The sequence below is a fragment of the Dermacentor andersoni genome, chromosome 1 (assembly GCF_023375885.2).
Source record: "Dermacentor andersoni chromosome 1, qqDerAnde1_hic_scaffold, whole genome shotgun sequence".
NCBI lineage: Eukaryota > Metazoa > Arthropoda > Arachnida > Ixodida > Ixodidae > Dermacentor > Dermacentor andersoni.
Window position 1 is genome coordinate 89,739,764 of NC_092814.1, and position 108,124 is coordinate 89,847,887.

Sequence of the window (108,124 nt, forward strand, 5' to 3'; positions counted from 1 at the left end):
CCCCCCTCTCTCCGCTCGCCCTGATTTATCGCGCGCGGCGGAAGGCGGCACTTGTCTGCACTTTCCTTCCGTGCGCACACAAGACTGAGTCAGCATCGTCGGCTCACCCATGCCCCCCTACGCTTTCGCCCGCACATACACGTGCGGCGCGTGGTCACGACGTTATCGCCCTTAGGACTTTATACGGAACATGAGGGCGATGGCGACGGTAGGAACGCGCCCGGAGTATCCATATCATTGCTCTCGCAATAATATAATAAGTATCCGGCTAATGAAGCGTCCCGTGGCCCATTACTTTCCGAAAAAGAAGAAGTAACAAAATCGAACTTTCACCGTGCGACGATTCTCTGCGCCGCAAGAATGTCTTCATTTTTTTTTTCTTTTGTGAGGCCGGGGCACCGAAATGGAAGAACGCAAAGGAAAGCATGTTGGCCACAATAGAATGCCTAGTTTGGGCACCTAATGTTGCTACCGAAGGAATATCGAAGAAAACGTGAGACGTTTGGTTCACAGAACCATACGCATACCGGCAGGTATCCTACACCGGCGAGATGACTTTCCGGAGAAGTTGCACTCAAGCGAACGTGTTGCAATCTGTCGAGACCCCACAGTGATGGCGGCTAGCGACCATTGTTTCTTTTTCTCGTATGCTAGCCAGAAAGCGTCCAAAACTCTGTCAGGCGAAAATCCACTCGACCAGACAAAAATGAATGCGCACCAAAGTGCGCCGTGCTGCGTACGGGGCAACACGAGAAAAATGCATGCGCTCTGGCTGCCTCGGGTAGCCCGTAGGTAGCGAGAACAAGAAAATTGAAGAGGCTCAATGTGTCCTCGCGAATAAAATTCAATATAAAAAGTAAATAAGAATGTAGTTACCTTTGTTGGCTTCAGTGTCTTGACATGGATGCGTTGGCGCAGGTGAAAAAAATGTTGATATTCTTTTCTGTGACATGGCACAAATGAACCATCACAAAGCTTCGTCTCATCAAACCTCGCTGCGTGCTTTGTCAACTTGTCTGATAGTGTGTTGATTTGGCTTGTCTCGTTGTATACGGTCTGATGTACGACTTTAGAACAGTTAGTGCACTTTTGGCGTCAAACGTTTATAACATAAACCCACAAAGTTCCGGAATTGAAATCTAAAGCACCACTTTGGAAATATCAATGCACCTTTCGCATCAAAAGTTTATGAGAACTTTATACCCATAAAGTTTCGGAATCGAAAGCCATGCGCTTCGTAGATTCCGCAGCCTCCGCGAGCTGCCGCGACGAGCCCGTTAGCGATCAAAACACCCTTGAAACTGCTTGGATGGGGCTCCTTGTGTTATGTGACTCCCGGTGCGTGGGCGCTGCCGCGAAATCCAGCCCGAGTTCGCAATGTTCACGCTGAAATGTCTTTTCGAGCGTGAAAAATACATTCTAGACAAAATCCAGAATGAATTCCGGCGCCGGGGGTTGTTTTGGTCGGCGGTGCATGACAGCACGAAAAAATTGGGGGAGGGGGCTGATGCCCCTCAGGCTGATGCCTTTAAATTAAATTTGCTTCCGAAGCCGGAAATCTATGCAAGGCCTGAAGCGAACTAAGACAAAATCACTACAACCCTTTCAGAATACTTGAGCAATGGTCCTTAGCATTTGCGTGTGCGACAAAGGTCTGGCGATGCGAAAGGCAAACGTCGGGCACTCACCCCCTTCAATGTAGTTGACGCCGGTGGTCCTCGTGGCTATCGTTGAGCGGTGTAGCGGGCGTTATCTGGCTTCGAATCCCACAGCTTGCCATCCACTGTTGTGACTTCGGAGTGGAGGACGAAAGACGGACTCTTTCCGCAGACTAAGAAGAAACGAAAATCTTTATACAATATTTACAGATAGTGGGTGATAGCGTACAGGTAGCAGTAGGAGCGCATCAGACCGACTGGGCGGCTGCAAGCGACTCTCAGTTGTCACAATGGGCCGGTTCTCCCTTAAATCCCTTCGGCGACCCCTCGTCAGCAGGAACCGGTTTGGACGAGTTCTCGTCGGCAGGAACCAGGCGGGGCAGGGTGATGACCTCGCTCGCGTCGAATTCTTGATTCGTCGCGGAGTTGGCTGGGCGCCGCAGAGATAGCTGGACGCTTATTGAAGTCGCCTCCCGTGTCGAATTCTTGATTCGTCGCGGAGAAGTGGGAGCTCTCGCCGCCTCGTGGTAGCCACGTGGTGCTCGTAGTACGGCACAACACGATGCGACAATGGCGGAAAGCGAAAAGATCAGGCATAATTTAAAGGGGGTCGGCGAGGATGCCTTTCAGATGCTGTTGGTAAAGAACCCCAGCACTATGTCTGAAAGTGTGACCCTCTGTAGAGCTATAATGAGTTGTGCGTGCAGTGGCTCGCCACGTGCAATTTATTCGTAGGCTCTCTCTCTGGCTTGACGGTTGCCGCCGCCGACTCTTCGCTGATGGTGCAGATTAAACAGTTTGTTCGCGAAGAGGTGGCCCGCCAACTTTCATTGGTGCCTCTGACACAAGAGACGCCCTTTTCCTCGTTGACGCCCACGCTGCAGCACGTCATCCAGGATCAAGTGGCTGAGTGCATTCCTCATGCTTTTCACAACACTCCTGTTGTGGCGCCACTCAGCTATGCGCAGGCCGTTACGATGCTCACAACGCCGACCCAAGCCGCGTTTCATGCACCAACGCGGACATCGTCTCCAGTCCAGTTAGTGCGTATGCCCGCGTGCAAAACCCATGGCGCACACCAGACAACCGGCCGATTTGTTACTTCTGCGGAATTACTGGCCACGTGGCGCGTTTCTGTCGGCGCCGGATGCCACCTACTGCTCGCTTCTGGCAACCGACTTTCAACTACCCGTCAAGAAAATTCAACGCCTTGCTTCACCGGATTCACCTTTCAATTTTATGAGCTGTTACGTCTCAGTATAGCGATGAGCATCCCTTGGGTGTTTCCAGACAGGCAAACCCCATTCATCAGCGCCTATCCAGAAGTCGACGCAGCCCTGACGCCGACGGTTGACGGGTCAACAAAAGAGCTCACTTCAAGGCGACCACAACTGCCGTCCTCCGTGGAGGCGCTGTTTACCGCAAAGGCCTCTGTACCTGACCCTGACACGCTGAACTAACTGATGAAAGGGGCCAACGTCGAAGGCTACCGTGAGAATAGCATCGACTTGGGTTTCTCAGATAACCACACAGTTGCGCCATATGCGGGAGCGAAGGTGCAACATAGCAGGCGGTGCGGCGGAACTGTGCGACATCATGGTAGAGATATGGCGACCGATTGAACGATTGTGATTGGCCGAGATACGGTCATCAGATTCCCTGGCCTAGTGTCCTAGGGAAGACGATCTGTTTTGAAAAGCGGACACTTTTGGTGCAGAGGTGCGCTGACGTGTCCTGATGTAAACTCAGTCGTTTAATATGCTCCTACATGGAGTAGGCTTCCGTATCTAGAGCCAGTGTAAATAATGTAAAATAAACCTTTTTTTCCTTCATTCCTACTAACGGACGTACTCGTGACTCGTCAATGGGCTTGGTGGATTCCTGGCCCAAACGCCACCTCGAGCCGCAACAGAGCACATCGGACGAATCCACTTTCGCCAGTCGTCAATCGCCCTCCCCTAGCTGCCGTTCCATTTCGCCCATGAGGTGTTGGCCTAGCACTCGTCCCCAGGAACACTAGTCACCGCATTTCGGGAGGCGAGAACTGCGTACCCTGCAAAATCTTCAAGGCCTCCGATTTCCCCTCTTAACGTGATCGACGTGATCGTGGAAGGAGGACAGGCACTAGCACTTGTAGATACAGGAGCCGCCATTTCAGTCCTTCATGCTTGCACAGCTCGATTCGTCATTGAAGAGGACCTTTATGTTATTGAATTTTTCGTTCTCGCCTCTTGTTCTCACGACGTCATCTTGGGATTGGATTTTCTTTCAAGGCATCATGCCGTCATTGACTGCAACCCTGACGAGGTTGCGCTTCTTCCTCTGGGACACGCTATTTGAAGAGCTGCAGCCTCCGGCCAAACTTGTCACAGAAGACGTAGGCATGCCTCCGTGGTCGTCTGTGATCGTCCTCTTGTCGTGCGACTACCTGTGTGACGGTATAGTGTGCTTTTTATGTCGTCTGACCTGTTCGCCCGTTGCCGAATGGTTCCTATGCCATTCGCTGTGCTTGATTTGCGTGCTGGTGCCACTTCCATGTGTGTTAGTAACCCAATGTCGCCCCTGCTTCATTTGTTACACCGCGAGTGTCTCGGCCTTGCTGAGCCCGGTGCACTTTTGAACACGCACCTGCCGCTTACATCACCGCTGTAGACCCTAGCTGTGCCTTGGAGTTCTTCACCGCAGCCCTTCACCTCATCAGTCGACCATAACCTTACTCCTAGGCAGCGCGACGAGCTTTCCCGTCTTTTTCATCAATTCAGGTCTTCATTTGATTGCCACGCAACTTCTTTGGGTCGAGCGACAGCTGTCTCCCACACCATCGACACTAATGGCTCTCATGCTCCTCTACGGCAGCGACCTCACCGGATTTCGGCCACAGAGAGGTGCGTTACTGATGAGCAGGTGACCGACATGCTCACTCGAGGCGTTATTCAGCCATCAAGCAATTCATGGGCATCCCCAATCGTTCGTGCTGAAAAGAAAGATGGTTCCATCCGATTTTGCGTCGATTATCGTCGTTTGAATAAGATCACGCACCGTTGACTGCCTACAAGGAGCCAAATTTTTTTCTTCCTTAGATCTTCGCTCTGGATACTGGCAGGTGGCCATGGCGGGGACTGATCGATGTAAGACCGCATTTGTCACCCGACGGCTTAATGTCGTGCCATCCAGCCTTTGTAATGCGCCGGCCACATTTGAACGGATGATGGACACTATTTCGCGGCGCCTGAAGTGCATGCCTCTGTTATTTCTGCGAGGTTGTGGTGTTTGCGCCCGACTTCCTAACACACCTTCAACGCTTGGAACAAGTTTTAACCTGCCTTACGCAAGCTGGCCTGCAGCTTAAATGAGTGGGTTCTTTTTCGGTGCAAAACAATTAACTATATTGGGCCATGTTTCTAAGCATGGCGTATTTCCTGATCCGCTAATTAAGCTCCACGCCGTGGCCGAATTTCCTAAGCCAACGACACTTAAGGCACTACGCAGCTTCATATGCCTGTGGTCACATTTTCGCCGTTTAGTGCGAAATTTCGCTACCATCATTGCACCCCTGACGCAGCTGCTTGCCGGCACCAGTAACCTTGTCACCTGTTCAGAAGGGTGTGACGTCGCATTTACCACCTTACGCTGTCTGCTAACCTTGCCACCAATTTTACGTAACTTCGATTCGAATGCTCCTAGGAAATTCACACTGCGCCAGCGTCGGCGGCCTGCATGGACGCAGTGGGGCAACGGAAACCTGGCTTTGGCGAATACGTCGTTGCCTAAGCCAAACTCTCACCAAAGCTGAAGCGAACTACTCTATGACTGAAAAGGAATGCTTAGCTATTGTGTGGGCTCTTGCTAAATTTCGGCCTTACCTTCACGGTCCACCTTTCGACGTCGTCACAGACCACCATGCGCTTTGGTGCTTGTCGTCCCTCAAAGGCCCGTCTGGCCGCCTCGCGCCATGGGCCATACGTCTACAGGAATACATCAGGGTTATCTACCACTCTGGCGCAAATGTTCTGATGCCGACGCTTTATCACGTTCGTCAAATCCACCCGACGGCGACAGCGTTTTGTCCCTGACGCCCGCTCGCTGTTACCTTACACCATCGACTTGGCTTCAGACCCTGGCGTTAACAGCGCAAAACGTAGAAGGGACAAGAGGCGAGAGGACGACACCACGAGCGCTCGTGGTGTCGTCTTCTCGTCTCGTGTCCCTTCTACGTTTTGCGCTGTTAACACCAGGATCGAAAACCAACAAGCCCAAGCTGCTATTTTGGCTTCAGAGTAGCAAAAGGACCCATGGATAGCCGCTCTTCTGAACCTTCTAAAGAATCCTGTTGGAATACCGGTGTCTTAGGCGCTCCGCCGTCAAGCATCACATTTCGCAGTTCGAGATATACTTCTATACCTCCGAAATTACCATTCGATGACCGCAAGTGGCTTCTATAATGGTCCCGCGCCAAGCCCGTAGTGATATCTGCGCTTCATTTCACGGCTATCCGCAGTGTGGCCACAGCGGCGTGTCCAAAACGTACACGCGACTTCGACTTTACTGGCGGGGCATGTATAATTACGTCAGCAAATACGCCCGTTCGTGCCCCGATTGCCAACGTCGCAATCAACTGGGTATTTTGCAACCGCGCGCGAGGAGCACCGACGATCGCGGCTCAATCTCGCGTTTGAGGGAGGAAAGCGGGGGGGGGGGGGTAGCTCGGGAGGGAGGGGACGGCGTTCTACTCCAGCAGCAACTGCGTACTTTGCGCGGAAAAGGACCTGCAGACGGCTCAAACCTTTGTGCGTGCTGTCCTCGCCACTCAGTTTGCGTCAAAGTGATAGCACGAATGTCACTTCACATGCTGATGCGCTTCCTCCAGGAATTGTTTTGACAGCCAGTTTCCGCGGACATCGAGTGTGATGTGCTCATGTTTGCCTGTGCGCTCTGACACCATGCTTGTTAATTTAGTTAGTAAGCGAATGTTTCCCAAGTTTATACGACCGATAAGATCACTATCCTTACTTCGTGTAGCCGTACTAATTTGCTATCGCAATCAATGCTTCGCCTTTTGGGCGAAACTGCGACTTTTTGTTATAGCATACGTAAGGGTGAGCCAGTGTGCTTGATAAATGTCTTATCCTCTATTGTCGCCTTTTCGGAATGTATTTGGTTTTGCAGTGGCTGCGAGAAAAAAAAAAAAACGATCCTCGTTCCACGAAGTGAACCCGTATCATGCCCGTATTTTGCCTGAGCGCACTTTCTCTAATTTCCTGTGTCTCATTGTTTATCTAATTATTCTCTTATTTTCTATATAATTGTTTATCTTATTCGATTACGTGCTTCTACGAGTGCCGAGTTATGTCGAGCACCGAAGCTATCCGCGCCGCGCCAGGTGTGCCGATGACGTCATCCGCAGCGCCGCTCGACTATTCTGTTCTATAGGTCATCCATTATCTGCTGTGACAGCTGCGCCGCTGACTTCAATCTTGGCGCTGTGCCAATTTTTATCGCCGTGCTTAATACACCCACATCGCGAGTCTTCAAAGTGGGGGCATATGCGCTCGAGCGTAAAAAAAGCGTGCGTGAGTTTTCAACAAAACTCACTCAGCGGCGTTAGCTCTTAGAGACAATTAATGTTGAATTCCAATGGCAGATCCAGATCAAGTTTTTCTGCTCTGTATGGAGCAATCCTATTCCAATGGCAGAATGGGAGCGTGAGCTGTGTGTACCAATGGTAGATTGGGACCAGCCGCTGATCCCGGATTGCTCCGTGGAGCAAAAATATTTGCTCCGTCGAAATCGGCAGATTTGACCGGAAGTCCTCATGACGTAATTCCTTCACCCGCCTCTGCTTCCTGTCACGGTCGCCTGTTTCCGGTCGCGGGCAGCTATGGACGACATGGGAAACGTGGACGCCGCTTCGAGCCGTGCTATTTTGTTCGCGCTCCTAGACAGCTCCGACTCAGACAGTACAATTTCTCAGTCGAGTGATGATTCTTCTGACACGGACAGTGAAATGGGGTGGTGGGTTGCGCTTCGAAGCGCTTGTTCCTCTCTCTATTCTAGCGCCCTCTCACTTGATTTTCCTGTACTAACTGCCCTCGCGGGAGCGCACGCATTCCCTTCGCAGATATGGTATGAGCAGATGAGAGTGCTCTCAGTCGGAGCGACGCCTTCTTTATTCTATGGCGACGCGCTCCGTTCGTGATCCGGCCGAGCGCTCGCGATCTACCATTGGAATTCAACATAAGTGTTTAGTTTCTTGAAGTGATCGGGCAGTGCGGCATTTTGTTGGGATAGCAATTATATGGACACTCCAGGCGCGTTTCTGCCATCGCCGTGATGTTCCGAATAAAGTCCAAGGGCTATAACATCGTCGCCGCGCGCAGTATGCTGTGTATGAGTGAAAGCGTGCGAGTATGAGCCGAAGATGGCGGATCAATCTCGCACGCGTGTGGGAGAAATGCGGGAAGGAAGCGCGCCGTCCTCCGTCGCGCGCAAGGCACCGCGGGGGGAGGGGTGCGTTCTACTCCGTCGGTTGCTGCATATGGCGCGGGCTCTCTCTTGAAAGCACGGAGGAAGGAAACTAAGGAGAGGCCCTGACGTCACTCTTTGTGAAGCAAAAGTGAAGCCGGAATTTGGCGTTGCTCATGGCGATGCTCCGCCTTTTGGGCCACCCTCCTCGCTTGTTTACATCTTTCGCGAAACCACGCCGCGCTGCGCCTGGTGTCGCGCGCGGATCGCGCGCGCTCGCGCAACATCTGGCAGAGCAGGGTGCAGGTAACACAGCGCAACAAGACACGGTGACTAACGCAAACCCGCCCACTCAGCACCTTTGCCACGGCCCGAAACCTACCAGAGCAACACGTGTGAGCGCTCAAAACCATAACAACGCCGCCATTGTGGCCCAAAAGGCGTGGCCATATAACCAAAAAAAATAAAAAAGCAGCAAAAAAATGAGAACCTACTACGTCATTTCCGCCACACTTTTCTCCGAGCGCGCGGAGGGGGTAGGGCCTCTCCTTAGTTTCCTTCCTCCGTGCTTGAAAGCGATCTGCGATGGGGGCTATCAGCAGAGTGCTGATAGCTTCGTGTGCGCTGCGTTTTCGCCGCTTAGTTCGCGTTGAAGCGAGAGGCAGCACGAAGGTCAATTCGCTCGCTGCTGCATGCCGCGCTTCCTCACTCCAGCATTTTGACAGCGAGTTTCCGCGGTCATCAAGTGAGATGTGTTGATGTTTGCTTGTTCGCGCGTGACATCATGCTTGTTAGCTAATAAGCGAATGTTTACAAGTTTATACGGCCGATAATACTACTATCCTTACTTCGTATCGCTGTCTACTAATCTGCTATCGCAATTGATGCTTCGCCTTTCAGGAGGAGCTGCGACTTTTCCCCTTCTATACGGCCATGAACCTTCCTATACCATTGGCACAATTTTTATACGTCAGCCAGATGCTTCAGAGTGCACTCCTGTGTCCACTGCCGCTAAGCATGCCGATGAATCTCGGAAGCTCGTCCGCTCGCTCACTACCGCAGACCTATCCCGCCAAAAGCTTCGACGTGACGACGGCCGACCAGCTCGTATACCTTCCCGACTGAATCCCTTGTATGGCTCTTGGTGCCACCTTCGAGTCCGCTGGCCTCTCTTCCAAACTACTGCCGAAGTTTGATAGCCCTTATTATCGTGTTATTGCCCCAACTTCGCCCCTCAACTACATCGTCGAGCCACTGACGCCCCCAAGTGATCACACTGTCGCCGGGGAAGTGAAATTGTTCATGTAGAGAGGCTCAAGCCATGTTATGAACCCATCGATGGATGGCTCCTTCAGCGAGGCGGGGGGGGGGGAGGGGGCGATTGTAAGGAAGACGAATGGCACTGGATGGAAAGTCCCGTTGCCATCGCGTGTCTCGGGGCCAGAAGAAGATCGGCACGCTAGAAAGTGCTGTCGTCATCGCGTGTCGCGCGACCAGTTCGCCGATCTAGCTGAGCTATCGTTGCTGACGCTGTGTTTCTGGCTGCCGCTTGACGAGCCAAATAAACCTCGTCACACCTGCTTTGATGCGATAGAAGTATACAGGACACTCACTGGCCTTCATTATTAGTATTGACGCAAAACAAGGCGGGCCGACCCTGATACAAGTACACGGTATCTGTCCCCTCAAAGGTGTCATTCAATGCGATAGCATTGTACAGATCAAAACTTGACATTCGACGATGTGGTAAAGTATGTCTTCGGCGGAGCAGCTGGTGAAATGAAAGCGACGGAACGGGAAATGAGCAGCGCAGTGATGTGGACGTAGAGAGGCACGTGACAGGAGTGGCGGTAGTCGCGCACATGCTCTGTGTGAAGGTGGTTCTAACAAAGCGATGTCTATGGATAAACATCGAATGCCAGGTGGAGACCTCTGCGAGCCTGGGCTCACGGGGCTTCTACTACCTATACATAGCCGACTTTGGTCTTTTCCCAAAGGCATGGCGTCTCCTAACGACGTGACAGGAACCGTGCGAAGAAGGCTGCTGGGGTGTGAAGGCGTAGGATCGACGGGCTCCCGGACCCAGGCTTGCAGAGGCCTCCACACAGAACAACTTCCATGGATCCCCGTCGACCTGTGGCGTTTCCTCCGCTGTGAGGAGACGCGGGCGACGATTCGACGACCAGACTGGGGCTTTACGATCCTTGAGCGTCTACAGGCACGTGTCACTGCTCTGCCTTCGCCGTCCGCACTTCTCAGCAGGATAAGGAAACAACCGGTCAACTTTTCCTTTCCAAAGTATTGATGAGATCAACTCGGACTCTCTGGTTAACACTGCACATTCGTCAAGACGGCGTTAAGCCACGAGATTATGTTTAAGCATGTGAGATTCCTTGCACTGTGTTTGCACTTGCATGCTGTGACACCTCCTAATAATCTATGCTGAGGTTTTATGAACTCAACGCAGCTACGCTGCTTGCCACTCTTTAATTGTTGATATATAAAGGGTGCTTTTTTCGTGTGTGTGTGCTAAATTGGCAGCTGGCTTTGTTTCTTTGTGGCACCGAGGCAACACCTCGGTTAAAATAATACACGAACCTAATCGTTATAACGCCATAATGTTATCGCATGACAGTAGCTCACTGGTATATACTTTCTATTTTTTAACGTTCATTAGTTTATGAAGAAGGCAACGCCTTCCACACACTGATTGCACAATGTTGCGACTCGGGGGTTCGAAGACGTGGGATCCTCTTTCCTCGTGGAGGGGTGAGTGAACGTGAGGCTGGGTCCGATATTCAGGACGTTTGACAAACACGTATATATTTACATAAGTACAAGGAAATGCAAAGTAAAACAGAAAAGGTGATCATGAAGTGGTAGTCGCCGATCACTCCCGCCGTCCGTAGCTCCTTTTATGTCTTGCGTGATCATTGTTTAGTCACTTCTCCCAATCCGGTGTCAGGAGGCCGATGACATCAGATCCCACCAATCCGGAGGTAGCTTGCCCTTTTCGCTGACTCCGATCGTACTCTGACAGGCGATGGCCGGATCATCGCACTGACCGCGTCTCCGGCTTGGACACGCCAGTTTGTGCTGCTGACAGGTGACAGCCGTGTCATTGCTAATTGCTCAAACCTCTCCTGAACGGGGTATTCCCGCGCTGGTCATAATTCATCCGTGTCGAGAACCATTTTGACGAGGCCGTTGGCCCGTTCCCCATAATTATACCGTTGTCAGATGGGAAGAGGACTTGGCACCTTTGAAGGCACCGCGTCCATGAGCGTACAGATCTCATTTTTGTGCGAGCCGTGACCGAGGGGTGTCGCGGGGTGAACGGCCGATCACAACAGCAGATACTACGATACATACCACGTGCATACCCAAAACTGTCGCTTTGTCGGGACCTGTGAACAGAGTCTCATAATGCACCACAATGTGACCTAGTGGGTCACATTGTGGTGCATTCAGGGATACCAGGGAGGAGAGTCTCATCGAGCTCCCGACAACTTAGGGGAGCTGGTGAGCATCCATGACGCCCACGGACCACGAGCGGCGTGTCGGTATATATATATATATAGATCGGAAGGGGGGGGGATATCTTGTAAACGTCCACCTAGTGGACATGTCCATTTCGTCTGCTACTGAAGTGCTGATTGGCTGGAGGCGCCTGTCTCCTTCTCACGCGTACACCAGCCCAGCCAATCATAACTTCGGCAGCAGAGGAAATTGACATGTTGACTATAGGTGGACACTTACAGAATACCCCCTTGCTGTCGTGCATTTAGCGCGCCAAGGGTATAAAGCTTTGAAGCCGCTCTGAACTTGTTTTTTTATATGCTTAAACCTTTGTAGTAGCGGGAATGTCACAGGATATCCACTATACACGGCGAGGCAACAGTCGCGGTCTCGAGCGCGGAGGTTGCTTTCTGACACAGATTTATGACACAGATCATCAAAATAACGACTGCAGGGATATCGGGAAAGAGGCTCGGATAACCTCTTTTTCGAACAGAAGTCCTATAATTATGCGGTTGCATGCTTCCATCTCACTGTATAAACAGTCGCCAGATGCCGGTACAGCCACAAGTTCCTCGTTACAAGTCATGAGTCCTGCGGAATTTCGCGAAGGAGTTTCGCGGAGGGCTTGCTCTCGTCGTCGATATACACGCGCCGATTCCCTAGAAGCTAGCGGCCTTATCTGACTCACCGCGCTGCGCGTACGGGCTCGAATCTAAGATGACCTGCCGCAGGCCGGCGCTGATAGCCCGAAAGGCATCGATAGAAAGGCTCGCGGTAAGGGGGGGGACGGGCGGCGCAACACGAAAGCCAAGGCAGATAGCGCGCGGCCACGAGACGCCGCAGCCCCGTGGTTTGAACCTGTCGCTGTGCGTCGCGATGTCTTTTGACCCGGAGAGCAAGATCCTGCGCTCGGCGTATTCGCCGATGCCCATCCCCAAGGGACTCACCTACAGTCGACTCATGGTCAACGCATTGTCCAAGCACGGGGACTCTGTCTGCCAGGTGGGCGCCCAACCGCCTCGTCTCCGCGCGTGGCAAACTAGCCAACGCGATTGACATATGTGTTCGCAGAGCATAGACAGACTCGCAGACGCGGTAGAGATACCGAAGATGCAACACGGAGCCAGACGAGGACAATAGCACTGTATACCAATCGAAACGTTGGCAAAACTTTCTGAGGCAACTTGTTCAACCTTAGCTTTCGCGCTCCGACTTTTTAGAAGTATCTTGTTTCAGCTCTACTTCCGCTTTATAGGGTGTTGCAGTTGCATGCAGGCGCTTGTGCGAGAATATGCAAAAAGGGCATTTCGAAGAAACAGGTGCGATGTCGTCGTGCATATACTCGCTCCTGTACATATATACATACACGATACTGCACGTGCTTCTCGCGATCTGTGTTCAGCAGTGGCGTAGTGGCGTCCTCCTTATAGAATTTGTCGAGGGATCAAATACATGAATGATAACTGCATTGCCAATCCTAAAGTTGCTGCAAACGAATCCTTGAACGCAAGGCACTGTCAAGACTAGTAAAATATGTATTTTTTCGCAAAAGAATATATTCGTCTGTCCCGAAAATTGTGCCAGAAATACATGTATCTATGCTTCCATGTTTTTTGTCTATTTAATAAGTAAATAAAATATCACACGAGCTTTAGAACTATATCAGTTCGAAACCAGCAAAGCATGCAGTGTATGCTGACATGAAAAACGTAAAGGCCATGAAATGAACAAGGTGAGGACAAATATTTTAATGAAAATGTCATTTAAGAACCTTGTTTACATTTTTGTATATGTGCAACGGCCAGGGAAAATCTCAATGACGCTGTCCTTCGTTCCAATGTATTGCGCAGGAGCAGCTGTCACCAGTCGTGTATTGTGAGTAATTGCACCGAAATTGTAGTTGCTATAGAAAGCACACATGAAAACCAGGAGTTCTGCAAAATATACATTAGAAATGCGAAGATACAATGGAACATGCAAATGCGAAAATGCAGCTTGGTAAAGAGAAAAAGTGCCACTGGAAATAAAGTTAGCTGCATGTATACACAAAACCTCGCAACAAGATACTTAAATATATACGTATGTCTCCAATAAATTTACGTATCTAAGCAAAAGTCACTGTATATAATGCGTCAATTCAGGCAAATAAACATGTTGCGCAATCACAGATTCACAATCACAAAATCATAACGCCCCCCCCCCCCCCCCGCCCGCCCCCACATCTCCACTCCATCCGATGCGATTCGATGCATCGCGCTCGACGGAAGGCGGCGCGTTTCCTCCCCGCTTTTATTAGAATTTGAAGATATGTTCCCAGCGGTAGATTTATGCACCTCTGGCCTCCTTGAAGCCCTTGGGTTCAGCGAGAGCAGGGGAAAAGTAAACATGTCTGTAATAGAGATTAGTAAGAGACGATTGAATGATTGGTGGAAGTAGGGAAACGACAAACAACGGAGGCGCACAAAAACAAAGTTCACAATAGGGTTTCAGAAAGTCTGGTTATGGAAATTTATCGTGTCTTTTTTCCTTATTTCTTTTTTAACATAGGTAGGACATTAGGCAATATAATAACAAGAGCTTGGTGGCGCAACCCACCACCCCGTTCCAAAACGGACGCTCGTAACATCCATCCATTTCTGCTTTGCGCACACAAGACTGAGCCACCATCGTCGGCTCATCCATGCTCCCCCCTCCCCCACTCTTTCACTCACACATACAACAAGCGGCACGCGGTGACGATGTTACCGCCCTTGGACTTTATACGGAATATGACGGCGATGCTGTAGTCTTCATATAGATGCTATCGCAATAATATAATAAGAGCATCCGGCAAGTGAAGAGTCCCGTGGCCATTACTTTCCGCAAAAGAAGTAACAAAATCGAACTTTCACCATGCGACAATTTGCTGCGCTGCAACAATGTCTTTTTGTGTGTGTGTGGGGCGGGGGCACCGAAATAATGAAAAAAAAAACGAGAAGGAAAGCATGTTGGCCACAATCGAATGCCTACTTTGGGCACCAAATGTGGTTACCGAAGGAATATCGAAGAAAACGTGAGACGCTTGGTCCACAGAGAACCATACGCATACTTCTCGGTATCTTACACTGGCGAGACAAAATACTTTCCGGAGAGGTTGCGATAACATCGAAGTGAATGTAACGCCCACAAGCGAACGCGTTGTAATCCGTCGAGTACCTACAGTGATGGCGGCGAGCGACCATTGTTTTTTTTTCTCGTCTGCTAGCCGGAAAGCGTCTAAAACTCCGCCAAGCCAAAATCCCCTCGGCCAGAGAAAAACGAATGCGCACCGAAGTGCGCCGCGCGGTGGTGGAAGTAGGGCAACACGAGAAAAATGCATGCGCCCTGGCTGGCTCTGGCAGCCCGCGGGTAGCGAGAACAAGAAAATTGAAGAGGCTCAATCAGTCCTCACGAATAAAAGTCAAAGTAGGAAAAATAAATAAGAACGTAGCTACCTTTGTTGGCTTTAGCGTCTCGACATGGATGCTTTGGTGCAGGTGAAAAAAATGTAGATATTCTTTTCAGTGCCATGACGGCACAAATGAAACGCTTGAAGGCTTTTAGTCTTATTGGATATCGCTACGTGCTTTCTCAACTTGTCTGATAGTGTGCTGATTTGGCTTGTTTCAGTGTATGGTGCGATGTAGCACTTTAGAAAAAATCAAAGCACCTTTGGCGTCAAATGTTTATAAGAACATTAAACCCACAATGTTCCGGAATTGAAATCTAAAGCACCACTTTGGAAATAGCAATGCACCTTTCGCATCAAAAGTTCATGAGAACTTTATACCCATAAAGTTTCGTAATCGAAAGCCATGCGTAGCGCATACATTCCGCGGCCTCCGCGAGCTGCCGCGACGAGCCCGCTCGCCATCAAAACGCCTTTGAAATTTTGTGCTCGGATGCGGCTCCTTGCGTTATGTGACTCCAGGTGCATGGGCGTTGCTAGAAAATCTAGCCCGAGTTCGCAATGTTCGCGCCGAAATGTCTTTTCGAGCGTTAAAAAGACATTCTAGACAAAATCCAGAATGATTTCCGGTGCCGGGGCTTGTTTTGTTCGGCGGTGCATGGCAGCACCAACAAATTTCGGAGGGAGGGGGGGGGGGGGAGGGGCTGGAGCCCCATATGCCCACTCTGGCTACGCCCCTGGTGTTCAGCGTAACAATGTTCTTGAAAAAATTCAAGGCGCAAACTTATATAGCCATCCCATTACTTTTTCTAGAGCGTAGACTTGACGACGGCTACCGAGCGTATAGCATGTCGTCACTGGACGCTTATTTCTCCTCGTCTTCATCTGTGTCAAGTGGAGATAGTCGTGCCATACCGTTCGCCTGCTAAGCGCTTCTACTTTATCTCGGAGTTTCTTTCTTTCTTTTTTAAGACAAGACGTGAAGAAGTCAGTTTCCGGCTGGAAGGTCTTGACCTCCTCTGCATCTTATCTATACATGCAAATCGTGCAATGAAGTGTAGCGCGATGCGATCTCAACCGCTCATTGTTCACCCTAAAGCCGACGAACTAGAGGTTCACCTGTACCATAAACGCTTTACGCTACAAACACTGTACCCTAACCAAAATTTTTGTTTTGCGGGTTGATTTTTTTTTTCAGTCTTGGAAAAAATATTTTTATGTAGCTCGTATATTGCGCAACAGAAAGCTGAATCGGAACTTTTTTTCAGGATGGTCTACAATTTTCTCATTGACACTTGTGCTCATACTATTGGAGAATTATGCAATTATTATATAATATTATAATATAATATTTGAGAATTATATAATTACGTGAAATAAAAGAAATAGCCTGGCTTGCTCCAGGCGACGGCAAAATTTACGTTGGTTCTGTCCAGCTACGTGACACTTGCATATTTTAAAATTTTTGCACAAGTTAGGTGGGAGACTTGGTATATTGTTAGTCAAACTACCAATGTAATCTATATAGCGCTGCTAAATATTAGACCTCCTTCATCCACGCGCTACCACCGCTTTTGCGAAAACGTCCAATGGAGGGGCTTTACTAAATATAACGGTCTTAAAAAGGTTTACGCAATGCTTTTTACTTTTTCTTTACTAGAAAAGTACTTATTTGTTGACAGACTGAAGTAAATAACACCTTACAAATGTTGGATCATCATTTCGATAACATTAAATTAAATTGCAGGGTTTAACGCCCCGAAACTGTAGTGAGTTTTGAGGGGCGCCGTACGTACAGTACAGGGCTGCGGATGCAATGTGCACTCTACGGGCACCTAAACGTAAGTACGCGCGCGCTCGCCCCCACCTTCACAGCGGCCTCCACGCTGCGAAGGTGGTTGGACAGCGAAGCTGTAAACAACTAGAACGATCACCCATTGCGATGTAGGTTGAAATTATTCACGTGGCGACATTCACATGCACTTTACCTAATCATTAGCCTAAGACGTTTCGTCAGCCTGCGGCTTGACTTGCGCCGCTACTTCGTGCCACCTACAAAGAGGGGACCAGAGAGGAGAGAAATTCGCCGCGCCTCGTATGCACGCTGCTCTTCAGGAGTCGATCCTCACTATACGTGGCCGTCCCACAGCACTGTCACAACACAAATCAGTTGCTAGGCGGGTCCTTCTTTAAAGTACGAAAGTGTAGTTACGTCACTCACCCCTTCGTATGCTACAGTCAAGCTGCCGTCACCGCGGCAGCTTGCGCAACGGTAATCTTTACCGGGAAACGAATGCGGGGAGCGCTACGTGTGTTGTCGCTACTGGGCTACTACTGGGTGTTGTCGCGTACTCCAGGGTTGCGTACTCCACCGTTGCCGAGTTGTTGCGACGCCTGTTTATTGAAGCTCGACCGACGTTACTATTGGGTAGCGTGGCGTTGTCGGCGGGCTGCAGGCATCCGGTAGACCACGGCGACCAGGCAAGGACGAGACTATTTCTAGTGCGAAACTTGCACGGTTTATTCAATGGTTGGTGAAAGATGAGAAGAGAATGAAGTGAAAAAGTACATTGCGGGGCCCATTAAATAGGCCCACTAAAGTCGTAGGCGGGACCTTACTCACGTCAACGTCACGTGATATGCAGTGAGTTCCACGGTGCTTGGCGACGGCACCCACTCACCCGGCGACCTTTCACGAGCGTGCCTCTGCTGGTGGCACTTTCTTCTAGGCGACGTTGGTTCGTGGAAGTTCTGCTGTACAGCTTGATAGTTCGTGGAAAGGGCGTCTGGTTGTGGATAGGAGACTGATCCATTGTCCCAGTTGACGTCTTCACGAGCGTGCATCCGCTGGTCTCACTCAGCAGGTGACGTTGTAAGTCCTCGTCGTGGATTTTCGCGTTTGGATTTTGTGGCGGTTGGACGTGCTTTTCGGGGCTCCGTGGCGACGACGAAATCATAAGTTTTTGTGCATGCTTTGAGCTTGCTTCTGTTTTTTATTTGCTGGTTTTTTGCATTTAAATAGTAACTGGGGGGTTTTCCTTTTCTTTCCCTTCTTTTGTCTCTCGTATTTCGGGTGCGCGGGGGTGCTTCGTGTAAATTTGTTTTGCAGGATGATTAGAGCGTCCTTTCGTGCCACGTGTTCCAACACGTGCAGCCGGGTGGGACGTTGAGTGTTTGTAGTCTTTAACTAGTAGCTTGGAAGTGGCAAGACAAATAGCTATTAGCGGTTTTAGCGGTAGAAAAGTGAGAGCGTGGCCGCGTGGTTGAGCGCGTGCGAGAGCGTGTCATACCTTCGGTCTCCGCGACATTGTTTATTTTTGAAACAGCTGGTTTTGCTTTGCGGCATTTTGAGGATTTGGATCCTGTGCGTATCGTTTTTTTCTAAAAGGCATGTGCTCTGCATTGATATAGTATTATAGTATTTGCAAAAAGCCGTGCAATACATGGCGAGAAAGCCGGTAAAGCAGGCAGTACGGGGGGGGGGGGGGGGTCCCTCAAGGCAGATGAGGAGACGCGTGAGAATGGAGAGGGCGTCGAAACAACCGGCACACAATGTGATGTCGATACTAGGCTGCAGAAAATGGAGGCTTTCCAGGAAGAGCTTCTCAAACAGGTGCAAGAGCTCAAAAATGAGCTAAACAGTGAGCGTGAGGCACGGAAGGTAGTTGAAAAAAGACTTGAAGCAGCCGGGGAAAAGCTGAACAGGGCCGCCATTGTGAACGACAATGTGCGTGACAATGGAACGCAGACCCCTGACGCGACACGCGAGGGAGAGTCAGAGAAATACGTCGAACGCAGGCAGGGTGATGAAGGGTTAGCTGGAAAGAGCAGCACCTACCTTGAGGCCGCTACGCGGAAAAAGCAGGAGCCCAGGGGACAATCCCCCTTGTCAAGTCCGAATCACGCGGAAAATGACAAAGGGAAGCAGGGAGAGGTAGGAGAAAGTGAAATGGTCATTATCGCTGGCGATTCAAACCTGACTGGGTGCTCAAAAGCAATTGTGGAGAGGGTGAAACGCGACAGAAGAGTGGCGGTAGGGACATTTCCAGGGCGCACACTTGGTTCTATCATGGAGCGAGCAAAAGAAAAGCTCGCGGAAAATGCCCACGTGCGCAACCTCGTCATAGTAGCAGGTGGGCTAAATGACGTCCTAAACAGGAAAGGGCCAGGACTAGCCAAGAGCTTGGCGAAGGGGGTGGACGACTTGCGTGAGCTATCCCCTCAGGTGCAGATCGTGGTGTGCACGGTACCGGAGGTGCCTGTGCGTGACAGTCACGTACAAAGAGCCGTAGTGGCTGCTAATGAGGCAATCTGGAAAATGAGCCGAGAGAAAGGCTTCGAGGTTGTCGAAGTAAACAGGGAAGTGAGAAGTTGTGGTGGTTTTAAACGAGACGGGATCCACTTCAATTACAGGTTAGCACGAGAAGTGGGCTGGCGACTTGGTGGTCGCGCTGTTGCTTTTTTAGGGGGCCCGCAGGCGCTCAGGAGGTCAGAGTAGATAGCAATGAAGAAGGTCCCCTAGGGGAACATCAGAAGAGCATCGCCGTCGATAATAAAAAAAGGAGGAAAACAAGAAAAAGAGCTCGCCATGCAATAGGCTACATAAACATGCAGGGCGGCAGAAGAAAGGAAAAGTGGGCAGAGATTGAGGAGCAGTTACACAGAGAACAAATAGGGGTGTATGCGGTTACAGAAACGCACCTTAGAGACTCAGAAGAGCCGCCAGTTATTGAGAATTATGTTTGGGAAGGGTGCAACAGAACTAAGTCGGAAAGAAAGGGAGGGGGAGTCGGAACGCTCATCCATCAGGGAGCCAAATGGAAAAGAGTAAATTCACAATGTCAAGAGCATCTTTGGTTATGAGGTACAATGAGTGGGAAAGAAACTTGGCTGGGTGTTACGTATTTGTGGACCGGAAAAAATTGCACAGAGAAGAATAAAGAGTTAGTGGAATGCATAAGCGCTGATATTAAGGGTTTCGGGAGTGGTGCTGAAATTGTCCTATTAGGTGACATGAATGCCCACATACAGGATTTAAATGGCTATACCGACAATAACGGGAAGTCAATGCTGGACCTTTGTGAGCAACATAACCTTGTGATCGTGAATACAGGGCCTAAGTGTGAAGGACAGGTCACGTGGGCAGTGGGAAACCGGCAATCAACCATTGATTACTGTCTGATGACAGAAGGAATTCATGATAAGTTGAGAGAAATGGTCATCGATGAGGAAGGGTTTAACAGCATAGGGAGTGACCATAAACGCATCATATTGAAAATGGGATATGTAGTTGGGAAAGAGAGCAAGGAGAGCAAGATGGCCATTCCAAATTTGAACGCTGAACAAATAGCAAATACAATCACTAGAGTTGAGGAAGAACTTGGCAAATGGCCAAGTAAAGAGTGGGAATATGGTGAGCTTCTAAGTGTAATAACGACAGAAATACGGAAAGAGAAACAACATGTTCGTTGGAAAGGAAAAAAGAAACCAAAAAGCTGGTGGAACAAGGAGATACGAGAAGCGATCGCCGAACGACAGAAAGCATCTCGAGAGCACAGGCAGGCAAAGAAGGCGCAGTTGTCACAGGATGAAGTAACTAGTAAATGGGAAATATACCGGGAGAAAAAGTCTATGGTTCAAATACTGGTGCAAGCAAAATTAAAAGGTGAAAGTGAACGTTGGTTGTCAGAAATACGTGAGAAAAAGAAGGCCGCACCTAGAATATTTTGGAACCACATAAAATTATTAGGCAGGAAGTCAACAACAATGCAACAACATATCCTAGACGAAGATGAAAGCAGACTGGAAGGAGAAGCGGCAATAAATTACATCCGAAAAATAACAGCCGAATCTTTCCAAGGCAATGACGAGGTTGTATTTGAGAAAAAAAAGAGCATGAAAGAGACCCAGGAAAAGGAGCTGGTTCTGACAAATTTAAACTGGAAGAAAGCGGAAGAGAAAATTCCTAAGCGCACAGCCACAGGGCTAGACGAGGTTCCCGTTAAGCTGATAAATGAACTAGGACCAAAAAGTAAGGAAGCTCTGGTGAAAGCAGTGGAAAAAACTTTAAAAGATAGACGGATACCAGACAGTTGGCGACAAAGTAGAATGAATTTAATTTATAAAGGCAAGGGGGAGAAAGACAGAATTCACTCGTATAGACCGTTGACCATTACATCGGTAATATACAGGCTAGCAATGCAGGCAATCAAATTAAAGCTTCAAGCATGGACAGAGAATAATGGCATTTTGGGAGAGCTTCAGAATGGCTTCAGAATAGGTAGGCGTTTGGACGATAACTTGTTTGTTCTTACTCAGTGTATTGAAATATCAAAAGCAGAAAGCAGACCGTTGTATGTGGCCTTTTTAGACATTACAGGAGCCTACGACAACGTAGACCGCAACATTTTGTGGGATATTCTGGAAGGGGAAGGCTTAGGTAACGATTGTATACAGCTTTTGAGAGAGATTTACCTAGAAAATACCGTTTGCGTTGAATGGGAAGGGATGAGGAGCGCGGAGAAAGTTCATATCAACAAGGGACTGAGGCAAGGGTGCCCTTTATCCCCGCTGGTGTTTATGATGTACATGGGGAGGATGGAGAGGGCGCTGGAAGGAAGTAATATCGGGTTTAATCTCTCATACAAACAGGCAGGTACAGTGATAAAGGAGCAACTCCCAGGTTTATTTTATGCGGACGACATTGTGTTGCTCGCTAACAAGCAAAGCGATTTGCAACGTCTGGCTAATATCTGTGGACAGGAAGGCAACAATTTAGGTTTGAAATTTAGTGTTAGAAAATCAGGTGTTACGGTATTCAATGAAAACAGTGAACAGACAGTGGAGATACAGGGCCAAGAAATACCTCGGGTAACAGAATATAAATACCTTGGTATATGGATAAACGAAGGCAATGGATATATGGAAACACAGGAAAAAAACCATAACAGTCAAGGGGAAGAGAAATGCAGCCATAATGAAGCACAGAGCGCTATGGGGATACAATAGGTACGAGGTCCTCCGAGGTATGTGGAAAGGGGTAATGGTTCCAGGGCTTACTTTTGGAAATGCGGTTGTTTGCTTTAAATCAGGGGTACAATCAGGACTCGACGGGAACCAAAGGTCAGTGGGTCGCCTCGTATTGGGCGCTCACGGGAAGACTACAAATGAAGCTGTGCAGGGGGATATGGGCTGGACTAGTTTTGAAGTGAGGGAAGCTCGCAGTAAAATTGAGTATGAAGAACGGCTGAGGAATATGGAAGAAAGTAAATGGGCTGGGAGAGTGTTCAGGTATCTGTACAGGCAAAACATTGATTCACAGTGGAGGAAAAGAACTAGGAAGCTTACCAGCAAGTATGCGGCCTGTGGGGTGGGCAACACAGCAACAAGGAAGGTCAAGCGGAAAGTCAGAGAGGCTGTATTAATCTCATGGGCGGCGGCAATGGAAAAGAAACCTGCCATGAGTAACTACTTAAGAGGAAAAAACGAAATCAGGAAAGAAACCATTTATGATAACTCAAAGGGAAGCTCATTACTTTTCGAAGCGAGATCGGGATGCCTTAGAACACGCACCTATAAAGCGAGATATAAGAAGGAAGAAGCATGTGCTTGCTGCGGTAAAGCTAGGGAAACGACAGAGCATATTTTATTAGAATGTGAAGACGTCTACCCAGCGGTCGATTTAGGCACCACTGGCCTCCTTGAAGCCCTTGGGTTCAGCGGGAGCAGTGGTAAAGCAAACAGGTCCGCAATAGACATTAGTAAGAGGCGATTGGAGGATTGGTGGAAGAAAAGTAGGGAAACGACAAAAGACGGAGACGTACAAAAGCACAATTCGCAATAGGGGATCAGAAAGTTTGGACGCGGTAGTTCATAGTGTTTTTTTCTTTTTGCATTGGTTAACCTAGGTAGGATATTAGGCAGCATAGTAGCAAGAGCTTGGTGGCGCAACCCACCGCCCCGTTCCAAAGGGGACGCTCATAACATCCATCCATCCATCCATCGTGGATTTGCAGCAGATTCCACTTTCGGTGGGGCCTTTCTTACAGGCGACGTTGGTTCTCAGAAAATGTTGACAGTTCCTGGGAATCGTAGGCAGCTGATCACTTCTCTTTCGCACGTCGTTAGTTCGCGGAAAGGGTTTTCACGGACGCACACAAAGGAGCCTGTGAACATTGCGGGGCGTCCGCCAGACCTGTAACCACTCGAGACACCCGTAGCGAATTAGGAATCCATTATTCCTTTCGCTTATAGCATGCACACACACGAAGGGGCCTGCAAGCACTGCGGGGCCCTGCCAGACCGGTCATCCACTCGAGACAACCATGGCAAATTAGGAATCCATCCTTCGTTTCGATGAGGCATGGTGGTAGAGCATCCTTTTTGCCCGGGGTGTTACACGCAAACCGTAACAGCGGTTGGGATGCTTGTTTTGAACTTGTTCTTTACTGAAACGTGTGTACCAGTGGCGTAGACAGAAATTTCGTTCGGAGGGGGTAGGGGCCTCACGACAGCTCGGCCTCCTCCTTATAGAATTTCTCGAGGGATCAAATACATGAATAACTGCACTGTCATTGCCAAAGATGCTGCAAACGAATTCTTGAACGCTACGCACTGTCAAGAAAAGTAAAATATGTATTTTTTCATAAGAGAATATACTCGTATATCCCAAAATTATGACCAATATAACTGGTATCAATGATTCCATGTTTTTTTTTGTCTATTTAAGAAATAAAAAAAAATATCACACGAACTTTAGAACTATGTCAGTTAGAAACCAGCAAAGCAGTGCATGCCGCTGATATGAAAAATGTAAAGGCCATGTAATGACGAAGTTGAGGACACATATTTTAATGAAACTTTATCATTCAAGAACTTTTTTGTATACGGCACACAAGCTGGCGGCACACAAGCTGGTGGCACACAACCTTTCCTATATATATATATATATATATATTGTAGCACTCTTCAATGAAGCACACTAAACACACTGGTTTATTGTGGGCGAAGTTGTGCCCGGAAACTCAATATTAAGCATTCACACACTTCTAGAAGAAGAATTAACAGGAGCCTATTCCACAGTCAACAGCGTCTCTCCGCCGAACGCACTTTTCACGTGCCCCGAAGGCCAAGAGCCACGCCGTGGCTTCTCATTGGACGGCAGACTCGGGCGCTGCCGTGAGCGCGTGCACGGGAGACACGCGCTGCATCGCCATGCGCGAGACGTTGCTGGCGCTCTTCTAATGGCGATACGACGAGTAATGGGTTTTAGCGATGAGGCGCTTGGAAAGGTACCTCACGAGAGTGCTCGTAACTGGCATGTGGAGAGCTCTCTGCGGCATTAGTCCCCCTCCGAAAACGCATCGTCCCGATGCGTATGAAACAAATTTATCTATAGATGCGTTTTCATTGCCTGTCGTAGTAAGGCTTCATGCGGACTACGTGTACGACCTCCGCATGGATGTGCCACTTTGGTCGCTCTTGTTCATGAGGGATGACTTCGTAATTCAGGTCACCTTCTCGGCGAATAACTTCGTATATAAGGTCCAAAATATCGGCGAAGAAGTTTTTCACATAGTCCGCGACGACGCACTGGTGTCCATACCCACACTTTGTCGCCCGGGTGGTACTGAACTTCTCTGTGGCGCAGGTTGCAGTAGCTTGCATTCCTACGTTGTTGCTTGCGGATACGGCACCGTGCCAAATGCCGGGCTTCTTCAGCACGTTGTAGGAAGTCGTCGACGTGGTACGGGTTGTTGTCATCATCTACCGGCAACATAGCATCCAGTGTGGTTGTTACTGTGCGGCCATAGACCAGTTCAAATGGAGTGACCTGGGTTGTCTCCTGTACTGCCGTATTATAGGCGAAAGTGGCGTAAGGCAAGATTGCGTCCCATGTCTTATGTTCGAGGTCGACATACATGGACAGCATATCGGCCAGGCTTCGGTTTAGACGTTCCGTCAGGCCGTTTGTTTGGGGATGGTATGCAGTACTTTTCCTGTGACTGGTGTGAGTCATCTTCATCAAACATTGCATCAAATCAGCTGTGAAGGCCGCTCCGCGATCGGTAATCACGACCATTGGTGCACCATGTCGCAGTACTATGTTACAAACGAAGAAATTTGCAACTTCAACTGCCGTTCCTCGCTCAAGGCAGCCAGTTTCAGCATGTGTTAAATAGCCCGTCGCTACTACGATCCATCTCTTCCCTGACGATGATGTTGGAAACGGGCCAAGAAGATCCATTCCAACTTGTTGAAATGGAGTCTTTGGTGGGTCTATGGGTTGAAGACGGCCGGCCGGTTTCACGGGTGGTGTTTTGCGCCTTCGACATTCGCGACATGTCTTCACGTAATGCTGCACCGACGCTAACAATTTAGGCCAGAAGTATCTGAGACGAATTCTAGCGAACGTCCGGCTGACACCTAATGACCCGACGATGGTTCATCATGGCAAGCTTCCAAAATTTCTGGTCGCATGACTGACGGTACGACGAGTAAGAATTTTTCCTGGTTGCGTTCAAAGTTTCTCTTGTAGAGCGCATTATCTCGGAGGCAAGATGACGATAAACCTCTCATAAACATACGTGGGACTTGGACGTCGTATCCTTCGAGGTGTTTGATGAGTGGGAGCAATTCTGTGTCGGCCCGTTGACGCTCGGCGATTTCCGAAGCTGTCATCGCTGTAAGAAACGGGAAATCTTCTTCTTCTGAAGGAGTAGACTCCACTGGTGAGCGGGACAAGCAGTCAGCATTGTTATGTTTTCTTCCAGACCTGTACACGACAGTAATGTCGTATTCTTGGAGCCTGAGGCTCCACCTCGCAAGTCGTCCAGATGGGTCTTTTAGGTTTGCCAGCCAGCAAAGAGAATGGTGATCGCTGACTGCACGGAACGGCCTGCCGTAAAGGTATGGTTGGAACTTGCTGATGGCCCATATAACAGCCAAACACTCCTTTTCTGTCGCAGAGTAATTTGTTTCAGCTTTCGAGAGAGTGCGACTAGCATACGCTATGACTTTCTCTTCCCCATTTTGCCACTGAACTAAAACCGCGCCGAGACCGAGATTGCTTGCATCTGTGTGGACTTCTGTGTCCGCTGTCTCATCGAAGTGGGCGAGGATCGGTGGGGCTTGCAATCGTTCCTCTAATTCATTGAACGCAACCTCTTGTTCAGTGTGCCACATGAAGGGCACGTCTTCTTTAATAAGTTTCGTCAGAGGTTCGGCAATTTTCGAGAAGTTTTCTACAAATCGCCTGTAATAAGCGCGTAGCTAGTCCCAAAAATTGCCGTACCGTCTTCTTGTTTGTAGGCTTTGGAAATCGTGCAACGGCAGCAGTCTTGTCGGGATCCGGAGCAGTACCTTGCGCGCTAATTACGTGACCTAGGAAACGAAGTTCTTGGAATCCAAACTGGCACTTTTCCGGTTTAATGGTTAGGCCTGCCGAGCGGATGGCTTAAAGCACTAAACGCAGCCTCTGGACATGCTGGTCAAATGTTGCGGAAAATACCACTACGTCGTCTAGGTAAACTAAGCATGACTGCCATTTAAGACCCGAGAGGACACTGTCCATCATGCGCTGGAATGTCGCCGGTGCACAGCAGATGCCGAATGGAAGCGCTTTGAACTCATACGAAAGCAGTTTTTTCACGGTCTCTTTCGTCTACTTCAAATTGCCAATATCCGCTCTTGAGATCTAATGAAGAGAAAAATTTTGCATGTCGCAGGCGATCCAACGTGTCATCAATGCGGGGAAGGGGGTATACATCCCGCCTGGTCACACTGTTCAATTTCCGGTAATCAACACAGAATCTAAATGTATTGTCCTTCTTTCTCACAAAAACTACGGGCGATGCCCACGGGCTGTTTGATGGCTGAATGACATCGTCCTCCAGCATCTCTTGCACCTGAATCTTTATGATCTCTCGTTCAACCGGTGACACTCGGTACGGATGTTGGTATACTGGCCTGGTCGCTTCGTCTGTTATTATATGGTGTTTAACAATTGGTGTGCGCCGTACCTTTGACGAGGTGGAGAAACATTCTGCGAATTCATTTATAAGGTCCTCCATCATTTCTTTCTGGGCTGGCGACAGACTCTGGTTGATCGCAACTGATGTTACGGCGTCATGCATAGTTTGGACAGCAGGCGGCCTTGACGCTAAGCTACATACATCTGTGACCGCAGTAGCGCTGTGCAGGAAGGCGATGGCTGTGTTCTTTGCGACGTGCTTAAATTCACTTCCGAAGGTCGTCAGCAATACATCAGCACACCCATCGCGTAGTTGAACAATTCCTCGTGCTACGCAAATACCTTTTTTCAACAGTAGCTCGACGTTGGCCTCTGCTATACCTTCCGAGTAGTCGAATGCTTCGTTTCTTACGCGAACCAGCATGCTGCATCGTGGTGGCACGGTTATGTCATCGTCGGTAACCCGCAAGGCAACGTGTTCTAGCTCCTCCGACTCTAGCATGTCTATAGCCTGCTTCGTAGAAAATGACACGCTAGAATTCTGCAGGTTGATTATGGCACCGTTTGTTAGGAGAAAGTCCATTCCGAGTATTACATCCTTCGAACATTCTGGTAGCACGACAAAATCAACGACGTAAGAAAAACCCCGAATTCCGATTCTCGCTGTACATCTACCCAGGGGCGTAATGAGGTGCCCACCAGCCGTACGTATCTGGGGTCCACTCCACGGCGTCAAAACTTTTTTTCGATTCCTTGGTGAGTGCATATCTTACGACGGAATAATCGGCACCTGTGCCAACTAATGCACTCAATTCATGACCGTATATTGTAATGCGCAAGTGTGAAGAAATTATCTGTTCACTTATCTTATTCATCCGCTTCTGTTCGTCGCGGCTGCTCGGTAAACTTGACGGAGGATCTTGGCTTTTTTCGAGCGTCAGCGGCCTCGCCTCCACAGGTCGCTCGCTTCTGTTTTCCGGACGTGGGCTCAGTGAACGACGCCTTGGTGAAATCGAGGATGGCCGTGGACTTGGTGATCGGTAGCGTGCAGACGTTGATGATCGGGACTGGTGTTGGTATCTAGCAGCCGGATCCTGTTGTCGGGTCAAGTAGTCCTGAATTTCGATGGGTCTTTCGCCATTACGGGGACAAGGCGCATTTATCGTAAAGCCACGAAGACCTGCTCTGCGATATGGGCACATTCTGTAAAGGTGTCCAGCTTCCCCGCAGTGCAAACAGAGTGGCGTCCGGTCGGGTGCACGCCACACGTCACTTTTTCGTGGCCTCAGTTCTGCTAGAAGGGGTCCACTGCGCAGAGTCGGCTGGCGGCTGCTGGGGGACACGAATGGAGAACTATGCCCGGTCGGTTGACATAACACATCAGCGTACGTTGGCACGCGACGTACGGGTGGTGGTTGGTCATGATGAACAGGCGGTTCCTCACGTCCTGGCTGCAGAATGGCATGGCGAACTTCATCTCGAATGACGGCGGCGAGAGTTGAAACTGTCGGCGTGGCTTCCGGTAGCTGCAGCTTTCGAAGCTCCTCCTTTACGATTGATCGCACCAGTTCCCTTAGTGCTTCGGTGTTACTGCCTGGGCCTGCTGACAGGATATCGGCCGGTGGGCTGGTGACATCCCGATTGTAGTGATGGGCACGCTGCTGCAGCGCCTTCTCTATGGTCGTCGCTTCGGTGCGAAACTCAGCAACACTGTGTGGTGGGTTGCGGACGAGTCCCGCAAACAGCTGCTGCTTAACGCCACGCATCAGATGGCGTAATTTCTTCTCTTCGGTCATGTTTGGATCCGCGCGCGTGAAGAGAGGGACATGTCCTCGATATACATGCCGACACTCTCGTTAGTGCGCTGGTTTCTGGCTTGTAGAGCGTGATCTGCCTTCTCTCGCCGATCGGTGCTGGCATACGTGGCAAGCAGCTGTCGCCGAAATTCTTCCCATGAAGATAGCGTCGCTTCATGATTGACGTACCACGTCCTCGCTGACTCTTCTAACGCGAAGTACACGTTGCGAAGCTTCCGTGTCTCGTTGCAGCCGTTGAAATCTGCCACTCGCTCGAAGTGCTCTAACCAGTCTTCCACATCTTCGAACGTATCGCCGTGGAAGGACTCGGGCGTGCGTGGTGAGTACACGATAAGCTGGGACGATGCCACTGGGCTGGTCATGGTTGCACCGTCGCTGGTAACTGTTGCCTGCACTGCTGCAGCAACAGGAAGCGGTCCGAACTCGGGCGGGTCTCCTCGGATGCGGCGGCTTGTGCGCTGGTGTACTGGAGTCAGTTCCCTGGGTTCCAATCGCTGAGGGTCGGGTCTCCGTTCTCTTACGAACTGGGGACTTCCAATCATACCCAGCACCTCCACCAGGAATGTAGCACTCTTCAATGAAGCACACTGAACACACTGGTTTATTGTGGACGAACTTGTGCCCGGAAGCTCAATATTAAGCATTGACACACATTTAGAAGGAGAATTAACAGGAGCCTATTCCACAGTCAACCGCGTCTCTCCGCCGAACGCACTTTTCACGTGCCCCGAAGGCCAAGAGCCACGCCGTGGCTTCTCATTGGACGGCAGACTCGGGCGCTGCCGTGAGCGCGTGCACGGGAGACACGCGCTGTATCGCCATGCGCGAGGCGTTGCTGGCGCTCTTCTAATGGCGATGCGACGAGTAATGGGTTTTAGCGATGAGGCGCTTGGAAAGGTACCTCACGAGAGTGCTCGTAACTGGCATGTGGAGAGCTCTCTGCGGCAATATATATATATATATATATATATATATATATATATATATATATATATATACCCGCCGTGGTTGCTCAGTGGCTGTGGTGTTAGGCTGCTGAGCACGAGGTCGCGGGATCGAATCCCGGCCGCGGCGGCCGCATTTCGATGGGGGCGAAATGCGAAAACACCCGTGTACTTAGATTTAGGTGCACGTTCCCCAGGTGGTCAAAATTTCCGGAGTCCTCCACTACGGCGTGCCTCATAATCAGAAAGTGGTTTTGGCACGTAAAACCCCATAATTTAATTTTTTAATATATATATATATATATATATCAGAAAATAAGCAGTTCTGGGTCCGGGTAAATATTCACAGTGAAGCAGACGCGCTTCACACGCGCGTCTGCTGCACTATATATATATATATATATATATATATATATATATATATATATATATATATATATATATATATATATATATATATATATATAGAGAGAGAGAGAGAGAGAGAGAGAGAGATGACTTGTCCCCCCACTCGAAAAATAGTTGGTACGACACTGCCGCGACGAGTAGCTCGCCCGCCATCAAAACGCCCTTGAAAGTTCATGCTCGGATGGATCTCCTTGCGTTATGTGACTCCCGGTGCATGGGCGTTGCCGCGAAATCCAGCCCGAGAAATGTCTCTTCGAGAGCGAAAAACAGGCATTTAAGGCAAAATCCAGAATCATTTCCGGCGCCGGGGGTTGTTTGGGTCGGCGGTGCATATGACAGCACGAAAACATTTCGGGGGGGGGGGGGGGCTGAAGCCCCATAAGCCCCGCCCCCCCTGGCTAGGCCCCTGGTATGTACTATTAGCCTCTGCCTTACGGGGGTATGAACCATTGTATTTGGGGGCATTATAGCCATTGATGATGATAGTTTTCTGTCAACGTTACGCCACGAAGAAATCCCGGGATCCTATAGTAGGATACAACTTAAAGAAACAGCAGTTGGCAACCAAGGCACACGGACCGCGCGGGGTTCTGTTATTCCGCTAGCCAATCACAGAAGAAAACTAAGTCGTCGTCATGAGACGTTTTCAAAATGGCGTCGTACTTGATACCTCCGGAGCGTCTGCAGTTCGTGAAGAGTCTTTTCGTCGGCTAAAGGGATGAGGTCGGCAACAGACATGGACAATGTGTATGGAGTCTGAGCATTTCACTCTTCAAAAGTCCACAGCACAGTTAATTTCACTGATGAGCCCGTTTTACTCATGAAACTTCAATGTCAACTGTAGTGAAACTTGACAGTAAATAGTTGCGGCGAAGCAAGCGTTTTATTTCAGTTCAATAAAGAATTAGTAGGCTTTCGCCATTCCACTATAATAGGCGATTGAAAACGTATAAAATTTTACTCGGAATTATTGATTTACCCTTTTTTTTCAGCATTCGACACTCTGGAATTCGCCCCTTCGCCTTGATTTTCATGTATACTTGAGCTAATCAAGTGATCTACCTATACATGTCTATTAGTATAACATGTTTTCTACCCAATTTCGGGCACTTCGCGACTGACTGAGGGCGCGACAGTTCGTGTTGTGTACTGTTCCGCTCGAGCCCGTATCTTCTCCGACGCGACCGTCTGGCCCGTCACATCCCCGACGCGACCGACTGTTGGTTTAGGCCGGTTTCGGGGAACGCGCTCCACGGCGGGCGATCCTCTTTCCTGCGGCAATGAGAGGTATCATTTGATATCATTTCCGTATTTTTACAACATCTACAAATCACCTTGCTAATCCATCTTTTTTTCTGGAAGTGGTTACAAGGTAATCATATCCCAGATACGCCAACCCGAGTGAAGTCAGCTATGATCTTGCCTTTAAAACTTGTTATCGTATTGGCAGCAAGCAATTCACATACGTTCATAGCGAATTTGCCAACGTGCCGGATAGTCGGAATAAGAGGAGGGCCGCTTGAAGCCATGACGTATCTAGGGGTGAGCCAATCCTCCCATGTGCACTGGTGGAGGTTTGGTCGGAGGTACGACAGAGTATATAGCTTGTAAAGAATGCTAGAAATCATAAGAACATTCCGATCACTTGATTCAGGTAGTGGATACTGCGCGCCCAGTAATCTGTGAGGCATATAGTTCACTTACATTAGGTTTTCCATTAGAGCCGTTTTCCCTTGCTATCCGCACGGCGACGGCAAACATCACCTTGGTTTGGTCCTGCCACATGGCATTTGCATATTTTTAAAGTGTGGCTAAATTTACGTGAAACACCCTGTATATATAGGCTCAGTATTGAATGAAAAAAGCTTTAATGCTTAGAAGCACACACACACGCGCACGCGCACGCACGCACACGCGCACGCACACACACACACACACACACACACACACACACACACACACACACACACACACACACACACACACACACACACACACACACACACACACACACACACACACAAACACACACACGCACACACACACACACACACACACACACACACACACACACACACACACACACACACACACACACACACACACACATACACACACAAAATGATCGACCTATGGTATACCGCTGCTAATGCGTTGTTTTAGATAATTTTCCTTTTCTTTGTTTTTATTTCGGGCTTTTTATTTGCAGCTAGTCGCGGCAGCGTCACGTGCTTCCACAGCGTTGCACCAGAAGCTTTAAACGGACTATCGGTGGGCGGAAGATGCTATAACCTTTGCACGTATACTAAGGATTAAGCTAAAGAATGCGTGCGATCATTTCGCCGCCGCCGCCGCCGTCGTCAGCTCCACAACGGCTGCGAAACGATAGACAGCTAGCGATCAAGTGAACTAAACTGTCGTCGCGGTGACGGCGAAATTCATGCTTGCAAGATTCGCATGTGATGTGCACTTAAGCTATCACCGTGGTCACATAAGCCTCCTACAGTTTGATATGTAAGATCATTTTATATCGTTCCTTCGTTTATAAATCAAAATCTATGTATATCATCGTGCTGAACCAAACGAAACAGCAGTGTCGTCACGAAGTCACAAATAATTTCATCACTAGCCATGAAAAGGGTATATCAATCAGTATTTTTTATTACGATAGCAAATATATGGACACTCCAGTGGAATTTTCGCCGTTGGCGTCGCGTGAGGTTTCCTGTAAAGTCCAGGTGCAATAAAATCCTACGCGCCCCGCGCGCCGTATGCTGTGTGTGCGAGGATGAGCCGAGAAGGATGGTGGATTTATGCGTGCCCAATGTTGGAGTTCACGTGATAACGCGCACGCAAAAGGAGGGAGGGGGGTGGGTCAGCGCGCGCGGTACTGTTATTAGGCGCGCCTATAGGAGTGGCAGGTGAGCGCCTCTCCTCCTGTAGTCCGGCCGCCCGCGCTCTATATACGTTGGAGGTAATATCCGGCGGGTGTAAACTTTGGGCTAGCCGAAGTTGCTGGTGGCTGTATGTGCACTGTTTTAGCGTGCGCCTAGTGCTCAGATGTCACGTAATCTCAAGTTTATGGCACGAGTTGAAGCGAGAGGCATCAGAAGCGTTCGCTCTCCTTTTCGCGCTTAACTAGACAGCGTTGTGACAGCGAGTGTTCGTGGCCGAATGAGGGCTGTTAATGTTTTGCCTGTATGCTGATGACACCACGCTTGCTAATTTACTAGTAAGCGAATATTCACTGCGAATTATACGGTCGATAAAACCTTACTTCGTGCACCCGCCGCGGTGGCTTAGTGGCTATAGCGTTGCGCTGCTAAGCACGAGCCCGCGGGATGAAATCCCGGCCGCGGCTGCCGAAATTTCACCAAGGCGTTTCGACGAGGACGAAATGAAAACGAAACGAAATTGCGTGCACGTTAAAGAAGCCGATGTGGTCAAAATTAATCTGGAGTCCCCCACTACGGCGTGCCTTGCGATCACATCGTGGTTTTGGCCCTTAACACCAATTTTTTTTATTTATTACTTCGTGCAGTGTAATACCTTGCTATCGCTATCACTGCTTCGCCTTTCCGGCGAAACTGCGACTTTTTAGACTAATTTTGATGTTTCATAGCGCCTTATACCATATATATTTGAAATGGAGCATCAGGAGGCACGTGCTTCCATCCTCTCCAACTGATCCCCTATAGCTAAATCTGTCTGTCTGTGTGCAAATGAAACCGTCGACGCCTTCCCATAGAGGTGCTCTCGTCTTTCAATTTCCGCTTCTTTAAGGTAACAATTAAGCATTAAAAGTCTTTTTGTGACAAGCGCGAACCGAGAATACGCAGCGAAATTGTATAATCAGACCAAGATAATTAAGGAACATGGATTGCTTGCTTGATTGTTTACCTGACTGCACGACTGCTTCTCCCGCAGATTGGCGCCGTGAGTGGTCGGCGGCAGACGTACCGCGAGGTTCTGCAGGCCAGCTACAGGCTGGCATGTAGCCTGCAGCGGCTCGGCCTGCAGCCGGGCGACTTAGTGGGCGTCCGCTGTGGCCTCATTCTCGAGTTCCTCGTCACCGCGCTCGCGGTCATCCGCGCTGGATGCACGCTGCTGTCGGTCCGCGGCGAGACCATCCGTAAGCGCGCTTGCCCCCGCGGCCAGTGTCTAGCCGGCCGGAGGTGTCATTCCTGACACTGCCAAATGCCGCCGCATTCTCGAATTCGCCATCTTGCCTGCTCTGATTGGTTCGCAGCGTGGCTACGCCCTTCCCGATATCCTGAAAAAGAAGGTGGAACTTGGAAGCATCCAAACCAGCTCCTTCCGTCTAGTTTGTCCTCAGATGCATAGCAATTTCGAGGCCAACATTTAGCTATACGCAAACAGCGAACGTAGGGTAGCGAACGCTACCTGAGACAATGAGATAGGTGGTATTATTTAAAGAACACCGGGAACCATATATGAGAAAACCACACTACACTCTTGAAAAAGTTTGCATCCTTTAGGGCTTATCCCACAACAATAATCATCTGCCTTGCATGTGTTGCCTTGAAAGCTCTGCGCTCGCTACTTTGTTGTCGAGAATGCTAAGGCACGCTGATAACGCGCATGCCGCTCGTGACGTGGAAGTACCGGGCGCGCAGCGTTAAAGACAGGAAATGCTGGCAAGATAGATTACGATTATCGTTATGGAACAGGATTAGCATCATAGGGGGCACATTTTTTTAAGAGTGTACGGAACATGTATTTATACTATTTGTGGTGTAAACATCCTGCTATATATACACTCTAAGAACCTTTTACGCCCTTTGGAACGTATCTTTATTCCACAACAATAATCATCATCTGTCTTGCGTTTCCTTTCTTGAAAACTCTGTGCTCGTTAATTTCCCATCAAGAATGCTTTCTCACGCTGATAACGCGCATGTCTTCAGTGAACTGTAAGTACCAGACGTGCATGCGTTCAAGAAAGGAAAGAGAGAAAAATGAAGAGGGAAAGGTAGGGAGGTTAACCAAGGACGTGCCCGGTTGGCTACCCTACACTTGGGGGAGGGAGAAAAGGGAAGAATAGATAAAGACAGAAAATTAAAAATAATAGTCATTCACAGTCAGTTGCAGAGGAATCTCCACTGTCACAAGCGTTCATACAATCCAGTGCCCTTCAAGAAACGCAGAAGGGCTTTTGCGGCCTTTTGCATGCAAGAACGCATAGGCCATGGTCCAAGGATATTTTCTTTTGAGAGCGCTGTATTGTCTAGCAGGTTGAGTTTCGCTTGTAAAGTACACGTCGTTGAGTGTAAAAGGATGGGCAGTGACACAGAAGGTGCTCTAGAGTCTTATCGCGCCCGCACAAATTGCACGCCGCACTGTTGGCCATTCCTATCATGAATGTATAGGAATTTGTAAATGCGACGCTCAACCAGGTGTGTAAACTGCTTTTGGGGTGTGTATAAACTGAGTGGGTAAACTGTTTCTGGAGTGAACGTCGTGGTTATCGATGTGTGAGCGCATATTAACACCAGATGACGATTATGGGATTTTCCTTCTTGTAGGATTGCATGCCCGGTGCTTCCCTGTCATAAATACGAGTTCGCAAGCGCTCAATAGTGTTCCTGAGAGAAAAACGTCGAGCGCAAGTAGCGTTAACGAATGGTCATGAGTATTGAAGCCACCTTGCAGTATCCCGCGTGCCGTCATGGATTGACAATGATTGCTCGGGACTAGTTAATTGCTCATGGAAAGGGGCAAAGACAGAATGCAACGAGCTCTGAGAACTTTTTTGGACAAAAACGAGCCAGCAGAGGCGCTGAAGTACTTCAAAATCCGTGACGTCACCTTGATGAGATACTGGCGTACCACGTACTGGCGCTGCAGCCTATGATATATGCTACTACATCGGGCCTCACAACGAGCAGCTTTTAGGAGGCCACCGAGCGAGCCGGAGCGAGTGCCGAAACGTCGCGATGTCACGCTCCCATGTGACCACCTTCTGCGACACGACAAAACGACACAGTAACCTAAGAAACGAAACCGAGACTGGCCATAGAAAAGCTATTGTATTAAATTATTAAGGGCGCTTTGAGGCTTGTCAGTATGTTTTCTAGGGTTTCGAGGTCCAGGACCTTCATTCAACGCAAAAAATGAAAAGTCGATCGAAATACGGCGGTACCGCCTCTAACGCGCGCGTTACATGTTTCTTTCAAGTGTTTGCAACTTGGGATTTTGCAGGAGAGTTCAAGTACCAGCTCGAAGACTCGAAGCCGTCGTTAGTGTTTGCAGAGCCTGAGCACTGTCCACGGATGCTCGAAGCTGCCAAGGGACTCTCAAACTTCAAGGTATACACACGGAAAGCAGAAAGCATTCGTATAGTTACTGTCGCGCATGAAGGCAACTATAGCGTCGCGCTGAACTCTTGCGACGTCACGTTATTGCCTTTTTTGAGCATTGTCCTCCAATGAACGCCGCTAATACATCGGAAGGCCCAGGACAGCGGCTTTGCCATATGCTGCTTTCTGGTATACGATGAAATGTTTGACCTTTCGCTTTTTATGAAGTGGCTGCTTCAAATTAAAAGCGGAACATCACTTGGGCGCTGTACGTGCAGTTTTCGCATGTGTAGAAATAATAACATCAAAACTATAACACAAGTAAAAGACGATTTAAATTATTCGATCAGCACGCACTAAATAACTTCTCTTGCGGGAGTCCTCACCCTTTATTTAAGTTCTTTTTCGAACATTCTCGTACTCCTCTTATGTAAATAAGCACATTTGAAAAACGAAAACCAATACACCACTTAAATATGACTAAACATCAATAAAGTGTTACTGTAGCATAGAGATTATATTGTGGCTGAAGAAAAAATTCTTACATCTACGGCGGCCACATTACAATGGGGCCGAGATGAAGTGCCCTTACCCTTTGATTTCGATGTACGTTAAAGAACCGCATGAGATCAATGTATCCAAGTCACCAACTAAAGTATCTCTGAGCGCATCGTCTACGCCTGTCTACACTGTCCCTGTGTCTTTTGTGCGATAAAGGCTCAAATGGAATACCAACATGCCCAAACTTACATTCTTTCGTCCCTGAGAGTCCGACGCAAACCCACGCCAATTCCAACTTAACATACTCGTACGTTCACTTTACCGTGTTTCAGTATAGAGTCGTTCGTTGTCTTATGTGTCATAGAGTTTCATACTATAATTGTAGAAAACTCTATGGTCTATGTTGAAAAGCAGGCAATCGGAAAGGTTATGGCTCAAAAAAGAGAGCGGGAAGGGCGCCAACAGAAAGTGGCGAGTCATGTGTTGAGTTCTTTGTTACGTTGTTTACGCTGTCTTCCATGTTGCATATGTACGTTTCGCAGAGACCTAAAACATGCGTGTTTGACTCAAAATGTGACTACTATGGTTAGTATATCGAAGAGTCACGTGATTATTTTCATTCAGAAAACAGGGAGGTGCACAAAAGAGATGAATAAACAGAAATATTAAGAAAATCACTCTAACCGTGAGAAAAGGCTTTATAGACCAGAAAAGACGCCAACATGAAAGACGGGTGGCGACGCTGCCTTGGAATTCCCGCACCAGTTATCTGTGACGTCATTAGTTTGGCGCCGTCTCCTCGGGCCTCTAATACTTTTTTTTTCAGTAAAGATGTAAAACAATGTAATCTCAAAGAGGCAAAGACTCAACGTGGCAAGTTTCGAGAATGTTGACCGGCCGCAAGTCCAAATGCGAGAAACTACTCTGAAATCCGCGAGGTCACACTGACGTACACTGGCACATGCTGTAGCACGCCGTCGGTCCTCTATGAGGCGAGACTTGCGCGCATGCAGGGCGTCGTGTCGTACGGCGACTGCGAAGGGTGCACCTCGTACGACGACTTGGTGGCCGAGGGCGAGGCGCTGACTCTGCGCGAGCCGGCACTGGACCCTCGCGAGGCCGTCATGGTGATCACCTACTCGGGCGGTACCACTGGAGCGCCGAAGGGCGTCATGCTCACGCACCACAACTTCGTCGCCACTCAGATCATGTGGGATGCGTACGTACCTGATCACTCCTACCATTGCAAAAGTCGCTCACGCGTGGATCGAAAGGTTCGACTCAACCATGTCTTTACCGAGACAAATGCTGAATGCGCCGGCCGTCGGAAAGCCAACGAAACTATACGGGGTGTTTTTTTAATAACGTACAGTTCAGGAGACACAAAAAAGTCGCAGTGTCGCCCGAAAGGGGAAGCATCGATTGCGATTGCGAATTAGAGGACAACCATAATAAAAAGTAGTTTTATCGGCCGTATAACTCGTAAACACTCACTAAATTGACAAACATGGTGTCAGCGCGCACAGGCAAACATCACACTTGAGGACTGCGGACAATCGCTGTCACAATGCTGGCGTGAGGAAGCGCGGCAGCATGCGGCAGCGCGCAGAGTGACCTTCGTGCTTTATATCGCTTCAACGCAAACTGAGCAGCGAGAACACAGCATACCCAAAGCTAGCAGCCGTTGGCCCACCTACCCCCGTATTCAGAAATGCAACTTAAGTCGAAACCCATGCTTGACTTGATTTAGATGACGCCTGGCGTTAACGTGCCCAAAGACGCTCACTGCGTTTCTTCGGCGCATTCACGATAGGCGCCACTTAGATCAAGTCAAGCATGGACTTCAACTTAAGTTGCATTTATGAATACGGGGGCTAGACCCGGACCCCAAAGCAGACAGCGCGAAGCCATTCCATACGCAATTGCTGCCGAAGTACAACGCCCACCTATCGCCCCCCCCCCCCCCCCCCCCCCGGTTTCTTGCGCGCGACGGGAGACTGAGCGCTTGCTCCCCGCTGTCTAAAACACCTTCATAATTTGAAAGTAGGTAGCGACACTCTCCTCTCCACGGCGCTTTCCTCCTCGATTCTCCTCGCGCGCCGGCTGCTTGCGCTGCGCACGGCACGCTTCTTCTCCTTGGCTCCCGCGGACGGGCCGCAGTATTCGATGGAGGCACATTGGGCCGGTTGCGCGCCCCAGTGGTGTAGAAAATTCGGAAAAATGGTGATAACAGCATCGAGAATGCTGAAGGTAACGTTTATGAGAAGGCTGCTTTCTTACGTGCCAAAATCACGATCTGATTATGAGGCACGCCGTAGTGGGGGACTCCGAATTAATTTCGACTGCCTGGAGTTCTTTAACGTGCACTTAAATCTAAGTACACGGATGTTTTTGCATTTGGTCACCATCGAAATGCGGCCGCCGTGGCCGGGATTTGATCCCGCAACCTCGTGCTTAGCAGCGCAGCACCAAAGCCACTAGTATGCAACCGCGGCGGGTGCCCACACGTTTTTAAGGGGCGCTGCCGTCTGATGCACAGCGGGACACACTCAGTCTCGATATTGCCTTACCCGCCGTGGTTGCTCAGTGTCTATGGCGTTGGGCTGCTGAGCACGAGGTCGCGGGATCGAATCCCGGCCACGGCGGCCGCATTTCGATGGGGGCGAAATGCGAAAACACCCGTGTACTTAGATTTAGGTGCACGTTAAAGAACCTCAGGTGGTCGAAATTTCCGGAGTCCTCCACTACGGCGTGCCTCATAATCAGAAAGTGGTTTTGGCACGTAAAACCCCATAATTTAATTTTTTTTTCGATATTGCCTTGGTTGAAGTTCGGAATTTGATGATGAATATCTCAAACCAGGCACGATTTTCAAGCTTTTGAAAAGATGGGTGCGCGTGAAAAATGTCAATGCCTTCAAATTAACCATCTAGACAACTGCCCCTATATCTCCGCCTCGCCAACGCGTCTGCAAGAACGTCATGTTCGCTGCGCTCATTACGTTCTTTTAGAAAAAATCAATATTTTCTAAAAAAAAACCCTGCGCTGTACTCGCACAGTCCTTTTATGGTGACCTGAGAACGACAAGGGCTTACGACATATGCTGAGAAACGTGTGCGCTGCAGGAGACGCCCTTTCCCCCCAATATTAGATATACAACCATAGCTTTTACAGAAGAAATGTGACTATATATCTATGCCTATAGTCGGTGCGCGTTGTACAGCGCCACATTTTAGACATCAAAGTCGATTTTATTATACGAAAAAGTGGTCGGCGCTATGTATGTGACGCGCAAAAGCCGCACCACTGGTTGACATCTATATACATGCAACAACGGCGCAGGTGGACGGCCGCGCTGCCGGTAGCCAACGCCCGCGTGGTGCGCCCAGTGACGCTGGACTGGATGCCGCCTGTGCACCTGTCGGGCATCGTCACAGTTCTCGGGAACTGCCTTAGAGGCTGCACGCAGGTGCTACTGTCCTCCACGGAGACTGAGGACATATTTGCTGCCATAGAGAAGTACCGTGTATGTATAGATGCCCCTTCTACAGGTCTGTCCTTCATGTACTCCGACACGTCTCTTGTGTCATCTGCACTTTGCCTACCGTCTTTATTCTATTGGAAGAGAAACAATAGCCGAATCGTCAGAGGTGGCGTCACGGTGCTATGAGGAGAGCGATGGGTGGTCGGCCGCCCCCCTTTACAGAGTCGCCCATGCGAAATTTTCTTGTAGAAAAGGATATTTTATAGCGCGCGTATGTTATTTCTGCGCGATGGTTGTCATTTACATAGGGTTCTTTGTTTCTTTTTAAAGCGCAGCTCTTAGGCGCCCGTTCCTGCATTGAGCGTCGGGGTGCCTCGGCGTCCCTCGTAATCGAGCGAACGAGCACAGCGAAAGAGGAAAGGGCGAACGCGAAGCATAGCGGGTGATGAAAGGCGGCGGTACAGAAGAGAGAGCAATGAGCAAAGCAGAGGAGGAGGCTGCAGTGAAAGCATGAGACGAAAAGCGGAGGATGAGAGTATATGGCGAATAGGCGAGAAGAAAAGCGTAGTGCCGCGCAAGACGGGCTCTGTGGCGACTACCGCTACGATCGAGATGGCGCCAGAGTATAGTGCGCTGTCGTCTGTTCACCGATGGCATGCGGCGAGTGCGTCCACCGATACCATATATGAAAACAAAGCGCTGCATGAGTGGAGGTCTGTCTGCGGCTGCTGCTGTGAATCGCGCCCACGCGTCACCCACGCGCTGCCTCTTGCGATCTCCCGATCAGCGATGCAGTCGCGCCTCTTCACTCCGTTTGAAATTTGCCGCACGACACAGATTGTCCGGGCCAGCCAATATATCGCGAAATGAAAACACGTATTGAGCTAAGCTCAAATTTCGCAAAGGAGTATCGTAATCGTCGCTGAATTGATCTAAGTTGATCTAAATTACTCGACGAGGCGGCCATTATGCCTACGAGAAACCAAAATGCTTAACTGAATAATTAACATAATTACAATATTTAACTGTTTAATTAATTGCATTACGGCACATATTTCAATCTACGAATTAAAGCCGGTGAGTTCGCAAGGCTATCCACAATTGGAACGAATTCTCCGGACGGCACCACTTTCGAGATATTAATTTTCAAGGTGTTCGACGAAATGCATTGGTGTTCCAGTTACTTGTTTTAATGCATGAAATTTTTCAAAAAGTTACGAATGCATTTAGTCGGACACATAGAAAATTAATATCTCGAAACTGGTGCAGTCCTCAGAATTCGTTCCAAGTCGATACGCCTCGCGAACTCATTAGCTACACTTCGTAGATTAAAATCTCTGTAGTGAAATAAGTAATTAAGACGTTACTTATCGTAATTATGTTAATTCAATCAAGCATTTTGATTTCGTAGAAGTAATGGCCGCCTCATCGAGTAATTTAGCGCTAGAATGGTGCTATCTGCTACAGGCAATCTTTAAAAATTTGTTGCAGCTAAAAAAATTCACCGACGGTTACGGTACTCCCTAATGTGAAGTTTGAGCGCAGCTCTATGCGTGTTTTCATTTCACGGTATATTGGCTGGCACGGACAATCTGTCTCGTGCGGCCCAATGCAAACGGAGCGAAGTGTCCCGCGACTGCCTCGCTAATCGGGAGGCAGCGCGTGGGCGACGAGTGGGCGCGAGTCACAGCAGCCGCCGCATACAGACCTCCGCTAATGCAGCACTTTGTTTCCATATATGGTATCGATAGACGCGCTCGCCGCGTGCCATCCGTGAACAGACGGCGGCACGCTACTCTGGCGCCATCTCGTAGCGGTCGTCGCCGTAGCGGTGCGGCGCTACGCTACAGTGGCTAGAATAGGGCCACTGTAGCTACGCCATGCTAGCCACTGTAGCTACGCTTCTCGTCTCACGCTTTCATCATACCCTCCTCCTCCGCTTTCCTCCTCGCGCTCTTCGCTATCACCGTCTTTCATTCCCGCTGCGCTCCGCGTTCGCTCTTTCATCCTTTGCTGTGCTCCTTCGCTCGGCTACGCCGAGGGAGGAGGCCGAAGGACGACGCCGACGCGTAACGCAGGAACTGGTACCTAAGAGGTGCGTAAAAAGAAGCACTGTATATTTGGGGTGTAAAACCCAACTCATTAGTCAGATGGCAAGGCACACTAAAAGCTGGAATGTGCGGCAACAAAAATTACGCTGACAAAAAAAAAGCCTCCACATACATCTGGCCCACTTATACGCATGATAATTCATCTGCACTCTGCTACCCGGCAAAACAGAGCATGTGTGAGGCGGCTGCGAGTGACTATATGCGCACCTCACTGTGTTTGCCAGATAACGCATGTGCCACTGATGCCCACGCGCCTGATGACACTGGCCAACAGTCCCCTGGCTTCCAAGTATAACTTGACCAGTTGGACGAGCGCCGGGCTCGGTGGAGGCGTCCTGCCGACTTCCATTATAGAAGATTTCAAAGAGAAGTTCAAGCTGGACCACCTATACTTCGGTGAGCGTGCGGACGTAGTCTCAGACATACACAGTTGGTTCGCGCAACGTCCACCAATGTCTGCCTCCCGCGGAACACGCGCACCTGGACAGTACAAAATCTAAAAACAGCGCTCTTCACACACTAATTTTATGAATGCATTATCATCAATTCAGTTGCACTTTTTTTATACAAGGAACATCAGTAAACGACGCATACTCTAAAGACATCCCACAAAAGGGCGTATAAAAAAGGATTGCTAAAGGGAGCCGTATGTGCAGAAAGGCACCGCAGACTTGTACCGTCACGCTCCGTGAATCCATCTTTTTTAAACGAATTCTGCGCAGTTTGAATATCACAGCGTCTACAATCTTAACACGAAGTTTTTTGCGATCGCTCCCAGCCTTTGCTGACCGTATAGCTACTGCTGTCTTGCGAAAATTGCTCAAAATAATCATGTGGCCGATTATGCATGATCGAATCTAAGCCTCCCAACACAAGAGCCAGATGCTCTATAGGCCACAATTGCAGGCACATACCTCTCGCGTGTCAACGCCAACTAGCTTTTTGAGACGATTGGCGCGTGCGTCACGTTGTGTACGTGCGCGCGTGTCATTTTTTATTACACTAGAGACGCAGGCGTTAAACGGGTGAATAATAATCCATTTTACCACTGCCTTTTGCATCGTACTTCTTTCTGCCATACGCCGCTCCTGCCTTCCCTCGACAATCAAACGTTGTCTTCGGCCTCGTGACATCATTGTGTCGACGTCTCACCGTATGCATTCGCATCACGCTAATGTTTGCATTTCGGCATAGCTTGTGAACCGTGTAGCGCGTAAACAGTGCATGGCATTAAAGTTATGATATGTGCGGTGCATAAACATAAACACTGCATGAGAATGAAGATAATTGTATACGCATCGTATTTAGTTATAAATCAATTTATCGCTTCACTAAAGAATTCGCTTCATAGCATAACATGTGCGCCTGACCAGCAGATTTTTTTCAACACGCCCAGGTTATTCCATGACAGAGTTGACCGGTTTCATGACGATGCCCACGACAAACCCAGAATCAATAGGGTCCCCTTTTCCTATGACTGAAATAAAAGTAAGCCGCGTTCTTTGTTGCCTTGAAAACCAACCTTCGGCATGCAGCAAGTGTCCGTCACAAAGCCAACGTGTCCTGCTCAACTCAGGTCGTCGACATCGAGACCAAAGAGTCACTGGGTCCCAACGAAGACGGCGAGATCTGCGCCCGCGGTCCTCAAGTCATGAAGGGTTACATAAACAACAAGGAAGCCACAGACCAAACGATCGATGCTGACGGCTGGCTGCACACAGGTGCGAACAAGTTTTTTTTTGTGTGTGTGTATGTGTGTGTGTGTGCGTGTGCGCGCGGGGGTTTCGGTCTCCCTTCGTCAACTCTTGAAGCCACAAAATGGTGCACATGCATTATGGGCCGAGCGTAAGCTATAGGTTTTTGCCTGCGTCTTGTGCCACACACGACTTAATATACGTTTAACGTTTTTAAACACGGCTACCGGCGCGCCACGGTTAAGATCTTCGTAGGACCACGTCAAGGCTGCAGAAGTATACCTTCAGCCCAATGCAATTGTTTTAGAGGGTACTCAGAAACCAATACGGGAACAAAAAGAAAATCCACTTTGTCTCGCGTGTCCGCTCAATACACGCGCGTTCTGTGTATCACCAGTGTGTCGATGCAGGGGATGTGGGACACTTCGACGACGACGGCAACGTGTGCGTGGTGGAGCGCGTCAAGGACCTGATTCGTTGCATGGATGTGCACGTGGTACCGGCAGAGTTGGAGCAGCTGCTGTTGAGCCATCCTGCTGTCGCCGAGGCGCTCGTCGTGGGTCTCCCGCACCCGCAGCTGGGAGAGGCTCCCAGGGCCTTTGTTGTACTCGCCGAGGGCGTCAGTGCCGACGACGCGCTTGCGCAGGAGCTACTCCTACACGTCTCCGGTGCGTGCATATTCCGCTTCCGCCGCAGTGTCGAGGAGTAGCTTATGACTCCTGGTGGCCTCGTTTTACTTCACCATTCTGGAAGTGTTTCAGTGAAGGCGTTTGGAGTAAACAAGCGCAGTACGTAAGCACCTCCACACAATCAGGTATACCTTATAGCCGAAACGGTATTACGCGAAACGTTACCAGGAAGCTCTCGGATTTGTGACCAATATCGCACCCACTCCAGGCAATTCGTTTGAATATATAGCAGAATCGGAGCCTGTTGACACACTACTGCACACCGTCAATGATCGAAGCTTACGTGAAGGTATGCCAGTGCTTAAAATCTGGGGAGGCCCGGGGGAGGGGGTTAGCGCTCCCCTCCACTTTTTGAGGATGGGCTTGACCCCCCCCCTCACCCTAGGTAGGTCAACTGTAGCACTACGGCAGCCATTCGACAAGCGCTGGAGGCGATATTATTACCAGTAGGGCCCTGTGCGGGGCAGTTCTAACTCTCCAATTTTTTATTTTGATGATTTAATCGCGATTAGTCGGTTGATATGGCATGAGCAACAGGAATGCAGGTATTGTCCTACTGCTGCATGCATTTCCCCCCAGGCGTGCTAAAAGACCTAGACTTATTTGCTTTGAGTTCACATATCTTTAACCCTTTACCTCCCGTGTTATCTTTTAAAAAACGTTTCCAAAATGCAATTTTTTTCTATGTGCTTGATTGAATTGGCACATGAAATAAATGCCCCAAATACCCTCAGAATAATATATTTATTTGCAGAACACCCATAAAAATTTGCTAATTTCTTTATAAAGTTGGCCTCACTACACTGTTTGAAGCTGGCTTTTTCAGCGCCAATAAAGTGAACAAAACGTGAACGTCCCAAACAAAACTTCTGTGACCCGTGAGAGTTAACGTGAAGCCGACTGTCACGTAGAATGACCTACTTCACTGCCGCATCCTGTAATTTAACGCTTCACACACACACACACACACACACACACACACACACACACACACACACACACACACACACACACACACACACACACACACACACACACACGTGTTTGAGTGTGCGTTATACCGGTCGCCACCCTGTGAGTCCCTCCCCCCCCTGCAGGGAGACTTTAAGCCCTGAGGCACAAGTACAAGGAAAACACTCAGGAGAGAAGGCAATAGCTACCTCACAAATAAACAGCAGGTGGTGGTTGTATCCTTCTGAATGGTGTTAAACTCGGTAACGCAGGGATATTCTGAACACTCAGCTCAGCTGTTCTTAATCAATCAGGCTATAGCAGCGCCCAAGCATGCAGTGAAACTCGGTCGAGTTGTGGCGATGCGGTCGAGGCTGTAATGGTAAGAAAACATATGCAGAAAAGGAATTAGAGCCGAAGAAAATAAGAAAGGGCGAGGTAAAAATCACGCTCTGCACCACTACAGGACTAGATGGAATATTCACCAGGCTGCATAATTATGGGACTAGGACTAAATACCAAAGAAACGTTGCTAACATTGCTAGCTAGTCATGCAGGACAAAAAGAAAGGTTGCTCAAAATTGGCCGCGGAGTAGAATGAATTTACGAAGGTAATGAATATAAATTCAACATTCCATCCTGCAGATCGAGTATAATATCAACGGTAGTACGTATAGGTTAGTAATGCAGGCCATTAAGTTCAAGTTCGAAACGTGATTAGAACAGAACGAGATACTGCATGGGAGAACTGCAGAATGGTTCCAGAATCGCAAGATCGACAACCTGATTGCAATCACACTAGCCAAGGAAGAAAACAGGCCAATACAGAGCTTTTTTTTTTCTTTTTTAAGACAAAATCCATGGGTACTTTGTTGAGCTAAACTGCGATAGGCGAAAACCTATCTATGACTGCCTCTGTTGCTGTTGTCTGAACTGTTCTGCGACGGACGTCGCCGTGGCCGCGAGCGTGGGATGCAATCACAGCCATATGGCTGCAAGGTTTGTCGCCGATGTGCGCGCACCCCCACGCGCATGTCCGCGCTCTCCCACGCGCCCGCTCGCACAGCGCTACTGGCATGGCGCCTCCTCTCCTTGCTCCCCTTCGCCGGTGATCACCGCTTTCCTGCGTCCACCACGGACTGCACCCGAACACTCATGAGCCACTAAAGGCTTACGCCTTAATACATAATGTTTTATAAAAGAGGCTATAAGCGCAGCGAACGTAGCGTTTTCAGAGGGGGGGAGTTCCTAGGCGAGGTCGACATACTTTGCCGCTAATAACGTGAGCTTCAGAAGACTAATTAACAAAAAAATAATTATAGTGCCTTAGTAGGGGTAGTTGTAAATTGCATATTTGAAAGTAGTTACATTTCAATACACTCTGATTTTTTTAAATCCTGAAAGTTTCACCTAATGCGAGATATTTATCATCGAATTTCAACGGTAAATCTAGTCAATATCGAAACCGAGCGTCGCAGGAGCGCAGAAAAGGCGACCCCGCCATCATATCAGACCAAACGCACCGTGACGACTACCGCGAGGAAGTTTGAAACTGAACGCCTCGGCCAGTCAAGGCAGCTATACTCATGTCGCACGCTTTGGCTGGCAAGCGTGTGCCGCTGTCTGTGGGGCCAGGATCTGGTGCGGCACGCTATCATTCAAACTTTGCCCAACACTCTTTTTACGGGGAGTTGCCGTCTGACGCGCAGACGGACGCGCTCAGTATCGATATTGTTTGGATTCAGCCTTCAATTTCGATTATAAATATCTCAAGTTACGTGCGACTTTTGGATTCCTAAAAAATGGGTATGCCATAAATTGTGACGCCCTACAAGTTTTCCATATAAACACTGGCATTTTCAGAGTAACTTAAGCACCGGCAAGATATTCCCGCCTCGCCGTAAATCTCGTATGCAAAGACGACAGGTGTTTCACAGTCATAGGCTTTTAAAGCGAAAGCTTTACTACGCCAGCCAGCGAGCCATTTCGGCTCGTCGCGCCGTATGCCGTATGCAGGCAGCGGTATGCCGTATGCCATAGGGAGCGGCCGACGAACGACCTTGAACCGCTGTTGCCTAGCAACGCCGCAGCCGCGCTCCAACAGATGGCGCCGCCGTCGACGCCGCTGCCGTCGCCGCTCGCTCCACCAAATGTGCTCCGCAGGGGTAGAGCAAGAGGAGGTGTCGCCTGGCGGGGGGTACATATATACACGCGCTTCGCCTCAGTGTATTTAGTCGTTATGGAGAGCGCGAAAGAGACGCAACAACGACAGAACGAAGCGAGGAAGAGACAACGCGCTCAAGAGACGCCAGAAGAACGCGCCGCACGACTCGAGAAGCGTCGTAACGAAGATGTGGCTAGAAGAAGTCGTGCCACGTCCCGGAGTGACTCTTCAACTGCGGAAGAGACCGCTTTGTGTTCTCGAGAGCGTCGGAATGAGACGCTGCGTAGACGTTACCTAGTCGTTACCTGAACAGTGTGTCTTGTCGTGTCTATACAATAGAGCTAAACCAAACGCTTAACCACAAGCTAACACCACAAGCGTACCCATGCAGCTCTTGCTTTCGCAATTCAACTAGGGTTAACCAGAGCTAAACCACAGGCAATTTTTATAAAAAATCCGTATTGTCCAAAAAAAAGTCGCAATTTAGCCCGAAAGGTGAAGCATATCGATTGCGATAGCAAATTAGTAGACAGCTATACGAAGTAAGGATTACAGTTTTATCAGCCGTATAAATTGGTAAACATTCGCTTACTATAACAAAATTAATGAGCACGGTTTCACGCGCGCACAGTCAAGCATGAACACATCCCACTCGATGACTTCGGAAACGCTTTGTCAAAACGTTAGAGTGCTGAGGCGCGGCAGCAGCAGTGAGCGAATTGACCTTCGTGCTGCCTCGCTTCAACGCTAACTAAGCGGCGAGAACACAGCGCACACAGAGCTATCATGCCCTCGTCGCACATAGACTTTGTCCCCATCGCAGATCGCTTTCAAGACAGGGTCCGCGCGGCCGCGCCATACGCAGCGGCCACCGGAGTAGAACGCATCCCCCCCTCCCCCCCCGGTGCCTTCCGAGCGACGGAAGACGGCACGCTTACTCCCCGCTTTCCTCCCTGTGCGCGCGAGATTGAGCCGCCATCGGCTCACTTTGCATGTTTACACTCGTAAATACAGCATACGGCGCGCAGCGACGATCCCTTGGACTTCATACGGAACATCAGGGCGACGGCATAAATGCGCATGGAGTATCATATAATTCTATCGAAATAAAAAAAAACTGTATATGTCAATAAGAAAATCTGTATATAGTCTTTATAGATATTAGCAGTGCATAGATACTAAACAGGTATATTTTTCTAAAGAATTATAAAGAGGAAGGCCTTGGGAAGGGAACTACAGTTTCTAGAGCTATATGTACCGGAATACAGTTGAGCTAACGTGGAAAACGCTAATGGCGGGGCAGTAGATATCCAGAAGTCACCACTCATCTTTATGATATAAATAAGGATGCAAATGAAGCTAGCGACAAATAAGGTTATAACCTTTCATTTAAACGACGTGGAATGGTGGTGAGGCAGCGCCTTCTGGGCGTAACTAATGTACGCGGATGACATTGTTTTGTTAGTGATATGTTTCAACAGAACTGTTTGTTGGTCTAGTTGGTGTTTGCTGAAGGACATATTTTTTGCCGAAAATTAATTAACGGTTTGTTATGTGACAGTCGGAGTGATATAGATATTCTAGCAGAAATATGTGGGAAGGAAAATAAAGCTCTGGGATTTAAATTTGTGCAATGAAAACGGGCTTCTTGGTGTTCAGTGGCACGGCTGATCGGCTGGTCACAGTACAGGAAAATCAGATACCAAGCGTAGCTGAGTACAAATACCAAGGAGTATTGATCACAGCGGGAAATAGGTATATAGAAAAACATGAAGTAATCGAAGCAAAATGCAGGAGAAACGCGGACCCAATGAAACATAAAGCGTTGCAGGGGCTCAACAAATATGTAGTACGAGGTGCCACCGGAAAAAGCGTAATGGTTCTCGGGCTTATGTTTGCTAACTCGGTGCTGTGCTTAAAATCTGAAATGCAGGTGTGACTGTAGATTAATCAGAGAGCTGACCAAAGGCTAACACTGGGATGCATGGAAAAAACACAAATTAAGCAGCACATGCCGACATAGGCTGGGAGTCCTTAGAAGTGCAGGATGCTCACAGCAAGATTTGCTTTGAACGACTGCGGAACATGAACGAAAATTTATTGGGGGCTACGTTTTGAAGTATCTATATAGAAAAAATGTTGACTCACGGTGGAGAAAAATAATACGGAAATTAACCAGTGAATGTTGCGCTGATTGGAGCGTAGAAGAGGGTGTTAATGTAGAGTGAGGAGGAATGTAGAAGAATCCATCTGTGAAACAAAATCAATCAGGAAGAAAAATCGGAAGGGAAATGTTTTATGATAATTCAAATGACAGCTGTAAGTCCTATTATAAGGTGTCAATGAGGATGTCTGACAAAGCGTAGATGAAATAAGAACAGCACGAGAGACAGGGACAAACGAAGAAAGACACACAGCTCTGTGTGTCTTTCTTCGTTTGTCCCTGTCTCTCACGCTGTTTTTATTTTAAACCTGAACTACCAACATGCCCTCCTCTACCCTGCGTAGATGAAGGCGACTCTATAGCGTAGGGCTGGTGCAGAAACCATTAAGCATATTTTGTTAGCATGTCAGAGTATCCATCCAGCAATAAATATGAAAGCAGTATAGGCTGGACGAGGGGCTAGATTTTAAGGACTGTAGTGGAAAATTTGTAGGACGCTTAAGGTTCGCCTTTAAGAATGGAACGCGATAGCATTCAAAGATCCCTGACTGCGTCTCACGCTTCCCGGCAACTGCAGCGTATGTAACCGTCATGTTCACCGGGAAACGCCCGCGGCGAACGCTATGCACGGGCTTCCTGGTCGAAACGCGGACTCTTGCATGGGCCGCGATGCGGTAACGATGCGGCGGGGGCGGGCGCCATTGTAGAAACGCTGGAAAAGGGGTTTGAGTTTTCGCGTGACAGAATTGTTTTCTCGTATAATCAAATTAAAATCCGAGAACTATCATGTCAGTAGGTTGTGTGTAATCGTAGTTTACGATTTTTCCACGTATTTTAGCTTGAGAAATTTAATTAGTTCAGCGAATTCCTTGCGTCACATGAACGGCCTGGGTATGTGTGGTTCGAAAATCTTTTTGCCGAAACGACGTCCGACTCGTAGCGCCGACGCCGAATGTTTTGCGACACGGGCTCCTTGACGTTATTGCGTTAAAACCCACAACCTGGTTATGAGGCACGCTGTAGTGGGGGACTCCGGATTAATTTTGACCACATGAGGTTGTTTAACGTGCACCTAAAATAAGTACACGGGTGCTTTTTTTTTCATTTCGCCCCTATCGAAATGCGGCCGACGTGGCCGGGATTTGACCTCGCGAACTTGTGCTTAGCAGCACAACACCAAAGCCACTAAGCAACCACGGAGGGTTAAAATACGGCTATAATATTGTGACGCAAAAGAAGGGATAAACGCAATAAATAGAACGTTATACAACGGATAATGAAGCTTAGAGCATAAAGATATTTAAAGATTCAAATGCACCAAATGTTTAGAGAGAGAGCTTGGGCGTGCCACGTCGCTCCGTTCCAAAGGAGATGCTCATATCATCACCAATGAATTTCTGCGCCTCTTGTGTTTGTGGTTGCCAATTTGCATCTTGCCTCTTCGCACATCCCGTGTGGAGTTCCGCTTGATGGGCTGCGCTTGAGGCTCACGGATGTTCGAACAGCTAAAAAAACAAGCACAATGATGCGAGCATTCGAGGATTGGTTTCTACGTCGTTCCTACACGTAATCAAACGTGTGAATCCAAGTCTGTCCGATATCGAGCTTCAGCAGTCAACAGTGGAGGAAGAATGAACAAAAGCAAAATCCGCAATATTTCATGCTGCAGGCACAAAAGCTTAATCACATGTCCGCAATTTTGACGGCAGTCAGGCGATGCAGACGAAATGGCGACAATCAAAATATATATAGCACCATCTTCCTCCTCCTCTGGCTGCCTGGTTCATCGTTCTGTTTCTAGATAGCTAGAAGAAGTTGCAGGCTGCGTCTTGCAAAATCGCTATCTTGCTCGCATTTTCCGAGTACATTTAGATCACCGAGAAATTTCTCTCTCTGTGGCTCGGTAGGCCGCTGGTGAGGAAACTAGATATTGTAGCATATCTGAGACCGCATTTTGTAACGAGCCCTTTCACTCTCCATGATGTTTTATCATCCATGGCATATACCGGAGGTAAAGACGGTGAGACAATGACGAAGATTGAAAAGAATGGAAAATGAAATGGAGATTGTTATACAAAATAAAGCTCCTGCCGCTCTCGTTTCGCAAAGCACGTTCCGTGCGAACCAAGTGATCGCGGTTAGCGATTAGATGTTTGCGATCATCCCACCTAAAGCGTGCTTATTGGGCAGTGCCAAGGGGGCCCTCGCCACCGCAGCGCTAGATGTTGGCGCTGTATGCACGTCACAGCTACTGCCGCGCTTTCTTTTTTTTTTTACACCCAAGCGTACATGGCGGGCCAGTGAAATGGCGGAGGTATGTTTGAAGTCCAGAGGGAAGCGAGCGCCGGAGGAGGAAGGCGCCTGGAGGTGGACAAGAGAATCGCGTGCCGGGCATCGTACGATGGATGGATACTATGAGCGTCCCCTTTGAAATGGGGTGGTGGGTTGCGCCACCAAGCTCCTGTTCTTATTTTGGCTAATGTCCTACCTACATTTTTTTCAAGCGAAGCTTGTATTGGTTCTCAATTTCAGCGGCGTTGTCGTGGTCACGCAAAAAAAAAAACCCGGTTGCTCCCAGAGCGGAGCAGCTGCGGGAAAGGGCGGTTTGATGAGTTGACAGTTCCGCCGGCGCCGGAGCGTGAGTCATTCAGGGATTCCAGCTGCATAGACACGCGCTCACGCCACGCGCGCAACCAATCAGAGCCGTTTCACTTCCGCCGGAGAGGGCAAGGACAGGAAAGGGTTTCACGCGCGCTGCGCCGGCTTCGTTTCTGTTCGGTTCAGCCTCGGAAAACGGATGGCACGGCCACGCGTTGTGCGTTCCCCCTAGGAACAGGTAGCCTTCGACGAGTGGCGGCGAGAACTCGCCCGTGAAAGGGCTCGCCGTCGGCGCGTCGATCCAGCCGGTAGAATCGCCCGAGCCCAGGCAATCCGACAGCAACGAGAAGAAGGTCCCGAGCTGAGGGAGCGGGAAGCCGAAGCAATCCGGCACCGTTACCTGTGGGTTAGTTAACCGTGACGAAGGTCAGGTGCACGCATGAAAAGCTTCGCAACCCCCATTTCCCGGTAGGGGAAGGGTTGGTCATTTTTTTTTTCGAAAACACACGAAGACTAAGAATTCTCAGCATCAAACTTTTTGAACCATTACTGGGGATTCCATTTCTGTACGCCTCCGTTTTTTGTGGTCTCCCTACTTTTCTGCCACCAAACCTCCAGTCGCCTCTTACTAATCTCTATTGCGGACACGTTTACTTTTCCCCTGCTATCCATCTGAGGGTTTCAAGGAGGCAGGAGCCTAAACCGGCAGCTGGGTAGATATATTCACATTCTAATAAAACATGTTCCACCGTTTCCCTAGCCTTACCGCAGCAAGCACATGCTTGTTCGCCCTTCGCACGACCCGCTTTATTAAAGCCGGTCGTGGCCCTTCGTGTACCATGCTTTATAGCTGCTCATTCTAAGGCATCCGATCTTGCTTCGAAGTAAGGAGCTTGCGCTTGAGTTGTGTTTACCGATTTTGTTTCTTTCCTTTGAATAAGTAACTCATAGCAGGTTTCTCTTCCATTTCCGCCACCCATGAGATTGCCTCAGCCTCTCTCACTTAGCGTCTGATGTTCTTCGTTGTTATATGTTGCTGACCATACCGGTCGCATACTGGCTGGTAAGCTTCCTAGTTCTTTTCCTCCACTGTGAGTCAATGTTTTTCCCGTACAAATATCTGAACACTCTCGCAACCCATTTACTTTCACCCATGTTCCTCAGTCATTCAATATAAATTTTGCTTTGAGCTTCCCTCACTTCAAAACTTGTCCAGCCCATACTACCCTGCACAGCTTCATTACTAGTCTTCTCGTGAGCGCCCAATGCAAAGCGTCCCACTGATCATTGGTTGCCATCGAGTCATGATTGTACCCCTGGCTTCAACCAAAACAGCATTTCCAAATGTAAGTCGTGGGGCCACTACACCTTTCCATATTGGCCTCGAGCTCCACCACTGGAAAAGCTGGCGCCACCATCGGCGTGACGTGCTATTAGGGATCACGTGGACATAGCGGCGGCGTCGGCTGCTTGGAGCGCCGAAGTGAGCTGAAAACGAGATCTTAAATTCCCTCGTACGCTGCGGTCCTCATTTAGTGGCGAGATTTTCCCGCTTCGAGTGTCGCCTTTACAACGCTTGAAAGCACTTCAATAGGTAGTGGCTGCCTTTGAAGGCGCGCAACATGGTAGGCTACTGCTCGGTGCCGCAGTGCCGGACTTACGCAACGGAGCCCGGTGTCATCCTTATTCACACGTAGCCGCAGGACAAGAAGCTGCTTGAAGCTTGGCTCGCGAAACATAAAACCGGCAAACAGTCATCGGCTACAACTCGGGTATGCAGCAAGCACAGACGCGAGGAAGATTTCTGCTACGGCGCCGGGTCTGCGATGTTCGGAAAACGCGCACTGAGACGCTCGCCCGAGTCCGCTGCCCGACTAATGTCATGACGGTTTAGTCTATGAATTTGTCGATGCTATAGATACTGGCAAGTTCACTGGAGTGGAAAGGGAGCGGTAAGAAGCACATTTAAAAAAGCATGGCATATGGTCATGTTTGTGTTATGAATTAATGCACTGGATTACAAAAAAGAAGCAGCGGGAAATCGCACGCTGAGAACACCAATAAACATACAGTGCAGCGCAACTCGAGAAATAATATTGAAACGTCCAAGAATTTAGAAGAAAAAAAAAACATTGAATCGTTGCGACGGCACATCACAGTCCCCGTAGGCATCGAAGCCTCTACAATGACATTATTTTTCAATAGCCCTGATAGCGCCCACGCAACAATGGTTGCTTGTATATTGTCAAATGCTCATATTCTGCGGCCTAAAGCTCATGGCACGGCGCGAAAACGCGCACGCGGTGACAGCGAAACAGTACGCGGACAAGCATGCTGACGCGCAGTCGGTCGCTGCGAATCTGTGCGATCGCTGCATTGAGGCTTCATTCTATTACGCTCCATTTAGTCATACAAACACTATAAGAACAGATTTCACAATAGTTTGTTCTCAGCGTTTACCTACCTTTCACGCAAGAAGCCGGTGCGGGAGACTCCATCGTGGCGACCGCGCGCAGTGGCGTTCACTGTACGTATTCGGTAAAGAGAGATAGTGTCTGTAAACGATTCTGTGCTTTCAGTTTGCCTAAGATTATTATTTAGACAGTAAAAAACTTCTCTCGTTTCGAAAGTGCTTACAGAAATATCCGGGAGAGCTCGCGCGTGGTGTTTTCAGTGAGCGCTGACAGCAAAACCTATGAGGAGCGCTCCACGTGATCCCTCATACTACGCCAGCAAGGCGCTTCCGATAGATGGCGACTCCGTGACTCCTCGCCGCCAATACGCCGGAGCACCTCGTACCTATTGTAGCCTCATAGCGCTCTGTTTCATTATGGCCGCATTTCTCTTGCCTTTTGCTATTATTGTTTTTTTCCTGAGTCTCCAGATATATATCGCCTTCATTTATCCATACACTACCCTTTACCCGAGGTATTTTCTGGCCCTGTATTAACACTGTCTGTTCAGTTTTCATTGAATACCATAAAACCAGATTTTTTAACGCTAAAAGCGCGCGGCAAAGCAACGCCACCTAGAGGAAAGTCTAGGTGGTGTCGAGAGAAGCGTCGCGGAGGAGGAGGGTAGGCGGAGGTAAAGGGGCTTTAGGCGGAGGCGCGCTGGGTTGATCTCCTCTGGCAGTTGCTACAGGTTTTGTGAGCGGGATGGACGTACCGGGTTCGTCTAGTGATAACATCGTCCCTGCGTGACATATGTTGTATGCGCGAGTGAAAGCGTGCGACGGTGAGCCGACGATGGTGGCTCAATCTCGCGTGCGCAAGAGAGGAAGCGCGCCGTCTTCCATCGCACGCAAGGCAACGAGGGGAGGGAAGGGGCGTTATACTTCGGTAGCTGCTGCGTATGGCGCGGTCGCGCGAGCCCAGTCTTGAGAGCGATCTGCGATGCGGACAGTGTAGGCGTCTAGGCGCACCGAGGGCCCATATATATAGCTTTGTGTGCGCTATAGCACCCATATATGCTTGCGCGTGACCCGCGTTCGCTATGTGAAACGTCACCGAGTTTTTTCCCCTTCTATGAATGCCTTTTTTCGTCGTCTGCAGTTTCAAGCTCGCAAAAATGACGCCATACCAGCGCACCCAGCTCTTTATGAACATTCAAGAAATTTCTTACGAACAGCACCTTTCACCCAAGTTACGGCGATAGCTGAAAGGGAAAATTGTCATGCACCCAACAGAGAGATCAGTATGGGGCTGCTTTGTAGCTTCGTACTACTATATAGCCTCAGGTGGAGGACAATTTTGCCATTCACGAAACTTTCTCCGCCTTGAGGATTTCCTCAGAACTGATTTACCAGCGCTATAGTGTTGTTACTACCTTCGTCATCGCCCGTACCTTTGCGCTGTATACTTTACCGCTGCGACGCTTAAGGAGTCGTTCGCTGGGGTATGCCGCTAAAACGACACGCGAAAATAAGACGAACAGTCGAAAAGGTGTACGAGACCACAAACATGGCGCTAACATCGATGTGATGATGGCGACACGGCACTTGCCCTATTGTATACCGGGTGGATGTAAAACTTGTCTTAGCAATAATAAAGCACCAGAGAAAATACACGATTACAATTATTTCTTCCAGAGCAAGTGGAACATGCAATGCAACTGCACGGCGGACTGGAGTTCGTCTCCGACCTTCCGAAGTCAGCGACAGGCCAGTATCTACGCCGGGAACTGCGCTCAAACTTCCTGCGTCAGCACAGGACTGCCTAGTTCGCGCCGGCCGATGCCCGCCAAGGAGACGTTGGCCTGCCACCATCTATATAGCAACGCTGCCAATAAACAATTCTATATTCGTACTCAACGCTGGCCAAGCCCTACGTATTAATGCGAAAGCATTATAAGTCCCACAAGGCCGAAAAGCCGGCGTTGTCTGCAACGAGTGGTACCAAAAATCAATGTGACGTCAACAGCATCTTGTATGACGCCAGTAGTAATACAAAATATACTAAATGGTATAACAACGTTAATTATAGTAGCAATTATGCGTAATTTACGCGAATTAATCTAAATTAAAGTAGCGTGAATGAAAGTTACAACCAGCTAAAGTAAGGTGACTTAAAGTGGAGTAAAGTGAATGAAGGCGAATTAAAGTAGGTTAATGTGGTACAAATTAGAGCAAGGTGGATTAAGGTGGACTAAAGTAGAGTTGTGAAGGACACGCGACAATGTATGACGTCACGTATCATGGACGTATCAAATTAGAGAAGTCATTATGCTTTCGCATTGAAATCACGTAAGGATACTTAAGTGACTCAGCTTTTTTTTTTTTTGCGCGCTGCGCGACATTGGTCAGAACTTTCGCCTTGAGGCAGTGCGGTATTGCTGTATTCACTGAGCATTAGATGCACCAGATTTTTAGAAATTGCCTGTGGCAAATAGCATAATTCTAACCCTTGATCTAGATTACTCGTTGAGGCGGCCATTACGTCTACGAAAAACCAAAATGCTTAATTGAAGAATTAGCATACTTACGCTAATGAACATTTTAATTTATTATCTTAGGCACATATTTTAATCTACGAATTGTAGCTATAGTGAGTTCGCAAGGCGATGTAACCACTTGGAAATAATTCTCAGGACTGCACCAGTTTCGAGATATTCATTTTCGAAGTGTCCGACGAAATGCGTTGGTGTTACTGGTGCAGTCCTGAGAATTCGTTCCAAACGGATACGCGTTGCAAACTTATCGGCTATAATACGTATATGGAAACCACTGGCGCAAAAAACAAAAAGATTAAAAAGAGTAATTATGTTAATTATTAAGCATTTTGATTTCTCGTAGAAGTGACGGCCGCCTCACCGAGTAATTTAGATCAAGGGTTAGAATTACGCTATCTGCCACAGGCAATCCTTAAAAATCTGGTGCAGATAAGAAAAAACACACCCAATATATATAAATCACGCACAGCTTAGGTCGCCCTTCCGTGGAAAAACTCTCGCAGTTCCTCCCCAAAAGCGCAATGCAGTTGTACGCATACAACTTTATGCGAATCAACAGTGAGCGCATCACTGTCCGTTTGTTAGTTATGATCTGAACTACATGGCCCGGCTTGAACCCGCGGTCGGACTCGGTGCAGGCACTTTTGTACGGTTTTTCGGACAGCCCGTACAGAGGTCCTCAAGCTCGCTCAGTAGTCGACTAGGACCGACCCGCGAGATTGAGTGAGATCTGAGAGTCCATGGGTGTGAGTGCCGGCTGAGTAGAATTATGGCGAGTCCGAGTCGTTATGATTGAGCCTTAAGAAAAAAAAAAGATTTTGTGAATTTGAGTCAATTCGGCTTACTTTGCGACCTGTCCCACACCCTAGAAATCAGGGTGTCGAACCAAACCGTAATTGTACCGAAAACCGGAGATAAACTGTTATTTTCAGTTCCGATCATCCTGGAACCGAACCTGAACTTTTTGGAGGAACCGTTCTGAATCGAAGATGTTCGACCACAGATTCAGTATATGGTCGTCAATGCTGAAATTCTGCGACCGTGTATGCCGCTGCGCTGACAAGTGCAGACGATATGGCTCAAATTCAGCCCCGCATACAAGGAACATTCATCACCCAGCCACACGGCCCAAATCTCATAGATCCGTCAGTTGCCCCCCAACATGGCTGCACAACGTAGCTGCATTCGAGTGTGGCAGTGGAATTGCAGGAGCTTCCGAGCGAAGCGCAACAACCTGAAACTTCACCTCCAAAACCTCTCAGCAGACGAGATACCTACCGTTATAGCATTGCAAGAAACTCTCTGTAATGTCAAACTTCGAAACTATACAGTTCATGAGTCAACCAGCGTGCTGCCACGAACGCGAGTAGCGACACTGGTTCACCGTAACTCTACCGCAATTGAGCACGCTTTAGAGCTTGATGACATAGACGGCCTCCTAGTAGAACTCTTACCCCGCACACGCAAGGGCAGCAGCCTCTTCATACTAAACATATATAGCCCGCCAAAAGACCCTCCGGCACCTCTCATTGCAGCAATGCGCAAGACACTCACGATCAGTGCGGACCACCCCATTCTGATAATAGGAGACTTTAACGCCAACCACACCAGTTGGGGCTACCGTAAAAACTGTCTTAAAGGCATCTCGCTTTGGACTTTCATCCAGAACGAAGGCATATCCCTGCTCAACGACATAGATCAACCCACAAGGATCGGAACAAGTATTCAACACAACACCAGCCCGGACCTAACCCTCTCAAAACACCTCCCCAACAGTCATTGGACCAACACGCAGCACTCGTTCGGTAGTGATCGCTATATATACTCAGCACCGATCTCAACCTCACAACCTTGGCCCAGGTTAGAAAACGACGCCTGGAGGTGGTGGACTGGGACAAGTTCCGTCAAATCCAAAGAGACGTCCCAGTCACCATCACAGATCTGGACACCTGCACACAAACCATCACAAAGGACGTGGCTGGGGCCACATCCACAATCCCTAACACCCCAAATGCAGAGACGGCAGATAGTCGCTTACTACATCTTTGGGAAGCGCATACCAGCCTTCAAAAAAGGTGGCTCGCTCACAAACACAATCGGCCACTTAAGCGGCGCATAGCCGCTCTCGTAAAGGAGATTGAAGCACATGCAAGCCAACTGGCACACCAGCAATGGGGCCAGCTGTGCGATCGTATGAGCGGCAACCTCGGCCTCAGAGACACGTGGACATTTCTTTGTTGCTTCCTCGAACCAGGAGGCACAAAAGCAGCGCAAAGGAAGAATGTTAACCGCATTCTGCACAAGCTCCCTCTGCAGGATGACGTCTTCTTGGACGCTCTTAAAGCACATTACCTTACCACAACTCCACCTACCCCGCTCCCTACTTACACAGGCGGCCCCAATCCTACACTAGATGAGGACATTTCCAAATGGGAAGTTAAAGCTGCCATACAGAAACTACGCACCACTTCGGCCCCGAGGGCAGACAAAATCAACAACAAGATGCTCAGGAATCTGGACGAGAAAGAAGAGACACCACAACACTGGACTAGCAAGTGGCATATATTTGAAAACATGGATCAACCCTCGAACATCAAACTGCCGACGATTGTGCAATGATCTTAGCAAGGTAGAAGTGCTTTAAATTGATGAACACATCATTTTGCCCTAACTACTGCATCTTTAAATTCAGCCTTTTAGAAAAGCTACCTCTTTCTCGCTCAAAGAGATAGAAGGAACACTGATGCATTTTCCTTCCTCTTGTATACTGATATAAAATGCCTCAAGTATTTCTCTTTCGGTTTTTTTGTCCTGCCGCTGCCAAGAATCGTCATCGAATCGCCACGATTAGACCACCTTTATGAGTAGCAACTTATATGTTCTTTTAAATGTGATACGATACGGTACTACTCATGTCAGAAACATTGCAAACATGCAACAGAATCCAGCTTTTCGCTTAAATATATACGCTGAACACTGGACAATTCCACGCTCACGCACTAATTACAGCCTTCACTCTCTAACTGTCTTTCCTCAACACCTAATACAAACTAAGTTATGGAAACATACGTCATATATTTAAGAACACATTAGTGCAAATACTTTTGTGAATGTTAACTTTCTTGTGTCACTTGAAAAGTATTTCTTTACGGTGTCAAAGTTGTGAAATTTCTGCTCTTGCTGTATTTAATTATCTTGCCAGAAGTATGTACAATGAATAAGTTGCCATATTGCTGCCTATTGTTCACGGAGGCGGGGGGGAACCAGTCAAGCTGCCGTTATGCAGCTTTTATTCTGCCATCCGCACAGCTTATGTACACCAGTGTACTTATGTTCTAAATAAACTTCAAGTTGCTTCATTTCATAAGAAATTTTGGATCAGATTGCATCTTGGGCACCTTGCATCACAGAAAATATGTTCGTTACGCTTAAACCTGCATTAACCCTTGCATCTGCAAGACCGATTTCAGCATAAGTGAACACGCTAATCGGCTTAAGAATAGCCCTCTTTATGTGGCGCTCTTGAAAAAGTTTGCACTCTTTGGGGCGTACCTTGCCCCAGAACAATAATCGCCATCTGTCTTGCCCGCATTTACTTTCTTTAACGCTGCGAGCCCCGTACTTCCAAGTCACGAACGGCAATGCGCGTTATCAGCGTGACATAGTATTCTCGACATGAAAGTAGCGAGCGGAGTGTTTTCAAGAAAGGAGATGGCAAGCAAGGCAGATGACGATTATCGTTCACTCTTAAAACAGTTACACCCTTTGGGGTGTACATTTGTCCCACAACAATAATCGTCATCTGTCTTGTTTGCGTTTCCTTTACTGAAAACGCCGCGCTTGTTACTTTCCTGTCGAGAATACTGTCTTGCCGACAACGCGCATGTCGTTCGTGACTGGGAAGTACCGGGCTCGCAGTGTTAAAGAAAGGAAATGCGGACAAGACAGATGACGATTATCGTTGTGGGACAAGATAAGCCTCAAAGGGTGTACATTTTTTTAAAGTGTTGTGGGGCAAATATAGACCCCAAAGGGTGCAACTGTTTTAAGAGTGAGTGCACACACACTGTACACTCTTAAACAAAATAATACCGTTTGGGTCGTTTCTTGCCACTCAACAGTAATCGTCATCTGTCTTGTCCGCATTTCCTTTCCTTAAAGATGCGAGCCCGGTATACTTTGAAGTCACGAACGGCATGCGCGTTACCAGCATGAGAGAGCATACTCGACAGGAAATTAGCGAGTACAGCGTTTTCAAGAAAGGAAACGCAAGGAAGACAGATGACGATTATTGTTGTGTGGCAAGATACGACCCAAAGGGTGTACATTTGTTTAGGGGAGTAAAACAGTTGCAACCTTTGGGGTGTGTCTTTGCGACATAACACTCTTAAAATTACACCATTTAATTGGGGCTTATCTTGTCCCACAACGATCATCGTCATCTGTCTTGCCCGCATTTCCTTTCTTTAACGCTGCGAGCCCGGTACTTCCAAATCACGAACGGCATGCGCGTTATCAGCATGACAGACCATTCTCGACAGGAAAGTAGTGAGCGCAGCGTTTTCAAGAAAGGAAACGCAAGCAAGACAGATGACGATTATTGTTGTGTGGCAAGATACAACTCAAAGGGTGTACATTTGTTTAGGGGTGTAAAAGCAGTTGCACCCTTTGGGGTGTGTCTGCGACATAACACACACTCAAAAAATTACACCCTTTGGGGCTTATCGTGTCCCACAACGATAATCGTCATCTGTCCTGCCCGCATTTCCTTTAACTCTGCGAGCCTGGTACTTCCAAGTTACGAACGGCTTGCGCGTTATCAGTGTGACACAGCATTCTTGACAGGAAAGTAGCGAGCGCCAAGTTATCAAGAAACACAAGCAAGGCAGATGACGATTATTGTTGTGGTACAAATATACTCCCAAGGGTGCAACTGTTTTAGGAGTGCAATAATCGTCATCTGTGTTGCTTGCGTTTCCTGTCTTGAAAACGCCGCGCTTGTTACTTTCCTGTCGATAATGCTCTGTCATGCTGATAACGCACATGTCGTTCGTGACTTGGAAGTACCGGGCTCGCAGCGTTAAAGAAAGGAAATGCGGACAACACAGATGACGATTATCGTTCTATGGCAAATATACACCCCAAAGGGTGCAACTGTTTTTAGTGTGCGGACACCCTGCATAAGGGGTGCTTCAAGGGTGCAACAACGATTGTAAATATTAGATATTAAGACACTCACTCATTGCCCTTACGGGTGCACTCGTTCTTTCCTCCACACACATTTATTTATGGGTGCTAAATACACTCCTAAACAAAGGTACACCCTTTGGGTGTATATCTGCCACACAACAATAATCGTCACTGCCTTGCTTGCGTTTCCTTTCTCGAAAACACCGCGCACGCTACTTTCCTTTTGGGAATGCTGTGTCATGCTGATAACGCGGATGCCGTTCGTTACTGGGAAGTACTGGGCTCGCAGCGTAAAAGGAAATGCGGACAAGACAGATGATGTTTATGCTTGTGTGGCAAGATACAACCCAAAGGGTGTAATTTTGTTTTTGAATGTACTCTAAAACGTTTGCACCCTTTGCGGTGTATACCTGCCACACAACAATAATCATCATCTGCCTTGATGCGTACTTCGCTGCGAGCCCGGTACTTCCCAGTAAAGAACGGCATGCGCGTTATCAGCATGACATACACGCTCTTAGGCAAAGCTACACCCTTTGGAGTGCCCCTTCTGCCACACAACGATAATCGTCATCTGCCTTGATGCGTTTCCTTTCTTTAACGCTGGGAGCCCGGTACTTTCCAGTAACGAACGGCACGCGCGTTATCAGCATGATAGCATTCCCGACAGGAAAGTAGCGGGCGCGGCGTTTTCAAGAAAGGAAACGCATCAAGGCAGATGATTATTGTTGTGAGGTAGAAGGGGCAATTCCAAAGGGTGTAACTTTGCCTAAGAGTGCACTCAGAAAAATTTACACCCTTTGGGGCGCATCTTGTCCCACAACAATAATAGGCATCTGTCTTGCCCGCGTTTCCTTTCTTTAACGCTGCGAGCCCGGTACTTCCCAGTCACGAACGGCATGCGCGTTATCAACGTGACGCAGAATTCTCGACAGGAAAGTAGGCAGAGCCGAGTTTTCAAGAAAGGAAACGCAAGCAAGACAGATGACGATTATCGTTGTTGGACAAATACACATCCCAAAGGGTGCAACCGTTTTAAGAGTGTAGCATTCCCGACAGGAAAGTAGCGGGCAGGGCGTTTTCAAGAAAGGAAACGCATCAAGGCAGATGACGATTATCATTGTGTCGCAGATATACACCCCGAAGGGTGCAAACTTTTTTTAGAGTGTAGATGCAATGGAAGATGCGAACACGAAAAAAAAAAAAACACAATTTCAGACCCCTTAAGATGCGAGCATTTTTCACTCTTAAAAAAGTTTGCACCCTTTGGGGCTTATCTTATCCCACGCAATAATAGTGTTTTGCGCGCTTTTCTTTACCGCTGCGCGCCCGGTACTTCCAGGTCATGAACGACATGCGCGTCACCAGCGTGACACACACTCCAAGAAAAGTTTACACCCTTTGAGTCGTATTTTGCCACTCAACAATAAACGTCATCTGTCTTGTCCGCATTTCCTTTCTTTAATGCTGCGAGCCCGGTACTTCCCAGTAACGAACGGCATGCGCGTTATCAGCATGACATAGCATTGCCGACATGAAAGTAGCGTTGTTTCTGCTTGTCTTGAGACACTTGTAGACGAGCGCGCGCAAGTTGGCGAGCATGGTCAGCATGGGCGACTGCATCACGGGCATAATCGCTAGTTGAAGCTGTGGCGGACGGAAGCACAGTGTCCAGTGGTAGCGTCGGTTCGCGGCCATACAAGAGGTAAAACGGGGAAAAGCCAGCAGTTTCGAGACGGGAAGAGTTGTATGCAAAGGTAATGTAAGGTAGAGCCAGGTCCCAGTCACGGTGGTCGTCTGAAACGTATTTGGATAGCATGTCTGTAAGGGTGCGGTTCAAACGCTCAGTGAGGCCGTTCGTTTGGGGGTGGTAGGAGGTGGTAAATTTATGCTGTATTGAGCAGGCACGCATGATGTCATCAATGACTTTGGCCAAAAAGGTGCGGCCGCGGTCTGTAAGCAATTGACGCGTAGCACCATGCATCAAAATGATATCATGTAGGATGAAGTCCGCAACATCAGTTGCACAACTGGTTAGAAGAGCACGGGTTGCGGCGTAGCGGGTCGCGTAGTCCGCCGCGACTGCAACCCACTTGTTTCCTTATGCGGATTCCGGAAATGGGCCGAGAAGGTCAAAGCCGACACGATGGAAGGATTCGGTAGGGATGTCGAGCGGCTGCAGGTAACCAGCGGGGAGCTGGGAAGGATTTTGCGTCGTTGGCAAAGTTCACAAGCGGCGACGTAACGTCGTACGGAACGGGCAAGGCCGAGCCAGAAAAAACAGCGACGTACACGGTCATAGGTTCGAGATACGCCGAGGTGTCCTGCCGTTGGTGCGTCGTGAAGCTCTTCTAGAACGGTGGAGCGGAAGTGTTTAGGTACTACAAGCAGGAACTCAGAGCCGTCCGCATGAAGGTTACGACGGTACTGAGTACCGTCGCGGAGGACGAAGAGGCGCAGAGCAGCATCGGCCGGAGAGTGTTCAAAACGGTCGATGGGTGCTCTGATGTAGGCGTCACGGCGTTGCTCGTCGGCGAAATGAAGCAGCTGAGATACAGAGAATACGCAAGAAGCACTGGCAATATTGGAGGAGTCAGAGTCGTCGACAGGGTAACGCGACAAACTTTCAGCGTCTTGGTGCAGGCGGCCAGACTTGTACACCACGGAATATGAAAATTCCTGTAGCGTCAAAGCCCATCGACCAAGCCGGCCTGTAGGATCTTTTAGCGATGAGAGCCAGCAGAGAGCATGATGGTCAGTGACTACGGAAAAAGGGCGAGCGTAAAAATAAGGACGGAACTTCGCAACCGCCCAGACAACAGCAAGGCATTCGCGTTCCGTAATGAAATAGTTGCGCTCCGATGGTGCTAGGAGGCGGCTCGCATAAGCAATAACGCGATCCTTGCCACGCTGACGCTGGGCTAAGACGGCACCTACGCCATGACCGCTGGCATCTGTACGTAATTCTGTAAGGGCATCAGGGTCGAAGTGGGCGAGAATGGGTGGTATATAGGGTACAGGAGGTCCAAAGGTGCGGGAATAAGTGGCGGCGTAAGTCCGAGGTGGTGGTGGCCATCGGTTGCGGCAGTGACGGGCGACGTGGCCGATGCGACAGCAGTGGAAGCAGATCGGCCTGTCATCAGGGGTACGCCATTCGGACGGGTTGCGGCGAGATGTGGCAGAAAAGGACTGGCGGGGACGAGGAGGGCCGCTAGATAACTGGGGAACGCTGGGTCGAAACGTGGAACACACGGTGTTCAGACCAATGTTTTCAAATTCCTGTCTGACGACGGCCTGAATCATCGCAATGGTGGTTGCTGGCAGATCGGGAGGCGTCGTGGAGAAGGCTGGCGAACAGGCGGCCTCGAGTTCGCGGCGAACAATACGGGTGACGTCGTCACAGGTGGTGGTCTGGCGCGGTCGACCCTCACATGTCGACGTAGCAGCAGTGTTGGGTAGCCGCGCAATGTGGTGTGAGATACGGCGGCTCTTAGCCTGTTCAAGGCGACGGCGTTCTTTTATAATGGCGTCGATAGTCGAGACGTTGCCGAAAACAAGCAAATTGAAAGCGTCGTCGGCGATGCCTTTTAGCACATGTGCCACTTTATCTGCTTCGGACATATGATCGTCAGCTTTACGGCATAGAGCCAAGACGTCGAGGATGTAGGAAACGTATGGCTCTGTAGATGACTGAACACGAGACGCAAGAGCCTTTCTCGCGGCAGCCTTGCGCCCAATGGGGTCGCCGAACAGTTCCCGTAGCTTCTCTTTCAAACTGTCCCAACTGGTTATCTCGTCGTCATGCGTTTGGTGCCACACGCGTGGGGTGCCGCCGAGATAAAAGATGACATTGGCGAGCATAATCGTTGGGTCCCACCTGTTATTAGCGCTGGCATGTTCATAGAGCTTGATCCAATCGTCGACATCCTGTCCCTCCAGGCCAGAGAACACACCTGGGTCCCGATGTGGGGCAACCGTGACGATTGGAGCAGCCGGACAAGCCGAAGCCGTTGCAGAGGCGGGCTCGTCACCAGGAGGCATGGTGACAAGCTCGGTGTGCCGACGACTTCGGAGTTCTGTGGTGAGGACGGGGATCGCTGACCTCCACCAGAAATGTTACGTGTGGAAAGACACAGACGAAAGATGCTATTTACACACTATTTACACTGGAGGCAGGCAGCCAGGCTGACACTCGCTCGTGCCAAGGGCACCGACCAACTTCGTCGTTCTCGCGGCGGCTCGTCTGTTGAGAATCGCTCAATGATATCGTAATAATATGAAAGAGTGTTTTACTGCTCGCTCTAAAGAAATTTATACACCCTTCGGATTGTATTCTGTCACCAAACAATAATCGTCATCTCTCCTGCCCGCATTTCCTTTCTTTAACGCTGCGAGCCCGGCACTTCCTAGTCACGGACGGCTTGCGCGTTATCAGCTTGACACAGCATTCTCGACAGGAAAGTAGCGAGCGCAGAGTTTCCTAGAGGAAACGCAAGCAAAGCAGATGACGATTATTGTTTGCGGACAAGATAAGCTCCAAAGGGTGTAAACTTTTTTTAGAGTTCATTATAAAAACAGTTGCACCCTTTGGGGTGTATATTTGCCACACAACGATAATCGTCGTCTGTGTTGTCCGCATTTCCTTTCTTTAACGCGGGGAGCCCGGTACTTTCCAGTAACGAACGGCATGCGCGTTATCAGCATGACATAGCATTCCCGACAGGAAAGTAACGAGCGCAGCGTTTCCAAGAAAACAAATGCGGGCAAGACAGATGACGATTATTCACTCTAAAAACAGTTGCACCCTTTGGGCTGTATATTTGCCACACAACAATAATCATCATGATCTTGGCTTCTAGCGCGAAGTGAACACGGACACAGAAAGGAGCAGACAGGACGCTCCTGTCTGCTCCTTTCTGTGTCCGTGTTCACTTCGCGCTAGAAGCCAAGATCATGCTACCGTACCAACTCGCCCAACTGTCTATCCTTTTGCATTACATTTCTTGTACAGAGGGCTCTTTTCAATGTGAACGCTTTAAATAGCGCTCGTACTGTCTGCTCCTTTCTGTGTCCGTGTTCACTTCGCGCTAGAAGCCGAGATCATGTTACCGTACCAACTCGCCCAACTGTCTATCCTTTTGAATAATCATCATGTCTTGTCCGCACTTCCTCTCTTTAACGCGGCGAGCCCGGTACTTTCCAGTAACGAACGGCATGCGCGTTATCAGCATCACAGCATTCCCGACAGGAAAGTAACGAGCGCAGCGTTTTCAAGAAAGGAAATGCGGGCAAGACAGGTGACAATTATTGTTGTGTGGCAAATATACTCCAAAAGGGTGTAAACATTTCTTAGAGTGTTGTGACAAATATACACCCCAAAGGGTGTAAACAGTTCTTAGAGTGTTAAAATGGTTGCACCCTTTGCGGTGTATATTTGTCCCACAACAATAATCGTCATATGCCTTGCTTGCGTTTCCTTTCTTGAAAACTCTGTGCTCGCTACTTTCCTGTCGAGAACGCTGTGTCAGTGATAACGCGCAAGCTGTTCGTGACTGGGAAGTACCGGGCTCGCAGCGTTAAACAAAGGAAACGCGGGCAAGACAGATGACGATTATAGTTGTGGGACAAGATAAGCCCCAAAGAGTGTAACCTTTTTTAGAGTGCACTCTAAGAAGAGATTACACCCTTTGGCGTGCCCCTTCTGCCACACAACAATAATCGTCATCTGCCTTGCTGCGTTTCCTTTCGTTATCGCTGCGAGCCCGGAACTTTCCGGTAACGAACGGCACGCGCGTTATCAGCATAGAACAGTTTACACCCTTTGGAGTGCCCCTTCTGATAACGCGCGTGCCGTTCGTTACCGGAAAGTTCCGGGCTCGCAGCGATAACGAAAGGAAACGCATCAAGGCAGATGACGATTATTGTTGTGTGGCAGAAGGGGCACGCCAAAGGGTGTAATCTCTTCTTAGAGTGTGGTCTCAAAACGATTTACCCCCTTTGGGGCGCATCTGTCGCACAACGGTAATCGTCATCTGTATTGCCAGAGTTTCTTTCTTCAAAACTCTGCGCTCTCTACTTTCCTGAAAGGAATGCTATGTCACGCTGATAACGCTCATGCCGTTCGTGACCTGGAAGTACTAGGCGAGCAGCTTTCGAAGGAAGGAAATTCAGGCAAGGTAGATGATTACTGTTGTGAGACAAATACTTTTTAGTGTGAAAAGCTTGAGCTAAGCGTGGGTATATCGCGGCGGTCAAAACTTAGCGCGATACGATCCAGGTAGGTCCGACTCTTCTTGGCTTCAATTTTATCGCGTTTCGATTCCTCCACGGTATTTAGCCACAATGCTAGCCACAAGATGTAGTCACAATGCTATCGCGGCTTTGGGTTCCTTGCCATGCCGTACCTTCGCAACGGCGAACATTTCGCCCAGAAACGAGAAATAAAGCAGCGTCGATACGCGACAAAGGATAGTTTGCAATGAAAGCGGGCACTTGCTCACCAACGGCAGGCGGGCCAGCGCAAACATAGGCGAAACCAGGTGTAAACAAGTGCTCTGAGAAACACTTCGTACAGGGCGAGTTCAGTGCGGTGCGCAAGTGCGCGCGATGGATTTTGGCTTCGGTCGGCCGCGTCAGCGGTGTTGGAATGCAACACGCACACGTTGAGCGAGACGTTTCCCAGTGAAAAGGCGTCAAACTTCGTCGTGAGCTCTACTAGCAAATTTTCTCTAAACAAGAACAGCTTTACTCCCCTCCTCCCCCCAAACACAATTGAAAGCTTCGCTCACATTTCCACAGTGCGTGGGATGCGAAAGGCCGTTGGGGGATGGTAGCGATGGAGGGAGGGGCGGCGTTGTGCCCTGGTAGCAACTGCGTATTTCGCGACCGGGCGCAAGGGTAACTGACAATCGCGGCTCAAACTCGCGCGCGATAGGGAGGCAGCACGCGAGGGATGGGAGGCGGCTTCGAATGCGCCAACAAGCGTGCTTTGCACGGTCGCACGCGCCGTATCTTGTAAGGGATCTGCAGACTGCTCAAACCGTTATGCTGTAGGAGTTGGTGTCGGGCACGTCAAAAAGGGGTAGCTGGCCCATGCCGTCGTCCGACTCATCCACGCTAAGGACGTTGTTGAAGGGAGGAACGGTTCTCATCGAGAACGAGGAGTACTGGGTTTATTTACAATACCTACGTGAGTAGTAGTGAATGTTACGTCTCATCAGTCTAGCACGACTGAATTGAAGCCCACCGAGGAGCAGAAAAAGTTCGCTTAAAACCCCCATATGTCCTCCCTAGATTGCTAGGCCAGGGAAATCTGTTGCCCCACCTTCGTCCAATCGGAGCGTCCAAAGTTATCCAAGGACCCGCATTGAGACCGAGAGTTCACCGAATCACTCCCTCACCTTTGTTGACTGAACAGAAAGAAAGGAAGGGAGCTTCGTTGACAGGGGGTGTCACGCTTGTCTCAAGCTGGGGCGTCTTCGTTCCTGGGATGACCCAGCAGTTAGCTGGAGCGTCTGTCAAACGATCGTGGCGGTTATCGGAGTCCGTGAGGAAACGCCGTAGAACACCCTCTTGCAGGAGTTTCTTGCTCACATCGTCCGTGACGGCGACAGTAAACCAACAAACAACACTCGATCCGCCAAACTTGTCTCGCTTTGCTGTCGCTGCAGGGCTCTGCGAGGGGGACGACGCGATGTTAGCTTCACGAAGCGATTCGTCGCAGTGGTGCAGGAGAGGCTAGGTCACTACCCACGCTAGCCGATTGTAACAATGCGCGCTTTCTCGCCGCTCTTGCGTTAAAGCGATAGACATTACGGTCACTTCGCTCGCTGCTGCTGCCGCGCTTGTTTACACTAGCGTTTTGACAGCGAGCGTCCGCGCTTGAGTGCCATGTTTGCTTGTGCACGCTGACACAATGCTTGTTAACTCAGTAAGCGAATGTTTCCAAGTTTATACAGTCGATAAAACCACTATCCTTACTTCGTATAGCTGTCTACTAATTCGCTATCGCAATCGATGCTTCACCTTTTGGCCGAAACTGCGACCTTTTACACGATAGCCATTAAAGACACTCCAGGCGCATTTCCGACGTCGTCATCGCCATGTTCTGTACAAAGTTAAAGTGCGATAACAACGTGGCCGCGCGCCGTACGCTGTGGGTGCTAGTGAACACGTGCGAGAGTGAGCCGAGGATGGTGGCTCGATCTCGCGCGCGCAAGGTAGGAAGGCGGGGAGGAAGCGCGCCGACTTCCATCACGAGCAAGGCATCGGGAAGTGGGGGGCGCTCTGCTACCGCGGCGGCTGAGCGCGGGCCCTTATCGAAAGCGGTCTGCGATGAGTACAAAGTCTAGGCGCACCGAGCGATGATAGCTTCGTGTGCGCTGTTTTCACCGCTCAGCTAGCACGAAGGTCAATTCGCTCGCAGATGCTGCCGCGCTTCCTCACTCCTGCAGTGTTTTGACAGCGAGTTTCCGCGGTCATCGAGCGAGATGTGTTCATGCTTGACTGTGCGCGCGTGACACCATGCTCATTAGTTTTAATTAGTTAATGCAGCCAATAAAACAGCTATTCTTACTTCGTATAGCTGCAATAATTTGCTATCGCAACCGATGCTTCACCTGTCGGGCGAAACTGCGACTTTTTGTCAACCACAAAAGTTTACAGACCACAAGATCTCAGCAAACGTTCAATTTCCGAGAAGCCTGTAACAGTAGTCAGTAAAACCAAACATCACAATATTATTCACATGCATATACTGGTAGAAGCTGTAAATGCGACTAGGCTGCGTAGTTACCTCAGTAGCTTCCTTGCACTACATGGAGGGTCTGGGTACGGGTGGTCCAAAAGTCTATTAGCCGGAACGACCAGATATTCAGCTTTTCCTCAGATTTTGCGTTCCGTAAAATTCTGTGGTTGACTGTACCCGATGCTTCATTCTGGCACTTAGGGAAAGCCCAAGAAATATATATACACAAATATGCGAACGACAAGAAAGGAAACCGAGGTGCCCGATTTTTATTAGTCATAGAAAAGACCAAGAAACAATGACACCAAGGAAAACTTAGGGGAAATTATGTACAGTTCATTGTTTGTTCGTTTCTAATGACTAATAAAAATTGGGCACATCGGTTTCCTTTCTTCTCGTTCATTACACAGCGAGGGTCTCGAATCTAGCAACTTTGATACTTTCAGGTAGCATGTGCGGGTTTATTGACCAGTTGCAATCACCCAAAAGGTTCACATAGACGTAACGCCTGTGGCAGAAAAGGTGTTCGACATCCGCCGCCAAGGCTGCAATCGCTGTCTAACACTTCCAGAGCTAGCTCTAGTAGATAATCAAACACCCCAGAAAGTGGATGGGAAAACAGCGCAGCTGATCTCGGGTGGTAAATTGGGAGGTGTGAAAAGCGGCCGCGGAAACCGGTCCCCAAAACGTGCCGGTGCGGCAAAGGGTGCTGTACGCAAGGGCGCCACCAAGAGCTTTTTGGTGGTGCAGCCCACCACCCCGTTCCAAAGGGGACGCTCACAACATCCATCCATCCATCCATCCATCCATCCATCCATCTGTCCGTCCGTCCGTCAGAATGGAGCAGACGGCGCACTGTGTAGCGCTGCTTGCGTCCGATCGCAGAGTCTCACTCGCGCCACTTTACGCGCACCAGTTTTCAGCAGCAAGCGTTAAGGGCCCAATGTCGCAGAAAATCCGGTGTCGGACGTCGTTCCGGCAAAAAGATTTTCGAACCACTCATACCCTCTATGTGGTGCAAGGAAGCTACTGAACTAATTGAATTTCTTAAGCTAAAATATGTAGAAAAATCCTAAAGTACGACTTACACACACCCTACACACATGATAGCATCGGATTGTAATTTGACTATACGAGAAAACAATTCTGTTACGCGAAAACTCAAAGAAACCCCTTTTCCAGCGTTTCTACCATTCACAAACCGGCCGCGGCGTACGCCGCGTGGGCGCCCATATCTTGAAGGCAATCTGCAATGTGGAATAAGTGCACCGAGTGCTGGTAGCTTCGTATGCGCTGCGCGTTCGAAGCTTAATTCGCGGTGAAGCAAGACGCAGCATGAAGGACAATTTGCTCGCTGCTGCTGCCGTGCCGAGCAACATCTGTGCGTTGTCTTGTGGGGTAGTTGCTGACAGCGCCAAGCAGAGTCTGTGTCCTTTCCTAAACCAAGCAAAACCATGCTATCGCTCGACAAACTTTAACAACCACGGCAATTTATTTTTTTTCATAAAAGGACGAGGCAGGAGGTACACTGCTGAAAAAAACTGCATTGGTTGTTTCTGAACACCCTCTACAATGTAATGAAACACACTTGGCTCTAAAGTGAACACTATTTTTTTCATAATTATTCTTAATTAATCGAGCGGAAATAAATACTCTGAGAAACGCCACATGATGGCAACGTCATTGGTGTCGCCCAGCTGCGTTTTTTAAAATCCTTGGCTTAAGTTATGCAAAACAACAGGTAAGTATGCTTTTCTTTACTGGTTTGGTGTCGGAGTGAGAAAATTTTAACAGAAGCTATAAATACTTGCAACCCACCATGGTGGCATAGTGGCTCTGGCGTTGTGCTGCTACGCCCAAGGACGCATAATCAAATCCTGGCTGGATTGGCTGCATTTCGATGGGGGCGAAAGGCAAAAACGTCCGTGTATGTACCTCGCATTGAGTGCATGTTTAAGAACCCCAGGAGGTCAAAATTAATCAGGAGTGCCCCACTATGACGTGCCTCATACTATGGTTTCGGCATGCAAGACACCAGAATTTATTGCATGTTTATAGAGATATTTGCATGCCACCACCACTTGCCATCACGTGCGTGGGTGCTTTTCTCACGATTCCTCCTTTTTATTTTTGTGACTAGGCTTCAAGATTATGACATGAGGCTCCCATGTAGTCTATCCTTCCTTTCCTCCATGATCACCAGACATCACTGTGGACAATGGTCCTGATCACGTTCAGATTAGAAAGGCTAACAAAGCTGTACCTTTGTACTGCGAGATTGTAGGTAATGTGTGTGGCAGGCTAAAGGGAAAGCAGATATGCTTTAATCATGCATGTGCACACTAACTTTGCAAAGTGGCAGGTCCGAATCGGAAGTTAGTGAAGAAAAGCAGCCTTTTGATTTCTATTAATGTGTGCCAGAATTCAGCAATTAAAAACATCACTTATCAATGTTAACTCTTTTCTTAAACCGATTTTAATAAGCAAACTGCAGATTCTGCTTTTAGTTATCTGTAGTGTGCCAATGCAGTAGCATGTGTGGATTGATAGTTTGAAGCAGCAAGGCATTTCACTTGACAGACAGAAGAAACAGTTTTTATCTGTCACGAAGGTTCTTTTGCTGCGGCACTCTACTATTCGGCACAAGGTCATAGGTTAATTTCCTGGATGTGGTGTCTGCATTTCGTGGGGGTAAAATGCAAGAATGCCCCTTTATGTAAATTCAGGTGCATGTTGAACAAATCCAGGTGGTCGAAATTAATCAACCTCTTGGAGTACAGATGTTGCTCTAGATGTGGCTTTCCACAATACAGCAGAAAGAAGAGGGGAGTGAAATTTTGCATGCCAAAAAGGCACCAATGTTGACTGCCCACCAACTAAGGCAAAAAGCAACTACTGAGCATATTGGAAATGAAAGAGGCACAATAAGAATTGCTCTCTCCTATATCCATGTCAAGCTTTTTATGAGTTCTTGTGACATACAATTTTCCTGAAATGCATTACAAATAAAAATAGATCAAGCACTTTTGATGAAAAAGTACTTCTGTTGGCCATACAATGTGGAAGTAAATAATGGCTGACTGGTTGGCAAGATGGTGAGAATTAATAGTGTGTGAACAGTGGTACCAGGACATGCACCTGTCCTGCAACTTTGGGTGCCCTCTGTCCAGTGTGCGACTTGACGTAGAACACACTATGGAGGCTTCCCACTATTTACAGAGTAAATTACCCGAAATTCTCTGTCAAAAAGATAAAAAGAAGGTGCAGTGGTATGAAATTCATAATTAAAAACTGAACACATTTATTTGTAGCACAGGGGTACAAAGAGTTCTCAGTAACAAAAATGGCACAAGCTGTACACCAGCTTCATAAAGCATGTATAGTTAGCCAAGGTACACAGGTTTCACAAAATGATCGCAAACTTCCACAGGCACCAAAAATCACAGTGCATGAAAATGGGAACAAAAAAGGTTTCCCTGGTCCATTTAAGCATTGGAAATGTACCTTGGCAACACAGTAGATATGACAACTTATTTTGAGCTTATCACATTGGGTCTTAGAGGCACAAATTATTTAGGTTGCAACAACATCAACACTGAACGACTACGTACAATGCTTTAAAGCCTAAAAACATGGTACAACTAAAAAGCCAGAAAAGAAAAAAAGGCGTCAAAGGCCTTTAAAGATCAACATTTACATGTAAGAAAACATGAACAAATGAATATGTAACGAAAAGCTTTTAGTGCAACAGGATATGTGAACACAGCATAGCACAGTATATACCTGAACAAAACCGCAATAAAAAAAATTGCATTGAGCTCCAAAGATACACTTACAAAAGCACTTGTTCTTTCACATTATGCATAATAAAAAATTCCGGCAGAACCCATCCCACGATGAATGTCGACGTTAATGCAATGCGACGTTAGCAGTGAAGCAATTTAGCGATGCACATTAAAAAAATCAGCACACTGGTAGTTTAAGGGCACACTTTTTCAATTGTATATTCTAACTGTACACAGTGTGCCTTCCCATGTTTGTAGCCTCAACAAAGCATACCAGTGCTTAAAATGCTTCAGAAGGCCGCAGGGGTATGTATATGCACACAAAAGAAAAGGATCTGAGTGAGTTACAATACACTTTATGAGAGCTCGACTTCAAAAAGTAGCTGTGATTTGGCAAGACACCTTTGTCCCACATGGCCTGTGATCACGTCAATATTTGATTAGATAAAGTGTGGCTTTCGGCTAGCTTGTAACTCACGGAGATAAATTAACAGAATGAGAGAAAGACGAGGACACTTACACACTGCTCCTGTTGCTTGCTGTTGTAATTTGTCACCATTTTATGAGATACAGAGAAGCATATGCCATTGTCATAAAAGGCAGCGTAATATTTATCAAACACAAGTGATACTGCAGTTGTTGCAACAACATCAATATAGTACTCACACATGCCAGCAGTAAAACTCAGACTTACTAAAACCTGTTGTAGTGCATAAAATTAAATGAATGCAAAAGTGCAATATGCAATGTATACAATTCATGAGGGAATGATCTCACGAAGCAGAGAGTCATGTGCTAAGAATAACAAAGAAAAAAAAAAAGTGGGGTGGGGAGGGGTGTCAATGACAAAGTGGCACTGTAGCAATACTCAAAGGCTCAAAAAGTGCGAACTATGCTTCACATAGCTGCATTTCTTCAAGGTGGAGATTAACTTAAATGGACCGCCAAACTATAATTAAGGTCCCCTGCTTTCCCCTGCTTTCATCATGGAATTGAAATCTTCATTTTTAAGTGTTCATACTCATAGTGGCTTCTCCGGAGAATAAAATAAAAAAATTAAGAATTTGATGTTTCAATTTGCAAGCTCCTTTCATTATGGATGTCAAATGACACTTAAGAGCAATTGTAACAATGCACAGAAAGTACAGAAAGTCAGCATAAGCTTTTAACTATGCGGTATAAAAACATAAATGAGATTTGCAAATTGTGATGGGCCTCTGCGAAACAAAGTCAGTATCCAAATGATATTTTTTTTTCCTTTCTTTTTTGTCGGCATACAAATGCTTCCCAGCCACCTGCACCATTTCATAAGGGGAAAAAGTCCCAGTGCAGCAATGAAGCAATATTTGGTAAAGGTAGTGGCTAAAGCATACATATTAATGTCACATGAAGGAAATTATCTCGTTTCAATTAACATTTTTATTGATGCGAGTCAATTTGTGTAATCCTTTCATGATTGTGTCAAAACATGACTGGTATAATGTAAAAATTTACTCACTCTATTTTATACCTTTATTATATACTGCTCACCGATCATGGTGTTAACAGAGGTGAATCTCTGCTCGAGGCACTGACAAAGCGGAAACTAATTCCTTATTTAAGAGATTATATATATATATATATATATATATATGCTTAAAACAAAGCCTTTAGCACCGTAACCACAGAACACATTCCAGACAGTCAACAGTTCTTTTAAGTACAGAATTGAACCTCCCATTAAATGCGATTAGCAAAAGCAGTAACATTCGGCAATCTCATATATACAGTTAAAACTCAATCTAACGAAATCTGATATTACGAAGTTCCCGATCTAACCAAGAAATTTCCATTCCCCGGCAGGTACCCATAGGGTTCAATGTCGACATCAAGCCGAATTACCAAAGTAACTTGTCCGAACTTGATTTAACGAAGTTTTTCTTGAAATAAATAAGTAAAAAAGCATTGATTTCTTTCTAATTTTCACGCAGACGAGTTTTTCTTTGAGCGCGCCTCTAAAGCTATCATGTTAAAACAACTAGACGCCATGGTCCTGTCCCTAGCTTTATTTTGACGAGGTTGCACGCCACGCCCATGCGTGGAACAGTGGACTCAACACTGCCTCTGTATGGAAAGCGGTGGTTGCTTTCGTTATTTCATGATATATGCGACAGATGGATAGATTAGTGGCAATACAATGCCAAGGTAGCTTTTGCATGTCACTACGTTACAATTTTAGATTTCGACGGATCGAAAAATTCCGTTCTCAATTTTACAGACTTCCCGATTTAACGAAATAATTCGATCGTGGTCATCACTTCGTTAAATAGAGTTTTAACTGCACATACACAATCTGTATTTTTAAAAGTCCAAGCAGATACTTTTGAATTTATTTACTTTAGGGCAAGTGTTGCAATAGCAGAACAGCAGTGAAGTCATGTCTGCTTAGCAGAAATCCTAAGACTAGTACCACTTTTGAGTTATCCATCCTTATATGACCACTGGTATTCCAGTTCAGTTCCCCAAAAGCGTCCTTCAAGCAGTGTGAGACGATCTTGACTAAAACATCAATGCAGTGTTTAGCAGACTCTACGACAGATATTTCAAAAGTGGTGATAATCCAACGATTTCTAAAAAGCAGACATGGCCTCTACTTGGCTTCAATTTTTCAATTTCAAGATATGTCCTCAAGCGAATAATCAACTTATTAATGAATCCTTTAATTTAGCCATCTGGACTTCGCAATGTGTAGTGAAAGTAATGTCCACCTCTTCTGAGAGTTGGGACACAGAATAAGCCCCTTTTGTATCTCTCCCTAGAGAGTGTATTTACCTCCTCCAAAGGGTCTTTGTGATGTCATAGAAGACATTCCGGCACCACAGGTAAACAAACAAAAGCAAACTAGAGGAGCAGTGAAACATTCTGTGCCACTAATAAAGGGAAAAAAAAAGTACCGAAAGTCCTTAAAAACCTTCTTAAAGGTCTTGCATGGCTTAAGACACCAGGAAAAATGATAAGTCACCGTGCCATTCACTAACCTTTGAATGCACACATTAAAATGACCTCAAAAGGCAACCTAACGCCTCCTTATGGAACGCCTCTTTAACAGCACCAACACTAGCACAGATATGAAATCACAATGCAAAGTTCTTGGATTAGTAAACCCTCTTACGAGCAGAACGAGCAAGATAAGCAGTAACACAAGAAGCAGTGACGAATGGGTTAACTAGGTGATGTCAGCAACAGATAGACCTAAGTTTGAAGCACTTCACAAAATTTTCAAACATCCTTAAAGCGAACCAAAAGAGAAACATTACATAAATATAAACTGGCAGACAGTTCATAAACTATTTCCAAATCTGTTGGAATTTGGTTGAACATTGGTGCTGAGACCAAAGTCACTTTTAGGATTTCACGCTCAAATGACAGCACCATGTGCGACAACACATTTCACAATACTATACCGCATGCTTCAGATGAGAAGAGCAATATGTTGCAAGACTGCATATGCATATGAATAAGTCTTTTTTTTGTGCCAACAAATTACTAGCAGTAGCAGACAACAGCGAATATGTGATACTATCACTTAACTAACAACTAGCCGATATCTGATAAGTAACTTAATAATGTTACTTTAGGGCACATGTTGCAAATGTCGAATTTAAGCTGACTGTGATCAACGCATGCGTGTTCACTTAAAGGGTTGTCCAAGTACACACATACGTCATGGCTGGCTGGCCCCCATGGTTGTTGCTCTGTCGATAGAAGAGCCAAGTCAACTCATTGAAAACGAAGGCTTATCGGCACATTGTAAGTCAGGAAAAACTTATAATAATAAAAAGTATACTGCATTTTAATACTGATGAAGAAACCAGGAATCGCATACACTAGCAGAAGGCCACATGGTGGACCTCTTATTCAGCTTCACGCTTTTGCTGCGTGGGGCACCCAAGGTCATGTTTTGCGACTTTGAATGACGAATTAAAAATATAAATCCACGTTTAATGAGAAAAACATGGCTCATTTTAGCCACTATGATAGGGGATCAATCCATCTGCGGAATTATCTCGATTCATATTCCGAGTGGTTTTCTGTCCCTTTAATAGGAATCCTGCGACTAGCACAAGTTTCAGTTTTCATTTCCAAATCTATGGGGATTGGGGGTGGTGTTGCAGCATTGGTGTTCCAGTTAATAGTTTCACAAAAAGCAATGTGGGACAGCACTAACTGGAACACTGAACTACTTTCTCACAGTTTGAGGAGCAACGACCTGATAGTGCTGATCTCACACTCCCTACAAAGTGGACATGCTTCGAGCACTGACAGGCTTCAATTCCGCAATTACAACATCTGCCCAAAAATATGAAATTGAATTATTAATAGTAGTAAACAATATTCCGGTCACACACACGTTTCCAAAGAGCATTCAAACTCAAAGACAATTGAAATTTGCAAGCCTCACTGGCATCCTTTCGCAAGCTTGTACAAAGGAGCCATAAGGCTCACAGATTTGAACCGTATTTGGTTTCAATTGCAGTTGAAAGTGCGCATGTGACAGTCATCCACCCTGCTAATAATGCATTCCTGAAACTATGACATAATTATATTCCCTGCACTGTATTTAAAAAATTTTGCTCATCCCATGTGAAGCAAGTGGTATAATTTGAACCTTTTTGTGCAGAAAATGAGGCCACAAATGATGTTGCCCACTGAGTCCCCCCAGCATACATTCAAGTGCAACACAACTTTTTTTTTTTGTTGATAGACCAGGCTCAGGGCAGACACTGCCGAAAATCTATGATGTCATGGGGTGCAAATGCAGAAATTTTGAGATGGCGTCACTAGCAATCTTGAACTTTTTGCATCCTTTCTGTCTTACCAATAGTGCTCACTGCAAAATCTGTCTGCATTTGTAATTTGAGAAGTGAGACTACCTAAAGTAGTCTCAATGTTTCTCTTTTGTGACCCTTTGAGGAACCAACAATAAAAGACACAAACTAGTACACTTGCTTGGCACTCATTCTATACACAATGTTAAAAATAGTGACAATAGCTGTCTACTCAATCACAAATGAGCTGCTCCAAATACGCTCTTACGCAATGTCACTTACACAAAACATTGTGCCGTAAGACAACTTTTCTCATAACATATATGAGAGCAACAGCAACAGAGAGCCAGCTTACGGCTGTATTTCCTAATGATTCGTATTCTTTGATTCTATTTTCATCAGATATTGCACTGAGTGCTAATTTCGCTGATAGTGCCAACACAGAAGTGTGCAAGCCAATGGAGGAGAATTAAAAAAAATGATAAATGAAAATAACCATTGTGAAATCTGTTTCTTACAACATATAAAAGTTTCGTCAAAAGCATTTAATTAAGCAAGTATGACACCATAGAGCCTAATACTTGCTAATTAAATATGGCAATAACTGCAATGACTTTCATGAATTCAATGTTTTAAAAAAATATTTAGTCTGATTCTACACATTGTTACGAAACTCATATGCTTATAGCCAAAAAGTTCAAGCAAAGTGCCCTTTATATGCAAGAGATTTTTCTTCTAAGTACTGGGTGCAAAATTATTATGCAGGTAACAACACATGAACATGCCAATCAGACATGCTGCATTGACTGTCGAATGTTGGAGAGGACACATCTATCAGCATCTGAAGCCATGGCTTTCGGGACAAACATGCCAGCAAGAAGTGACAGTACTGTCCTGTGAGGATTCAAAAAAAAAAAAAAAAAAAAAAAGAGGCATTTCTCGCCTTAGACCCATTTTGTATGTTTACCAGGTGACTATCAAAGCACAGCCACGTCTCAGATTATGACAGTCATAATCGTGCAATACTATATACACCCTCCTACACCCTCAAAATATCCAATCCTATATACGATACTAGGCATAGTTGACTTCTGCTAATTTGACATTGGTTAAATATGCCTTTTCCTTTAGTTTGACCATAGGAAAAAAAGTCCTAAAGGATACCCAGTGGTTTCTTACAGCCGAAAGGCTCACATTTTAAACCTGAAATGTAGAACATCAGCCCCTTTGAACTAGAGTATATTGTCTACAGTTAGACAACAAGCACTACCATTTACACCATAAGTGCTCATACTCAAACTGATGGGATAATGGCGTCGTGCCAACAATAATAAAGTTTTCAGATGGTGCTATTTCACATTGGTTAAAAAACGTTGGCGGTCTAGTTGGTTTGAATCCATGATAGAGTGTGTAAGCACGACTGAACGAGGACATAGAAAGAAACAGATACACAGAGATGGCGCTGTCTCTGTATCTGTTTCTATGTCCTCGTTCAGTCACACTTACACACTCTATCATGGCTATTTCACAGCATCATGTGTCGACATGCACAGCTTGTTTGCATTGTCATGTGTTGAAATCGAGCCAGTTCTAGGCAGAGTATGTAAACACGGACAATGAGGTAAAAGCATATAAGTCATTGGGCTTCTTCGATTTTCCACTTCTGGCTACCCGCGGGCTGCCAGAGCCAGCCAGAGCGCCTTCATTTTTCTCGGGTTGCTCCGCCCACCGCACGACGCACTTCCGCCGGGCGTTCGTTTTGCACGGGCTGGACGGTTCTGGCTACCCGCGGGCTGCCAGAACCTGCCAGGACGATTTTGGTCTGGCTGCTCTCGAAGTTCTCTGGCTAGCAGACGACTAAAAGAAGCGATGGGCGCTCGCCGCTATCTTGGCTGGGACTTCACGGATTGCAACGCGGGCGCTTGAGGACTTACATTTACCTCGCTAAGCCAACTGTCTACGGTCATCTTCAGATTTCCTTACTTCTAGTGTTATCTTTTTAGGTGCTAACGCTCCGTTCCGCATCGCGAAGCGGTGTGATACGAGTCGTGGTGAACCGTTTGAAGCTTTTGTGTGTGTGTATATGTGTATGTGTCCCCTGATTTCTTCTTCGCGGCGGTGAACAGAGCGCCGCGCTCTCATGCGTGCATGTTAACTGCATCGTGTTCCACGCAAGTTGTAGACGCTCATTCACACATTGCGGTACATTTTGGTTTCTTCTTTCACTGGTGGCGTTCCTTTTCACATATCTCGCGTATGTATATCTCTCCTTTCTCTGCAGTTAGCGAAGGCTTTGCAGCTAGCCCATGTTCGCTCCGTCTCTCCGTCATATGCTTAGGTGGCAGCTCGAAACCGATATGTGTTCGGACTGCAGGCCGTTGATATAAGAATACACTGATTGCACTCGGTACATTAGACACACGTACATTGGCTTATTGCTCTCATGATTGCGACCAATGTTTTTCGTGTGAAACGTTTCGCTGGTCACAGGCGACGTGCACTTTCATGCGCCAGCCGCGTCCCCAACTCCTTAGGGTCAAAATGGGAAGCACCATCAGCCACAAAAAACTTTCTGAAATCGAAGCCCAAGCAGGTCGGCGCGAAATTTTATGCGTACGAGATGTACCCGATAACCTGCTTTTTCATGTCTTGTGATGGCACTGCGCCAACTCATCAATGTCGCCGGTGGTCGACGTGATCGCTGCAAACAGGGATCCTCCAGCTATCGAATCACGATTTCGCGTCTTGTCATCCGCCGCGTTGGAGGCCATCTGTTGCGCTGCGCAAGGCGAGGTTGGCCCAGTATGCGCCCTGCGCCGAGTCGCGTGAAGTCGCGCGAAAGTGATCGTATTCCTGAATGCAACTATATATTTTCAAGCTGGCAACGCATAAATGGGCCGACTACGCCAAGCGAGCGCCGGCCTCGCCGGGAGCTGCCATGCTGGTAGCATGTTTACATTCGGTCAGCTGTACCGGCGTTCTATTTTGCCAACTTCGGGCAGGTTCGGGTTGTCTTGGGATCCCAGCCTACGTGACTTCCTGTCAGAACCGGAACTAGCTGGCTGCCATCTGGTTGCCAGCGGGCTGCCAGAACTCCGAAAATCGAAGAGGCCCATTGACTTGTAGCTGGACAGAACGAAGGTAATGTTGTTTGTCGTGGCTTGGAGATACTCAAACTATTTTTTCCATTCCACCTAATTAGATAATCAACTTCTCAAATATTATAATTAGATTAAAAGTGTAAATAGGAAAATTGTACAGCGACATGAAAAACTTCCAATACAGCTTTCTGTTGCTCCCTACATGCTACATAGAAGTGTTTTCCCAAGCATGAGAGAAGGCCGTAAATGCACGCAAAATTGCCGCGCAACTGGCCGCTTGAGGCACTTTGCGTGTATTCGTACTTATGTACGAATACACGCAAACACTTATGTAGCACACAATGAGGAACAGAAAGTTGTATCAGGGGTTTTTTCATGTCACTCTACAATGTTCTCATTGATACTTACATCTAATTATAATATTCGAGAAGTTAATTAAGGCTAATTATCGAATTAGGCAGAAGGAAAAATTGGGTATCTCCATGCGACAGCAAACAACATTACCTTTCTTCTGTCCAGCTACGTGGTATTTGAATATTTTTACACTCTGGCTGATGTTAGCTGAGACACCCTGTATACATGACCATACCAGTAGTGTCGCACCAGCCACATTAAATGGGACTGCATGTCTGTAAATGCAGAAAATCGTTACTCGTGGTTAAAATGTGAATAGTCATGATTGAAATGACTAGAATGCCAGCAATGTGCAAAGAAACAATCAACTCAAATGCGATTGGAGCTGTTGGTTCACTACCATGCTTGCATAAAATGGTCCCTGTCAACTTGCAATACACACAAATCCGACTACAGCACATATTTAAGCTGCCGGAGCAGCTGGAGAGTGGAGTGGAAAATGCACTACTGTGTTTGCTGGAGCTTTGAACAGCACAATGCGAAATTTCCAATTCACGTCCGGGTATCCGATTTCAATGATAAGCAAATTTGTTTACACAAACTGTCTGCACCCTAATGTGCTCCAAATACTGAGATCCCGCCCCTCCCCCTTTCCCCCATTGAAAACCATGAGATTGTGACAAGACTCAAGAACCCACTCAAATTTTCAGGATTCCACAGTATTAGCACTGCGAGATCATTTTTGCAGAACTTGCTTGCAAAAACAGAATGATACAATCATAATGTGACAGTTCTAGTAAATAAATTAGGTTTCATTAAAGCTTTCAATGAACAGTTTAGTTGGAACTTAAGTTGAAACAGTTTTGAATGGCCCACCAAGGTCGAATTACCATAAGTTGACTGAACTGTGTTTGTGTGCCCTCAGCTGGGTAACTCACCAAAACAGGTAATCTTGTGGCACTGCAGGTACTCCAAATGACAATAGAGAGATTGCCGACACAATAACCTGGGGAAGAATAAAACAAATATTGCCCCACGGCAATTGAAGAATAAAAAAGTAAGAGAAAACATTCTGCGGCTTTATGTTTAAAACCACAATTTCATTGAGGCATGCCGTAGTGTGGAATATTGAATTTTAGCCACCTGGGGTTCCTTAATGTGCATCTAATGCACAGCCCAAGAGTTTTTGCATTCCACCCCCATAGTAATGTGGCCGCAGCAGCCGGGATTGAACCCATGACCACATGCTCAATAGCGCAATGCCATAGCCACGGCATTTCAGTTTCAACATGCAAGAGATTTTGATAAGTACACATGACTTAAATACAACTCTGAACATTGAGTGTGTGTGGTATGCATTTGTTTCCCAAGAACAAATAAACTACTAATTTAAGTAACACAAGATTTGTGGTCAGTTTTCGTGGGTTAGGTCATTCAGTTTTCTTTAAAGGCCTACTAAAGCAAAGCACAAATCAGTCTAGACAGATAAAGCATTGTTTGAGAAACCGTAAAGCTGGTATGTCAATGCGACGTCACAGATTTCAAGTACTTTTCATATTTGGACCCTGCCGAGCTCAGTTAATGTTCCAGAAGCTTGGCATGTTCAGTCCTTGGCTTCTTTAAAACACAATGTAGTCTACTTTTATCCATAAGGAATTAACTAGGACCTAGCAGACACCATCAAAATTTCCGATGTCACGGCAAACTGCTGTGGGAAATGCAAGGTGTTGCCACCACCCGTCTTCTCGCAGTAAGAATGATGCTTTTAGTATTGTAGGAGGGCAATTACAAATACAAGTGAAAATCATTTTTCTGTTTAATGTCCCTTGAGGAATGTTGAGTCCCTTTAAGTCTAGGCCCACTTGCAAAATACATTCTGTAGCTTCCACAATATGCAATATAGATGCCCAGAGTTGAGCGTTATCTGATACAGTAGCTTAGTCACTACAGCATTCTGTAGCCGAGCAGGAGGCCATGGATTCAATACCCTGCCATGGTGGCTGAACTCCAATGGGGAAATGCAAGAATGCTCATGTACTTTACACTAAGTGCATGTTAAAAAAGCCCTAGGTGGTCAAAATTAATCCAGAGTACCCACTAAAGCATGCCTCATAGCCTCAGTGCCGCACTGGGACATTTAACCCCACCAATGAAATGAAACAGTTGAGAATTACAGCACAGCAGACAAAACAGGTCAAGCACCCACATTATGACAAATAATTTTCATAGAGACAAAACTCACCCTCAATCTGATGCTGAATCTACCAGAGGCAGCATAGGACATGGCTAACAATATGTCCATGCACGCATGCAGTAATAATGATTGGAAGATCAACACAGCAAAGTCGATTCCAAAAGCACATTCTTAAGGTGCTCCTTCATGAACTACAATTGTTATTTTACGTCCAAATTAACAGTAGTAGTATAACACCTTAAGAACCCTTACTCGGAGTGCATATGAAGGGGTACAGATAATACAAGGTTTAATAAAAATCTGACGGCACTTATTCAAGACATCCCCAAAGATGAATGCCGTTTTGGCAGTGCTCCTTTAACCTGTGTAGAAACCCAGGAAAAATTGCGACTAGGCATGCAGCAGTCATGGCATCTTAATGAGTAGAAATATGTTCAACTTTTGCAAGTGCTTTTTCAGACTGGTAAAAGGTTTATAGCTGCAGAGTGCTAGATTCGGTGAATAGGATGGGTGCTTTGAATGTAGCTACAGTGTAGTGCTGTAACAGCCCTTACTTAAACTTTCCCCAATGGTTAGTGACCAAGCCCAACCTTGCCCAGTAATGATGTATGATCGCAAATGGCAACTAATGCATTTCACAAAGTACCAATACGGGCTTGTTCGTGATCCATACAAGCAATAACTGAAGCACACTGCAGATCAGGACAGATTAAGCGACAGTGCATGCATCTGGTCAGTACGAAGGCATTTAGGGATAAGATAGGGTCAAACCTTACTCATGCAAACTGCATACCTGTCAACCTGCGAGCTTTCAAATTCTTAAAAATCCTGCAGATACTACAGAGAAAGGGGCAGAGGACAATAGCACACATATTTTAAATAATTTGCCCTGGGTACACATCTTTGTCGGATATACATGCACTGTATTAACGATGGTTTATCTGTAGACTGGGCACATAAGCAGCAGCAAACTTGAAACAGACCAAATTGACAAGCAACACATTGAGACTTATTCGGCGAAGTTGCTGCTGCTAATTTCGCTACTTTAGGAACTTGTGTAAATGAACTTGCTCAAAGCAGGTACAGCTCTAGTGTCCTTTCACCATCAGAAGACTTCCAAGGGTACGCGGTCAGACACTGATGACCAAAGCTCTTTCACCAACAGGATAATTTTTTGTAAAATTTGACGAATCATTTGCAAAATTACAGAATGAGCCTGATTTCGTAAACCTTACGAGAAATTTGAGTGCTGGGAGGCATGCAAATGCCTAAATCATTACACAACCAACATGCTCTTGACAAGTTCAAGGCCTCTGCTGAGAATTTAACCAATACCTTCCTGTTCAAAACAATTCCATGAAACATTCACATTCTCTCAAAATTTCACTTCTGCAGGTTTGTCTGAACCACAACCCACATTTTGCTGCTGCATATAAAAGGGCACTGTCTGCTTGCAAGACTTCCCTTGAACTAAGAAAAATTCTGTCAATGCATAGGGAGCTTTGTTTCAAGTTTATTACAATTCATACCTTCATTTTATCACTAAAAAAAGTGAGAGCAAAGAAGAATAAAATAAAAGCTTATAGTCTTATTCAAACCTAACCTGCAAAGATAATGTATTTTCTAACATAAAGCCTCAATTGTGAGAAAAACAGCAGTTCTGATTTTATCAGCACCTCCTCATATATCTACTGTCAGAGAAATAAATTTTCACCAAATTATTCACTGGCGTAAATAATACAGACATCTACACTGAAACATCTTCAGTTCTTTTGAGCTATCTTCTAGAGGGCTCAAAACATTTTCCAAATACAAGGTTGTGGGTGCCAGGAATACTTTAAATGCAATAAATAAAACAAATTCTGGGGTCTTACGTGACAAAACCATACGGATTATGAGGCACATCATAAGGCAACCACAGAATAATTTTGACCAGCTGGGATTCTTTAACGTGCACACAAGCATTTTTGCTTATCACCCCCATCAAAATGCAGCCTCTACGGCCGGGATCAAACCATCGAAGCAATGACCTCAACACCACAGCCACTAATCTAATACGGCATGTACAACTAAACAATGCAAGGTGCACTCAAGCATGTACAAAATGACTGAAGAGAACAAGAGACCTACGCATATAAAGTACTTTAGATGCTGAATTACCTTAGCTAGGCCAATATAATTCAGGTTGACAACTTCTAAAGATGAAATCATGGGGTGGAGTATTAACAGCAATGATCCCAAAAGAGCGCTGGAAAAGAAATCTGATGTTGAGCCTGCACACAAGCAAAACATTCACTAAGAATGTAAAATAAAGACAAGAACCTTGAAACAAATGACCAACAAAACCCAGGAGATGTAAGATAGGGGTATAGGAAGACTGCATGAAAATCACCTGCAAGAATGACAAGCATTACTACAGCCAGCTACCCATTGCACAGAACAATGCATAAGCATTTTCACATGTAGATATATGCTCACCCAAGAAGTAACTTGCAGGCAACAGTAGAATAAAACTAGAAAATACAAAACAAGAAAGCATTAAGTTAAGCCCTATTAATGCAGTTAGTATGCAGTGTAATAAAGTAAAAACACAGTACCCCTTCAAGCTACACAGCTCGAGAAACAAACCTTGTTGTAGCATATATGATCTGTCTGTTGAATGCACTGCAATAAACCAACATTTTATTAGAGAGTAAACGCGCTTCAGTCACCAGCTACTTGCATTACTCAGTCTTAATGCAGACAGTTGAAGACTTTTCGGCGGAAAGGATAACACCTGCAATAGACAAAAAAGCCTTTTATGGGCATATACATGAATCAATTTTAAAAGCATAAGCAACCCTTTCAGATGCTAATTCTACCTGCTGAAAGTTTGTATTATGCACATGTCTTGCCACTCCAGCATTATTACAAATAGGCATCAGCAGAACAGAGTAAGAACTGTTAATTTTTTTAAAGATTGTCACTGCTGCTACAAATATGTACTTAAGTGAATTGCCAAGAAAAATATTTCGTGCATAAAAAAGTTTTACATGCTATGTTTAAAATTTTCAGTAACTTGTCTACCCAGACACAAAAATAAAATAAAGATGACCCAGTATATGACAACATACAAGTGTGGCTAACAAGCAGCCAAACATCTTCAAGCACCTTTTTCCAAAACACTTTGTATATAATTTCGTAGCATAGGTGTATACAGGAGTGTTTTAAGATGTGTTCAACACATTTTAACCATGATTAGCATCTTTAGTGCTTGTGATTCTGAGGCATAATCTTGGCAGCTACAACAGTAGACACAACACCCAAGGAATATAATGTTAAATGCTGGTGATGGCTTTTACGTGTACAGCCAAGTACAACAGTTAAATTAGTACACAAATGATTGGATGTACATAGACCTGCCTTAACTTCATCCTTCTGGCTCTAAATATCTTTATGGCTCCCTATGTTAACCTCCTTGAAGTTAATTTGTTACTACAATTTGTTACATGGCAATGGTCAGCCCCATTTAGGCTATACTTGCCCACATTTGACTGTTCTGAGGACACTGGAAGAGAGAATATTAGGTTATAATATTAAGAATAATTTAATTTACCCCTGTTGTGGGAAGCTGCCTAAATATAATCTAGATAAAGTGACAGGCGTCATGATTTAATTGTGAAAAGCTGTGTGATAAAGTTAATTAATTAAAGTTCTAAATGTTACTAAGACACAGCACAATTGAACCTCAAAGAACAATCAAGAAGCAACAATGTACTTTTGGAACAATGCCATGCCAAACAGAAAAATTGATATACACTTCACTTTCATTAATTTGACAGAAGTTAAATCGGCCTGCTTCTGAAGTCAACCACATTTATAAGTCCTTAGAATCCATGCCTTTTAAAAGCCTTTAATTTGTCTTTTCAGACAACTGAAACTATCGTCTAGCTGACGCCAAATTAAAGGAAGTCAACTTGACTACCCGTGGTTTCCAGTGTTTGAATGATTGCAGTGCCAGATTACCCTCAAGTAATTTTAGTAAAAAACAATTGAAAGACACTAAAATGTGATACCTACAGATCAAATTAAAGAAATGAATGAACAGTGCACACAAGAAAAAGCACAATCGTTATTGAGTAAATTTGGACACCTGCACGGACATTGTGCACTTTAAACCCAGCTGCAGATTTCTAGACAATTTCAATACTTGCCTGCACAACAGATATGAAGCAACATCCACCACATTGCACTACCGAAGTCCTGGAAAAAAATCACGGCCACAACAGGTAAGCTACAGAAACAAGCTCTGCCTCAATAATTGCCAAGCATACAGCAAGAAAGACGACATTTACCAGTTTAGGCACAAAGTTGATTTTATTTCCTGTGAAAGCAAGCTTGCGGAACAGAAAAAGAATATCGCACATGGAGCTTGAAAATCACAAACTAACAATCATACTTATACTTATTATGGCAGACATTTATGCCTCAAAGCAACAGATGCACTCTGAACGATACCCGAGTAGAGGATTTTTTTTTTGTCTTGGTAAATGAAAAAGCACTTACTCTTGGCACAGTGGTAACAAGCATTATACTGCTCACAGCCACCGAAGTAAATGCTACCAAGTCCTTCGGGTTAGTGCTGAAGAAAATACTCTGTAACAGCAGCACGAAAACATATTTCAATCTAAATTATTCAAACACACTGGAAGTCTGTGAACTAACGAGTCAAATAAAGTAGTGAGCGGCTTATAGTAGCGATAATGATGAAAAGATTAATAAGTGAGGTTAGCTTTAAAGCTTAGTAGGTGAAGCTGGGAAAGATAACATGCTTTCGGAGCCGCCAAAGGAGCTGAATGTCCTTGTTGAAAGTCAAGAGCAAATCTAGGCTGACTATGTTGAAATCCACCTACCTGGAAGCTGATCAACTGAATGCCTCATAATGTTAAGACCACAAAACAATGCACTAATGTGTTAGCTAAATGCTTTTGCCACTGTTGTACTATTATGACTGTTATGCATACTGTAATTCAGTATGTCATTTTTGGGAGATGATAGGTACATTATTACTTCCCAGCATACAAAATGGGCTTTAGAGACAAAAGTGTAACTCTCAACATATGCTTTTTAAGAAATAACCCAAATGTTCAACATAAAGAAACAAAAGAATGGGAGGGGGCAGAGGAGACGCTCACCTGCTTCCCTAAGTCAAGATCCAACCCACAGTGGACAAGTAGCAATGAGTTGTGGATGCCCAAAAATATGGAAAGAGGCTAAATAGAACAAAAACATCAAAATTATGTGGTTCATGAATATTAGCCAGCACTTTACATTACAGAAGACGGTGCTTATACACCCTGTGCACTACCTGTAAAGCCATCCTGTAGCCACTTTCAGAACCACTCACAGGAATGTCAGCTTTACTTTTCCGCCTCTAGCCTGACAGTGTTCTTTCTACAAAGCGGGATTCTTTGTACCTGAAGGACACAGGCAAATACTTTTGTAGTGCCAATGCAGAAAAACCCTTGGCAAGAATGGCCATGAGAGTGATTATCAGCTATATTGAATGAAACATACTGCAGTGGCAGAAAGACTTGGGAGCCGCCAGTATCACTTGACTTCTTTTTCCTCATGGCTGGTTTACTGCACCAGTGGTGTAGACTGGCAAGGAGTGAAAGACTAGTGCAGTGCCTCTTTACCTTCAGTAAAGAAAGTGAGAGCACAGCACGTTGTTGTGCCCTTCAGTGAATTGAATAGAATTCTGGGGTTTTATGTGCCAAGATTACGATTTGATTATGAGGCACGCCGTAGTGGGGGGCTCCGGATTAATTTTGACCATCAGGGGATCTTTAGCATGCCCCCAATGCGCGGGACACAGACGTTTTTGCATTTCGCCCTCACTGAAATCTAGCTGCCGCGACCGTAATTTGACCCTGCGACCTTGTGCTTAGCAGTGCAACACCATAGCTGCTAAGCCACAGCTGCGGATGTGCCCTTCAGTGTGGCAATGTGCGAGAGGGGAGGGACATCGAAGCATAAAAAGAAAGCAAACAGGATCAGTGCCAAGTACAATGCAGACAGCCGCTTGCTGTAAAATTTGTTTATCACAGCAGCTGCAGCTCGAGAGGCTTGGCTACAACATCCAGCTGTTTATGTGGACCCAAATGTTTCTGTAATTTTACAGCAAAGCTTTTGCACACATTCTCAAACTATTATCTTTTTCAATCCAACATACTGGCATAGTGTGTACCACATAACTGTACTGAATAATTAAGCCATATGACCTGTTCATTCATTGAAATGTCATTGATGGCTTGCTTTGCCTGGTGCTACACTTGACAATGGAATGTGCCCAGTCTGTTTGCAAACTATTTCAGTTTCTCGCTAAATGGGGCAACCTTCTATTTCTTTAAATTCTTTCTGAAATATGCAAAGGGGTATTTTAACGATCAAGGCATGCAAGTTCCTTACACTCTCCTGAATACCACTGAAAATAAGTTGTTTTCTATTGTATAGGTAGCTACATCTACTTTTGACATCACAGAAGTCCTAAATATAACTGAAGTGTGACATTTATCTTTTTTTTTTTACGTCCAATGAACCATTAACAGGTAGAATACATAAAGGACAGGTTATGTCAAAATGCAGTGGCTGCATGATAAAGAGGTTCAAAACTTGTGCTAGCTACTCAACCACACAGGGGAGGTCCTGCAGGTAGTATGAAAAAAAGAAACATCAGTGACTGTTTTTTTTTTCTGCATGATGAGTCACAGCAACACTGAAAAATAAGCATAAATTCTAGCTGACCTTTGAGTGCAAAGTCTTTAACAGGCCACTCATAATTTCAAGCATGCCTACAATCACATGACAAAATGCACCCACAGCTGGCTTTACTCTATACAGCTACCATAGTGAGTGAGTGTGGTCTCCCAAGAGTACTTGGGAAGGGAGCTATAGGTGCCACGATCAACGGTTCACACGAGGTGTATTCAAGTATAGCTTAACATGTGCTATTGCATACATACGAGACACGGATTAGGGATAGCAAAATTAGGTGGGTACAGTCATGTTTAACAAGGCTATATAAAAAAATGTACACACCTGTACAATCTTCAAAAACAAGTAAACTGTTGAAACAGGCACAAGGGGGTGACTATTTAGGCACACAATAAGCTAAGGTATTTTAGTTCCAGAGAAGTTTAATGGCCCTAAGCTCAATAAATGAATGTGTACAGCTGTCCAACAGCCTGAAGGACATTTTCTAAGCTGCGTGCTGGCACGTTTGCTGTCAATCCCCCCCACCTCTTTTTACATAATTACTCTACATAAAACAAATTCTGAAAGGCTCAAGAATGAAATAAACAGTCAAACAAGAGAACAAAAGTAACTTCCATGTTATGATGCAAGTAGTCACAATAGTTTCCAAAGCAGTGAAATGCAGTTTCAAAGCAACCAGTGAACAAAAATGAAAAATAGGCAACGTACCAAACAGAAGGTCCAATTTTTTGAACTACTACTGTGCACACAAAATAAGCATATAGAACGGAATCTGCAGTAAACTAAACACAGTACTGTGATACTGACATGCAATCCTGCTAAGTTTATGATTGTTTGCCCATGTGCAAGTGTAGTGATGAGACGATACATGACCACATTACACCCACTAATTTCCACTAAAATGCGCAACAGTATAACCCGATTAAGATTATGTATTCCACACACATTTATTTAAATTATAAGTTGTTCATGTTATTTAATGTAGGGCTGTACAAATAGCAAGATTTCTTAATCAAATCAAATACAAATATTCGAGAAAATGACTGAAAGATTAAACCAAATATTGAAAATTTAAAATTTTTTTAACATAGCAAAACATAAAGGTAAAGTTGATTGTCTGATAAAGAACAGGCTTATTCATATTATTCGAGAAATGTAGTGCTATTCGCAACTGGACGCCTTGTTGACCGAGGAACTTGCAAAAGAAAAACAACTGAAAGATGATTGTCTCTAGTGCCCCATGACATTGGCAGCAACAAAACAAGGCAACAGCATGCCAACAGATGCACAAAGACTGTTGCACTCTTAAAGAAGCTACGTGTAACACTGCTGAGCCACACATTGTTTTAAATGGATACAAACACAGTGAAACTGGCCAACTAATAATAAATTGCCTTGCACCTTTTGAGACTACAAATTTGCAGGCTGTCTAAAGTCGAGGCATCTTTATTGAATGAGTAAATTATTGAACAGAACTTGCCTGCTCCATGCATTCACTCCAGAAACATTTGCCTTAACAACAACCCCTGCTCTCCAGCAACAGAGTTATTGGGAAAGGGTACCACTTGCTTTATCTTTCTCCCTGTAAACTCCTACAAGTGTCATCTCTTCTATTAGAATAGAAACGAATATTCCACAACTTCAAATAGCTAATTCTTTAACTGAATACAAATTGGAAGTTTTTCGTATTCAAAACCCTAAATATTTGCACACACCTAATTACGAGGGACGTTCTGAAAGTAAGCTTTGTCAGTTATTTCCACACAAACATTATTTCCTCCCAAAATATACACCGCGGCATCATGAAATATAAACCTTGCACTATTTTTCCATATAGTCGCCAGTGACATTGAGACATTTGTCGTAGCGTGCGATCAGTTTGAAGAAACCACTCTGGTAAACTCGGTGCCATGGAATGCAAGGAATTGTTGCACAGCCTGCTCCGCCTCAGCATTGTTTTGGAAGTGATATGCCGAGAGTGCGGCTTTTAATACAGGGAACAGGTGCCCATTCATACTGGATAACAGCACGCACTTCCATTGGCGACCACGTCGTAAGCACACGTCTGTCTGCCATCACAATTTGTACTCGAATAACCTCGGGCACGCCGGTCTGCTGCTACTCTTTCTTCGGCGCTCTGTGCATGCATCATTCCTCCTCCGCTGGCACTCCTTCCATCGTTGAACTAGCAACAGCCGTGGATTCTTATGGCGATTGTTTGTTTTACCTGGTGTATCCATCTTCTCTTTAAAAAAAATGACGAAACTTATTTTTGGAACGTCCCTAGTAGTAGTAATCCCTAGTAATACATGTCATCAGGCACTAGAGATATGCTTGTAGCATGTTATCAAATAACTTTATAGGCAATTTTCATGTACACAGTGCTATGGTGCTCAAGCTTTATGCATGTAATGTCTTTCACTTAAAAAATAAATTTAAAAAAATCGAACTCACAAGGACTGTGAGGGCGCGAGAGCCAGCATATATGCTCAGTGTATAATAAGGTATTGTTTTCCAAATGTACTGAAGAGTCAATCTGAAATAAAAACAAATGGCCAAGGTCACAAGGATGTATCCAGATTACTCCCTGATAATTTGTCTTTCATATTTTCATGAGCTACGCAACAGCAATGAAGCCACAATACAACCAAGCATCATAACATTGCAGCAAATGACTAAAATGGGATTTTTTTTCAACTACTATGGATAGTAATCCATCTGCAAATAAACACATGCGAAAACTTGTTTTGTCGTGAGTCGAGCTATATAAACACTTATATCTGTAAAAAGTTTTCCCTGAGCAACAGGGAAAGGCAAAAGAAGGGCACGACCTGTTCAGGAACAAAAGGGGGAGGGAAAGAGGGAAAAGTATGCGCTGTGTATCAGGTGCAACTATTAACAACACAAGGTAATAATAATAATAATAATAATAATAATAATAATAATAATAATAATAATAATAATAATAATAATCAAAGGTCATATGCTGCACAATGCATACTGCAGCCCACATTGTCCATTCTGTGCACGTATCTCTGACCACGTATTAATGGCAAACCTTCCTATAAACATAGTTTAAATCAAGTTTAAGGAATGCACAGGACTGCACAGGTAGATGACTTGATGCTGCAGCACCTTGCAGCACTGACATCAACATTATGTAGCTCCTAGGCTCTACACAACATCTGAGGACTGGTGGTGCGACTGATAAGTATGCTTGTGCAGAACACTATGGGTGAGGATGCTGCTTCTCTTTCTTCTAGGCTGCTCGCCTGCCCATTCCTGACCCCTCACTAACCCGTGTAAACAATCACAAATATGATAGTGCAGGCTTCTGTCTAAAAAAGACAATTACAATGGAGCACTGGTGCACAGTACAATTGTGACCTTCAAAGGAAAGTAACAGCACCATAGCAAATTCAGCGCACTGTTTGATTGTTCAAGTGAAGCATCGACAAAAGTTGGTCAAGTTTCTTTACAACAAAAAGACATGGGCAATTGATGCTGGTAATATGGAGCTGTGTCTATTTGGTTCATTTTATGCAGCTTGTTAGCTCCTGTCGCACAGTGCTGCTGGCTAGAAAAGCATACGAGGCATGGAAAGCAGATATCAACACATCATGGTAAATAATTTCTGAATGATGTGTCAGATATCTTGGCATGTCCTATGCATGTCGTCATGTCTGCCTTCACTGCTGCTTGCAGCATGGTCATTTTTCAACTGACTGCTCTAGAGGGGACTGAACTGGAAATGGTTAGATAAATCCATATTGGTGGCGATTACTGTTGGCAGAAAATCATGCCCAACTTAACAATGGCAAAGAGGATGACTGCAATATAGATGTCAACAACACAGTGGGGCATATGCATGGCCAGCAAACAAATTCTGCAATTTGCAGCTGTGCTGTAACACTTGTTCATATCATTTGTTTTTTGTAGTGCACATGATGACTAGCTGCGATTGGTGCCACAACTAACGATGCCACAAAGATCAATGTAGAACCTTCTAACAGAATGATCAAGGTCACATCTCACTTATTAACAGAACGGAGGAAAATCAGTCGGGACCTGAGTGGGACAATATAACAGGTCTGCACAGACAATTCAGTGGGGAGAGCAACTGGCAAAAGATGTGGACACATCCATGAAAATGAAGCACTTGATTGATGGGCTTAACGTTCTAAAACAAGAGGGGCTGCGAGAGATGCCACAATGGATGTCCCCATCATTTAATGTGCAATGAGCATTTGTGTTCAATACCCATCGGCATGCAGCCACTGCGGCCAGGAACCTGTCCCCTGCCGTTAGCGTTTGCAAAGTAGAAACGTTTTTTTGATAAAAGGCCATTGACACTACTTTCTTAATAACTGACATTTGCCACATGTCACAAAACTAGGCAAAAAGATATGTATGTACTATTTAGTCCAATTTGGTCTTCAACAATGGCACCACACAACACACAAAGTTTTCAATGAAAGAAATAAAGTTTGACATAGTGTTACTGACAACTTGATCAATATCATTATAAAATTTGCTGCACAGCACAGATGCCTCACGAATAAGAATTGATGTTAGCGAGTGTGGTAAAAATATTTTGTCTTAATGGACAGTTAAAGGTATAAAAGCAGCTCACACTAGACACAGCACCGTCACTGACAGTGAGGAACGGGAAGCAATTTTGAAAGTGGGCAATAGTCAAAGCTTTTAGCAGCATAAACCAACTTACAATGCATAAAATGGACAGACCTCTGCTCTTCGTTTCACTCCCATTTCAAATGTCAATAACAACATGCAGGCATCTCAAAGAATTAGCAGGAGATAAGGTTTATTGTATTTTTATGGGCAGCATAAATTATAAATAAGTCTACATATAGCAACATGACTCACATCATACATTGCATGTGCCATTTCCACTTCCAACAGCTAGCAGCTATAACAAAGCCAACAGCGGCCACCAGGACCTGCCAGCTGTCAGACAACACAGGAAACAAATCGCAAAGCAGAACAACGTAAGAACTCAGAAAAATTTCATTTCACACGGCAAGTTAGCAATATGAAATATAGAATGAATAAGCTCCTGCGACTACAAAGCATGCAGTAGCTATTACGGTGTGAAGCTCAGCTGCTTTAGAAGACGCGCAAATGCGAGGTGGCCGATTATGCAGTGTGATAAAGAAAAACTTTTCCGAAATATTGGAAACACTATGCACAAAGATTAACATTTCAACCCCAGTTTTTACACAAGACAAATTTTAATCGTTGAGCAACGATGACTTCTCCGACAAGCGTCTGCTAGCTGCACACTAGCTGTACACGTTTAAGAGTCCGACTTCTTAACCAGGTCAACACGCAGCATCAGTAAAACGAAAGTGCCATACTTTTAGTTTTTAAATTCCGTATTTTGTCGTGCTGATCAAGCAGGACGACGACACCACATGTTAAATTTGCAATACTGAGGCCGATTTCATTCCGCCCCACTGAAATATACATGGATACAACGACCCGCTTTAATTTACCTTCCTAAGCTCGGAGGAAAGATGCTGGACGAGCATCTGTATACTTCCGCGTGGAAGCAACATAAAACTGCAATAATTTGTTCAAACGCCAAACAGCAAACTAATTATGCTTACCATTGAAAAATTGCTGGATACGCGAATCTCTCTACGGTGAGTACATACTGCGGGGGAAAAAAAAAAAAAGACATTCACAAGGCAGGCTTTTAGGCTATGTATTTTCGATAACACACATATGCTCCAAACAGCGGCTCGCATTTCTGGCCTGGACGTTCACTTCTCACATGTATCAAAGCAGTTTAATTAAAGTGACGTCGTACAAAAGCGAATACTCCAAGCACAGTGAAAACAGACTGATTAAATGTGCATTCCACCGACGCTCGCAGGTACCATATGCTTGTCTTACCTTGTTCGTGATGAACGTCGAGCTAAACAAGACAATGTAGAAAGCAACAACGACTGTAGTGCTCTGGCGCAGCATAAGTGCATCCCGTCTCCTGCTCGCTCGGAGCGTTAATTGCAAGTTTCAACATTTGATCTTCAGCAAGTAAGCGTCACAAATGAACGCGCGCGAGAATCATGTTCCGCGCAAAAAAAAAAAAAAAAAAAATGGCACGTTGGCTCGAAATCCGAAACAAGTCAGGGTATGTCAGGGTGGCTAGACGTGACCGCTTTTCACGGCTATTTCATGGCTACTTTCTACTTTTTGTGTGGCGGAAGGGATGCAACAGGTTTGTTGAAGGGACCAAGGACACGCACGTTTTCTGGGAAAGATATGTTGAGTTCGACGATATAGTACCATCAGGCAAAATAACACCCCAACAAGGACTCTGCATTCTCGGAATCTCCTGAAGGCGAAAATTATACTGTACCTGATCAGCATTGTCCTCTTCAGCAACTCTGGAGATGACTTGCAACAAACGATTGAGGACTTTACTCGACAAAGTGTGCGGGTAGGGTTGAAGCAACGTTACTAGACTAGCTTCAGTTTTAAAACTCGGCGCCGTTGCGCGGAACCGCCACCCGCCCGCGCCTTCGTAGCGCTGCAGTCGCGCCCGGCTTCACTTCCTCACTAGCCGGCTACGCGGGCGGGCCGGACTAAGCACGCGGTGCAGCGTTGAGAGCGAATTTCGCAAGCATGTCATCCTTGGAACTGTAGCCATCGCCGAGTTTCTTAAGAATATCAGCAGACGATGCCGCCGTGCTGCGTACCTGGCTGCATAGGCCGCTATCGGAACGATTTCAACAGTTCGGCGCAGCACTTTTTCTCTGCTCCCAGCAAAGCGACGCTTCGATCGGCGTGAAACAGAGCGATTCCTTGTACCGACCGGGAACTCTCTGCGAAATGATGATGATGATGATGATATGTGGTTTTTAATGGCGCAAGGGCCAGTTATGGCCAAAGAGCGCCATGTCCGTGTTAATGAGTTTGCAATGAAATCACGAGTTAGATGAAGTTGGTGTGACGTGGCTGTAGAGGGGCCTTAAAAATGTTCGCGCTAAAGTGCGCAAAATCTGTACAATAAGATTATGGCGATGTCTTATGACGTGTACTATGAACATTTAAGGTGCATTTAAAAAGAATGATACGATGTCTGAAAATATATATGGTTATAAGATATGCTAGAGCACTGCTGCCTCCTTAGAGCCCTTGAAGAACAAGGGCCTGGAGGCATGTGCTATGCAAAAGTGTTATCGCAGTGGCATCCTCTGGAGGGAGGATGCTCTACGAATTTAATGGGCATATAACGTGTAGTACGACATCATTTAAACAGTTGAGGATTGCCTTGGTGTCAAAAAGCGGTTCCTCGCCGAGAAACATAGCCGGGTGTAGAGGGATGTTATAATGGTAAGCAAGCGGAAAATGTTTCTTTCTCTCCGTTTCGGCTTCCCGACACTCCAGGAGCACTTGGAGGACGGTAAGCCTCTCACCGCATCTGCCACAGGTTGGAGGTTCACTTTCAGTAAGCAGGTAACTATGGGTGCCAAATGTGTGTCCTATTCTGAGGCGACAGAATAGGACATCTGTTCGCCAAGATTTTGTTGGGGAGGGCCAAAAACCTAACTGGGGCTTTATAACGTGCAGTTTGTTATTTGTTTGCGCGTCCCACGTGCACTGCCAGTGGTCTCGCAATCTCCTTCGCAAGAAAGGCCTCAGATCTGTGACAGGCACCGCAGCGGTAGGGTTAACAGCTTGCAATGTGATTGACGTGGCCATCTCGTCCGCGAGAACGTTACCTTCGATTCCCCTATGGCCAGGGACCCAGCATATTATGATGTTCTGGTTAGATGAGTACGCTTTACACAATACCGAATACAGATCATTGAATACAGGATTTTTATGTTTGTAGAGTGACATTATATAGGGCCTTCACGACGCTTAGAGAGTCTGTATAGATCGCTGCTTTTGGAAGTTTTGATCTTATATGCTTCACAGCAGAGAGTAATGCGTAGGCCTCGGCCGTAAAGATGCAATTGTTTCCGGATGCAGTACATCGTATTCCGAGAAGGATGGGCCGACGGCTGCATAGGATACCCCGGCATTTGACTTCGAAGCGTCTGTGTAGAACGCTGCGCAGGAGTGTTTGTACTGCAGTTCTAGGAAATTCATTCTAATTTCGGCCTCAGGAGCGCGCTTTGTAACTTTTATATAGGATATGTCACATTGTATCACCTGCCACTCCCGAGGAGGTAAGAGCTTGGTTAGGTGCATTAAGCGATGCTCGAGGAGTGGGACACGCATTTCATCGCTAATCTCCTTCACACGCAACGAGAAAGGCTGTCTTATGGAGGGGCGATTGCTGAAAAGTGTAGCGCACGTCATATCGGTAACGGTATGAAAACATGGATGTTCAGGATTGGAGCGTACTTTAAGGAAATATGTAAAGCTAATGTATGATCTCTGTAGGTGGAGAGACCATTCATTCGATTCGGCATATAAGCTTTGAATAGGGCTGGTTCTGAAAGCGCCAGTAGCTAAGCGGATGCCCAAATGGTGGACAGGATCCAGCATCCTTAGCGCGCTCGGGGCGGCAGAGTTGTATACTACGGCACCATAATCCAATCGAGACCGAATTAGGCTCTTGTATACGTTCATTAAACACTTCCTGTCACTACCCCATGTAGTCTGGGATAGAAGTTTCATTAAGTTCATTGTTTTTAGACATTTTTCTTTCAGATATTTAATGTGTGGAATGAAAGTGAGTCTGTAATCAAGTATAATACCCGGAAATTTGTGCTCTTTGTTGACAGGTATTTGGTGTCCACACAGTTCTAAGGAAGGATCCGGAAACAGGCCTCTCTTTCTTGTAAAAAGAACGCAAGAGCTTTTGTGGGGGTTAATTTTAAATCCGTTTTTGTCTGCCCACTTGGAAATCTTGTTCAAGCCCTGTTGCACCTGTCTCTCGCATACTGAGAGGTTACAGGATTTGAAGCCGATTTGAATGTCGTCAACGTAGACAGAATAAAGAATGGCAGGTGGTAGCGAAGCACGAAGCGAGCACGCGCTTGTGCCACTGCTCCCGCGTTCGTCGTCGTCTTCCACAGCTGGCTGCGTGGCCGTTCATCTTTCCAGCGTAGAATTTCACTTCACTTCTGTCGTCGTAATGGGGAGGCCGCGTTTACGGGGTATGAGCCACTCATGGTCTTTCGTAACGGAAAGATTTAATTTTGAAGAAATTTAATTTTGAAGAATTACAAGCGGCAAATCGCAGGCGAAGGCTGCTAACCACGCCGCCGAGCAAACTCGAGACATCGAACGCGGGCATACCGTCAGTGACGTCGTTCTCTCTCGTAGCCGTTTGTGTGTGTAACCTCATAACTGAGAAATACTTTAATGAACCCTCAACCCAGTGATAAACACAGGGCCGCACGTTTCAGTTTCGCTGATTAAGCACCTTCACGGAATGAAAAATCCGACTTCTTTCTTTTTCTTTCTTTTTTTTTGTGGCTTGTGTGTACAAAGACCGACCTCACCTTTCTTTTTGTAGCGCTTCTTTGGCGTGGTGAGAAGATTCGGTGGGGATGCAGATCATCCTACAATCACGCACTTAGGCCAGATATTAAGGCTCGTGAGCCTAAACTGCGCGAAACGTTAAGACGACAGGAAGAAACACACGACATTTAGAAACGTAGCTTCCGCGCTTCGCTGTATGCGTTTCTTCCTTTCGTGCAGTTTACCCTTGATGATGGATATCGTTTCTTGGCGCAAGGGCCAGAAATGGCCAAAGAGCGCCATGACATTTGGTGATGAATGGCAATGAGTATCGATGAATATGGCTGTATATTGGCCTAAAATATTCGCTGTAAATGGCGTAAAATATGTATCTATTAAAATAAGGTCAATGAAAAGTGAGCCCTATGGTTGTTAACGTACGTTGAGAACGATAAGATACTAAAACATGTTAATTTATAGCAGCACCAGTGCCTCTGCAGAGCCCTTCAGTGCAAGGGCTGCGAGGCATGTGCTGTGTAAGTGATTTCATTGCAGCTACAGCCTCTAAGCAGAGGCTGTGCTACAAATAGCCTGGCCAAATGATTTCTATGGTATTAGTTTCTTCTAAGAACTTGAGCACTGATTTAAAATTAAATAGAGGGTCATTGCCTAAAAAGAAGACTGGGTGCAGAGGTATATTATGACTGTATAAGGAAGGGAAGAACTTTTTTCTCTCTATTTCTAATAATGGGCACTGAACGAGAACATGAAGAACTGTAAGTCTACTTCCACACCTAGTGCATGTCGGAGGGTTAGTTCCAGTTAGAATATACGAGTGAGTGCTATAGGTGTGCCCAATTCTTAACCTACAGAGCAGTACTTCCTGTTGTCTCGTTGTTTTCTCAGAGATCCAGTTTCCTATTTTCGGTTTGATTAGGTGCAGTTTGTTGAATACCTGAGTGTCCCATTGCCGTTGCCAATATTTCCGTAGTTTATGCTGTAAAAATGGCTTAAGGTCTGTGTAGGGTACAGGTATATTAATGTTTTCATCAGAAAAAGGTACGGATGTAGCCCTTTCGTCAGCAGCTACGTTGCCCTCTAGGCCTCTATGGCCAGGCACCCAACAAAGAACAATCATTTGGTTAGACATGTATGCTGAACATAGAAGGTTATACACTTCATTAAGGATGGGGTTTGTGTTTTCGTAGACTTGATATGCAACTAACAACGCTTAATGAGTCTGTGAATATGACAGCCTTAGTTATACCTGTTTGTTTTATATGTTTCACAGCAGAGAGGATCGCATATGCCTCCGCTGTGAAAATGCTGGTGTTTGGATTTAATGCACCGGACGTTGAAAATGAAGGTCCGAGCGCTGCATAAGCTACACCATCAGTAGACTTTGAAGCGTCTGTATAAAACTCTGCGCAGGAGTACTTCGCCTGGAGTTCGAGGAAGTGTGAATGTATATGCACCTCAGGCGCATGTTTTGTTATTGCGACGAAAGACATATCACACTGGATAGACTGCCATTCCCAAGGTGGTGCAAGGTTAGTGGGAGTCATTAGGACTGTTTCTTGATGTTGAATACCGGTTTCATTAGCCAGCTGTTCTAAGCGCACAGACAAAAGAGCTCGAACGGATGGGCGGTTACGGTAAAGTCTTGCAGAAGATAAGTCAAGTACAGTTGAGTAACACGGATGTTCGTCATTCGATTTGCATTTTAAAAAGTAGCAAAAGTTTAGATATGTTCTGCGTAGGTGTAGGGACCATTCGCTTCAACATACAGACTTTCCACAGGGCTTGTCCTAAATGCGCCTGTTGCCAGCCGTATACCTAGATTGTGGACCGGGTCGAGAATTTTCAGAGCACTGTCCGATGCGGATTGGTACACCACGGCTCCGTAGTCGAGGCGTGATCGTACAAGGCTTTTATACAGGGTAAGCAGACACCTCCTGTCACTGCCCCAGTTTGTTCGAGAAAGCAGCTTCAGCAGGTTCATAGTCTTCAGGCACTTAGTTTTAAGGTATTTCAAGTGGGGAATGAAATTAAGTTTTGTGTCCAAAATAATACCTAAAAATTTATGTTCAAGACTGACCGATAGTCGTTCTCCGTTAAGGTCAATGGCGGGTTCCGGTGACATGCCTCTCTTGTTTGTGAAGAGAACACATGTGCTTTTTTGAGGGTTAAATTTAAAACCATTTTCTTCTAACCACTTTGAGAGTTTGTTCAGGCCAAGCTGTAGCTGTCTCTCACAGATGCTGAGATTGCACGACCTAAAAGCTATCTGTACATCGTCCACATAAACCGAGTGAAAGAGTGTGCGAGGTATGATGGTATGCAAGGAGTTCATTTTCACAATAAAGAGTGTACAGCTCAGCACTCCACCCTGCGGTACACCTGTCTCCTGTGAGAATGATCGAGAGTGCACATTGCCAATTCTAACGCGAAATGTTCTGTCAGACAAGTAGCTCTCAATAATGGTCAGCAAGTTGCCGCGTATACCCATTCCAGAAAGATCCCGAAGGATCCCGAAGCGCCACGTAGTGTCATATGCCTTTTCCATATCTAGGAATACAGATACGACAAACTGTTTGTGGATAAAGGCTTCACGAATGTACGTACATTTCCATTCGGACCAGCTGGTCTGTCGTCGACCTGCCTTCCCTGAAACCGCATTGGTATGGGTCTAATATTTTGTTGGTTTCAAGATAGTGGAGCAAGCGTTTGTTCACCATCTTTTCAAAGAGTTTGCATAGGCAGCTTGTCAACGCTATCGGTCTATAACTGTTTGCCAAGGAAGGATCCTTACCCTGTTTCAAAATGGGAATTATAATGGCCTCTTTCCAGACAGAGGGAATCTGGCCGGAAGACCATATACCATTGTAAAGAAAAAGAAGGGTTCTTTGTGTTTCAGATGGCAGGTGCTTTAACATTTCATATATTATGCGGTCAGAGCCTGGGGCAGATTTGTTGCAGCCGTTACGCGGTTACAAGAAAGAGAGGAAGGCCCGCGGCAGCGCGTATATATATCGGGCGAAAAAAGGAAGGCACCACACCACTCGTTAGGGAGACTTGCTGACGAGACCGGAGTTGCCACAACAACAACAACAACAACCTGACCATGGAGAAGGAGGAAGCTCGTGCCGCTGCCGAGGCCGCCGATTCCGATATTGGTGAGGAGCCCACGTTCGCATACCATGCAGTGACCGGGGAAGCTTTGGGCACTACCATCACCACCGCCAATAGAGAGGAGCGCTTGAGGATGGGCCTTTCTCCCACTTCTGCAGCCGCTGCCGAGAAATCGTCTTTCACCGCTTTCTTGAGGGAGCGACGGGCAGCTCAGACAGCCGCTGACGAGAGGGAGAAGGCAGTCGCCCCAGCAGCAGCAGCCCCAGTAGCCGGCCCAGCAGCAGCAGCCGCAGTAGCCGAAAAAGAGCAGTCGTTCATTGCCGTTGTTACGTTTCGCCTACAACGCGCGGTAATGCCGGCGCGGATGCAACGGACGCCGGGGCTTTGTTCAAAGCGGCGGACATTTTGGCCCGTCCGACGCCGCCGCGACGCCTACCCGCCAAGCGTGTCCAGGCGTGTTTCAGTGCCACGTGTCTTCGTGTGTGCGTGTGTGTGTGTGTGCCCTCGCTTGTCAAAGCGCGGCAGCCGGGGAGCGGAGTTCCCCGAATGAGGAGCCTGGAGGTCTCTCGGCTCAACCGTTCGCGCCGTCGTGTGGGCGGTTGGCGATGCGTCACTACACTCGGTTCAGCAGGTCTCTCGGCCCGACAGTTCGCGCCGTCGTGGGCTCCTGCTGCGCCGTCCCGTGACCTTCATCCCGTGACCTTCCCTCCTTCCCTTTTGGACCGCGACGCCGGGAGTATAAGAGCAGCTGCCCCCGGACGCCAGAGGAGAGGCTCCGATTTGTACTGTTGAGTTACGTGCTCTCCCGTCTCTCCACTTCGGTCGAACTGACCGGCCGCTCTTTTGCTATGTTAGAATAAACAAGTTGTTCTGTTACCAGTCTTCTCTTGCTTTGCCGGGACCTTCGGATGCTTCCAGTGCCCCAGGCCGCCAGGCCAACGCTACCCTTGGGGCTTGCGACCCATTGGCAATAACGGGCGTCAGCACCGAGACCCCAACAACTCGGGCCAGCGGTACGATTACAACATCTGGTTGCCAGCGGTGGGATCGCGACAACGGAGGCCAGCAGCGAAGAGATGCGGTTGACTGTATGCTGAGCAGCACAACGACCATCCGGGAGCAGCGCAACGAGCCCTGTGTGATGACTGGTTGCCTGCAGCGGAACGACTGCGCTGAAGTCTTGGCTGCGAGGTTTGGTGAGTGCGGGACTTTCTTCTTCTGAGTTTTGCCAGGCTTTTGTTAGTGTTAGAAACAGAGCTGGTAATTGTGGTTGTCGTTGCTACCGGGTTAGTTTGCGGCAAGACAATAGTAGGCAGTAGAGAAAGCAGCATTCAGAGCAGCCATGGATTTGAAGTCGTTGCGCAAACCGAAATTGCTGGAGCTTGCGAGAGAGTTGGGTCTGGATGTCTCAGACAAACTCAGAAAACCAGAACTGCTAAGGGCTATTCTTGAGTTAGAAGCTGAGGATGACGAGCTGTCGGAATGCCTTGAGACCATTGAGGAGAGGGAGACGGCAAAAAGACAGGAGCGTGAACTTAAAGAACAGAAAGAGAAAGATGAGCGCGAACGTAAAGAACAGATAGAACGAGAGCAACAAGAGAAAGAAAGAGAGCGCGACCGTCAACACGCTTTGGAAATGAAGCGTCTCGAGTTAGAGATGGAACGCGCTCGTAATGGAAGTCAGGCACACGGTGCAGGAGAACGAGTATTGTTCAAAATGACTGACCTGATGCGGCCGTTTAAGCTTGGAGAGGACATTGGTTTGTTCCTGGTTAACTTTGAGCGAACGTGCGAGAAGCAGGGGTTCTCTCGGGAAACGTGGCCACAGCGCTTGCTCACTTTGCTACCCGGCGAGGCGGCCGACGTAGTCGCTCGCTTGGAGAGAGAGGAGGCAGAGGATTTCGACAAAGTGAAATCGAGTCTGCTAAAAAAGTACCGGCTGTCAGCGGAGGCGTTCCGTCGGAAGTTTCGGGAAAATGAGAAAGGCAAAAGTGAGTCATATACAGAGTTTGCGTACAGGCTTATGTCAAACATGCAGGAGTGGCTCGAAGAAGAGAAAGCGTTTGGTGACCATGAGAAAGTTCTGCAGTGTTTCGGGCTAGAACAGTTTTATAGTCGGTTACCTGAGAAAGTGCGGTACTGGGTCTTGGATAGGCCAGACGTTAGTACGGTGGCTAGAGCCGCTGAGTTAGCCGAGGAGTTTGTGACGCGTCGGGCTCGCGGAGCTAAGGACGGTCAAAAGGGTGAATTTGGCTCCAAGTTTGAGAGGCCGAAGTTCACACCCATGAGAGCAAAGGGGGATACACGTAGTGCGGATGCGAGTGAAAGCAGTCCGACCGAACGTAAGGAGACGGCGGCAACCGAAGCCGAACGCAGAAAGCGGTTCGAGACGAGGCAAGCGCGCGTTTGTTATACGTGCCAGAAGCCGGGTCACTTTTCGGCGCAGTGTCCAGAAACAAAAACACAAGTCGTGTTTTTGTCTATATGCAGCACTGACGAGAACATGAAGCTTCTCGAGCCTTACATGCGAGACCTCCTCGTGAACGGGAAAGAGTGCCGAGTGCTTCGCGATTCCGCAGCTACAATGGATGTAGTTCACCCCTCTTACGTAGAACCCGAAATGTTCACGGGCGAGTGCGCATGGATCAAGCAAGCAGTGGAAGCTCATAGCGTGTGTCTGCCGGTAGCAAAAGTGCTTATTGAAGGACCTTTCGGAGCACTTGAGACGGAGGCCGCAGTGTCATCTATGCTGCCCCCCCAGTACCCGTACTTATTT

The 108,124-nt window shown here is 46.9% G+C and overlaps 2 protein-coding genes across 15 annotated transcripts; one reads left to right on the forward strand and one right to left on the reverse strand.

Moving 5' to 3' along the window:
• Positions 1-12,403: 12,403 nt before the first annotated feature.
• LOC126544312 (luciferin 4-monooxygenase-like) lies at positions 12,404-57,197 on the forward strand. The gene is made up of 10 exons (XM_050191586.3): positions 12,404-12,644; positions 34,137-34,341; positions 36,432-36,538; positions 38,044-38,249; positions 40,373-40,556; positions 42,850-43,021; positions 44,022-44,113; positions 44,202-44,346; positions 44,730-44,987; positions 56,976-57,197. Exons 1-10 carry the CDS (start codon positions 12,519-12,521, stop codon positions 57,104-57,106), a joined length of 1,626 nt encoding a protein of 541 aa, XP_050047543.1. The 5' UTR covers positions 12,404-12,518; the 3' UTR covers positions 57,107-57,197.
• A 12,967-nt stretch (positions 57,198-70,164) lies between these two features.
• LOC126544317 (UDP-N-acetylglucosamine transporter TMEM241 homolog) lies at positions 70,165-99,148 on the reverse strand. Of its 14 annotated transcripts, none has more exons than XR_008608641.2 (14): positions 98,689-99,148; positions 98,400-98,446; positions 97,657-97,737; positions 95,224-95,305; positions 91,188-91,265; positions 90,559-90,648; positions 90,348-90,389; positions 90,207-90,255; positions 89,537-89,560; positions 88,741-88,789; positions 88,642-88,677; positions 88,174-88,286; positions 84,758-84,825; positions 70,165-70,699 (listed from the first exon to the last, which is right to left on the reverse strand). XR_008608641.2 is itself a non-coding variant. In XM_050191592.3 (14 exons), exons 1-14 carry the CDS (start codon positions 98,761-98,763, stop codon positions 81,153-81,155), a joined length of 954 nt encoding a protein of 317 aa, XP_050047549.1. In that variant the 5' UTR covers positions 98,764-99,148; the 3' UTR covers positions 74,718-81,152. The 14 variants fall into 14 exon arrangements, 10 of the variants coding, with proteins under 10 accessions (XP_054917720.1, XP_050047549.1, XP_054917717.1 ...); XR_008608639.1 differs by lacking the exon at positions 70,165-70,699 and adding an exon at positions 74,718-75,010; XR_008608638.2 differs by lacking the exon at positions 70,165-70,699 and adding an exon at positions 74,718-79,290.
• Between the last annotated feature and the right edge of the window lie 8,976 nt (positions 99,149-108,124).

Coding starts and splice junctions, on each gene's coding strand:
- LOC126544312 (XM_050191586.3), top strand. CDS start 12,519: ATGTCTTTTGACCCGGAGAGCAAGATCCTGCGCTCGGCGTATTCGCCG. Junction 34,342..36,431: donor GGTCCGCGGCGAGACCATCC/GTAAGCGCGCTT, acceptor GGGATTTTGCAG/GAGAGTTCAAGTACCAGCTC. Junction 44,114..44,201: donor TTCCTATGACTGAAATAAAA/GTAAGCCGCGTT, acceptor TGCTCAACTCAG/GTCGTCGACATCGAGACCAA.
- LOC126544317 (XM_055061741.2), bottom strand. CDS start 98,763: ATGCTGCGCCAGAGCACTACAGTCGTTGTTGCTTTCTACATTGTCTTG. Junction 90,649..91,187: donor ATCTTGACTTAGGGAAGCAG/GTGAGCGTCTCC, acceptor CTGCTGTTACAG/AGTATTTTCTTCAGCACTAA. Junction 88,790..90,558: donor TTGTTACCACTGTGCCAAGA/GTAAGTGCTTTT, acceptor TGTCTATTGCAG/GTGTTATCCTTTCCGCCGAA.